This window comes from Lutra lutra, chromosome 4 (assembly GCF_902655055.1).
Source record: "Lutra lutra chromosome 4, mLutLut1.2, whole genome shotgun sequence".
NCBI lineage: Eukaryota > Metazoa > Chordata > Mammalia > Carnivora > Mustelidae > Lutra > Lutra lutra.
The window spans coordinates 34,964,867-35,107,617 of record NC_062281.1 but is presented as its reverse complement, the minus strand read 5'-3'; the positions used below and the strand labels follow the sequence as shown (position 1 = coordinate 35,107,617).

At 46.5% G+C, this 142,751-nt stretch overlaps 2 protein-coding genes and 1 long non-coding RNA gene across 8 annotated transcripts; all 3 read left to right on the top strand.

Annotated features, from left to right (window-relative positions):
- The first annotated feature begins 5,755 nt into the window (after positions 1-5,755).
- LOC125098465 (uncharacterized) lies at positions 5,756-11,628 on the top strand. Of its 4 annotated transcripts, none has more exons than XR_007126831.1 (3): positions 5,756-6,002; positions 7,295-7,434; positions 11,371-11,628. It is a non-coding gene; the product is annotated as an uncharacterized LOC125098465 (long non-coding RNA). The 4 variants fall into 4 exon arrangements; XR_007126828.1 differs by having other exon boundaries at positions 5,756-6,038; XR_007126829.1 differs by having other exon boundaries at positions 5,756-6,038; positions 11,368-11,628.
- A 33,307-nt stretch (positions 11,629-44,935) lies between these two features.
- On the top strand, positions 44,936-129,269 carry BAALC (BAALC binder of MAP3K1 and KLF4). Of its 3 annotated transcripts, none has more exons than XM_047727310.1 (3): positions 44,936-45,252; positions 115,547-115,713; positions 128,597-129,269. In XM_047727310.1, exons 1-3 carry the CDS (start codon positions 45,093-45,095, stop codon positions 128,705-128,707), a joined length of 438 nt encoding a protein of 145 aa, XP_047583266.1. In that variant the 5' UTR covers positions 44,936-45,092; the 3' UTR covers positions 128,708-129,269. The 3 variants fall into 3 exon arrangements, with proteins under 3 accessions (XP_047583266.1, XP_047583267.1, XP_047583268.1); XM_047727311.1 differs by lacking the exon at positions 128,597-129,269 and adding an exon at positions 52,875-52,949 and having other exon boundaries at positions 115,547-115,640; XM_047727312.1 differs by lacking the exons at positions 115,547-115,713; positions 128,597-129,269 and adding an exon at positions 48,294-48,434.
- Positions 129,218-129,702, top strand: LOC125098464 (60S ribosomal protein L32-like). The gene has a single exon (XM_047727313.1). The coding sequence runs from the start codon at positions 129,233-129,235 to the stop codon at positions 129,638-129,640; it is 408 nt and encodes a 135-aa protein (XP_047583269.1). The 5' UTR covers positions 129,218-129,232; the 3' UTR covers positions 129,641-129,702.
- The last annotated feature ends 13,049 nt before the right edge of the window (positions 129,703-142,751 follow it).

Sequence of the window (142,751 nt, the reverse complement as noted above, 5' to 3'; positions counted from 1 at the left end):
GGGAGCATCTTGAGGTCTTGTTCAAATAGTAATTTCTCATTCACACAGACGGCGTTCAGTAGGATCATTATGAATAAATCAGCTTCTCCAGCTCTGCCTCCTAAAGAAGCATTCTACATTATTAATCAACAGAACCAGAAAGTTCTGCCTCAGCAGAAACTGATCAGCATAGATGTCCTCTACCCCTGCAAGGCCGTAGAATATCAAATTGGAATTTGCAAAAACTAAAGTGACCAAAATCACATTCCTATCCTTTTTTGAAAACCCAGTTTGAGTGTGATTTATTTTGCTTATAAAAGTGGAAAAGAACAACCAGAACAGATTTTCGAAGAATGGTTTGCATGAGGAAACAAAAGGGTATTAAGTCAAAAGTGAAAAAGGTTGGGTGCAGCAAAGATTATTGTTGATGTTAGGTCAAAAAAGGAAACACTGTATAGATTTGAACTTGCAAATCATTTTTTTTAAAACCAGAGGATGAACAGAATCTCTCTAGAATATCAAATCCAAACAGCAACTTTGATGTGTTTCACAGTTTTTCTAGTTGTATGTGGATGACCTCTTTGGATAATTCTGTGACAGATCATTCTTAATTATCTTTTTCACCAATACAACTTGTCAGATTTTATATTTAAGTAGGTGCCTATTTGAGCTAATTCTCAGAGTAGTTACAGGTCAGTACAGGTTTTAATGAATTGCTAGAAGCATGAAGTTAACTTTCTTTAAAACGGAATTGTGTTTTCGTGGGTACTACATTTCACCACAAGAGGGCGCCCTCGTGCCATTTAGAAGCAAACAGGTAGTTTATTCCCCCACGCTCCCTCGTGGTTGGTTATGAAACATACAATTTAGAGAAGCCCACAAACACCAAATAGTATTCTGATTTGGGATATTTTGTTACAAATTAATGTTACTAATACAAAGTTCTCAGAAAGTTTTAGGTAACTTATATTCATTGTGACTTACTCCAGCCTGTGTGTCTGTGTGCATAGAGGCAATATTTAGAACCCAAACACTGGTGCCAGCCAGTGACCGTTTTCCCCAAAGACAAAATGAAAACAGTAAGGCTGTATCGACATGTCTGTCCATCTGTGTGCACCTATGTTCATTTGTTCAGCAAATTGAGCACATACTATGAATCAGGCATAGTTTCCATTACTGGGGGGGGGGGGGTGATGCTGAGCAGTTAAAAGGCACAGTGAGATGTGGGAAATGAGAAAAAGTACTGTAATTAGTGACCTGTGAAATCAGATGTCTGAAAACATCCCTGAGGATATCTGTCCAGAAAGCCAACCTGTAATATCAGTAAGTGAAGAATAGACTTTATTTACACCCCCCTCCCTAGCCCCGAATACAACCCTACAGTTGGCCTGGTTCAGCACTGTCCAAAACAATTTTCCATGATGATGGACATTCTGTATCTCTGCTACCCACTGTGGTAGCCTCTGCCACATGGGGCCGTAGTCCACTTGAAATGTGGCTGCTGTGATTGAGGAAGTGCGTTCTTAATCTTTAATTAATGCAAATAACTACTTGTGGCCAGTGGCTACTGCACTGGCCAGCACTGGCCTAGCTGGTCATAAGTTTGAGTCGTGAGGTGTCTTGCCTTTGAGTTCCCAATATGCCCCATGTCCTTTGGCTTTTTGTGTTGCTGTAACTGGAAGAGCCAGCCTGGCTTCTGTTCACCCTGACTGCCAGATTTGATTTCCCTGCCACCCTGAGACATGAGGACGGGATTGCTTTCTGAGTCACTGTTGATGGGGCTCAGATTGCTACACAGACAGCTTTCACTTCAGTCACAAGAGACGACTACATACACTTTGTGCCTTTATGTGCATGAGAGTAAACTGCAATATTGAAAGACCAAAAGCTGTTTCTGATGGGAAATATTGAATCAGCAGAATTGGAAACACAGCTGTGTGGTTCTGAAGGGGATGTAATTTCTCCAATCAGTCAGTGCTCTCTGAGCACTCACTGTGTGCACGGCATTCGCTCGCCAGGCTCTGTAGGGAGACTTCAAGGAGATGCTCATCACACGTTCTTGAATGACATCTGTTCGGTCTCTGTTGACTCCCTTAGGAATTTAGGAAGTTCATAGACTAAGGAAGAGGTCCAAGCTAGAAGCTCTTACTAGAAACTTCTCTAGCAAGAAGAGTGACAATTTACAGGGAACCTTGGAAAGGGGAGAGTTGTATGTGAAAGGATAGCACCCATCTGCGGGTTGTTTTCATTGGTGGTGTGTTGGCCCAGATCTTTCCTCAGTGGCAGCGCTCTGCAGGACAGCTGGCCCAAGGAGGTGGGGGCGTGGTCAAAAAGTCAACCCCTCTCCCAGCCCTGGGCTCCCCCTCTGCTGTGTGCTCATTGTCTCTCCCACGTTGTCTCATTGCGGCTAGGCACTCAGGCCTTCTGGAGCTCCTCTCCTGTCTCCCCAGGCCTTTCTCTCCCCAGCTTGTTTTGAGAGCCTCCTAACTGGCCTTGTTCTCTCTCTACTAACCTTCCTATCACCTCGCACCGCTGCCAGAGGCCTGTCAGGTCACTGCTCACAAAGCCTGAAGAGCTCCTCCTCATTTACCCACAGAAGAAAGTCCCTTTGTTCAAACTGGGTTGTTCCCTTCTTTTTCATTTAGCCTCTCTGTGTGTTTTCTGAAAGGATATTGTTCAATGTTTGTTTTTAATTTTGTCTGCAGTTTCTTTAATGGGGGAATTTAGACCATGGGTAATTGTTATGAATGCTCTAAGGGTCTGCCTGTCTCTTCTGGCCCCTTGGAGCAGGCCCTGTCTGCTGGGCCTGGTCCGACTGTGATCTAGGCAGCCTCCCACCCTGGGTCTGACTCCATTTCTTCATTTACAGAAGAGGGGTGAGGATAACAATGCAGGAATATTGTGAGGGTTCAACCTCATGGTGTGTTCAGATTTTTTGACAAGATACATGCCTCGAAGAGGGGGTTCAATATGCTAACGGCCACTTTTGTTAGTAGTTTTTTTTATACTACTTGATTTTTGTTTCTCTTTTGTTTCTTGGTTTCTCTAGCTTATGTGAATTGAAATTAGTTTCCCTTTAACTATATCTATTTAGAATGCAAATTCCTTCATTAAAAACCCACCAGGATAATAGCTATGATGGGCAGATTCCAAAGGGTGTGTGTGTGTATGTTTCCCCAAAAGAATTGAAAACATAGATTCACACAAAAGCTTGTACATGGGGGCGCCTGGGTGGCTCAGTGGGTTAAAACCTCTGCTTTCGGCTCAGGTCATGATCCCAGGGTCCTGGGATCAAGCCCCACATCAGGCTCTCTGCTCAGCAGGGAGCCTGCTTACCCCTCTCTCTCTCTGCCTGCCTCTCTTACCTACTTGTGATCTCTCTCTGTCAAGTAAATAAAATCTTAAAAAAAAAAAAAATGTGGCCTGAACTCTTGTGAGCCCGTTTAAAAAAAAAAAGAAAGAAAAAAAGCTTATACATGAAAGTGTGTAGCAGAATTATTTATAATAACTGAAAAGTGGAGACCCAAGTGGCCATCCACCTATGATGAATAAATGGGTAAACAAAAGATGGTATGTCCCTACAAGGGAATATTACTCAGCCATGAAAAGGAATGAAGTCCTGATCCATGCCGCAACATGGCTGAACCTTGAGGACATTGTGCTGAGTGAAAGAAGCCAGGGAGAAGGTCACATAGTGTCTGATTCCCATCATATGAGATGATAGGATTAGGCAAATCCAAAGATACACAAAACAGATGAGTGGTTGGTGGGGAGCAGAGAGGGAAGGAATTTAGAGCAGCTGTTAATGGATGCAGGATCTCTTTTTGGAGGAATAAACATGTTCTGGGATTAGATAATGGTGATGACTGGACAACCCTGTAGATATACCAAAAGTCACTGAATTGTATAATCGAGAATAAACTATGATCTATGTATTATTTTTCAAAAAACCTACGAAGCACAAACTCAAATTTTCAACAAATTTTCTCAATTTTTGGCTTACATGTTTATGTCAATGTAGTTTTTAAAATTAATTTGAATTCCCTTTGGTGTTTTAGGGTTTTACTCCTTTCCGTGGTCTCACTGTTCACGGGGAGCTTTTATGGTCTCCTTTTCCGTTAATCTCTGTTTATCTTTAGTGCTTTCCTTCGTTCCACTCTTTATCCCAGTGAGACGAGGCAGCCGCCAGAGCCCTCCTCTGTTTCCAGGGCGGGTACACAGCTGTTTCAGGGAACTCTGATGTCACCAGACACCGTGTCAGCACTCAGCCCGCCTTCCCAGTAGTCTCCGAGGAAAAGGTCCGTTAACTGGCCTGGTTTAGCGTACATGTGTCCGATGACTTGTCTAGATACAAGAATCCTTTCTTCGTTCATTCCTTCCTTCAACAGCCAGTTACTGATGAGTTCGGGCACTGTTGAGTTTCTGAGGGTACAGTCCTTCCCCCGGCCCACTCTTGCTCAGTACCAGTTGCCGGAGCAGAAACAGGAGCAGGAGTGAGCTGGTGGCTGGTGCCTGGTGCCAACAGACCCATCCACCTCTGAATGTGGGAGGTGATAGTGACCTGGGCGGGGAGGGGGTCAGGAGAGCTACAGCAGACGGTGGGGGGAAGATGCCAGCCAGAACAGGGGGAGAATATCCCTGGCTGAAGAAACAGCAGATGCAAAGCGCCCCAGGAGAGAACTAGCTCAGAGAGTCCACATGGCCGGTCATCGTGGCGGAAGCTTCCCGAGCCGAGGGGGTGTCGAAAGGGAAACGAGTGCAGGCGGAGCGGGGTGTACAATGTGGTGAACTGAGACTTTGTTCTTCTACAGGGGAACCCCTTGTAAGGTCTAATTTACGTTTCTTGAGGATCACACCAGCAGCAGGCTTACTCGTGTTTATAACCGCAGTTTCTCTCGTCATGTTTGGCACGTTCGTAGCAGGTGCTGGTTCATCCTGTGGGGGGGCCTGTGGGGGTGTTTGCCACACCAGAGAGGTGCCCGTCGCTGCCCCCAAAAGCTCTTCACCTTGTCACTCTCTCTTTTTTTTTTTTAAAGACTGATTTTATTTGACAGCAAGAGAGGGAGAGATCACAGGTAGGCAGAGAGGCAGGCAGAGAGAGAGGGAGAAGCAGACTCCCGGCTGAGCAGAGAGACCGACGCGGGGCTCGATCCCAGGACCCTGAGATCATGACCTGAGCCAAAAGCAGAGGCTTAACCCACTGAGCCACCCAGGCGCCCCCCCTTGTCACTCTCTTAAGAGTGTCTCGTAAACATACTTAATACTCTCCTGCGAATGTCTGTGAAGATACAGTACCTAACAATTTATATGCTTATTACTGATTTTTTTTTTTTCAGCTTCCCTGATATCTTCAGAATCACGGTCATTGCATGTTTATAAAATAAGTTGGCATTTTAAATCATCTTTTATACATAACTGGCTAACTGGGCACCTGTTAGCAGAGAGTTGTCCTCCGCTGAGAGCCAACATGACAGCAGAGCTTTTGGGGATGGAAGGGTTGCTCTGGGTTCTAACTGATTTTTCCAATATGTCTGAATTTCTTGCTTCCACACTCCTTCAAGGGGAACATTGTCTTCTTCTTCCCTTTTTTTTTTTTTTTTTTAAGATTTTATTCATTTCTTTTAGAGAGAGCGTGAGCAGGGGGATGGCAAGGGAGAGCTGAGCGTGGAGCTCCATGTGGGGCTCTGTCTCAGGATACTCAGATCTCCACCCAAGCAGAAACCCAGAGTCTGATGCTTAACAGACTGAGCCACCCAGGTGCCTCAGAAAAGTTGTCTTTTTGTTGGCTTCAGACTGCTCAGGCCTTTTGCTGGGAGACCAGAGGCTGTGATCTCCGTCCACTAACTTAATGTAGAAAGTGAAAATCTATCACGTGATTTGCCACCACTCTAACTTCCGTCTTTCCTCCGCCTCTTCAGTCATTCAAGGCATTCGTTTGGCTACAGCAGATCCCTCACATTCTTCAGGGGAACTGGTGCATCTCTGGAGAGACGGGAGCACTGCGAGTGGACCGCTTGGGAAGTGTGCGTGTTGGTTCTGGAATGGGGCCTGTGTCATAGGTACTTAGGCTGAAAGGAAGTGTCAAATTTTCCATAGTCCGAGCTTTCCAGAACTTAGTTGGCTGCTTGCCCCTGAGTGAGAATTTATTTTCTAAAATAAATGATTTGGAATGCTCTTATCTTGCCACCCAGACACACAGCTACAGTTCCTACTGCCTGGGAAAGTGAACTCTCCAGCTGTGCTACGGTGCACAGCATCGTCCTGGTTTAATCAGCTTCCAAAAACTCATTAAAACCCCACATTAAAATTGTAGGGCAACAGCAACATTGATTAGACTTCTCTTCCCCCTCCTCTGCCTTTGATGCCACTGTTTTTTGTTTTTTTGGTTTTTTTTTTTTTTGCTTTTGTTGTTGTTGTTGTTGTTTCCTGGTTTTACCCCCTGTTCTTTCTTCTTAATTGTGTTTGGTCAAAATCTTTCTTTTAACATTTGGGCTCCCTTTGGATTGTCCCACCTTGGTAATTCCTCTGCTTATTCTTTCTTCTGTCTTCACTCTTCGGTTCAGAACACCCCTTTCCCATGAACCTGCTTCTTCCTCCTACAAGGATTGCCGTTGAAAAGAAAGCTGAGTTGCCTGGAACTTCATGTCGCTATGCAGCCATTTCACATCCTTTCATAAGCCGAGGGAATGAATGATAAGATCATGCATTAGGCAGTGTATTCGTCAGGGTCTCTAGAGAAACAGAACCAATGTGATATACAGGTGATCCTTGAAAAATGTAGGGGTTGGAGCCACCGACCCCCTGTCCTGCACAGTTGGAAATCTGTGGATAGCTTTTTTTTTTTGGTAAGATAACTTATTTGTGAGTAAGAGATGGGGACAGAGCAGGGAGGAGCAGAGGGAGAGGGATAAGCAGACTCCACAGGGAGTGCAGAGCCAGATGCAGGGCTCGATCCCACAACCCGGAGATCATGACCTGAGCCAAAACCAAGAGTCAGAGGCTTAACTGACTGAGCCACCCAGGTGCCCCCTGCATATAACTTTTGACTCCCCCAAAAGTTAGTAGTCTACTGTTGATCAGAAACCTGCTGATAACATAAACAGTTGATTAACACATTTTTTTAATGTTACATGGATTATGTACTATATTCCTTACAATAAAGTAAGCTAGGGGAAGCGTTACTAAGAAAATTATAAGGAAAATATATTTATAATACTGTACCATAAAAAAATCCATGTAAGTAGAGCTATGCAGTCCAAAACAACTGTGTGTATGCGTATACAAAAGGGATTTATTATAATGTGTTGGTCCACAGGATTATGGAAGCTGGAAAGTACAGAATCTACAGGATCCACATCCCAGTTTGAGTCCAGAGGCCAGAAGTGCTGTAGAACCAGAGCTGCTGTCCTAGCTGGAAGGCCATGAGGCAGGAGAATTCTGTCTGACTTGGGGCAGGTCAGCCTTTTGTTCCATTCAGGCCTTCAACTGATTGGGTAAGACCCCCCACACCAGGGAGAGAATCTGCTTTACGCAAGTGCACCAACTGAAAGGCTAATCTCATGCAGAAACACCCAGAATAGTGTTTGACCAACCCTGGGCACCCTGTGGCCCTGTCAGATTGACACTAAAATTAACCATCACGGCAGCTCCTGGGCGGGGGAGCTGTATGTTGTTGGACACGTACAGAAGCTGCCTCTGGTCAGAGCTGGGACATCACTTTGTAGTTTGACACCACTCTGCTCTTACATTTCTGGTCATGCACCCTCTTACCGTGTTTTATACATGCTCTTTTTACTGGTCTCTGGTCAACGGCCTCTCGTGCATCACAGGAATTGCTCTAAGTTTCCTCATTTTTCAAGGTCTTTTCCTAACTCCTGCCCCTCTGTTCCCTGCGTGAGATCTGGCCTCTTCTTTCATGGATGGGAGACACACACTTGGACAGGTCTGTTACTTTGCCCAAGGTCACAGGGCTACTGAATGGGCAAACTGGGATGGAACTTGAAGCAATGGGTCTTGTCAGTCCTGGGAGCCCCCTGGGCACCAGGCACTATGCCAAGTGCTAAATGACCTTGTTTCCTTAATGTCTCCAACTTTGATGCCTCCGTCCTTCCCATTTCTGGAAGGGTGTGCCCTGTTCCAGGCAGTATTTCCCTGCCCTTCCGCATTCAGCACTGCTCAGATCTTACTGTCTAGTGCCCACTTCTCAGTGCATAGACCTCTGGCACTCCTATACGTTTCTCTCCTGTTTATTTTTCCCCTTTATATTTGAGGCATTAAAAATATAATTCTGTTTCATCCTTAAAAATTCTCCCTTGACCCCGTGTCCCTCTCAAGTTACTACTGATCCCTTCTCTTCCTTTTACTCCCCATTCTTTATTTTTAACTCCAAATAGTCCTCAGCCTGCTGAGACCCAAGCTGCTGCCACTTTCTGCCCATCCACTGAAACTATTCTTGGCAAAGTCGTGGAAAGCATCCTGTTCCGTCCCGTGTCGTGGACGCTCTGCTTGACTCCATAGCATCTGTCACTGCTGACCATTTTTTCCCCCAGGAACTCTCATTCCTTCTCTGCTCTTCCTCTGCTTCCCCCACCGTCTGCCCAGCCCCTCCACCACGGTTCTCACGCTTGGCTGCACGACCGTCACCCCAGGGTACCCCAGTTGGTGCCGCCACCCCGGAGGCCCCAGGTTTTTGCATCTAACCGGATTCCAGGTGATGCTGCGGCTGCTCCAGAGACCACACTTTGATACTGACTTTGCAGGTTTTCCAGAACATTCTCTCATTGTGAGTTCTCCTAAGTGTCATCCAATCTCACGCATTCTGGTGTCAATGATTTTCTGAAGTTCAGTCTTTCATTTCCACATCTCTCTGGTCTGGGAGGTAGATGTGCTTTGAGATTGTCTTTGGTATTTCTTGGAAGGGCACTTTTGGCATTTGGGATATGACTGTTCTCTGCTGAGTAGGACAGTCCTATGGCCAGAAGGATGTTTGGTTCCACCCAGTCACTGGAACCACTAAGACAACTCCCACCCCTGCCCATTTCCAAATGCCCCCAGGGCTGTGCTGCTGCCCCTGGTTGGGGAGCGCTAGGTTCCCCCAACCTGCACCTCCTGTATTCTAGCCCACGCCTCATCAATCAAGCAGAGACCTCATGCTTCTACCTCAACCTTCCTCCCTTTTAATTGGTTACCACATTCCATCCATTTATTTCTAAAATAGCTCTTAATTCTGATCCCTCTTCTGTGGTTAAAAGCACAGGTTTTAACATCTGCCTCCTTGACAGGAGTTCAAATTAAAATCCTAACTTGGCCATTTAGTAGCTGTGTGACCTTAGGCAAGCTAACTAACCTCTCTGAGTCTGTCTCTTCAATCCATAAAAAGAAGGTAACTCCTTCATAGGGTCATTGTGGGAATTGGCAGCGAGTACCAAGCACTTTCCCCAGACACAGATGGGACACTCAGCAAATAACGGCTCTCTCTACAGGCTTGGTAATTTCCACCTTAGACTGGTGCAGGGGCCCCCTGCCTGCCTCCTGTCTCCGAGTCCCAGCCCTTGCTGGGTGCTGCCCAAGGAGCTCTTACAAACGTAGCCCAGCCAGGCAGCTCTCTGCTTAGGAATCTTCGTGGATCCCCATTGCACATACAGTTAAGCTCCTAACCATGGCCTACAAAGCCCGTTGGAAATACGATTCCAACCCTGTTTTCCAGCCTTACTCTTATCTGTCAACCTGCTTCCTCTGCTCACCACCTCCCCCACCCCACCCCAGCTTGTGTCCTCTCTCTCTCTCTCTCTTTCTCTCTGAAGGACTCGCTGCCCCCACGCCACCTTCACATCTGCATGTTTCTCTTTTGCCTAGGAAGGGCCTGCTCCGTCTAGGCCTGCTCGAATGCGCCTCTCTCTTGCCCTGTGAAGTCTTTCCCCTATGCCTCCTTTGGCCCTCGGCCCCCACTGTGGGATGTGTGTGCCTGTGTTTTGGCGTGTTGTTGTCTTCAGCCCATTTCCGGTCTCTCCTGCACTTGCTGAGCATGATGTGGTAGAAGGAGCTCTGGCGCTTTCCCACGACACACACCACGGGCTGCATCCTGACTCAGCCTCTGCGGGGGCGTGCGACATTGGCACGAAGCCCCTTTGTTCGTGAGTAGTGTTTGGGTTCTCCTCTTGGCCTCCCTGGCTCAGATGAGATCACATCATTAAGGCACCTGTTTCAGTTCTCAGTGGGGGATCGGTGGGCAAAACGCCCCTGAGGCCTCTCCGCTGCCCCTAGGCCATTCCCGTCTGGGAGGTGCTAGCCAGGGCCATTCCAGTTGTATTAGTTTTCTGTTGCTGCCATAACCAGTTACTGCAGACTCAGCAGTTTCGACAACACAGGTTGATCATCTTACAGTTCGGTAGGTCAAAAGTCGGACGCAGCCTCACCTAGTGAAAGCAAAATGTCTGCAGGGCTGTGTCTTGGAGGCTCTGGGGGGTAATCAGTTTCCTCGCCCCCCTTTGGGTCATTGGCAGAATCTACTTCCACGAGGTTGTACGACAAAGGTTCCCGTTTCCTTGCTGGCTATTGACTGGTCCCCCCCGGAGCAGATAGCAGTCTGTCTCAGGTCCCTGCGTGGGGCTCCCTAGAGCTCAGTGCCAGCCACGGGACAGCACAGCTTCTCACCACCCCCACCCCCGACCCATCACATCCATAAAGGCCCTTGTGCCCCGTGAGACAACATATCCACAGTCCCAGGGACTACGGTGCAGACTTTTTGAGGGGCCCTTATTCTGCCTGGGACGCCTGTCATCCCTCTTAACTCCCTGGAATATCACTGTGAATGTTGTTCCCCTTCTTGACGATCCTGTGGTCATTGTCTGCCAAAGAGTCCTTTGTTCTGCAGTATAGCAGCTTGTCCTCCACACGGCGAGCAAGGTGTCTGTTGATCGTTTTTTGTAGCCCAGATTTGGCCCTCCCCCTTTGGGTAATGGTATCCCGGTCCTCCAGCCCCTGTTCTCGGTGTGTGTGAGGTGGTGCCAAGCCGGCCGGCCAGCTGACGACACAGCTTAAGAGCCATGGGGTCAGGGATGGGGACCGCCCCACACCAGTCCCCTGAGACATTGACCTGGGATGTTTGCTGGAACTATTGGTCAGGAGGCCTTTCTCCTTCCAGTGGGACAGATGACTGGATAGAATGGCCACCTGTAGACGGAGGTGATTATCTTGACCTGACCAGGAGAGGGAGGAGCCTGCCAGAAAATGAGGCCAACCTGGAAAATCAAAGCAGACTGAAAAAATGGAAACCAATAGATTTCAGCTGACCTAGTTTGAGCCCCTGGATTTAGAATTTTCTGAAGCCTGATGTGTATCTGGACTTTTAAGTTATAACATATCAATAATTCCCTTTTTTGGCCTTAGCAGGGTTCAGTGGGATTTATGACCACCGTGTGTCCTGACTATAACCGAGCTATAAAGGGAAGTCAGCTGAAAAGCACGTAGGAAAGATTTTCCTCCCCACTAAAAAGAAATATACACAAGAAGAATCTTCCTCTCCTGTCTCCTTTCGTTATATATTTGAATGCAGTTGTATGAGATATGATGCCTGGAGCTGTGGCAGCCATCTTGCATCCATGAGGTGACAAGCCTATAAAAAAAAGGAAGAAAGAAAGAAAAAAACAAAAGAAAACAAAACCACCCAGTCTTCTGAGGTAAGAGAAGAAAAAGCCTGGATTTTAAATAACATTATGTTGCCAAGCCAAACTTAAGATTTCTTTCTTAGGACTTTGTATAAGATGATTAGTTGTCTCTGTTGTTATGTTATCTTTAGACAGATGCATTACTTTCAGCCAGAAGTATTGTAACAGGAAGTCAATGAGAAGAACATCCAGTGAGCTCCCCAGCCCTGGTGGTATTTGGTGGCCAGTGGGATAGAGGCTGAGGATGGTGCCCTGTCAGGTACAAGGGCCCCATGTCTTGGGTTCTTCTCCCTATTCCTGTTGCCCTCCTACTCTCTGCCCCCCAAAGCCTGGAGAATCTTTTTCTAATCTGAATGTATGAAAATCTGGCCTATGTTCACCCTGATTTATCTGTACTCTGAATTTTCTCAGGGCCTAGGCTTTTAAAGCTAAAAATATTCCTTTATTCTCTTCCCACTGTAGCATTTTTCGCTTTATAAAATGGTCTAGTGCTTAAATGGGGGAAAAAACCTTAACAGGATGTGTATGTGTTGTAGTGGAAGGCAGAGCTGGGGTGGAGGGAAGTGGTGGACAGAATAAGGCACGTGAAGGAAGGAAAAAAAAAACAGAAAACAGTATCAGTTAATATTTTAAGCCTTGTATCCATTTAAAAAACTCTAGCCTTTTTTTAAAAATGATTTTATTTATTTGACAGACAGATCACAAATAGGCAGAGAGGCAGGTAGAGAGAGAGAGAGAGGAGGAAAGCAGGCTCCCTGCTGAGCAGAGAGCCCGATGCGGGGCTCAATCCCAGGACCCTGGGATCATGATCTGAGCTGAAGGCAGAGGCTTTAACCCACTGAGCCACCCAGGCGCCCCAAAACTCTAGCCTTCTTAGAGATGCTTGTGATAAACACTCATAGTATTAGTATCTCAAGGAGGACGTGGGTAAAAAAATCATGAATAACATTTTAAAACTCTTCAACTTTGTTCTTTTGTGATCTCTCAAAAAGATAAAGCGACTTTTCAAATCTGATACATATTCTTCATCTGTTTAGGAGGTATTTTCAGAGCCAAGATCTAGGTGCTAGGGCTATAGCAGTCAGTGTACAGAAAGAAAGACGTCTCTGCCCTCAAGGAGTTTACATTTAGAAGGGGAGGACAGACCACAGGCAAACAAAGGAAAACGGAGAGTCTTAAGAGGATGATAAGCACAATGGAGATCGGGGGAGGGATTTGTAGTTTTCAGTAGGAGGTCAGGGTTTCTGAGAAAAGAGATGTGAACAAAGGAGATAAGGAGCCAGCCAGCTCTACGGATGCCTGGGGTGGGAGCCTCCCAGCAGAGGAAGCAGCTCAGGCAGGAGATGGCTCAGCCTGGATGAAGACAGTTCAGGTCCATGCGGCTGGAATGGAGTGAACGAGGGTGAAAGTAGGAACAGACCAGGTTCAGAGCTCACCCGAGCCAGACGAGGGAGGGCCCCGCTTCAGAGCGGTGCCTCTTTCCTGATGCCCTTTGGAATGCCTGGCTGGCAGATGCCGCGTCCTGTGATCGGTTGTCAGAGGTCCCCACCTGCCTGGGTTGTCCTGTGCCGTGATAGACAGCAAAGAGGAGGAGGACTGCCTTTCAAATTACCTGTAAGTCATCCAGCCCATATGCATGGATTTCTGGAAAATCCTCAAAATTCAAAAGGCATACCCTCACCTATCAGGCCATGGAATTTTGTTTGGCTTCATTTGGACTCAGGCCCTGGTACATTTTTGTCAGCGACATTTCCCCCTCCCCAAAGGCAACAGTGACACTGAATATTTGGGACTCTCTTAAAGGAAGCTGAAGTTTGCATTTTAAAAACTTGGTAAAATAACATTTGATCAAACCTGTACATGTATTATCAGTTATTTTAAAAGTGCGCTTGGCCCCTCCAGCACCTTCAACTCTCTCGAAGCATCAATATGGCGCCTCCATTACCTACACGAGCTCCCTTCGGGTGACTCTTCTCCCTCCCTCTCAGGGGAACAGATTGTGCAGGTAACCCTGCTGCCTTCTACCTGGTTTGTTTCTCCCTTTGCATTTTTCTTCCTTGGGCCTTTTTCTTGGGCATGGCGGTGGCAGCTGGGTGCTCTGACTGAAGAAGATGGGTTCAGGGCTGGGGGGGGCAGTGCTCCTTCTGGAGAATCACCGAGAGAAGCTAGAGCTCCATTTCTTTTTTGTTTTTTAAGATATTTGTTTATTTATTTATGAGGGAATGAGAGGGAGGGTAAGAGGAAGGGCAAGGGCAAGGGAGGGAAATAGGGAGAGAATCTCAACCAGACTCCCCACTGAGCGTGGAGCCAGAGTTGGATCCCACGACCCTGAGATCATGACCGGAGTAGAAACCAAGAGTCGGATGCTTAACCGACTGAACCACCCAGGCGCCCCTCGAGCCCATTGTCTTTTCCCACCATCTATTACTGACCCATCATGGAGTCTCTCGTGAAACTTTGACCTAGTGTAAAATCCTGGAGCTGACAGGGCTTCTGTAGGGCAGCCTTTGTCTGCCCCTATCAGGAACACTTGCGCCTTCATACGGTCTCAGCAGAAGGACAAGGAACTTATGATTCCCCCACAGTCTCTCAACTCAGCTACGGGTCTCGCGTTCTGGTTAGACGTGCCCACCAGTGGCTCGTGGACTACATACCGAACCTGGGTATTCTTGAAGGGAGGTCTGAGTGTGCTGACCGGGGCGATGCTGTCGTTCATTCTTTTCCTGAGGAAACCTTTATTCAGTACCTGCTGTGTGTTGGTCACAGGAGCTGCAGGAGATAGAAAGCCAGAGAAAAAGATCCCAACCCTAGAGAAGCTCATGGGTTTTTTCTTTAGCGGTATTGCAAGGATCCAGAATATCATTTACTCTCCAGTTCAGGGGTCCCTTTCGGATCTTTCCTTGCAGACCGAGGATCTTTATGTTCTGCTGGGACCAGAGGATGTGATGGCGGTTGCTTAGGGTAGGTAAGCTGGTGATGATCTAGAAAGCTGAGGCCCAGAGAAGGCACGTGTGACCTCAGGTGGCCTTGGTGATGGTGTTGGGGAGGGAGACCAGGCATTGCAGGCTGGGGAGCAGGGCGGGGGAATGTTTGGGGGGGATGCCTGAATTCCAAAACAGAAGAAAGGCTGCATTTCTGTGAAGCAGGAACATCTCAGAGGAGATGGGGAGGGAGGGATTCCAAGTTTGCAGATATTCGGGAAAAGAGAAAGCTCCTTTCCTACCCCTCTCACCTGCCATGCTTCCTCACCCCGGGACCTGGAAGGAATGCAGATTTCTGTCCATTCTGGGGCCTCAGGACAGAACTAAAGAGGTAATGTAATGTATGTAATGTGCTGAGAATCATGTCTGGCCCAGAGTGAGTGCTATATGAATCTGTCTATTGATGTGATTCTGTTATTTTAGTCCCCAAATGATCAGACAAATGGACCTGGACTTTTCATGCAAGCAGTCTCTCATCCTCGGTGGGAGTGCTGGTCTGAATTCTAGGCAGGCCACTTTTGGGCCCATCTCTGCACCAACCCATGCTAAGGTCATGTGACTAGATCCCTCTGCTGCCTCTTTAGAACTTCCTTTCTGAAGTGTCAGAGGCTGGGGGACACTCCCAAGCCCCGTTCCTTCCTCAGGGACAATGGGGTATCTGCCATGAGTAGTTCTGGTTGGCATCCATGGAGCAAAGAGGCCCCAAAACACCTCGGGTCCAGAGGTACAGCAAGGGGAAGCTTGACTCTGTGAGAAGGCAAGGAGGAGGGAGCTTCCTGTCTGGAGAGGGGGCTCTGGACTATTCAAGAAGCATGGAGAAATCCCAACTCACCTCACTCTTGGCGAGCATGCCCCATTATTATGCAGGAGTGGCGGTTCTCATGTTCTTAGCAGTATGGGAACTGTTCACGTGGGTAGCCAATCCTCCTGAGACAGAGGAGTCCTTGAAGGCTCCCAAGAGTTTGTCTGGAAGTTGGATTAAAACAAACAAACAAACAAACAAACAAACAGGTAGTTGGGGGCTCCCCTGACAGTAGGGGGCTCCAGTCACCCATATGACAAATGTAAAATAAACATTTTCATTATAGGAGCTTGTTCTGGTAGCATGTTGGACAGAGTTTAAGACACATGCTTAAATATCCTTCCCTAAAGAGATCTTAAGGGACTGTCATTGCAGAAAGTGCTTAAAAGTACGACTGGACCATTACGTACAGTACCCAGTATCTACCAGATAGGTAGCATGAGGTAATTATTGAAAATGTGTAACATTATCACAGCATTTATGAGGGTTTAATAAGTGCCAGACTCTGTGCTTGGTTATCTCCTGTCACCTTCACAGCAACCCTGTGATGATGATAATCTCAAGTGACCACGTAGAGAGCCAGAGTCACCTTACCAAAGCCACGCAAGCTTGGCTTTAGCCCCAAAACTGTGTTCTTAGAACCATTCGAACTCACTGCTTGGGAAATCGGTGTTTTCCTTATGAATAGTCACAAGGGTTCTGGAAACCCACGCCTGTTAGAGGAAAGCTCTTGTTTTGGACTTTGAGGGACAGGGAGAGAATATTTATCATAGTCTGAGATATAAGGAAGAAAAGGAAACTGGTCTCCTGTCTTCTGAAATCACATGTCAAGTGGTCAGATCATTTCAGCTGAAGTGGATTTTTGTCCCTGTTCACTGGGCCCCGCCGCTGGTGCCCTTTGGGGGTCCATGCTGTGAGACCCAAAGCCCCTTTCTCCTCTCTTCCTGGTTCAGGATTCGGCCAGGAGGCAGGGAACGCAGATTCCGGTCAGCCCCAGATTGGCAACCCCGGGGGGAGCCCCTCAGCCACCCCCACACTGAGCCTTCTTGTGTGGGAAGTGGGGGACCACACGGCTGTCCTCAGAGCTCGAGTCAGAAAGGTCAGGTGTTGCACAAACGTGCCACGTCGCGTCACTGTTGTCAGGAGGCTGCAGAGGGAGCATTTAAGCCCTGGACAGAGACGTGGCTGGGGGCAAGACCCACTCAGCTGTCCTCTAAGGCTGTCTGAGTGCGGGAACAGGCGTGCTGCTGAGGGGACAAAGCTCCACAGAGAGGTATTTTTGAGACTGATGCAAAATCCCAGGCAGTGACGTGCCAGTGACTCAGCCCAGTAGGTGGAAGTGATTTTAAATAATGACAGTATCAACCGTCTTCCTCCTCCCGCGGTGTCACACATCACCAAACACGAACTCTCAGCCCTGCACACCCCCGCTGAGTCAGCCGCTCTGTGGGGGACCGAAAAGCCTGGAAGGACCCAAGTGCATCTCAGCGTGTCCCTCTGAGCCGCCGGGGTGAAGGCGGGCATCTGTTGAGCGGTGACCTTCCCATCCCCCGAAACAAGCCCAGATAAACAAGGGGTGACAAAGAGGTTACTCTGTACACCCCCCAAGTCTCAACCGTCCTCTCAGAGTGAAATGAGCTCTAATTACAGCCGCCACCGTGGGGCAAGAGGCCCCTGGAGATAATTAGAATGGGAAGCCGCCCAATTCCAGTTAAAGACATTTAGAAATCGCTAGCATTGGAGGGAGGAATACACTGCAGTAATTGGATTGACCGCGTCAGATGTCTCTTTGGAGACAGAACAATAGGGGGATCTGCTCAGGAAAGGGGGTGCAGGTCATGCTGGGTTTGCATCTGATGAGTTCCTCCTGTGACCTGCATAGAGGCTGATTCCTTGAGCTCAGACTGCGCCCAGCCCCCAGCCCTGCCTCCTAGTTTCCTTAACCTTGGGCGCCCCCAGAGGCAAGGAGTCCATCAGGGACTTTACTGGGACTTCTGGAGGATCCCAGGGACCCAACAAAAATCAAAGCCCCTGGGCTAGGGGTGAAAGGAGGGGAGGGTGGTTTCTTAGGCGCAACCACCTAATGAATAAGAATGAGATAGGAAGGGTTGGAGAGAAGAGTCTGGCGACGGAGTCCGGCGTGGCAAAGGTTGCAGGGTTTGAAGCCTTCAGCTGCATCCCTCCGCTTTACTGGGGCCAAAGTCAGAGACTCCAGCCTGGGAGTGGGGACCAAAACTGATTTATTCTGGGTACATCATTTTAAGGAACATCCAGTGTGTACTGTCAGGACCAATACAAATTAAAAGCAGGTTCAATTCTCTCTGCTAAAAATAAAGGAAAAGATTTGCTTTTCTTTCTCTTTTTTTCTCAACCGTTGACTTCAGGAAACTTGCCACCGTAAGTACCTTCTTTCGTCTTTGAAAGATACACAGATGGCTTGGAAGACGAGATGGGCGTTGTGTCAGCGCTATGGCCCAGGAGTGTCATCCTCCAGGACCTGGGTACTATCTCTTCGAAACGTGAACATCAAGGGAGACAGTGTCTCTGAGCTTAGGTGGGAGGGTAGGAGCCTAACTCCAGTGAGCATGTCCCTCTGAGCTGCAAAATAACCTCCTTTCATAAGGTAGGAGAAGGTGATCTGTCCTCTGGGTAAAGCCCTTTAGCTAGCACAGAAGGTCCTTGATGACCAGGTAAAGTCAGAATGAACTGTGTGTGACTAGTGGTGCTCTGAAGTCTCCTCACATGAGGACTAGAAGTGGTTCATCTTTTTTTTTTTTTTTTAGATTTTATTTATTTATTTGTCAGAGAGAGAGAGAGAGAGGGAGAGAGAGCAAGCACAGGCAGACAGAATGGCAGGCAGAGGCAGAGGGAGAAGCAGGCTCCCTGCCGAGCAAGGAGCCCGATGTGGGACTCGATCCCAGGACGCTGGGATCATGACCTGAGCCGAAGGCAGCTGCTTAACCAACTGAGCCACCCAGGCGTCCCTAGAAGTGGTTCATCTTGAGACAATGTATGAAACGGTGGAGTCTGTGTGGGTCCATGACAGGGTGAGCTAGCTTGCTTTCTCTGGCATTCCTAGTGGGTTGTCTAGGCTGCCCTTCCCACTCTGACTTAATGCTTATTCAGTAATAAAACTGATTTTGTTCTCCATACTCCCTTTGTGGAGAGCATTTCTGGGTTGAGAGAAGATTTTAGTTTTGACTTTATTTCTCCAACCAGCCTCCCCTTATGTCTGTTCCATGTCTGGCCACCCGCCCTCTGTCCATATTTATAAGTACAAGATATATCAACCTTGGCCTTTTATAGCTGAAGTTTTCTTAAAGGACCCAAATGTTTGCTAAAAGATGATTTTTTTTTTTTTTTTAATTTGACAGAGAGAGAGAGATCACAAGTAGGCAGAGAGGCAGGCAGAGACAGAGGGGGAAGCAGACTCCCCGCCAAGCAGAGAGCCCGATGCGGGGCTCGATCCCAGGATCCCGGGATCATAACCTGAGCCGAAGGCAGAGTCTTTAACCCACTGAGCCACCCAGGCGCCCCTAAAAGATGATTTTAAAGCTCGGTGAAGGAAGGAGCCGATAGAACTACTTTCCTTTCATGGTGGTTGCGGAAGAGGCTGGTTGTCCAAGTTCACGGGACTGGAGAAAGGTAAGGAAGAATTAACTCCCTGTTACTCCAGGACACTCCCGATCTGCAGCCGTGTCCCCCAGCCCCCAGGACCCCAAACCACTTGATTTACACTTTGTTATATTATAATTTTCTTTTCTAATCATCTGCTATATTCACATATCTCCCAAGTTCCTGCATCATCACATTTGTTGAATTCTTAAAAATGCAACTTGCAGGGCACCTGGGCGGCTCAGTTGGTTAAGGTCACGATCGCAGCGTCCCTTGATCGAGCCCCACATTGGGCTCCCCACTCAGCGGGGAATCTGCCTTTTCCTCTGCCCCTCCCACACGCTCTCTCTCTGTGTCAAATACATAAATAAAATCTATAAAAATGGCAATTTGCTCTCCTTCTATACGCATGTGCAAGAGAAAGAAAAGCGTATTTCCCCTGAAGGGCTTGTACAGTAATGTTCGTGACAGCCAGAACCTGGGAACAACCAGAACGCCTACCAACAGGTGAATGGAGAAGCCAGTTGCGATGTATCCGTACAATGGGCTACCCCTCAGCCACTGCACTCAACCCCTGGTACCTGCAGTGACATCAGTGACTCTCAGAAACACGCCGCTGAGCTAGAGAAGAGCGCACACCATGTGATTTCACCTCCGTGGTGTTCTGTAATGAGCAAAACCGATCTCTAGCGATGGACACCAGCTCAGGGCATGCCTGGGTTGGGAGAGGGAGAGGCTGACTGTAAGTGGGCCCCTGGGGAACTTTTTGGGAGGGTGGATATGTTCTATTTCTTGATTAGGGCGAAGGAGGCACAGGTATATCCCTTTGTCAAAACTCGAACTATAGGCATAAAACGGCTGTAGTTAACTCTAAATTCCGTCAAGTTTATGCAAAAGATACATTTTTCTTTGTGCCCCAACCGCAGTTTGCCTTTCCAGCAGTGGCAACCGACGCGGTTCCCAGGATGCCGGGACGCTGCCCCTCTGCGGGACAAGCTCAGAGCCCACGCTGAGGTTTTGCTGGTCCCCGATCTGTGCACGGATGCGAACAGAGGTGGGCTCACAGGACTGTGCCCCTGGGAGGGGTGTGTTCCCCGAGCTCCTCTCCAGGGGCAGCTGCGCTCTCAGGAGAGCCCACGGCCCACCAAGGGAGGGTTTCTGACAGAGACTGTGTTCTTGCAGGAAGGAAAGGCAGTGGTTCCCATCTGTCGCACTGAGGGGAATAGTAAGAACTCCCTTCCCCATGCGAGGGGAGAGCAGAAAACTCTCTCTTTCAATATTACATTTTTAAAAAAGATTTTATTTATTTGTTTGGCAGACAGAGACAGCAAGAGAGGGAACATAAGGGGAAGGGGAGAGGGAGAAGGAGGCTTCCCGCTGAGCAGGGAGCCGATGTGGGGCTCCATCCCAGGACAATGGGATCATGACCTGAGCCGAAGGCTGACGCTAATGACTGAGCCACCCAGGCGCCTCAGATTTCTTTCTTTCTTCTTCTTCTTCTTTTTTTTTTTTGTAAATGTCATTTCAGCTCCTCCGCACTGACTAATTTGAGAGGCATACCCATCAGGTTTTTTAGGGTTAAGTCAAATCCTTTCTCAGAACAAGACAGTGTGGGGTGCAGGGACATCACCTGAATCTCGCCCATCCATGGTCACTAAATGCAAAGGGAAAATCCACCTCTCTCTTCATCCGTGAGCCAGGCCAAGTGAAGACAGGCGACGTGGCCCTTCTCTGATTGGTTTTCCCATCCTCGAGGGTCAGGTGGGGAAAAAGAGCTTGAATTGTAATTCGTTGTTTTAAAATAGACATCACCAGGCTGGCAGATACCAGAATGGGATCCTAGGGAGGTTTTTAAAGAGGCTTCTGTGAATTCGTCAGATTTCCATCCACCTAAGGAAGGCTTGGGGGAAGAAAGGGACGAAGCAGAGATGGGAGTGATGGACCCCAAGCTGGGGGACAGGATTTCTGCTGTCACCAGAAGCCAGCAGAGAGGCGTGGCACAGACTCTGAGAAGGAAGCAACCTGTCAACACCTGATTTCAGCCTTCTGGCCTCCAGATCCGCAGGAGGTGGGCAGGGGACACATCTCAGCTGCTTGGGCTTCCAGCTTATGCTACTTTGTTCTGGAAGCCCAATGAGCAAGCTGGTACTGAAGCGTGAGAGTGGGGGAAGGAGCCGGCGTGTGTGAAGAAAGGTCACAAGGCCATGTAGGTCGAGGTGACGCGTGAGAGGCAGGCCTCCACCATCCCTCCGACTGGGCTGCGGGCGGCGTGTGGGGATGAGTCTCCCAGCCCCATGCTGTTCTTTTACCACAGAAAGACCATTCAAGAGACTGAGCATTGAGATTGAGTCAGAGCAGTGGGGCCCATGTCCTCTGTCTGCTGGTCACTCTGGAGCTCACCTTTCCACCTTGCTCGTCTGGAACACGGCGGGAACAAGCATGACAACACCTGGCCTGCCCATCTCTCCGGGTGCTGGCAAGAAACAGAGGAAACTGTGTTTGAAAGCATCTTATAAATCTCGTGCACCAGGATTTTTTTTTAAGATTTTATTTATTTATATGTCAGAAAGAGGGAGAGAGAGCACGAGCGGGGGAGCAGCAGGCAGAGGGAGAAGCAGGCTCCCCACTGAGCAAGAAGCCCAATGCGGGACTCGATCCCAGGACAGTGAGATCATGACCTGAGCCGAAGGCAGGTGCTCAACGGACTGAGCCACCCAGGCGCCCCCGAACCAGGATGTTATGTGCACCTTCTGCTTCAGAGTCTCGGCAGAGACCCCAAAGGGAAAAAGAAATAGGCAGCTGCTCATCTATGCGGGACTCAGTAAGGCTTCTGAAATCAGCTCTGAGACCTTCAGCATGTCACCCACCTGGAGACCCTAGAAGACGAGGCTGGGGGGCAGCAGGGCAGCACAAGAGAGGTGGAAAGCAGCTCTTCAGCAGGGGAAGCTGTTGTGGGGGAAGGGGCTGCTTCTCCCCCTTGGCCTCTTCTTTCCCCACAATTAGCCTAGTGAGACACTGGCTTCAGAGTGCCCACAGAAAGCTCGCCAGGTGCTCTCTGGAGTTAGAAGGACACGGGGACTGGTACTTGAGCCACATTTCAAACCACGAATGCAGGGTCCGGTTGGAGCAGCTCATGGTGGCAGGACAAGGAGAGAGGTACAGAGCAGTGAGCTGCACTCATGACCACAGGGCTCAGAGGGTTCTGACAGCTGCGTGAGGCTCCCACAGGGGAGAGCTGCCACTGGGTTACCTTAAAAGGGACACTGGCCTGAAGGACCAGCTGTAAGGCATGGTGACCCCAGCAGTGTGACTCAGGATGGGGCAGACATCAGAGACCAGGGGCCAGGGACGGTTATAACCGGGCAGCTCAAGGAACATCCCCGATGTCTAATATTCCCTCACAGAGAGACCTTTGGGAATCCGCAAGAGCTCCCTGTGGGAGAGACTAAGCGTTCCGGCAGGCTGCAACCCTGGGTCCTGTCCTGAAACCGCCTGTGCTGATCAAGTACTGGACCGCGGCTGGCTGCCCTTTGCCGCTCTCCCCTCCCTGCTCGGAGTCTGCTCTGAAAACAGTGTTTGAGTGAAGTCAGAAGTGGGGGAGAAGTCCACGACGCTTCCCTCTTCTGTTTAGAGCTCCTCAGCCCAAGTCCGTCCTAAGTTTCACATCGGCTGGGGGATTATAGCTTCGACGGTAGACTGACCTGGACTTCCCAGTGTCTGAAGGAGACTATTCACTCATCGATAGAGTGACAGGAAAAGCTGTGGAACTTTTCTCAGAATTCATCCTGGGACAGGGAAGAACAAGGCAGCAGTGGTCAAAAAGAACCAAGATTTGTTTCTGTTTCTGCAATTTTACCGTATTGCATCTTATTCTCTTTTTAAAAGATCTTATTTATTTGAGAAAGAAGAGGAGCCCAGGACAGAGGGCCCAGGAACAGAGGGGGGAAGGGCAGGGGGGGGTGAGGTGAGAGGGACAAGCAGACTCCCTGTAGGGGCCCAACCTCAGGACCTCAGGTTCATGGCCTGAGCGAAAGTCAGATGCTTAACTGACTGAGCTGCCCAGGCACCCTGTATCTTACTCTTTCAACAAAGAGAGGGTCTAGTTAGATAAATGTTAACCTTGGAACCTCCTTCCTCGGAACAAAAGGATCAATAGAGCCCACTCTCCTTATTGTAGCTAAGTGAATATCCACTTAAAGGGCACGTCATTAATTTTATTTAGAGTGAATCCCGAGTTACCGATGACACAGGTTTCCATTAAGGATTTCTGTTTGCATTCAAAGAAGGAAATGTGACTGTTCCTTAAGTTGTACTTTGCATGATGTTTGTGGGATGAGTGGATAAGATTACAGTTAAGTGATAAAGGTTTTCAGGCAACTTGAAACGGATAGGAATGCATTAAATCATAAAATAGCGATAGAACAGCCTTAGAGTTCACAAAGATTCTGATGTACCTTGAGTACCACAAATTCTAGTGCTTGACTCTGGTAATGTATTATTACTCTTGGTGTTAGTCAAGACTTCTCTGGGAGTAACAGAACCCAACTCAGACTGGCTTCTGAAAGAGAATGCGTTGGTTCATGTAGCCGGGAGATCCGGGGGTGGATCTGGTTTCAGACACGGCTGCATGCAGGGCTGCTTCTCTCTCTTTCAGCTCTGCTAGTGATGCTTCCCTTCATGCCACAAACTTTCCCCATATGGTGGGGGAAATGTCTCCCGGCCCCCTCTATCTCCCATGCTCAGCAACCACGGTAGGAAGTGAACTTGTCTCACCAGTGTCCCCAGAGCTATAAGCCCCGGCAACCAGGTTATATTCCACCATGAACCAACCTCTTTGGCTAAGAGATGGGAGGCTCTGACTGGCCAGGTGGCTCATGTGGTCATCTCTCTCGAAGGAGGCTGTTGCACAATGGTTGGTAGTCCATTAAGACCTCATGGAATGGTCAAGAATTTATGGTAAAAGGCATATGTGCCATATATGCCATATGCCTTGGCACATGGCAAGCTCCATTTTCTTTTTTATTCACAGAGACTCATCAGTGGGCACTTCCCAAGTCTGGAGTTGAAGTGACATCCCTTCATCCTGTGCCACTGTTGTCTGCTTCCACTCAGAGTTCAGCCTGCCCATCTGAGCCCAAATCATGGAGGGACTGGCCTGGAAAGAGAACCCATTTTGAGCAAATGTAGCTTTCGCCTTAAAGCACCAGGGTTTTTTGTTTGTTTGTTTGTTTGTTTTTAATCCATCTGTCATTTATTGGTACATTATTTATACTTGTTTTTAAGTTTCTGTGAAAACTACTCATGTAGTTTCTGTTTTCCTGACTGGCCCCCAATTGACTGAAACACATCCCTTCGAGACCGATTACCACCTCCGGGGCTGGCTGTGCAAGATGAAGGATGACACCTCCTTTCCAGGCTCTGACTCCCAGATGTTCCCGGCAGCCCCAGGCCCCACACCACCCTGCCAGCCTGCTGTCCTTTCCTCTCCGTCACCCACACCCCAGGGGCTGCGTTCTGCCAGGTGACCGTACCTGGTCATGGATGTTGGTAAGATCGCCCAATCCCCTAGTTTGCTAGCTAGTTGAAATGTTCGCCTCCCAGATAACCTACTTCCTTGGTTTAGATAAACATGCTTCTTAAGAAGGCCTTTAGGCGAAGTCAGAGATGGAGGAAATCTCAGTCTTAGGGGCGAACCAGAGGCTTCCATGCACATAGACACAGTCACCTGCTCTATCCACGTGTGAGGCAACACGAGGGTGCTTGCGTGTTCCTTCCTCCTTTGACACCTTCCCATCTGGGCCAGTGGGAAGGTTAAAGCACAATCAGGCTAATGCATTCTAATGCTGGTTAGCATGAATGAGAGGGCAAGCTGCCAGAGCCTCGAAGATGTTATTTGTTAGAAATAGGACAAATTGTTTTTAGCTGGTACAGATAAATTAGTTTAATTTTCTCAAGCAGTCAGTTTAAACAAAATTTGCTAAGCTCTGTTTTGAGTAATTCAATGCAATCCAAATTATGAATTATGTGTAACTGTTGTACATTTGGTCCCCCTTCTGTGGAAAAGGATTTTCTCGTCTGTGATTCTTTTAGATCTCTCACAGCATGTCTATTTTCATGCTCCACTCCTAAACCTACAATTTATTCAACCAACCTAGTGCTTTAAAATATTTCAAGGTGGTATATGGAAATCACAGAATGCATGGCAGGTGCTCAGTAAATGGTAACTGTAAGAAAACTGTGCCAGATTGTATTTTCCAAATATGGTCATAGCAGTCTTTCCCCACATATCCTTTTAGAACCTTGCCACTCCCCCATCAGGGGGACGAGGCTCCCTCCCTTTGAACCTGGATGGGCTTTTGTGACGCCTTGACCAGAAGATTATGGAGGAAGTGAGGCCCTGAGACTTCTGATGCTAGATCAGAAAAGGTCAGTCTCTCTCTCTCTCTCTCTCTCTCCATCTCTCCGCTTTCACTGGAGCCCTGAGCCTCCACGTGAGAAGTCTGGCTACTTGAGTCACCATGCAGGAGAGTCCACAGAGCAAATATCTGTATATCTCATGATACAGAGACAGAGGGTGGTGGTTGAGGAGCCCTGCTGTTCGGCCATTAGCTATTGGAGTCTTCTCAGCCTGGTACCAGGAACACGAGCGAACCTTCGGGGGGGTTCTAGCCCCACTCACCATCTGACTATAACACAGGAGGGACCCTTAGGGAGAATCCCCGGGTCTGTGAGGTGATAATAAATTATTGTTGTCTTAAGCCACTAACTTTTGGGATGATTTGTTATGTCACAGTGGCTGATATAATATCTAATATTTGTCTAGTACTGACTGAGTCAAGCATGGTGCTAGGTACTTGATGGAGATCTCTTCACTGAATCCTGACTATTCCTCTGAGAGAGACATTTTCACTCACCCTCCGAGAAGTTCAGTGATCTGTCCAAGGTCATGTGACAGTGGAGGACAGTCTGAACTGGGACTGGCACGTGCAGCATTCCCTTTGTCCATGCCTTTTCTGCTGGGTAGTCGCATCGCTTCTGACCTCATGCACATGGGCTATGTCGCCCAGCAGCAGAGAAGCAGAGTGTGCAAGCCAAGGAGGGGCCAGTGAGGCCTTGCAGATCCAAGATGATCACTTCCAGCCGGTGCCCAAACCCCAGTGCGATAGTTTCATCCCTTTAGCTTTCAGACTGTGTGTGGTGTTTTAACAAATCCCCATGGGTGGTGGCATGGGTGGGTGGAGACCTATTATATCATAGTACTCATTTATACTCGGTGAGGCTGAGCTTTCCTGTTGGAAGATTTTAATGGCAGCTGGGGGTAAGGGAGCGAAAGAGAAAGAAGGAAGCAAAGGAGAGAAGGAAGGAAGGAAAGAAAGAAAACTGTGAAAATGTGGAACAGACACCCAAAAAGGAAAAGGGTTCAGATATTGGGGTGCCAGAGACAAAGATTCATCCCTGTATGAATGTATTTATTCGTTGTCATTCAAAAATTGTACTGAATGTCCACAACATGCCTGGCTGTACATTTCCTACCCTCAGCTCATCGGAATAGGCTTACGAATCCTTATTCCTCGATAGGCAGAGAGATCAGGGAAGGCTTCCTGGAGGAGGTGACAGCTGAGCTGAGGCTTAAAAGACAGCAGTTCACCAGGCCTATAGGAGGTGGAAAGTATTAAGTGGAGGGAACAGCATGAGCAAGGGCATGGAATGGTATATATGGGGGCCATGAGCAGTTCTGAGGTATTAGAAGGTAACATACAAGTCAGATTGTGCTGATGAGCCTGGCTTGCAGGTCACAGGGAGGGCTGTGGCAGTCATTTACAGAATTTGAATTTTATTCCTTGGATGATGTGGAGCCACTAAAATGTCTTCAGGGGGCTCCAAAAAGTCACTGTTCCCCAGCCCTCCCTCCTCACTTCTGACAAGCCCTACGCAGCAGGATTTGTTGTCCGAATTCTACATATTGATGATCCCCTCCTCCTAAAAACCAAACTTGTTCAAATTCTAGTGGCAAAATCAGTGGGGAAAATGACCTAGCAGGGTGAGGAAAGTTTTCCCGTCCTGGGGTAGCTGGCCTGGCTCCCTTCACTCCTGAGGTATGGGGGCTCATAAGGGTAGGGTGGTGGCTTCGGGTGTCCATGGCCCCCTTCTTAAAACTTTCCTTCTTTGAATTCCCTTGGCAATAACCCAGTCACTCATTTTGCACTTATCAAGTGCTACCTTAAATGGTTAGTTGGTTAATTGATTTTTAGTATAGAAATACTAACTCTGGAACTAGACCATCAACTCCTTCAAGGTAGAAGTCTTGCTTTGACTATTTTGTGCCCCATGTATCATGGGTTCAAAATGAGGTATGCCAGGTAAGGTTCTAGGGGCTGGGTGGGGAGAAAAGAGAGCAAGTCTACCTTCAGGGAGCTCACAGTCTGCCTGGGGATGTTGGCTCTATTTGCTCTATTTGCTTTGGCTTATGTGCTCATGGTTTGGGCCATCCTGGATCTCTCTCTCCACCTTTCCTCTTGAAAACCATGTCCTGACCAAGAGGTTTTCTTCACCCAACTTCAGAGGAGGATCCGTGGTCTAGGCCTCAATCCTGTACTCACGTCCATGATTAGGCCTGTGGCCAATGCGTCGGGCCAGCTGAGGAGTCAGGTGCCTGCTTTCCTGCTGAACTTGAACCTGGGAGGGAGGAAGGTGGGAACTGCTATAGCAGCATGCCTCCTGTGCCCGAGCCTATCACGCTCCTTCAGCTCTAGCGGGTCTGAGCCGAATTCTCTTGAGAAACCAATATGAAATATAGAGCGGTGTTACGGGGGAGGGGCATTACAGGATCATATAGAATTATGTGTCACAAACGTGTGTGCGTATGTGGGTGTGTGTGTGAAAGAGAGAGACTCTGTGCGTGTGTGTGTGTGTGTGTGTGTGTGTGCGTGTGATGGTTTCTGGAAGGACGTGATGCCTGACCTGAATCTTGAAAGACCAGTAGGGGTTAACCAAAACTCTTCCAGGCAGAGCGGCAGGCCCCTGCTCGCAGCCTGCCATCAGAGTAGGTGAAATCCAGGCTTTAGGGCCTCTGCACTCTGTCCTAGCACTTCCCTGAACATCTATGGAGGGAAAATGCTTTCAGAAGATGTTACTGGATAGGGGGGCCTGAGTGGCTCAATGGGTTAAGAGTCTGCCTTGAGTTCAGGTCATGATCTCAGGGTCCTGGGATGGAGCCCATATTGGGCTCCCTGCTCAGCGGGGAGCCTGCTTTCCCTCTCCCACCTCTCCCACCTCTTGTGCTTGTGCTTCCTCTCCCACCTCTATAGTGTATGTATATATGTGTGTGTGTGTGTGTGTGTGTGTGTGTGTGTGTGTGTGTATTTTAAAGAATATGTTACTGAATAAATGTACAGAGAGAAAACTGAACAAATCGCTCTCCTTTCAGCATTGCTGGTTTTCTCTAGGCCTTGACTATGTTAATGTGCATCCAGTAACAGACCCCTTGGCCTGCAGAGCACAAATCATGCTCTTTTCATTGAACAGTTTTCGAAAGTTTATAAAGTGCACTTTTCTGTGAGATGTGGAGTAATGAATCACTCCGTGACACTTACATCCTGCCATCCTGGGTTTGTAATGGGTGACCCTGTTGTAAAACCAAACTACCTTGTACCAAAGACAATGTAAACGTGTTCAAGTGGGTAAGCAAGAACATGGTGGCTTACTGGAGACGAGTCAATAGTTCCCGCATAATTCAGCCTTTCTGTGTTGCGCAGGAAGGGCACTCGTGCAGGTATTATCCTGTAATTCACTGGAATACAGTGTAGATGGCTTGGATCTGTGGAATGCGCCATGACGGTGGACACATTCTGGCTCAGTCACTGGAAAGCTCCAAGAGATGGGCCCATTGTTATTATGTGATGAGCTTTCTCACAGAGACCCAGCAAGAGGCTGTGTAGACGGATAGGCCATGGCAGGCTTAGCGAGAGATTTCATCCTCCAGGTAATAGGAAGCCTTCAGAGGCTCTTAATCCTCTTAACCAGTGGGGTGTGATAATCAGATGTACTTTAGAAGGCTCCTTCACAGAGAGGATTTGAAGTGGGGGGCTGATGCTAGAGACAAAGAAAATAGTTAGGAAGCTGTTTCAGTAATGGGGGAAGCAGTCACAGAGGGCTGAACTGAGTGGGTGGTGATGAGAACTGAGAGAAGGCAGGGCCTGAGAGCCATTTAGGAGGCAGAACTGATTCACTTGGCTCTGGGGACAGAGAGGAGGGGAGAGGGGAGGAGGACACGCCACCTCTGACTCGTTCAGCACTGTGAACAGCTGTGGCCCTACCGGTGTCAGACAGCCCCGTAGAGAGGGAGCACTGCTCAACAGAGCTCAGTTTGAATCCTGGCTGTCAACTACTTAGTGCCGTGGCCTCGTGCAAGTCAGTGAGCATCTCTGTGCCTTGGTTTCTTCATCTGTAAAATGGGATGATAGTACCGCTTCGCTGCCAGTCTAAAATGGCTTGAAAAGTGGGAGCTACTGCCCGGGCTGAGCCGAGAACCGGGGGCCATCAACCTCTCGGAATTAGACCAAGGCAGGCCAGTAAAGGGGAACAGGTGGAGAATACAAACAGGGAGGGGAACAGAGGACCTAGCGGAGGATGTGGGCAACACCACCATTCGGGAACAGCCAAGAGGCACGCACAGAAACCCCCTTATCCGTGGTCTCACTTTCCGTGATTTCACTTCCCCACCGCCCACTGTGGCCGGAAGCAGATAGTCCTGACCAATCATCACCGGGTCAATAGTAGCATACGCCTGCGTCAGTCACGTGACTTTATCTCCTCATGGAGGCGCCTTATCATCTCACATCCTCCCAAGAACAGGGTGAGAACCCACTGTAAGTCATTGCGCGAGAGAGGCCAAGTTCACGTAACTTTTATCACAGCATACTGTTATCATTGTTCTATTCTGTTGTCGTTGTTAATCTCCTGCTGTGCCTGATTTACAGGTGAAACTGCATCATAGCTTCATGTGTCCAGGAAACAACATGGGGTTTCGGTACTAGCCCTGATTTCAGGCATCACTGGGGTCTTGCCATATGTACCCTGCTGATAAGGGGTGGGGGGCTACTGCAGGAACGAGGAATTGGAAGGAGGCACAAACTGGAGGCAGAGGGCCTGGATTTAAGTCTCAGCTCCATGGCTTTATGGCTCTGTGATCCCGGGTAACCCACATAGTCTCACAGGCCTCAGTTTTCTCATCCATAAAATGGGAATGTTACTGATACTAGCCACTTCAGGAGACTTTGGTGAACTAAAGTTTGTGAGCTTGTTTTTTTAAGCTAGGAAGCTTTATGAGTGGTTCCATGTGATCATTTTTTCCCCCTTAGATTGAATCAGCCTGGTTCTAAGAACAAGGTGACTTTAAGAGGCAGTCTGTGATTCTGGCCTCAGTTGTTTGGTAGGAGTTCCAGTCTACTTTAATGCCTCCCAAGCAGTTCTGACATCGCTGGGCTAGAGGTACTGCGAAAGCATCTGTTTTGCTCTGAGCAAGGAGCTCCAAGCTCTTCCAGGGAGATGACCCGTTATGCACATTCACTGCACCACCTTCGCTACAGCTGGTGGGACTAAGGGTGAGGGTGTCTGATGGACCAGCAACTCCCCAAGCCTCCCTGAGGGCCCATGCGCTGGAGATCCTCCCCTCTTCTGTGCGGATGGTTTGGATGCAGGTGCATCAGATGGGAGTGGGAACTTGGGGAGCAGAGTGACGAGACACACCTCACCCACTTTGGGCACAGAGGTGCCTGGGAGAAGCAGCTCTGCCTCCTGCTGTTCTCCAGCTGTTTTCAGTTTCCTTTCTTTCCTGCCTTCACTATAAACTCCCACTGGTTAAGGTAACCTGGGAGTGTTGCTGTGTCTCTCAGCTTAGATGAGCCTGATGCCATGGGAGAATCTCAGGGTCCCTGCAGAAGTGCAGAGTTTGCTCAGAGTAAAGTGCATCAGCTACTCTATTTGAAAAATGGAAACGTCATTTACCAGCAGGGGCTGGTAAACAGATCATGGCATCCACACCACCATGAGATCCTACAGCTGGAAAACAGTATAAGGAAACCCTTTATGTACTGATACGGAGTGATCCACAGGACATTTTCCTTAGCGAAAGTGTGAGGGTCAGAACAATATGTATAATCTGCTATCACTTGGGCAGCCAAATGAAATTCATAAAAAATCTCTGGAATATCACATGTAGTCTAATGACACTAGTTGTCCATAAGGAGGGGAACTGGGTGGCTGGCAGCAGGGGTGAGAGAAGGATTTTTCACTGAACATCCCGTAACGACCTTTCTAAATCTAGGACCCTGAAATTACCATTTAAATAATAACTTCAGAAAAAAACAGTCTTAAAAATGTGCCTTATGAAGTTGAGCAGTCCTAGCTTCAAGTTTGGCTCCAGAATTTATTGCTGTGTATTATCAAACAAATCACTCAGCCTCTCTGAGCTTGGCCTTCTCATTTGTAAAATAATAATAATGCCAGCTTGATAGGACTGTTGCTGTACTCTACCCTGTGTGGCCCACAGTTGCCATTCAACTTTGATTGGCTATCATCATCGCCAATTTTCCTGTAAGGCGCTTAACATTACCCTCTTAGCCTGTCCCGTGCTCCTTAAGATGCAAAATTTCAAAGCAGTGATGTGTTTTGTTTGCACTTTTGTCCTTTTTGTTTGTTTTTGTCCAATATTCTCCTCAGATTAAGGGTTGTGGAAGTCGGGCCAAGTAAATTAGAATCAGCCTCCCTTGTGCTCAGAATTAGTCTTCTGTTTGAAATGGGCTCATTGTCTTTGGACCCAACCCGTGCCTGATTCTCTTCCTTTGGAGTGAGTTCTTCCAGTCCCTTCTTAGTCCCTTCTGCAGAGTCTCCTGACAGCCCATCCATGGATTCTCTAAGCACTTTTAAATGTCTGGTGAACACATTAAGCTATGATGTTAGTTATTATGGTCCCCACTTCCCATCCTCTTCAATCACAGTATTTGATGCACTGTGGTCACCAAGTGTGACCAGGATTCCAGCACATTGATGGCTCTTGGGGCTTAGGGACTGGGTAGGGCTCAGGGGCCATGTTGCTTCTAACAGGAGAGAAACAGAATCCAAGCCAAATCGGTCCATTTATTTTGCTGGCACTAGGGGGCGCTATCTTGTTTAGCTATTTTCTTAAGTTTTGCTTTAGCTTTTGAATGGATGGGCCTGCTGTCATCATATCTTGAGGAGTGGACAGTAAAACCTACACGAATATGGTTGTGGAAAGGAAGTCCAGGTCTGTGTGTCTGGTTTTCTGTGGGGAGTGAGTGTTAATGCAGATTCCCAGGGTCAGCCCCCAGAGCCTCAGCTCAGTGGATCTGGTATGGGACTCAGGAATCTGCATTTTAATAACTTAGGTGATACTCGTATGTGTGTTCCAAAGGCCAGATTGAAAAAGCAAAACACAGCATTGTTTGTTTGCTGGTTTTAATTTCCTTTTCCTATCTTTTCATAAAAATGTGTCTGCTGACTCCCACTCATGGTGGTGTTGCCCCTCCCGGGCCTGCCAGTCTCTGAGTGTATACTCATATTTGTTAGATTGTCATATGTGGGAATCTCCCAGGTTTAAAGTGGGGTTGCTCTCTTCAGGAAGGATTTGCATCTGTTTCTGCCAAGTGCTGCTAACTTGGAACCACTCAGAGAACTTCTAGAATGGTAGCCTAATGGAAGAGTCCAAGGCTTTGGCTCCTCCTCCTGGCCGCTGGCTCAGGGCCTGTATCTGGCTCATGCCCCTGCTGCCACCATTTGCTCAGAGGACAGGTGTGTTCTCCCCTGCCTGATCAGTGCTTGCAGCTTGAATTTCCACTTCCGGTCTGCTCCTTTTTCTGGAGAAGGGTCCTTGGCAACTTTGCCAATTTCCTACAAGCCGTGTTGCATCCAGAAGTATGCTTTCTCTGGGATATAGTCGTTTTGCAGCAGGAGGACCCCCCAGAATATTGAATCCAGCACATGAAGTCTTTCTTTTCAAATGTAGATGTGCTTATTCCTGTGAGATAAAAGGGTAACACATCTATCATGGCAGAGTTATTCACCAAGCAGAGGCAGTTTGGCATCCCATGCTGTAGGAGGGTTGAAGGAGCCAGGAACATGCCAGGAGATGGTCTGTGTGCGACTTCTCAGATAATTGCCAATGTATTGCACTGGGTTCCACCCTGGGTATCTTGTTGAGGCCTGACAAGGCAAGAACCTGGGTCCCAACAGATTCTACAGTGTTATTTATGTCAGCACCTATCTTTCTCTTCCCATTCATTTTAGGGAAGGAGGTGTTCCTCCCATATCAACGTCTGTCCCCACTCTGTAGGTTTGGAATTCCATCCCTCTAATTTTCTCAGGGACTTTGCTCCTTCTGGAATCCTCCCTCTGCTACACCATCAGCTTCTCTCTCTGTCCCCCCACACTCCCTTGGTAGACAATCTCATGCCAAATGAGCTCCATTTCCCATCTTTAAAAAACCCACCTTTGACCCAAGCTACCCTACCCTCAGTATTCTCATTCCCTTTAGGACCAAATATCTTAAAAACACTGGCTATACATGTCGCCATCACTTCTTCACTTTCCATTTACCTTTATTTCTCTTTGGTTTCTATTTTTAGTGAGGTGATTCACACACATTTTTTAGCCAAGTAGTTCTATAAGGCTTGTTATGAAAAACAGTTCTCTGCTCTGCTTCCCTCATCAAAGACAGCTACTTAGAACTCTTTTTGCTGATTTTCTTTTTAGCATTTAACTCTGTGTTTTTAATATTTTACTTATTTCTTTTTGTGCCTGCACGCTAGAGAAAGAGAGAGTGGGTGAGCTCGAATGCGGGGGCAGGCAGGAGGGGTAGAGGGAGAAGCAGACTCTCCACTGAGCAGGGAGCTAGATGCAGGACTGATCCCAGGACTCTGGGATTATGACCCGAGCCAAAGGCAGACACTTAATCGACTGAGCCACCCAGGCACCCTAACTCTGTGTTTTTAAATAAAATGCTAGTATCAAGTTGCTTCCTGATCCCTCAATTTCATGCACTTTTATGCAGTTTTATCTATGACTCCCCCTTAGAGAGAGTGAGGATTTGACTGTCATTTTTCCCATCATTCCTCCTCCTTCCCACAGCACTCATATACTCTTACATCAGGGTAAAGATACAGGTACATTACAGTTTTGCTTGATTCAAAAATCAGTGTTTATTTTATTATGATATTGAGAACCGAGCCATGTCGCCAATCTAGATGACTTTTTCTTTCTAATACAATCTTTAATATTCCTTGGGAATGCCTTTTTTTATTTGCTTAGTTTCCATGTACTTATCACCAATTCAACTTCAAGCTGTCACTATTTAACTCTCCTCTCAAATCTTTTAGATTTAGCTATCAATTTTGTTTATCCTCTTGAGTAAATCTCTTCCAGTACCTTCTGACCTTTGCAAATTTTGCTCTTTTCCAGTCTGCCTTCCTCACCTGGTGTAGGTGGCACTGCCTTTTAGGAGGTCCCTTCACCATCAGCTTGGGGATTCTCTTCATCTTTTTCTTCCTGAGTCCAGAATCTTCTTTCTTCCTGTTTTTGTGGGACATATTTTCCAGTACTTCTTGAGAAAAGTGGGCGGGAGTTAAATTTTGGGGGACCTTGCAAATGAAACTGCCTGTATTCTAAACTTTCACTTAATAGACAGTTGGGCTGGGTATAAAAAGAATCTAGGTTGATAATAACTTCTTCAGAATTTTGAAGGCAATATTCCACTGCAGTCTAGCTTCCAGTGTTATGATTGAGAAGTCCAAAGACATTCTGATTCTTAATCCTCTGATGTCACCTACTTTCTCTTGGGAAACCTGTAGGCTCTCCTCTTTGACCCCAGTGTTCTGAAATTTTACAATGATGTGCTTCGGGATAGGTTTGCCTTCATCTATGTTAACATAGTTAAACTCTAGGACTTTTTCTTGAATTATTTAATTGATTATTTCCTTCCTTCTGTGTTTTCATATCTCTTTCTGGGATTCCTATTATTGGGGTATTGGAACTCCTAGACAGATTCTCTAATTTCCGTATATTTTCTATCTTCCATCTTAATGGCTTTTTTTTTGCCTAAGTTTCATTTTTCTAGCCCTTCTACTGAGTCTTTTGTTTCTACCATCCTTAATTTCCAAAGACTTTAGGTTGTTGTTTATCCTCTGAAGGTCCTATTTTACCTGCAGTCTGTTTTTCTTTTATGGTTGTAGCATCTCCTCTAATATCCCTGAGGATACTAAATATATACCATTTTCTGGAGGTTTTCTTCCTCATATATAGTCTTTATTTTCTCCAAGTAGGTCTTTCTTATGACAGGATTTCTTCAGATACCTTGCAGTAGTTGTTGTCTGCTTACACTTACAGGGGGTCCAAAAAGCTGATTTGAAGCTTTGTTAACATGAGCAGAGCTTATCAGCTGTGAGCTTTACAGGAACACAGTCTCGCCTGGCTGTTCACTTGGGTCACCCTAATGCAGGTATCTTGCCTCTGGACCAGACAGTTTCCCAACAGGATCTGCCTGTGTTCTGGAAGGTGAGGAGAGGAAGAGCCCCAAGGAGTCTCAGCACACGTAAATGTACAGTCTCTTCATCTTATTGCTTGGTACCCCAGCCTAGAGACCCATTGGTTTGTTTTTTTTTTTTTTTCCAGAGAATGAAGCCCATCTGAGGGAGAGCAGTAAAAGACTATTCGGGACATGCTATGGGTTCTGCAGATACAGTTATTTTTAAGACTGCTTTCAACCAGTTTTCCTTGTTCTAATGCCAGTTCCTAGCCCCTTTGCCTTACCTCCACTTTTTAAGTTTCCTGGTGTCGCTAGTCTCTGAGACTTTGAAAGTGTAAATTGTGTGGGTTTGAGCCTTCCTCACTACTGACTCTGGAACCCACTTTCTTCAGTCTGCTTTGTCAGTTAAAGCTTATCTCTGTGATTTTTAGCTTTCAAAATGTGTGATTGTTCCCAGCCCACCCTCCCTTTTCCCCGTCTCTACTCTCTTCTGTCAGGAACCCCACAATTTTGCTCTCCAGCACTGACCCTCCTTGATCTCCCATCTTCTCTCAACTCCCAGACATGTTTAACTTCAAGCCTCTAAACCAGAACTCCTGATTTGTTTCCTTGAAATATATTTCTTGTCAAGTCTTCCTTACCTACCCCACTACTCAAGCAGAAACCAGAGACATTCTTGTTTTCTCCCTCTTCCTTACCCTTGGCATCCAAAACATCAGCTGGCCTTCCTAATTCTACCACCATCCATAACATGTCTCTAGTCTGTCCATTTCCCCATCTTCACTGCCACCTTCCTGAGCCTCTGAGCTGCTCTCATCTGTCTCTTGCTTTGATGATTGCAACAATCTGTGAACTGGTCTCCCTCCTTTTTCTCTTGGTTCCCTAAAATCAGTCCTCCACACAAGTGATCTTTTAAAAACCGAAGAGCAGATTAGTTTCTCTTCTGAGGAAGATACTTTGTGTTGTTCTTAGAACAAAATCCACTCTTGTTAACATGTCTCCACCAGGGATGCCTGGGTGGCTCAGTTGGTTGGATGACTGCCTTCGGCTCAGGTCATGATCCCGGAGTCCCGGGATCGAGTCCCGCATGGGGCTCCCAGCTCCACGGGGAGTCTGCTTCTCCCTCTGATCTTCTCCTTGCTCATGCTCTCTCTCACTGCCTCTCTCTCAAATAAATAAATTCTTTTAAAAAAAAACAAAACAAAACATGTCTCCACCAGATAACCGTGGTTTCTCCACTGGGCACCCTTGTTATTTCCCTGGGCCCTACCACTTCGAGGTGCTGCAGTCTCCTGGAACACATACCTCTCCTACTTTCCTGTATGTTTCATCTGGTTAGTAGAGTGCTAAAGGAATGAAATTTGTGCCCTAATATCAGACAGCTGTAAAATTTTTGAAGTCTTATTTATTGAGATGTAATTGACATGTATTAGCTTCAGATGGACAATATTGTGATTCCATATCTGTACATATTGTGAAATGACCACCACAAGAAGTCCAGTTACCATCCATTTGCTCTCAGCAACGCTCAAATAGGCAACATAGTATCATTACCTATGGTCACTGTGCTTTACAATACATCCCCAGGACATATTTATTTTAGAACTGGAAGTTCTACCTTTTGACCACCTTCACCCATTTTACCCACTCTCCACCTCCATCCCTTGGCAACCAGCACAGACAGGTTCGAGTGGAACTATTTTCTCATTTTGCTTCCAACTGCCTCCTTTCTACAGGCTCTGGGCACAGAACAGGGTCATAGAGGAAGAGAGAGTTTGGAAGCTTGGGGACAGGCGTGGGGCAGGAGGTGAATCTGGATAACCACTGTGAGGCCATGCTAAGAGCCTTCCTTCTTTCTGACAGCTAAGACCTTGCTTTCTGAGCAAGCTTGCCTTCCCCAAATCTTCTTCCCAGGAGGCTTTCGGTCTCTGAAGCAAGTAGAGCTCCCCTGAGCTTCGTCCAGTGAGATTTCGATATTTAGCTTTAACTTCTTCCTCACAGTGACCACATACTTTTCTTGAATTCTCTATCTCCCCACCCCATACCTTTTCCCCCTAATATGTCTCCATACATTTTTGAGGGACCAAAAGAGATCTGCTATTCTTCCTGTATAGGGCTTATTCAGGAAGGTGTCTTGTCTCTTCCCCCCACTCCACTATCCTAATTCTGTTCTTATTTGAGATGCCTTGATAAGCATGAAGCCTCCTGCTTTCTGACCTGTGATGGCAGCAGTTCCCTGAGATTCCTAAGTGAGTTGCTTGCTGTTAGCTGAGAACTCGAAATACACATCAGTTAATTCAACCTTATGAAGGAATCTATCAGGAGGTAAAATCAACAATGCAGATAATCAAAACATTCTACCAGCCCACACACAATTTTTACCAGCTGTTTCTCCCCAGCGCTGCCAGGATAAACACCCTATGCAATATAGACCGTCAACATAGAAACCAAATCATTGTTCTCATATTCATGGCTTGTTCCTGGATTTGGTCACATGACTGTTTACAAGGGAGTTCTAAAATGTGGAGTATGTTTCACCCTATTTCCAGTAACTGTTCTGTCATCTTCAATTTTGAATATGATTTCTAACAGCATAGACACTGCTTGGAACTGGAAAATTTCTTCCTAGGCCCTAATAATCTTCATTTTTCCTCCTGTGCATGTAGCTTTTCCAAATGGGGTTGCCTTTGGAGAAGACCTCTCCTTAGATGTTTGCACGTAGCCAGCCCCATCTGAACAGCTCTCAGATGGAAGACCAGCAGTGTGATCAGTGGGTGCGCTTTGGTGTCGCATAGACCTGTGTTTAAGTCTTGACTTTGGTATCATGGTTGACACTGGACAAGTCATTTAACCTCTGTAAATCTCAATGTCTCAGTATAAAAATGGGGCTTTTAATAGCACCCACCTCCTAGCATTGCTGTGAGGATCAAATGGGCTAATCCATATGCAAATTGCCTATTATAAAGGGACTGGGACGCATAAGTGCTCCATAAATGTTAGCTAGAGTTGGTCGCAGGAGCTGGGTAGAGGACCCCTGCCTCCCCGCTGAGTGTACCTGCTCCGGTCTGGGAAACCAGTTGGTGTGCATCAAAGGTCCATCTGATGCACCATTTATCAGAAAGGGTGTCCTTGCAGGAACGGTCACCCCCCCCCCCCGAGTCCCCACTTGGTTTCCATGGTCACCTCTGGGTGCAAAATGCAGCTGCCTCTGTGCAGAAAGCTGGTCCTGCCTCTGAGCTCTGCCTCTCTGGCCAGAGGTGGAGACACGAAGGGAGAGGCACCTCTATGCATTCGGAGCCCCCTTGGGGTTCACTTAGCTTGTTCCCACTCTGTCTTGCTCTGAGGAGGCCAGGGCTTTAAGGACATTGAAGGAGGACATGTAAGGTCAGCCCTGGAATGTCAAAAGCAGGACAGAAAGAAGACCTGGCTGTCCCAGCCAGTCAGGGAATAACAATGACGAGAATAAAACATTTTTGAAGATTGAAACAAAGCTAGCCTCTGCTGAACACTCGCCATGAGTTAGGACTTGAGTTCACTGTGTTCACTGTCCACTCTCCCCAGCAACACTGTAGCAGGTACTGTGCTTATGTCCATCTCACAGACGAGAGCAAGGCACAGAACAGTGCCTCTGCTCTCACGTGAGTAAGCATCACAGTCGGAATTGGAACATGGGTACGCTCGAGGGGGAAGAAATCCAAAAAACATTCTAAGTCCATGATTAGATGACCCTGAAATGCAGGCACAGTCAGAGGGACCCCCTCTCCCGGGCAGTGTATGGAGAGCTTCATTGCATCTGGACCACTTCTGTCCTCAAAATGCCCCACAGCTGCCTCAGCTGCTCTCCCATCGGCTCCTGAGCCGCCAGCTCTCTCAGGAGCCAGTGTTTTCCCTGGGTTATTACAAATGAAAACCCTGGTGTCTGCCCTCCTCATTTTTTCCCTTCCCTCTCTGTACTACGATCAGGAAGTCATGTTTTTCATGTAGGATAAGGTGACTACTTTTCTGTTGACCAAAGACTAGCAGAGAGCAAACTGAACCTCCTTCCCATGTTCCTTTAACAGGGACAGGATTGAGAGGTGTCCTGACTTCCCTGCGTCTCACGCCTGTCTCTTACATCTATACCTTTTCTGATGAAGGCGGTCAATCCCAATGGTAACACCAAGATGGCATCAACAAGAGTAAGTGACTGGGGTCCTTTTTGCTTTCATCTGGGAAAGATGAACAAAAGTCACCTTCTGTTCCTCTGAGCTTTGCAATGCTGTGGTCTAACGTTATACATAAGTTCTGTTAACAGCCTGCCCTCACCCTAAGGAGCAATATAATAAATATGAAAATGTATTTGTATATTTTCACTTGCCTGGGACTCATTTTTATTTGCTCTGACTCAGTAAGTCAAGCAACTCTTTGCAAAGGGAAATGAGTAAGACACACCATATATCTTTAATGATTAGAGGTCCAGGTTAAGTGTCCTATAGGTAAGCAAACAACAAACAAAAAATTGTATTTGCTTTCTTTCAGAGAAATAGTCTCAGTGGCCTACTCTGGGCTACATGAACATTTCTGTGAACGGTCAAGAACCCCAAGCCACAGTTTGCCTCTGTGCTCCAAGCCATAGTCAGGGGTGAGGAGAACGTTCTGTTCCTGTCCTCGAGCTTTGCCTTAGAAACCCAGACCGCGCACTCCGGGACTCCTGGCATGGTAAATTCACGGTCCTCTGCCAGCAGCAGGCTGACTCTCTTCCATCTCTTTCGGTTCCTCTCTCTTTACCAGATTATGTTCTGATAAGTGCTTACTGATTCTCAAACTACTTTCCCGATTCACATGCTGTCAGCATCTTCCTGGGTTCAAGGTGAAGGCTCGATCAGAGAGAGCTAATGCATGGAATTGGGACCATTGTTCTTAATAAACACTGCACTTTAAAGGCAGCAACATGCAGAGCCATAGTTACAACCTGCCCTTCCTTTGCTCTAAGGAGAAGGAAGCCGCCCTGTGTACGGACTGAGAGATCTAGGCTCTAATCTTTCTCTTCCTGACATTTAGAGTAACTTTGGCAAATGATTCAACTTTTCCTTGTTTCAGGTGCAGAGGAAGTGCAGGAACAACATGAATTCACCCGGTGTGATGGGAGGGGACATAGATAATGAGGGCGCTGACGTGCTAGGTTCTGCTGTGTGGATGCTTTATTGGAACCTTCTGGGGCTTTCAGAATTGTCTCTGGAATTATTCCTGTGGGACTATGGCTCTCTGGATCTCTTCTTACCTCTAATTCCTCTCCAGGCCATTTCCAGGAGAATGTGGCTCATTCTCCCCAGTGAGAGAACAAATTGGTTATTCATTACACCTTATCAGTGAGCTAGTCCTGCACAGAAAGGGAATATCCTAAAATCAAAAACATGGAAACAATAGCAACTGCTTTGTTGTGGGTTTTCCTTTGGGTTATAACAATGTGCCACAGGACATTCGTCCAGACGCTGAGATAAATTCTGAGAACATTGAAGAAATTTGCTGAATCTCTTTAGAATTAACCCAGAGGAGCTGACCTCTCTTGTTCTGAGACTTACTGGCTTAAAGATTCTTGGGGGAGAACTTACAGTGTTTAGTTTCACATTTAAATTTAATTTCCTATATCCATGTTTTGGGGTAGCCTGCAACTCTTTTTTTCTTTTTTCCCCCAAGTTTCCTCTTTCACCCTTTCTAACTCTTAAACCAAATCCAATCCTCATTTATCTTCTTGCTCTTTGACTGTTTCGGTTTCTCTGTCTTCTTTTTACTCCAGTTTGTCATGTTCACCTTGCATGACCTGAACTCCAGTGCCACACACTTCCCCAGGGGTGGCGTCATTCTTTAAAGGTGAGAAAGGAGGAAGTGGGCCCGTGTGGCACTTTGCCAACTTTTTTTTTACCCAGATGTGAGGCATGCAGTTAGATTTTGTGCTTTGGGGTGCTAACGTGGAGCTCTTTCCCTTTACAACACAATTACAATGTGCAGATTCATGAGGATGTGTCAGCTAGTCGAGATTGGGGAACAGGAGGGATGCTCAGTGGAAACTACTTGAGAATCCTCCAGACAGAGGGTGTGGGGCTCCAGGTCTGGTGTGCTCACTGAATTAGGTGTGTGGGATACTTGCTGAAGTTAGGCATTCAGGACGAAATTTCCCTGGGGTCTGAATCCTGTGGGCCAGAGTTACTGCTGCTAGAGCTCCTCAATTGCCGTACTTTTTCCGCTTGGAAAATTTGCAACTTAGAAGGCAATGAATCCATCTGTAGTCTTTTTGTGGATGACTGGTCCTGAGGGCAGGCTGAGGGTCCTGCAGAGCTTCTGTTCTGTCCTGGCCTGTGACTGCCTCACTGAAGGTCTCCTTTCTTCAGCTTGTGACCTGTTGGGCAGAACCCTGTGACGCTAGCCACATAAATAAGATCTGGAGGTGGAAGGGCTTTGGTCCCTAAAGCCCTTTGCTTCAGTTTCCATAGAAACAAGCCAGGGGTGATACCCACCACAAGGGCTCTTAAAGCCACAGATACTTTATTCCGAGAATCCCATCATGTGACAAATACCACTGGGCAATAGTTTTTAAAGGCGTAATCTATTTCGCTGCTCTAGATGGCTTTGGTTAAGGCTTTCGATTCCTTGTTGCAACCCTCCTTCCTTTAAAATAATTGTTTTTTTGTTGTTGCTTTTATTTTTTGTAGGTGTGTATATACATATGTATGTATGTATGTAGGCTCCACGCATGGAGCCCCGTGCAGGGCTTGAATTCACAACCCTGAGATCAAGACCTGAGCTGAGGTCAAGAGTTGGACACTTAACCCACTGAGCGTCCCTGTTGTTGCTTTTAAACTTATAGAAAAAGGTGACCAGTTCATGCCAGTTGAATTACAGACTCGGAACAGATGGTTTAAGATAATTTATTATAGGGCCGCCTGGGTGGCTCAGTGGGTTAAAGCCTCTGCCTTCAGCTCAGGTCATGATCCCAGGGTCCTGGGATCAAGCCCCACATCAAGCTCTCTGCTCAGCAGGGAGCTTGCTTCCCTTCCTCTCTCTCTGCCTGCCTCTCTGCCTACTTGTGATCTCTATCAAATAAATAAATAAAATCTTTAAAAAAAAAGAAAAAAAAGATAATTTATTATATTTTATATATTTACATTTAATTTATTACATTTGTTTCTAAAGTTTTGGGAGAAAATTTAGCACCAATTAAAGAGTTGAAAGAGTACAGAACTAGCAGTCAGAGGCCCCAAGCACAAGGATTGAAACTTCAGTTCTTCTAAAAATCACACTTTACTTTGTGATTTGGGGTGACACCCCAAACCTCTCTGGACTATGATTTCCCAGTTGGCAAAATTAACGGACTGGATCAACTGATCTTTAACTTTTTCTAGGTCCCAAAAGTCTCTGATTTTGTGGTGTTTTGTAACAGCAGAAGAGGTTCCATGAAAAAAAAATAGAATGTTGCTCTGTTGATGATGATTATGTAGGAATGGTGGTAAGAAATTTGCAGGAAGGTTGCTAGTAACATAATGAAGGAAAAGGGAAGGAGGGAAAAGAAAAAATATGATTTACCAAACTTTCTTCTGTGTGCTAAGAAATTCACAGACATTATCTCATATGAAAATATATCATTTCAGTGATTTACTCCTTAAGGGTAGAGCTGCCATGTCTCTTTCTTCTTGCCCCAGATGTGCATGATAGCTATATTGAGTGCTTCCTCTGTGCCAGACACTCTCCCAAGCACTCACACATCCTTAGACAGTTTACTATCTCCATTCACAAATGAGGAAACTGAGGCACAGAGAGCTTAGAAAACTTGCCCAAGGCCATCCAGTTGGTAAGTGATAGAGCCAAGCTCCAAACTCAGTGTTGGGCCCTAGATCTGTGCTCTTAACCACATCCCCATATTGCCTCTTGTCATTCACTCATTAAGAAAATATTTGATGAACACTATTTGAAGGCAATGCCCTAGACTTGGTCTATTTACTAGATGCTGTGAATTATAGACAGTGTCTACATTCTGTACATTATGTAGGGTATAATGAATACTATACCTTTATTCTATATACTTTGTAAGCTGTTTTAAACAGTACACACTACAATGTATATATAATGGGTAATATACACAGTATATTATATACATACTAGCAGTGTTCTGCTATAATAGGTATTTAGTAAATACATGTTGAATGAATGAAAACAATACTCATTCAACATCATGTTCTATTCTGGCAGAGCTGGGTCACTGAGGATTTATTCTTCCAGTTCTCCTTTCCAGACCTCTTCTTTAAGGGCAGTTTCCTTCTTTTACCAGGTGTTGTGACTTCTTTCGGACAGGTAAATTCATTGGCCCACCCAAGTCTGAACTCTAGTGTTCGAATTGCTGAGTGTGCAACAGGGAATGAATGAAGGGCTGACAGCTGGGCAGTGGACACAGGAATGTCAAGGCTGCTGGTGGGCTTGGAGGAGAGCCAGCCCTGCCTCCCAGCCCCAGGGAAAGCTTGTTCTGTTTCACTTTCTTGGAAACAAAGTTCAAAGTCACAGAACTGGAAAGGTTTTAGTGATAGAGTCTAGCCCAACTCCATCAGAAATCATGGGCCCCACTCCTACTCTCCAAACCAGCTAAGACCAGAAAAGGGCGCTGACTGTTCCTTAATTCTTTTTTTTTTTTTTAAGATTTTATTTATTTATTTGAGAGACAAATCACAAGTAGGCAGAGAGGCAGGCAGAGAGAGAGGAGGAAGCAGGCTCCCCGCTGAGCAAGAGCCCGATGCCGGGCTGGATCCCAGGACCCTGAGATCATGACCTGAGCCGAAGGCAGAGGCTTAACCCACTGCGCCACCCAGGCACCCCCCTGTTCCTTAATTCTTAATGGCATTACTTTCTGCCCATTTTGGGGGGCTTGTCCTCAGCTCTACTGCTTTTGAAACAAGTGGCCAGAACGCTTGGATTCCTTCCCAAGCGCTCCAGTTCTCCCCAGAATAGATGAATGGAAGGAAGGGAGGAAGGTAGGGAAAAATGAGGAAGGACAGAAGGGAAGGGAGGGAGGAAGGGAAGAAAAGAGGGAAAGAAGGATGCTTGCATGAATGGGTGAATAGATGAACGGATGAACAGGGGAGTGTGTGGATGGATGGATGCGCAGGACCCTGGGAGCGTAATCTCAGCCCGTGGGGCCGAACCTCTCTTGGGACCCCCGCTGTCCTCACGTTCTGTGGCTGCCGCTCCTGCGCCCCCGACCAGCTTCGGCGCTCCGAGGGAGGGAGGGGGGTGGGGGAGGGGAGGGAAACGCGGGAAGGGAGGGCCTGGGAAGCGGGGAGGAGGGGCGCGGGGAGAGGGCGAGGCATCGGGGGCGGGGGGCGAGGCGGGAGCTGGGCGCCTGGTTGCGGCGCGGGCGGGGACGCGATGCCGCCGCCGCCGCCGCAGCCGCCTCCTCGCCGGCCTGGGCTGCGCCGCCGGGGCTGAGTCGCCGCCGCTGCCGGAGCCACGAGCCGAAGGGCCGCCGGGCGCGCCCGCAGCGCAGGAGGATGGGCTGTGGCGGGAGCCGGGCCGATGCCATCGAGCCCCGCTACTACGAGAGCTGGACCCGGGAGACCGAGTCCACCTGGCTCACCTACACCGACTCGGACGCGCCGCCCAGCGCCGCGGCCACCGACAGCGGCCCCGAGGCGGGCGGCCTGCACGCGGGTGAGTGAGCAGCTGCCGCGGACCCTGGGCGCCGGGAGCCCAGAGCCGAGAGACCAGCGGGAGGGATGAGGGGCGCCGGGGCAGCCGGAGATTTCCGTGAGAGTGGTAGGGGGTCGAGGGGAGGTGAGGACGGCATACCGACTGGACCTGCCTGCTGGCAGACCGACAGACCCAGGCCCAGCGAGTGGGGTCAGCGCGACACCCTTACAGAGACTGAGCCAGTCCCGGGAGCCGAGGGCGCTCAGTGCTGGGACCGACGCGTCCGCCGCGAGGACAGCCCATCTGGCACGCATACCTGCCCCTCCACCCACCCGCGGCCCGGCGCGCTTGCCTTCGTCTCTGTCCCTCCTCGCCCCCCTCCTCCGCCCCCCTCCCCCGCCGGCCCCGGTGGACCTAATCCAGCCCCCTCTCAAACCCCCCGCCACGCCACCTGGACTCTCTCTGCCTCGATTTATAGACAGGGCGCCTGACCCAGATTGCCTGGGTGGAGTCTTCCTCTTCGCTTCCCCTTCTTTCCCTCGGGCTGAGAAAACCAGAATCCTAGTTCAGGGCACAAAGCACGCCCGCTCGCCCCACCACTGGTTCTGCACTGGAGCTCACTTCTCCCCAGCAGGTGTTCCAGAGTGAAGACTTCCTACCCACCCTGCGGTGACTCCGTACTTCCTAGGAGGCAGGGCACAGATATGGACTGGGGCTGTGCATTACACACTCTTACCATTCCCCCACTAGCAGAAATTTAACAGAAGGATATGCAGAGAACTTTCTGGTCCAGTCACCTAGCAGATTTTTTTTTTTAAAGCAGACACTAATGATTATAGAGATGAAAATAATCTGTTACCGCAGACTGACCTTTAGTCATAAATGTGTTGATGGAAAAGAACACCTCACTACTTAGTATATGGATGTTGTCAAAAGCCAGATCATTACTTGCATAAAATACTTTAACTCTTTCCAGACCTGTTTATGTTGTTAGCATTTGTATTTATTTATTTATTTTTAAAGATTTTATTTATTTATTTGACAGACAGAGATCACAAGTAGGCAGAGAGGCAGGCAGAGAGAGAGGAAGGGAAGCAGGCTCCCTGCTGAGCAGAGAGCCCGATGCGGGACTCAATCCCAGGACCCTGAGATCATGACCTGAGCCGAAGGCAGCGGCTTAACCCACTGAGCCACCCAGGCGCCCTGTTGTTGGCATTTTTAAATAATGAATTCTGAGATAGAAAATGAGGTTAATTTGAAGCATACTGTATGTTATCTGGAGGAGGAAAGAAATGTGAAATACTCTTAGAAAGTTCAGTACTCCTAAATCTGTGCTTCCTTCATAAGGGCTGCTGTTTTAATCTTAAGAATCAGTCTCTCCATCTTTTAGGCCCAAAGCTGGCTCCCTTTCCATACAAACTTGGTGAGTCCCTTTTTAAAAACAAACAAACAAACAAACAAAAAAAAAAACAAAAAAAGGGGAGAACTGTCAGTGAAAATGGTACAAGACAGAACACTGTATTTGTCTGTAATGTTTCAGACTCACTGTAGTGATCATAATGGTTACTTTGTGTCATCAGGGCTTTCAGCAAGTTTCCAAATGATGTGTTGGCTCAATTCAGTGTCAGAAATGAGGATAAGACATGAGCCTTCATAAGGGACCTGGTAAATGTTAGATTTAACAGCATTTCTTGGGAGGTGTGGTACTTCACAGAGTCAAAGGCCAGAGCTGCACTCCAAGGAAAAATGGTTGAAAAGATCTAGTATGGGGGGGGGGGGGGAACAAAAAACAAAACAGAGTACAGCTTCAAGGAATGGTTGCCTTGGGAACTAGGAGTATATGGTGTGTGTGTATCTACCTGTGGGTATGAGATGGTTATCATGGGATGGCTAAATATTCATTTCCAGTACTTACTCTTTTTTAGTCTACTATCCTGACTCCTATCCCATTGTGCCTCATCAGAGCGGTCCCTGCAACAGGTGGGACCTGGGATGAGCATACTGATTTGTGGTTCCTTGCCAAATATGCGCCAGCCTTGCCAGGCAGGTGATCCTGGAGGTGTCCTTGCTACTGAATTTTGCCCACTTGGACCCATTTAACCTGGATTCTTCAAAGTGCCTTTCTCATCCCATGGTTACTCTTTTTTTTTTTTTTTTTTTCCTTTAGAGAGAGAGAGAGAGAGCCTTAGCAGGGACTCCGGTAGGGTTAAGGAGGGGAAGAAGGAGAGAGAGAATTTTTTTTTTTTTTAAAGATTTTATTTATTTATTTGACAGAGATCACAAGTAGGCAGAGAGGCAGGCAGAGAAAGAGGGCAGAGGCAGAGAAAGAGAAAGCTCTCTGCTGAGCAGAGAGCCTGATGCGGGGCTTGATCCCAGGACCCTGGGATCATGTCCTGAGCCGAAGGGAGAGGTCTAACCCACTGACCCACCCAGGTGCCCCGGAGAGAGAGAATCTTAAGCAGGCTCCATGCCCAGCACGGAGCCCCAAGTTGGGCTCCATTTCAGGACCCTGAGATCAAGACCTGAGCTAAAATCTACAGTCAGAGGCTTAACCACCTGAGCCACCCAGGTGCCCCCCACAGCTGCTCTTTAAAACTCCACCCTATTCCATTGAAACACCCAGCCCAGTCCAAAGTTTCCATTTCTTCTGGTGCACTGCCCCCCCCACCAACTCCATACTCACGTCTACTGAAAAGTCCCATTTAAGCATGCCTGCTTGTAAATTTTCAGTTTCTTAATCCAATCCAGACTGAGGGCATGTCACAGGACAGTGTTTGATAAATATTTGTTGGATGAATTCTGCATTTTACTGCAGGATGGGGGGGGTGTGTTTTTCTGCCAGTCCTACAAAGGAAAGGACTTTCTTGCCTCCCTCTTACTCAAAAAGTAGATCCTGAGCCTCTGGTTTCTGTTTTGGGAGATCATCTCCACTAGCCAGCAGAATTCAATCAAGTTTTTAGGTTCAGCTGTTACGTAGGCTGGAATTGAAGACTTAGCCCAAACCACAATATCTGATAGCCTGTTGCTTCCCTGTGTCGTAGCAGCCTGTCTCACTGTCACAGGAGGAAATTAAATTGGTCTGACATGATTTAGTCCTCATAAAATCAGTTTGCTGGATTGATTTTTACTTCCGTTGTCTGATGGGGATGTCTCCAGGAGAAAGGGAGTCTCTGAGGTTGCCATGCCCAGCCAGCTCAGCCATCCCGTACAGGAGTAACACCCTTGCTTTACCTCAATTTGATCACAAGTCCCTTAAATTACAACCTTAAATATACCTTCTTATACTGTTAGGTATTTCCCTAATTTCTCTAGGAAATAAAACGTTACAAATTTCTCTAAAGTCCTTCTATTTTACAGTTTTAAATTGCTATAATAATTGCTTTTATAAATGCACGATTGAGGATTACAAAATTATAGAGACTCACAGCAAAACAGTTTACCTAAATAAATTGAAATAAGCAAAATAAAATGAAGACCACTTACTATCAGCTAATGTTTATTGATGACTTACCAAGGGCCGGGGACTGTACAAAGCAGCACTTAACAGAACTCATCTCACAGAAGTTAACAGAACTTTGTCCTCATGGCTGGGATGAGGTAGGAACTGTGACCGTCCTTCTCTTACTAGTAAGGGAATGAGGCATGGAGTGTGCTAGTGACTTCCCCCCATCCAGTTCTGGGATCCAGCTCTGCTTGAATCCAAAGCCTGTACTCCTAAATACTGCCTTCCTGATAGATGGAAGATTAACTATAGAATTCTTGCTTTTACGGTTGATGGGACTCAAAATCTACTGTGGTCTCTTGATATTCCAGTCTAGTCTTGGATACCATAGTTTTCTTCTACCATAGATGGGACATGTCTTCCCTCGGGAAGGAGGTCCCTCATACCTTAGTGGAGCAGTTCTTCTTGTGAGAAACTCTTCCGGCTGCTTTGTAATTTCTACCTGGTGAACTCCACGCCCTTGCAATCAAGTCTCGTGTAGACAACTCTTCAATATTTGAAGAAAACTGTTGCATCTTCTCGGACCTCTGGTTCTCCAGTCCAAACACATGCAGATCTTTCGGTCATCTCTCAGACTTGTGGGGACCTGACCATGTTATTCCAGATATGCTACATCCCTTGCATATCAGAGTCCCTCTTGATATAAGAGACCTGTGGTTAGCTCCAAGCCCTTATGTGGTAGTTGGGCAGCACAGGGCAATGAGCGGGCACTGACCGTCTCTCCGTGCAGGTAAAATCAGGTTAGGATTTGTTTTCCTGCTCTTGTTGCTGCTGTATTACTTCAATGACTCACATTAAACTTGTGATTTATTAAAACCTGTAGATCTTTTTTTCTAGTTGAATTTAAGTCTTGTCATCTCAGAGACGTTGTCTGTGCTGTATATCCAGCTCCTGGAACAGTGACTGGAACATAGGTGGCACTCAGTAAATGTTGGCCAAATGAATGGCTTCCCCCCACCCCCCGCCACGAGTCCTGCAGTCATACTATTGATTTCAGTCACCCAAAGTGGAGATTTTTTAATTTATTCCTGTTAAAATGTACCTTGTTGGTTTCAGTGTAATGCTTAAATGTGCTGACTTTTATTCATCTCGATAATGTCGTTAAGACAATATTCTAGGTCTTTGTTTCCCTGTGTCCACAGACTAAAGATAAAAGACGTTTGCTCTCTTATTCATTCAATATACATTAGGCACAAAGTTGAGTAAGATATGTTCCTTGAACTGTATAATGAAGAAATGAATAATTAGTGGAGACAGACACAAAGGTAGACACACTTCAGGTCAGCCTGTGGACCATCCTGGAACATAATACGGGAAAGATGCTGGAGGAGTGCAGGGGCCTGGGTAGATCATTTGGCTGGGGAGTGGGGGATGGGGAGCTGTGTGCCTGCAGACAGCTGCAGGAGCTTGGCAGAGGAAAGCAGGACTGTTCCTGGAGGCCCTCACGGGTGTGGGGGGTGGGGTGGCGTTATCCTGCCTCCTTCCTTGAGATGGAGTACCAGGAGAGAGCCCACCTGGGGCTTTCTGATGGATAAGGCTCCTCCCTCCCTCCTTCCGTCCCTCCCCCAGCTCCTTCTATCTACCTGTTACGCTTGTGGTTATATTTTCAGATAATTTATCAATGAATGCCTGCCCCTCAAGCATGACAAGCTGTATTACTTAGTTAGGGGGTCTTTTTGCTCACCACCAGATCCCTGTGCCTAACACTGTGCCTATATAGGATCCCAAGTGACCTTTCTTTAATGACTAAATCTCCTAGCACTTCCTGTGTCCATTGTATTCTCCTGGAGTCCCCAGAGATAATGTTTTCTTTCCTCAGAAGTTCCATCTGCTCGTTCTCTCTGGGTTCTTGTCTGCCTGATTGGTTGCATAGCAAGAAGACACCCCCACTTTCCTCTGCTCCCTTTGCCAAACACAAGCCTCTTTGTTACCAGGGTCATTTTGCAAAAATCACTACAAAAACAGGTGGGAGCAAACCCAGGCAGTTCATAAAGTTTAGGAAGTCTCATGTGCTTGTGGCCCAGGCCCCACCTGGGCAGAGTGACATACATCCTGCCACAGGCTCTCCAGGGACTGTGTGCAGCCTGGTGGTCACACTGGTCACACCGCCTTGCTCTGTCTCTCCAGGGAGCCTGGGAGCTCTGCCGGCTTGGGCGCTGCGCGGTGGACAGTCACACACCAGCCTGTAAAAATGAAGAGTTGGAGAAATGATCCCGCTGAGCAAATGAAGTTTTATCTTACAGCCTCTTTCCCGAGTCTTATCTTAGATGATTTTGTCTTAGAAATCAGTCCACTGAACTGTGTCTTTGTTAGACACCAGATAAACTATTCTGACTCTAGCCAGAGATGAATTTAAGGTTCCAGACTTGGGCCCACTCAGAGGAACATAGTCCCCTCTCAGTTGGCATGGAGTCTTTTCCTGGCTTATCCTGTACTCAGCAGTCTCTCAGGCTTAGAGCCCTACTGGCCCTGCCTTTGCTTTGGGGGTCTATGCGCCCACAACCCCTTCCTGCTGATAAGGCCATTCTGCCCTTTAGTGCATTTGGACATCTGAGCATGTCGTTCCTGGCTGATGACCTGGGCTTGCATCCCGGGAGCCTTTCTGTGTAGGTCCACAGCCTCTAGCCACTCTCAGAAGATCATTTTGCTTCTATTGCAAAATCCTATCTCTGCCGAGACTCCTGCAGAGATTCTGTGGCTAGTCTGAACACCTCCTTGGCTTTCATCTGGAAAGGAGATGGATGGAGTATCCTGAGCCCACATTATGATCTAGCGCCTTCTGCCTTAGCTGCCACCCACTCTGCCCCACAACCACCTCCACTGCTCTGTTGTTAGGGGCTCAGTTGTCTGCCCCCCCCCCCCCAAATTTGTGTTGAAGTCCTAACCACCAGTACATCCAAATGTGACCTTTTTGGAGATAGGGTCTTTACAGAGGTTAAGATAAGGTCATTAATGTGAGCCCTAATCTAGTGTGACTGGTGTCCTTATAAAAAGGGACATTTGAACACAGAAACAGACACCCCAAAGAGAACCCCACGTGAAGGTGAAGAGGCTTCTACAAGCCAAGGAGCACCCAAGATTGTCAGCAAGCCACCAGGAGCTGAGAGAGAGGCCTGGAACAGATTCTCCCTCACAGTCCCCGGAAGGAACCACCCCAATCTCAGATTCCTGATCTCAGACCTGTGCGACAAGAAATTTCTGCTGCTTGAGCCGGCCGTTTGTGGTCCTTTGTTACATCAGCCCTGGGAAACTCATACACATGTCTTTATGAGCACTAACAATGTGAACGTTTGGAAATCCTGAGAGGGTTTCTATCGTCACTGCCTCACCTGTCCTTCAGAGACTGGGTCTATTCCCTTGTCATTTAAATTCAAATAGCATTTATTGAGCACCAAATGTATTTTTCTTTGGGACATTAGTTTCCGTTAACTGTCTAAACGAACCTCATAAACCGTGGTGATCCCCATTTACCAGATGAGGAAACTGAGATTCAGTGAGGTGGGGAGGTGGAGTAAGGTCACCGGCTGAGGGAGTGGAAGAGCCTGTGTCGGAAATCAGGTGTCTTGTTTCTAAATCCAGGGCAGTGTCCGTTATGCTGTAAGTGCTAAGCGTGGAGTTAGTGCCCTCCTCCACCCCATCTGCCTTTAGTGGTTTAGAAAAGGACTTGGCAGGGGGAACCTCCTGCCAGCATTTGTGAGGCTGAGGACAGGAGGCCTTGAGCAGACCTGGCAGCCCTGAGGCACCGGTACTGGCCCCCCTCCCTGGGCCAAGCGCCCCCAGTGGGGCTGCAGACAATGCCCTCAAGATCACCTGCATCCCAGGCACCTGATCGCCTCCTTAAAGGTGATCAGGCTTGGGGCAGAATGTTTTTTTTTTTTTTTTTTTTTTTTTTCTGATTTCAAATGCAGAGATGTAGCTTAAGAAACTTTAGAGAGTGTTAGAGAAGCACACAGAAGTAACACGTCTGTCAGCATTTGGGATTTATCCCTCAGGTCCGGCATCTAGGTGTCTACGGGACAACTTATTTCTTCTGTGGGGATTATGTTTGAGGTTTGGGGGATATAGAAGAACTTCCTCAAATTTCTTGGAAGCTCAAAGGCCAAGAGAAAAAAAGAGTAGTTCTGTTTTTCTTTGTGTTTAGGAAAGTATTTGGAGGTCGTGGCAGCCAAAGGCTAGTTTGAACAGGGAAATGGGTGAGGGGTGGGGAAGGCCATGGGTAAGTGAAGGGATTTTTCTCCCTTTTTTCCTTTCAGTACTAAGCAAATATAATTGAATTCAGGTAAATTATATACGAGGCAAATGTATATTGTGACTCCACCGTTTACGATAATCGTGGCCCCCTATCGCCTCCCTGCCACCCCCCACAGCTGACTCAGGCTGAGTTTTCTATTCTGCCCAGCTGTTTCTGGGATTTGTGGTTGCTTTGTGGATGTGGTAACATGGCCTGTGAGGTGTGTGTGTCTAGGGGCCAGCTCTCTGTCTGGGCCTCAGATGCCCGTGAGGTCACATAGACTGGCTGCCCAGTGTTGTGGTTTGGGTCTAACCCCATTCCCTTCCAGCCCCGGATCTCTGTGTCCAATGCAATAGTACCCAGTGTCTGCCTACATCCTGCCGTGTGGTGTCTGTATAAGGAAGCAAAACCGGAAGCTTTAGATTTTTCTTAATCCAACTCCATCTTCTTTATGAATAGTGCCAATTTCTCCCAGAGTCTAGGACTAGGTTGTCCGTTAGTCTTCCTTTTGGGTGATTGTGATCCTTGGTCTTTTTCTGTCTTCGTAGGCATTTTAGTGGGGAGCTGGCAAGACTGAGTGGGTAGCTTGTGGCCAGATGCCCTTCAGCCCCAAAGCCCAACCCGGGGCCTGCTGAGCTTCCCCAAGCCACTGCACTGGCCTGTAACACTTCCTCATGCTCGAGACCGCGCAGCCTGATCTGCTGTCAGTTTATAGTTTCATATGCTTCCTCTCCTTGGACTAGCCAGCTTCTCACACCTATCATGACCTCCAGTCTCTGGACCTTTCTGGCTCTCTTCTTTCTCATCATCATTTTCCTTGTGGTTTTGCTTGAAGATGATAGTTCAGTGGTTAGGGAATTAGACTCTGACAGCTTTGTGACCTTGAGCAGGTTTCTTAGCTTGTCTGGGTTTCATTTACCACACTGTAGGATAGGAATCATTGTAGAACAAGTGTGTCCACAAATATGAGGTGTATGGCCTCTCAGAGCTGCTATTCGGGTACCTAGGTTCTCTTCCCCTCTTCAGTCTTGCCCTGGGCTCCACCTCAAACCTGGGGTCCATCTTCCCCGGTGTCCCTTACATCCCCGGTTCCGAGCTGCCTGCCGTTGCTGAAGCAAGTCATGGGTGTTGGTCTTTGTGCCCAATAGCAGTTCGTTCTCCAGAACCTCAGTATTCTTACCACTTCTTGGCAATTCTCTTAATTCCTTATTAACATGCTGTGACAGTCCCTGTGTAATAGCTCCCAACACTATGCTGTTCTTTCCCTCTGAATACTAAAAAAAAAAAAAAAAATCAAAGACTTGCTGTGAATTCTCCCATCATTCCCTCTAGTCACCTGTTCTGTGTTCTTCTGGGCACCTCAGCATTTAAAAACGCCTTAGCTACCCTGTCCTCATCTCTGCCTGTTTGGACTCTTTAAGTGCACGGATGAAGTTGTTCCTCAATGTCCTTACAGGTGAGGACATCCCAGGCAGTGCCATCCACAGGGTGAGGGCTCCTCTGCATCTCCATGGGCCTCCCAGAGCCCAGGCCACTGCCATGTTTTACTTGAACCTCAGCCGTAGCCTGCTTCTCTTCTTGCCCTTCACGAGTCATTCTTCATGTTAGAGGGAGAAGGATCTTTTAAAAACATATACCGGGTCTCGTCCCTCTCTTGCTTAATGGCCTCTGCTAGCTTCTTTATCTGTTATATGTAGAACAAAACCCTAGCAACCCCTTTCCTCCACCTCTGCTTCTCTGGCTTGGCTTATCCTGCTTACTCTCTCTCTGGCTCACGGTGTTCCAGCCACACGAGCACCTGGGGCACCTGCTGGAATGTGGCCCCTCCCCCACTCTTTACCTCCTGGACCCCACCTCAGTTCCGATGCACCTCCTCAGAGAGAACAGCCTTCCCCAGTCGCCTGATTATCTTTTTTTTCTTCCGATCACCAAGCCTGTCACTGTCTTGTTCATTGACGCATCACTCCGGGATGCGATGTGCTGATGGCCGTATTTGCCACTGTCGCCCAAATACTTAGCATGGCGCTCAGCATGGAGTAGGCGCTCAAAGCATATTTGTTGAGTGGAGGGAACCCTCCTCATCTTTTGTATCAGTTAGGAACTGCTTTTGATGGCAAGAACCAAAACCAGGGGGAATGTGGTTTAGCAAGGAGAGGTTCTAGTGTCTGCACTTCACAGAGCGTCTGGAGGGAGGCAGCTGCTCGCTTGGGAATGCTGTCAAGGACGTGGGTTTATTACTTGGCCATCTGTGCCATGTGGATTTCATCCTCGTAGTTGCAAGGTGTTGTCGCGTCTTACTTTAGATACGAAGAAGGGGGAAAGGCGCATTCTATCCGAGTCTGTCCTTTTTATCTGCAAAATGATAGCTTTCCCAGAAGTCAGTAAGCTTTGCTTGAGTCTCATTGGCCAGAACTGTATGACATGGCCATCCCTGGCTGCGAGATAAACTAGATCGGGATTGTTAGTTGGGCATGCACCACGCTAACAGTATCATGGTCCTTTTGGCAAAGAGAAAAGGGGAAGAACAGATATTGTGTAGGCTGCCACCTGGGTAACTGGACCTCTCATCCTCAGGCTACTTCTGAGGGGAGATAAGATTGGTAGGAGAAAGGGAAGGAGAAAAGAAAGGAAGGGTGGCTCAGTGGGTTAAGCCTCTGCCTTCAGTTTAGGTCATGATCCCAGGGTCCTGGGATCAAGCCCCCCCCATCGGGCTCTCTGCTCAGCAGGGATCCTGCTTCACCCCCTCTCTGCCTGCCTCTTTGCCTACTTGTGATCTCACTCTCTGTCAAATAAATAAATAAAATCTTATATTAAAAAAAAAAGAAAAGAAGGAGGAGGAGGAGGAAAGGAAAGCAAGGAGAGGAAGGTCTGCTAGAAACCAGAGCAGCACAATTATTGGTATTAAGATTTTGTAATAATAATAATAGTGTTTTTAGTATTATCACATGTTAAGTGAATTCACAAAGGTTGATATTTATTGGGAAAGGCAGATGTGCAAATATTAAGCTGATTTTAGAAATAATACAACAATAGCTTAAACTTAAATCTTTTGGAATAGTCTTTTAACATCAGACTCTGTGGTGTCATGACATGTGCAAGGGGCGTTCCTTTGTTTTCTGCTTCATTTTCCTATAGAGTTAATGCCAGCCGGAAACTGACGTGCCCACTAATACTCTGTGGCACAAATGTCCAATCGGTGGGGATGTTGGTAGAGGTCCGCTGTGCGGGGTTGTGCTGATGCTCAGGCTGGGGCCCTGAAGGAGAAGCAACAGACAGCCCACTGGCTCATTTAAAGACTTGACAGTATTTCCTGCGAAAATCTAAAAAACCCACCCTGCTATTGTCTCTAGGGCTTGTGGACTTGAGGGTGAGAGGAAACTGAAAGGATTTGAGGAAAATAGCAGGGCTGTTTGGGAAACGGTCGTCATAACAACAGGGCACAGCCGTGGCTACAATGGAAGTGGCGATTGCCTGCGCACCCTTCATAAGGGGGACGATTTGAGTTGAAGCTCGAAACCGAGGCCTCATTAAATTACTACATGCGAGAACCGCTTTTCAGGACAGTCTTCAGAGCGGCTAGGCTCAGGTTTGCTTAGCTGGGGCGATAAGTGGTGTGTGTGCAAACACGGATGAACACCGCCCCGGCTCCCGAGCGTAGCTTCCCTTAGCTGCGTGCGCAGCGTGTGCCCGGCACGGAGTGTTTATTACCTAATTCTCTTATCCCTGTTTTACCGATGGGAGAAGTCCGAGAGGCCAGGTGACCTGCGCCAAGGCTTGAAGGCTGTAAGCGGCTGCGGGGTGTTGGGAACCCAGCTCTGCCTTCGTTCGGAGCCCTGTGCTCTTTCCTTCATGCCAGCTGCCTAACTGATCACTAGCTCTGGCCCTCATTGCCTTGCAGCTCGACGTCTGCAACGGCGTTGTGACCTGTCCCCCGACCCCCAGTCACTGCCACTCCAGTATCTTTCATACCATTGCCAGGCGAATATTCCTGAGGCATAACTGGGACCATTACTGTGTTATCTCCTGCTTAGAGACTTTCATGATTTTTCTTTGCCAACTGAATGCAAATGTCTTAGTTGGCATTTAAGGCTTTCTCTTCAGCCTTAGCTTCCACTGACGGTCTACAGGTCCTCTCCACTCAGCCCGACTCAGGATTGCCCTTTGCATGAAGTACCTTATCCTCTTACCCCCCTCCCACCCCCTCTGAAAGCCCCACAGCTCCCATGTGCCCCCTCAGTCACATGTTCCCTTCTAGCACACACCTAGCACACTTACTCGGTTTTGCATTTTCTTATTTATGGCCGTGTCCTAATGTCGTGCCATATACTCTTACAGACTGTTGGGAAATAGACTGAGGTGGACTCTTACTGGGGCCACCTGTGAGGGTCTGGGCTAAGGGAGAAGTTGAATTGCTGGGGATGGTCCTTCAGGTATGGTAATGAGAGGCGCTGTCACCCTGTATCAGGTTTCAACTGCTGGCTGCCCCCCAGCAGGGGGAAGGGAGCTTGGGTGGGGCCACTTCCTTCCACAGAGGGCAGTTCCTAGAGAGGCACTCAGCCGTGAGCCTTCACTGGGCGCCCCTCCCAGCCGCTTGAGGATCTGGTGTTAGTCCTGCAGGAGATCCTGATCCCAGAGGGACCATACTCCGTATTTCCCAGTCAGCTTCCCTGGTGGCTACACATCAGATTCACTTGGGCAACGCAAACGAAAGGCCCCACCCCCAGGGCTTCTGTAGGGGCCAGAGGCCTGCAGGTTTGGCTAGTTCTCTGGGTCAGGGCAGGTGGAATTCCCTGTGTCTGAGGTGGGGCTTAGGATGTTGCATTTCTTTCTTTCTTTTTTTTTTTTTTAAAGATTTTATTTATTTGTCAGAGAGAGAGAGGGAGAGAGAGCAAGCACAGGCAGAGGCAGAGGGAGAAGCAGGCTCCCCGATGAGCAAGGAGCCCGATGTGGGACTCGATCCCAGGACGCCGGGATCATGACCTGAGCCGAAGGCAGCTGCTTAACCAACTGAGCCACCCAGGCGTCCCAGGATGTTGCATTTCTAACAAGATCCCAGGTGATGCTGTTCCTTCTGGCCCGTGGACCAGGAGGACCAGGAGGAGCGGGTCCTAGATCACAGGGTGACCAGCCTTCGCTGTGAAGGGCCAGATGTAAATATTTTAGGCTTTGTGGGCCACATGACCTTTGTTGCAGCTACTCAACTTCACTATTTTTAGTCCCAAAGCAACCAAGGGTGGTACATAAACGAATGGCCGTGGCCCTGTGCCAACGGCCACTGCTGTCCTAGGTGATACTGAGGCTTGGCCAGGCTTAGGAGCCACAGTCTTTAACCCTCAAGGCAGCGTGGAAGAGAGACAAGAACAGGGCTTGCAGGTATGAGTCCCAGCCCTCAAACTCTCCTCTAAAGAGCTTAGCACACTGAGCCCTGAGCGACTTTGGTGGGCTGACCAAGAAATGGGACCAAGAGCATTTCTGACCTTGAAGGCAATTTTTGAAGGTTGTTAAAATATCTCTGATAACATTAGGTCATTGAGGCATTCGATACTTTATTATGCAAATCGTGCTCCTGAGTGGAGTGGGGTCTGGGAAGTGGACCGGATCCTGGCCCCACCTGGAGTAAGGAGCCTGGTTCTCTGGGGAGCTCTCCCTGCCTCAGGCTTCCAGGCACCGGACTCCTCCATCCCTTCAGCACAGGGCACGAGGATTCCGTTGATTCCGAGCTGTGACTGCTGCCTCCAGACACGTCTCCCAGCTGGCAGTTCTTCTGAGGGTGTGGAGCTGAGTCCAGGGTATGAGGAATAATCCTCTTTCTGGGGTTTCTCTGAGCTTCGCTCACCTTTCCTTAACTCTCGGTTTCCCCAGAGCCTGTGACGCCGTTTCTGGGAGTTTATAAAGTTGCACACGGGCACTCTGGTGGCTCAGCCAGGTGAGCCTCTGCCGTGGGCTCAGGTCATGATCTCTGGGTCTTGGGATCGAGCCCCACATCGGGCTCCCTGCTCAGCGGGAAATCTCTGCCCCTCCTCCCACTTGTTCTCTCAATCTTTCTCTCTCTTACTCTCTTTCTCTCTCTCAAATAGAGTCGCCACACGTCTGGTTGGTTGTGAGTCAGGGCAGCAGAGGAATGGGTTGCTGTTATGATGTTTGCTTTTCTGAACCAGGTGTTCCTTTGTAGAGACGGGCTTCTAGCGGTTACGTAAGGCTGCAGAGAACACCCAGGGAACTTAGAGAAGAGGGATCATTTAAATAGAAGCTGCCAAAAACATTAACAAAGAGACCCAGGGAGAGTGTGCCCAAGCTGGTTAGCTTTATTTTTTCTTCTTTAGCACAGGGATTCAAAATTCAAACACTGATTCTTGTTAGAATCCCCAAATCCCCCAGCCACAAGCAAAAAAAATCAGTGAGAAATAGAATGAAAACTTATATGAGAAGGTGATTTAAACATATGTGCAGTCACACACACACACACACACACACACACACACACACACACACACACACACACAAGCAGTTATATCTTCAACTGAGCATTGCTCTTCCCGGGGACATCAGCTGCTTGCTCAAAACAATTCTGGAATCCCTTAACTGTAGCCTCAGGCATTTTTTAAACAAAACATTTCAAATACATACAATAGTTTAAGACCTTAAAATGACACACAGATATTTCAAAAATCTATATACAAGTGTGTATAACAATGATATAACAAGCCCCCATGTATGCTACCCAGCTTCAACAATTATCAACGCACGGCGAATCTTGTTTCCTCTCTACCTCCATTGCCCTTCGTTTGGACTAATTTGAAGCAAATTCCAGAAATCATGAAACTCCATTCAAAAATACTTTCGTCTGGATCATCAGAAGATGGGGACCCTTTTTAAGAAGATGTAAGATTGAACCAGATGAAGTGGTCATTTCTTTCAGTTGAAATGGTGTAATATCAGCAGTTCTAAAGCTTCAGCCTTATAACCACAATGCCATTATCACACCTAAAAATTAATGAAAGTTCCTTAATTCTCTAATATAACCGCAATTCAGTCATGTCCAAATTTTGTTGATGGTCTCATCAATGTATTTTCTACGACTAGTTTGTTTGATTTGGGATACAAAAGATATCCACACATTGTATTTCATTCACCTTTTCCCTTAAATTTCCTTCAATTTATACATTTCCCATTTTCCTCCTCCGCCCTTTCAATTTTTATTTGTTGAAGAAACCTGCTTTTTTGTTCTGTAGAGTTTCTCATTTGGGGGGATTTTGCTGATGACATGCCTATGGTGGTGTTTAAAAATGTGTCCCTGTGTTCCTTGTAAACTAGTAATTAGAACTGCCGGCTTGATGGGATTCAGGTTCAGTTTTGGGTGCAAGAATGCATCGTAAGTGATGATATCCTCTTCTCGCTGCACACATCAGACAGGACAGTATCTGGTTATCTCTCACTGCGGTGAGGTTACGATCAGCTGTGCCAAACCGCCCCATCCATTATAAAGTATCTCTGCTTCCTGTTGCTGATAATCATCCCCTATATCAATTATTTTATTAGGAATTGCAAAAACAATACTGTTCTAACATTTCTTCAACATTAGCTGGAATTCTTTTATAAAGAATACTTTTGCTTGTTGCCTCTTTGGTTTCCCTGAAAAGGTGGAGTAAATGCCCGGTTCCCTTTGATGACCAGTTTTCAGTGCATTCCCTAGTTTCTTCAAAGGGGATCAACAGTTGTTTGTTTGTTTGCTTGTTTTTTAAGATTTCATTTATTTATTTGAGAGCCTACGTGCAAGAGAACGCACACAAGCTGGGGGGTGGCATGGGGAGGAGAGGGTAAGAGGGAGAAACATCCTCCCTGCTGAGTAGAGAGCCCAGTGCAGGGCTTGATCCCAGGACCGTGGGATCACGACCTGAGCTGAAATTGAGAGTTAGAGGCTTAACTGACTGAACCACCCAGGTGCCCCTAGATTGCTGTATTTTAAAGGTTCATATGTTTTATTTTGCTTTTGTGGTAAACTTGCCTTTTTTTTTTTTTTTTCATGTAAATTTTGTCCGGTCTTATATTTAAGTAAAGAATTTATGTGATTCCAATAGCAAGTTACACTTAAGAAGTCTCATTTTCATCTCTGCCTCTACTCTCTTCCCTTCGTCCTCCTACAGATACTCATTTTATTTTTTGGTTTATCTCTTCATTAAAAAAAAGTATGCACAGGGGCGCCTGGGTGGCTCAGTGGGTTAAAGCCTCTGCCTTCGGCTCAGGTCATGGCTCAGGTCATGATCCCAGGGTCCTGGGATCGAGCCCCGCATCAGGCTCTCTGCTCAGCAGAGAGCCTGCTTCCTCCTCTCTCTACCTGCCTCTCTGCCTACTTGTGATCTCTGTCTGTCAAATAAATAAATAAAATCTTTAAAAAAAAAAAAAGTATGCACACATATTACATCCTTTGATTCTGTACCTTTTCACTCAGTGTATTCCAGAGATATTCCAAGCAGTCTGTAGATAAGTTCCTCCTCCTTTTTTATAGCTACAGCTATGTGATGCTCCATTGCGTGGATATGTCATAGTTTATTAAACCAGTCTCCTGTTGATGGCCATTGGGATTGTTTCTAGACTTTTGCTACACAAATAGTCTTACCCATGCGTTTTTTCATTTTGCCAGTGTGATCTTTAGGTAGATTCTTAAAAGTGGGATGCCTAGGCGAAAGGCTGAATGTAAGTGTAATTTTGCTCAATATTGCCAAATTCCCCTCTTCAGGCCTTGTGTGGTTTGCATTTTCACCCGCAGTGTATGAGAGCGCCTGTTTTTTCCACATCCTTCCCAACATAGTAGATTGTCAAACTTAGGGGATTTTGTCACTTTAATAGGTAAGACACTGTAACTCAGACAGTTTTACTGTGCATTTGTGTGAGTAGGGTTGCCGTTTTCATGATTATGGGCACATTGCCGTTTCCCTCCTGAATACAATTTGTTATATCTCTAGACCTGTTCTTTTTATTGTATTTAGTAGTTGCAAATCTTTGTCTTTTGACGTTGACTGAGATATTTTGAAAAACAAAAAAGTCCCTAATGTTATTTGGCAAATAGGGTTGTTGGGTTTTTGCTATCAGACGGGAGCAGCTGGGGGCTGGCTGGGCATCTTTCTCTTCTAGTACAGTCCCAGGGCTGCTCCATATGGTCTTTCTGCATGGGCTAGTTTGGGCTTCCTCACAGCATGGCGGCCTCAGGGCAGTTGGACTGTTTATGTAACTGCTCTGAGCTCCAGCACGGTCCCAGCTAAAAAGCAGAAGCTACATTGCCTCTTATGACTTCACCTTGGAATTATGCATGGTCACTTCTGCATTCTTTCGTTACAAGTGAGTCACAAACCTGCCTGGATTCAAAAGGAGGGAATTAGAGCCCACCCCTGATGAAGGGATGGCAAGATTCTAGAAGAGCATGGCCTTTTTAAGAACTGTGAAGGGGCTGAGATTTTCCTCGACTTGTTTTCCGTGAGTTTCTTGGAAGCGAGTGAGACACGAGACTCCTGGGTCAGAAACAAAGGTCCAGCGAGCTTCACAAGGGTTCACATGTTTGCTCTGCTCTGATCCCTTTCCCTGAGTCTCACAGGGGCCTCGGAGATGGGTCCGGGTGGATGTCTGCACATGCAGTAGACTGCGTTACTGCAGATTTCTGCACCTGCTAATCTTCTGAAACTCTTCCCAAGCAGAGCGGTCTTGTAAGTGCAGTCAGTGCTTCCCGCAAGCTCTCTGCAGCTCTTAGCACTGTGGGTCTGGCTCATCTCCTCTGCCCACACCCTCTTCCCCAGTTTGGAAATTGGCTTTTCCCCTTGGTTTCACCGCCTCCACTGCTGGTGATTTTCTCTTCTACCTCTGATTATGTTTTCTCTGCCTCCTCCTTTCTTGGCCCCCTCCTTCCTGGTTCCCCCTCGCCTGCACCCATGGAGATGTGACTCCTCACCCTCTTCTCCCAGTAGTCTTCCCTCCTTCAGCATGAGCTCATCCACACCTCTGGCTTCAGTCTTCCCCTGGTGGTGGCTCCATGACTCTCCCAACTCCAGACCCACATTTCCAGCTGCTCATGAGACATCTAACTGTAGTCAGCCAGGTGCATCAAATTCAGCTTGCCTCAGGCCTGATTAACCTCTTCTTCCACACATCGTCCCTGCTGCTGTGTCCTCTCAGTTCACCACAGTCCTCTAGATGGAGGACAAAATACCTACTTTGTAGGTATTCTGCTTTACTCCCTCTTTCTCTTTCTCTCTGCACATGTAATGTGGCATCAGATCCCACAGACTGTCTCTGAAACGTCTCTTGTTATGAATCATTTCCATCTTTCCAGCCCCAGGAATATTACCCTAGTTCAGGCCCTTAATAGTGTTCATCCTCAAATTGTTTCCCATTGGCCTTTCTGGATATAGGTCATCTTGATAACGAGGAAGGCATCCCCCTCCTCTCTCATTCTCCTGCTTATATCTCCCCAGACCATAACCTCAGTTTAATCTTACGCACTTCTCAGATAGAGAGTGCTCTTTTTTAGCTCTTCCCTTCCTTCCTGTCTACAAATATTCTTCAGCACCCAGTGTGGGGTGGGCACTGTTTTAAATATTGTAGCAGTCAAGAAGACAGCCAAGACTCTGCTCTTGGAGCTTACATTCAGGTTGGGGGCAGTGGTGATGGACATAGAAATAAATAAGATAGGTAATTTTAGATACTGGTACGCACCATGGGGGGAAAATAATGAAATAGAGAATAACGAGGAGGAGGGTTGGAGGCGTTAACAGATTGAGTGGTTAGGGAAGGCCTCTATGAGAAGTGGTATTTGAGCTAAGCTGTGAGTGAAAAGCAGGGGCCTCATAAATGTTAGGAGCCAGAATGCCTAAGGAAGAGTCACCAGCAAGTGCAAAGGCCCTGAGGCTGGAATGAGCCTGATGTGATTGAAATGGAAAAGCTACATGGGAGGGGGAGTACCTGAGGTTACCATTTTCTGGGATGGCCAAGAATACTGGTAAGGAGACTCCCATAGCCAGCATGTTGGGAAGAGGCAGATAAGTGTTTACTGTTACTCAAAAGTACCTGGTTTTTTTGTTTTGTTTTGTTTTTAAATCTCCAGAGTGCTTAAATAAATATATTTGAATATATCCCTGGGTTGTTGAATTTGTTCAAACCCACTGAACACATTAACCATTAATGAGGCACTTGTACCTCTTTGAAAGCCTGGGAATAATCTTCTTAAAGGGAAATCATACCCACTTAATCTCTTTCTTTGTGTGTAATGCTAAAGACAGCATCTAAACTGGATTTATACTCCACTGATGCCCAAAGAGATTAGCTCGCCACAGTCACGAGGCATGTATGGGTGCTTTAAATCTAAATGGACTCTGAAAATACACGTCTTTTTTTTTTTTTTTAAGATTTTATTCATTTTTTTGACAGAGACACAGTGAGAGAGGGAACACAAGTAGGGTGAGTGGGAGAAGGAGAAGCAGGCTTCCCTCCGAGCAGGGAGCCTGCTGCAGCGCTTAATCCCAGGACCCTGGGATCGTGACCTGAGCTGAAGGCAGAGGCTTAATGACTGAGGCACCCAGGTGTCCCCTGAAAATACATGTCTTAACACTTAATTCTAATGATTAGTTCAAAAGACAAATCAAGAATCTCATTCTAGGAGTGATAATCCTTTTGAAATGTCTAATCTTTTTGCCTTCATGAGTCACTTACCTACGCTGTTCTGCCTCGAATGGTGTTCTGAGTATTTATTTAGTTACCTAGGTTTTAATTTTCTTTGGTCCAGGTGTTGCTTTTGGGTGATATAGGAATAGATGGAAAGGGCTGGAAACAAAGACAGATCAAGTATCTCTATCCTTCCAGTTATAGAAGTGACCTTACTTTTTGCCCTCTATAAATGAGGGAATTTCTTTATTAAGAGATTACTTAGGGAGCACTTTCAAAGCCCTTAATGTAGTCTTAGGCAGTCAGGAGAGATCCATGAAGAGCCCTTGGTAGAGTTTACAGTCTAGTGCAGTGCTGTCCGATAGAACTTTCTGTGATGATGGAACCTTCTGTATCTGCACTGATACCCTAGCTACCGCTCTGGATCACTTGAAATGGGGCTAGGACAGCTGAATTTCTCATATTCTATTAATGTTAATTTAAATTTACATAGCTCAAATGTAGCTAGTGACTACATATTGGAAAGGGAGGCAGAAGAGCTAATAACCTGATTCACACAGTTAATTACAATTGTTGTAAATGTTACAAAAGAGAAGACAGGTACTCTGGCAGATAAAACTGGGAAATGTAACCTAATCTGAGGCTTGGCTGAGACTTCTCTGAGATATTGATGTTTCTGTTAAAAACTGAAGTGCTTGGGATTCACTAGGTTGGGGTTGGTGTGGGCAACATTTTTAGCAAAAGGAAGAGCATGGGGGTGCCTGGGCAGCTCAGTCAAGTTAAGTACCTGCCTTCAGCTCAGGTCCTGATCTCAGGGTCCTGGGATCAAGCCCTGAATCAGGCTTCCTGCTCAGCAGGGAGTCTGCTTCTCCTTCTCCCTCTGACCCTCCTCCCTGCTTGTGCTCTCTCTCTCTCTCTCTATCTCAAATAAATAAATAAAATCTTAAAAAAGAAAAAGAAAAAAGAAAGAAGGAAGAGCATGCACAAAGTCCTTGCAGGCAAGAGGAGCTTCACGCTCTCTAGCCAGCATGATTAAATCATCATGAAAGCAATGCGTGAGATGAGGCCGAAGAGGGGCTGGAGATCTGGAAGGGCTGGGGGGTGAGGAGTGAATAGGAGGGGCTGGGTCACATTAGGACCCCAGAGGCCACATTAAGGATCTTGAACGTTATACTAACAGCCCTGAGAAGCCTTGAGCAGGGAAGTCACTTGATCCAATGATCTATATTTTTAATTTATTTGTCAGAGAGAGAGAGAGAGCGAGCACAGGCAGACAGAATGGCAGGCAGAGGCAGAGGGAGAAGCAGGCTCCCCGATGAGCAAGGAGCCCCATGTGGGACTCGATCCCAGGACGCTGGGATCATGACCTGAGCCGAAGGCAGCTGCTTAACCAACTGAGCCACCCAGGCGTCCCCAATGATCTATATTTTTAATGTTAAATATTTTCCAGTTATATACATGCACAGATTTTAGAGTCAAACAGTTTCTACAGGGCTTACTATGAAAATCAACAAGTCCCCTGCTGTACTTCCCAGTTTTCAGTTCCCTCGAGGTAAATATTTCCATTTCTTCCAGCTGATTCTCTTGGTTTTTACTTCTGTGTCTCTAAATACTATGCAAGTGTTACTTTCTCCATGTTGCAATTGAAGATCTGGTCTACTGATTACCCACAGGGAGGGTGAAGATGTCACTCTTTCTTCTCCACCCCTCACCACTCCCAATAGAGTTGTAACATAATTAGAGGTTAAAGAGATGGTCAATGTTTGTATTATTATGACTTTGTAAACATTGTTCACAGCTGAAACATATCATCTATCGTGATTACTTCTCCTTTCACACACTATTTTATTTTTGCACTAAGATTTTTTTTTAAAAATTTGAACTCATCGCTGACTCACATTAAACCTATCCTCTAGTTGTGTAAATTTCCTTTTAACATGTGTAAGCGCATTGGGAATTCTATCAGTTTTTTTTTCTCTTTGAAGAAATTGCCTTTGGTGCTTTCTGACCTGCTCTGGTCTGGGCTGCTTACTTTCTAGGCTCACTGCACAGCCCTTGGCTCGGAATCTATCTTCACCATTAACCTGAGGACCCTTTTTCCCTCTGTCTTGTGTTGAGTTGATACCATATTTCCGGGATCCTGTATCTTCCTCTTTCTTGGATGTTTTTTTTTATTTGGCCAAGAACATGGTCTAGTAGCTTCCTGTGTGGGAGGTAACACTTGAGACTGCATTAAAAAAATTTCTTTAATGCTTTCTCTCTTCAGTTGATAGTTTGGCTAGATGTAAAAGTCTAGTATGGAAATCCTGTTCCTTTAAGGTATGAACGTATTAGTCCTTGTATGCTAGGTTCCATTGTTGCTCTTGAGAGAATTTAATATTTCTTCTTCTGCTTCTCTTTGTCCTTGAGAGATCTCTTGGATGTGTTTTTGTGGGATTGGGGAGTGGAACAGAGCTAATTGCAGTTGCAATGATGAAATTCTTCGTTGAAAAATTGGAATTCAGTGAACCTGATTTGTTTGGGTTTTGTTTTGTTTAAAAAAGAAAAACACCTCAGTTATGGTGTAGAAAATGGATTTGGTGTTTCCTGGTCCTTGTGTATTATATGAAGTACTGGGTAGAATTTGTCTCCCAGGAAGATACGTTCAAGTCCTAATTTCCAGTGCCTGTGAATGTCATCTTGTTTAGATATAGGGGCTTTGCAAATGTAATCAAGTTAAAATAAGGTTATACTGGATTAAGGCAGGCCTTAGTCTAATGACTGATATCCTTATAAGAAAAGGAGATTAAGACACAGACAGAGAGGAGAAAACACCATGTGAAGACAGAGGCAGAGATTGAAGTGATTTATCTATGGGCCAAGAAATACCAAGGAAGCTAGAAGAATGGAACAGATTTTCTCTCAGGGCTTCTAGAAAGAACCAGCTCTGCCCACATTTTGGTTTCAGACTTCTAGCCTCCAGAACTGTGAGAGAATAAATTTCTGTTGTTTTAACCCCTACCGCCCCCCCCCCAGCTTGTGATATTTTGTTACGGCAGCTCTAGGAAACTAATACAGGTGGGTATTAAATTACCCAATTTAGTGTTCTTAGAAATGGAAAGTGCTTGGAGAAGCTTTCAGTTTTCCTAGAAATTGAGTGTGCCTTTGGAAATGAAAGGTTATTTTCCCTGAAATAGGAATTTGTTCTCTATATCATTTATCTGTCAGTTTCATTGAGTATATGTCTTAATTTTTCTTGAATGTTATAAAAATTGTCCTAGTGTATAGCACACATCTGTATTATTTTTCTGGCTAGCTTTTCCAATGCCTGATTTCTTTGGAAAACCATCAAGTAAAACAGAGCCAGCTGAAGTGTAGGAAAGCCAATCTGAAAAAAAGAGAGAGTCCAAATATATCTCCATTCCTCTTGATCCAACGCTGGATCTTCCAGCAACAAGGAACCCATAGGACTTTTTCCCCACCTCCTACTGCCTCTTCCTCCTGAGATTACTGGGAACCCCCAGAATCTAAGATGGGTCCCCCAAATTCTTCCATGCAATCCAGATTCTAGTTCCTCCACATGCATTTTTCTGAGGACCTGCTATTACCTAATTCTGCCACCATGACCAAGTCCCTTACTACTGGTGGCCATCCACTAGGATTATTCAGTTGCCTTGGGAACACTCATTTTATTTTTTTATATTTTAATTCCAATTTAGTTAACATACAGTATTATATTAGTTTCAGGGGTACAAGACAGTGATTCAGCCTTTCCATACACATACAACACCTGGTGCTCATCGCAAGTGCACTCCTTAGTCCCCTTCACCCATTTCTCCCGTCCTCCCACCCACCTCCCCTCTGGTAGCCATAAGTGTGTCCTCTATAGTTAAGAGTCTTTTTCTTGGTTTGTCTCTTTTTCCTTTGTTCATTTCTTTTGTTTCTTAAATTCCACGTATAAGAGAAATCATATGGTATTTGTCTTCCTTTTACTGATGTATTTTGCTTAGCATTATACTCTCTAGCTCCATCCATGTCATTGCAAATGGCAACATTTCATTATTTTTTAAGACTGAATAATATTCCAGTGAATATATATACCATATCCTCTTTATTCATCAATCAATGGATACTTAGGCTTCTTCCATAATTTGGCTATTGTAAATAATGCTGCATGTATCCCTTCGAATTCGTGTTTTTGTATTTTGGGGGGAAATACCCAGTAGTGTGAATACTAGACTATAGAGTAGTTCTATTTTTAACATTTTGAGGAACCTCCATACTATTTTCCACAATGGCTGCGCCAGTTTGCAATCCCACCAACAGTGTGACCATTTTAAAGAACACATTAGTAAATGTTGGGCAACCACAGGGACCCATGAAAAGCAGAGAGCAGGAACAAGGAGATAGGAGGAAAGATCTCACCAGCAGATTTTGGGTGTCCCCCACCTCTGTTCACCTCTCAGGTCAGAGTGAGGACCTGGCTGAACTCAGGAAACCTGGGCAAGATGAGCTTCCCACCCCAAAATGAGATTGTGCACGAGAGAGGAATTGACTCTCAGTCCAAAGGCCAGTTCTTCACAAGTCAGTTTGCCAGGTGGGAAATCCACTGAATGCCTAAGAGCTTTCCCCCACTTGGGGTCTTGCCTCAAATTTGCTGCGGCTGCTTTGTCTTGGAATGGATAGTCCAGAATTGTTTTACGTACAGATAAGTGGGATTTTCCTTAAACCATTATTGCTGTCTGCCCTCCCTCTTTGGACTGCTGCTGGGTTCCTGTATCCACTCCCAACTCCTGCCCCTGCCCTTGACTGCTCTCCTGCTGGATAGGACCACATACAGTTCCAGCAAACTTTCCTAGACATGTAAAACTGTTGTCTGATCATGCTTGGGGGATTGATCATTGGGCTTCCCCCCTTCCCTCACCCCCCCACCCAGTGAAAAGAGTATTTGATCAATTAGTTTTTGGCAAATTGGTCTTTCAGTGAATTGATTTTGGATGAATTATTTTTTGACAAAATGACCCAGAGGCCGTGTTTTGCTTTAGGAAATCAGTAGAAGGTTATGAGGATTAGGTGATTAGGTTCTGAATTCTGTTCTGAATTCTGTTCTGCTTTGCTTCTTATTATTGAGGCAAATTTCCACATCACCTAAGCTCCAGTTTCCCTATAAAATGGGGTAATAATGCCAACTTCCCACGTATAAAGAGTGATTGACCCCAGAGATAACCTGAACAGGTTTGTTTGTTTTTTTTAAATTATAATCTACTTAAGAATGCACATATTAAATTAGGTAAAGCTACCCCTTACCACTCAGTCATAAAACAAAAAACAATTTACAAAGGCAAGATCTACAAACTAGAAAGCCAGTACCATTGTGAATAATAGTATTAATTTAGCAGATAATTTTGTTTTGTAGAAAATGAGTTACAGTGTTGATTTTAGTGGTAGAAAGATATGTTCACTTGTTTTCTATTTCACTTTTGTGCACTTGATGCTTTTAATTTGGGAGCACAGTGGACCAGCTTATGAGTCATGATCATTATCTCAATTATTTTTCATTTTAAAAGTGATGCCAGTTTCATCATCGACCACATTCCCTGCAAGTCAGTACCTTGAAAGTTGGGAACTGCGTATACCACATCTGCTTACAATGGGATGCCATCATTACCAGGATACCCTCCCTGTATTTCCTTGTGCTGGGTGATCATTCAACTCTCCCACTCTCTTCTCTGTTTAAATGACTCAAAAATTTTCATTTATGATGTCATTTCCCTTTTACATATGCAGCAGTCTCATACTTTTTTTTTTTTTTTTTTTTTTGTATTTCAAGACTATTAAGGGAGTTGGTGCCAATACAGCCTTACAAACAATACCAGTGGGGGCACCAAAATCATAGAATTCTACTACATTCGTCTGGATGACCTTAAATATGCATATTATAATTTTTTCCCACAATTATCATCCAGATGGAAGCACGAGAATATATCCTCAGTTTCCCCAGGAGTTTGCTGACCCCTGCATTTTTAGGCACATTGGCCAAAATGTAGGAGAGCATCTGGCATGTAGAAGTCACTTGGTAAAGGGAAATTGTTGTGAAATTTACATCAGAACAGTCCACTAAGGCCAGAGACTGCCAACCTGTATTTTTAAGGTTAAATCAACTGGATTTCAATGACTTCACTTTCCAAAAGATTAATAACATATTAGGAAGAATATTATTCAAATTAAGCCCTGACAGAGTTGAATTTGATTCTAAAGTAACTGGTAACAGTGGTGTCAGAAGTGATTAAAGTGATCCATGGAAAGCAAACTTAGTTATGCTTCTTGTCCCACAGTCTTGCAGTTCTCAAAGTCACTAGGAGACCCCTGAGAAATTTCTTTTAAAAACCTGTCACATGGGGCATCTGGCTGGCTCAGTCAGTGGAGAGTACAACTCTTGATCTCAGGACTTTAAGTTCGAGCCCCATGTTGGGTGTAGAGATTACTTAAAAACAAAACAAAACTCTTTAAAAATCCCTATCACTTCAAGAAGGAAGATGCTGTGAGAAGGAGCATCGGCTGTCCTTGTGGAGAACACTGGTCCCTCCTGTAGAGAGCACTTGATCCTTAAGTGAGCCAGAGAATAAAAAAATACTCAGTAAGGACACTACACAGCTTTCAGGGGAATAAAACTCCAGGGGTGGATGGCTAATTAGTCTCTGAAAGGGGGCTTGATCCTGAATCTACTCCTCCAGCCTTCTTCCCCAAGATGGACTTTTTCTATTAGAAGGACTCAGTCCAGTCTACCTCCTGTGTGTTTCCTTTACCACACACACAGAACACTTTACTCCTCAGAGTTCTGGTCACCAAATGTGTGCACTGATAACAGTGTTGGAAATGAAGACCTATCTCTTCTGTGAGTTTAAAAAAAAAAAAAAGGCCCATTCTTGGTGACTTGGTCTTTCTACCATGGCTAGACCCCTGGGAGCTTCAGAAGAGCCCTGCTTAGGAAGAAGAGAACATTGTTGGATTAGGTTACTGGCATCCCATCTCCATGAAATCATGGTCAACCAGAGACACTCAGCTGCTTCTAGCTGGAAAGACATTAGGTCACTTTTATTAATAAACTGTTTGTTCCAGCATAGTTCTCACCACATTGAGTATAAGGAATGTTTTATAATATCAAAAATGTTTCAGTGTTCAGTATAATGTCCCAGACTTTCAGTATTCACTGATTGAGAAAAATTGACCCAAAAATTTGACAAAAGGCTATTATGGATGCAGGAATGTTTTAAATGAATTTTCTTCTTTGGGTCTATATGCCTCCCTCCCCAAACACTAGAAAGCCCAGAGACCTTTCTCTGTCTTTTCTTTGACTCAGCTCTTTCTCAAGCCGAAGCAGCTCTCTCTCTCCACCTCTGCCTTCACCTTCCCTCTGTTTCCACCACCCTCAGTTTACTCATTTTCCTTTATTAAAGTAATTCTCAGATAGCATGAACTCCAATGAAAGGTTATACTTGAGTGAAAGCAAAACATAAAAAAAAATGAAAAATGCATGCATATCAAATTGCTGTGAAAGAATTCCTATTTTCTTGCTTGTGTTCTAGTTTCAGGATGATTTTATCATCATTTCTGAAATAATGCCCGTGGTTCGTGACCTGATTCCTCTCTTTCCTAGTTATACTGAGGGAAATTCATTTCTGAGGGTCTCAGAAGTCACCACCTTTATGTAAATAGACTGACTCCAGCAATTTGTAAATGGTACTTTGAAACTTTTTGATTTTATCATTCATATTTATGGCAAAGGAGTTGTATACTAAACTAAGATTATTAGCTTGCTTGAATGCCAGGAAACTGCCTTTGGGTGGCCTTTGTCCAGCTTGGCCCCCGTTGTTGGGCTGTGGACCTTGAGTGCAAGTGCACCCCCTGGGTGAGCTTCTGAGAGCAGCTTTTGGTGGAGAAGGCCTGCGTCGGTCATGGCTGAGCACAGAGCTGAGGGTCATTTATTCATTGAACTGAGCTTACTCTTACCAGTCCCTGCTTTATGGATGTCATCCTCTCAATTACTAGTCCCATTTTGTAGGTCATGAAATGGAGGCTTAAAAACAGAAAAGGGGGAGTTCCTGGGTGACTCAGTTGGTTGAGTGTCCAACTCTTGGTTTCGGCTCAGCTTGTGATCCCGTGGTTCATGAGATCAAGCCCCATGTCTGGCTCCACACTCAGCAGGAGTCTGCTTGGATATTCTGTCTCCCTCTGCCCCTTTCACCTCTCTCTCTCTCTCAAATAAATAAACAAATCTAAAAAAAAAAAAGATGGAAAGGAACTTGCCCAGACCACGCAGCCGGTGGAGACAGATTCAAACCAAGCCTTCCTTCCTCCAAAACCCTTCCCTAGGATGATAAAAGTCTCAGACTTTCAGAATTCATGGCCAGTAAAATTTTTTAAAAAAACGTTTAACTTAAAAAAAACAAAAAAAGAGAGAGGTGTGTGTGTGTGTATATGCTAATACAGAGTACCTAATTTTTTATTTTGCCATTAGGGCGTGGAAAAGGCCTGTCATTTTTTTATTACTACCATTTTGTTGGAAAGAATATTTTTGTCTCTGTGTGTCTCTTTTCTCCCTTGTACACACAAAAAACATTTCTAAATTAATTCATCAAGCATTTTTTGAGCATCTGTTATGTGCCAGGCACTGTTCTAGGCACTGAAGAATATGGTAGTGACAAAAATCAACAAAAATTCCTTGTTATTAAATTCTAAGTAAAGCATGATGCAATTTAAGAAAAGACAAGAGAGGAGCGCCTGGGTGGCTCAGTGGGTTAAGCCTCTGCCTTCAGCTCAGGTGACGGTCTCAGGGTCCTGGGATCGAGCCCCGCATCTGGCTCTCTGCTCAGCAGGGAGCCTGCTTCCCCCTCTCTCTTTCTGCCTGCTGCTCTGCCTACTTGAGATCTCTCTCTCTCTCTGTCAAATAAATAAAATCTTTAAAAAAAAAAAAAAAGAAAAGACAAGAGAGCACATAGTATGTTAGACATGAGAGCTCTAGGGGAAACAATAAGGCAGGGAAGAGGGATATGAGGATGTGGGGGAGGAAGGCTTGCTGATGGTGGGGAAGCACACCGTTCTTGCTGAGAAAGTCCTAGTATGTAGTCCTAGCGTGCACACACATACCCACTACATCATATCATTTTTCTCATGGGACCACACACTGGGGAACTCGCCTCTAGAACATGACATGTGGAACCCCCTATGCTGTGCTGTCCGAGCTCCACAGAGGTGGGGATGGGAGGCTCTGGTGAGGGCGGTTCCGGCTCTGCTGCTGGTACATTTCCCCCCAGTCTTTTCTAACCCGGGCTTTCATTTCCTAGGCTACCAATTGGCTGAGATTTTGTCTTGCATAAGACATGGTCCAGGAAGTTTCTCACTATGCCTTAGAGTAAATCAATATTACCAAGAAAGAACTATGAATCAAAAAATTCTACTTTTTGAGGCAGAGTTTCTGGGGCTCTGTCATGCTCTTTGTGCTTACCTTCCCTTTGCTAGACTGCCACATGAGCCTGAGCCAGTGAGGACTGGTGTATTTGACCCACGTGTTTCCCGCTTCCTGGGGGGAAAAATTTATGCAAAATATCCTTTCATTCATATTAGGAAGGTTTTCCTTTGGGTTTTCTTATTGAAGTTTTTGTTCACAGGTGTTTCTTACACTAGAAATAAGATGGTAGAGGTGTTCCAATCTCGGAATTCAATTTCTCTCTCTAGCTATCCAACTCAATGTTTCCCACCTTCTCAGCAGCCTAGGTTCCTCTAGAACCTGAGTTTCTGTCTTTTTCCTCTGGTACAGTTGTCCCAAATTCTCACGAAGTGCGTAGGTCCACATGGCACTTAGAATCACAGAGCTCAGAGTTCTAATCCTAGCTCTGCCGCTGACGAGGTTGAGACCTTGGGAAAGTGACTTAAACTTTCTGAACCCTGGTTTTCTTATCTGGTGTGATGAGATAATAAGAGTGTCTACCTCATAGGGTTGTGTGGTTATTAAATGAGAGCAACTGTGGTAACTAAAATGGATTGAGAATATATTAGGCGCCACACGCTAGTCTAAGTGCTTTCTGTGTACTAACCAGGTAAATTCTCCACAAATTCCTTCCGGTAGGAGCCTCTAATGTCTCCATTTTACAGAAGATAGAGTTGAATCTCAGAGAAGTTAAGTAGCTTTCTCAAGATTACTCTGTGTTCCTCACACAAAGAATGATGGTTTTCATTAATACAGCCTCTGGCGAAGAAATTAGGAACCATCTGGTCTCTGCTTGTCTTCAGAGCTCAGCCTGGAGCTGTTACTTAATAGAGTAATTTCATTAATGGCAAAGGAATATATCAAGGCATTTTTCTCAAATTGTTAGAAACTTAATTCTCAAAAAAAAAACAAACAGCTTAATCCTCATAGATATAGGACCACATGTCACTGTCTTGTGGACTCATTAATGAGGGTCACAGCAGGATGGTAAAGCCCTGTCAAAAGAGATGAAGGGCAACTGGGTGGCTCAGTGGGTTAAAGCCTCTGCCTTCGGCTCAGGTCATGATCTCAGGGTCCTGCGATCGAGCCCCGTGTCAGGCTCTCTGCTCAGCAGGGAGCCTGCTTCCCTTCCTCTCTCTCTGCCTGCCTCTCTGCCTACTTGTAATCTCTGTCTGTCAAATGAATAAGTAAAATCTTTAAAAAAAAAAAAGAGAGAGAGAGAGAGAAGATGAGGGTATGGTTATTAAAAAGGCAACAAGAGGGCTCCTTATCTTGAGGGAACTATTCTGTATCTTGACTGTGGTGGTGCCTACATGGCCCTACTCATGTGATGAAGTTGTACAGTTTGAAACGCAAATACTGAGGTCTGGGAAATCTGAGTAAGCATGGGTGGGGGTGGTTTCATCATCAACATCCTGTGTGTGATCTTGTCCTATAGCTTTGGAGGGAATCGCTAAAAGGCATACAGATCTCTGTGTATTATGCTACAACTCATCTCAGATAAAAGGTTAAAGACAAAACAAATAGCTCAGGAAAAAGAGAATATGAGAAACATGTTGGTTTATTTTATTTTATTTTTTTATTATTATTTTTTAAAGATTTTATTTATTTATTTGACAGAGAGAGATCACAAGCAGGCAGAGAGGCAGGTAGAGAGAGAGGAGGAAGCAGGCTCCCTGCCGAGCAGAGAGCCTGATGCCGGGCTCGATCCCAGGACCCTGAGATCATGACCTGAGCCGAAGGCAGCGGCTTAACCCACTGAGCCACCCAGGCGCCCCGATGTTGGTTTATTTTAAATAGGCTGTGGAAAGAAGGAAGCTGAGATAAGATTGCTACATTAGTTATAAAACTCGTTCTATTTTATGGGGTAAAAAAGAAACCCCATCATCTTTGGGTTTATCTTCTCTAGCAGATGGAAAAGAAACTCAGCACGTGTTATCAGTTTATAGAATTGTAACATACCTGGGTCACAGTCAAATGTGCAAACAAAGTTGCACACTGTAGAACAGGGTTTCTCAACCTCAGCACTATTGACATGTTGGGTCTGGAGAATTCTGTGTTGTGGGAGGCTGTCCCATGCATTGTAGGACATTTAGTGGCATTCCTGGCCTCTATCCACTAGGTACCAGTAGCTTCTCCCAGTCAATAACCAGAATGTCTCCAGGTATCTTCTGAGGGTATAGTCATCGTGGTTGAGAGCCATGATGCTAGGCCTTAGGGCCCACAGAGCAAGAAGACCTTTAGGTGAGCTTGTTATTAAGTGCTCCTAGCATGACCTGAATCATCTTTTGGCATTATTCCCAAGTTTTTGGATAATTATTCACAAATAACCCACCAATTACAGGGTCATTGTGCTGGACAGGAGCACAGGGCACTCTGGCTAGAGGCACAGACGTTCAGCACAGCAGGAGCCTTGGAGAGTCACTGGGCTCGGTCCAGCCTCCTCATGTCACAGCTGAGGAACGTGAGTGGAGACGGCTTCCCAAAAGGCAGACAGCTAGTTGGTGGCCAGAGATGTTCAGTGAAATCTTCCCTTGTTCCAAAATGGATTTGTGGCAGTGTTTATGGAGTCGTTAAAGCTTGGTGAGTGCCAATTAGGAGCCAGGGACCATGCTAGGCTCTAGGCTGGGGCGATGACTAACACTTGAGGTTCTGTCCTCAAGGTATTGGGGTCTTACTGGGGAGATGGGGCTGCAGGCAAGTCATGACTGTGAGACTTGGAAGTGGTATTGCAGTGGATGGGGGCTGGTAGAGGGTCACCATGGCCTTGGGCTCTCAGGGCTTAGGGAAGCCTAATGAGGCCTAGAATTCCCAGATCCTCATCAAGGAGGGGTGGTAGTATCCCGGGGCAGGAGCCTGAAGTTGTTGCTCCTGGCCCAGGGGGACCGTGACGTCTGACAGGGATCTGCCAATAGGAATCTGCCCACAGGGATCCAGAGAAGAATGATGGGAGAGGGGATGCAGAAATGGGACCTGTGACGAGCAAGGGGGAGAAAGGAGCCGATTGATAGCCAAGAGAGAAGGCCAGAGATAGGACAAGGTGGGCTAGTGGGAGGAATGCAATCCCTAGATGGAGACGGAAGGCAGCTGGAGCCGAGGAAGTAGAGAATGGGGTCAGGCCACACAGCGTTTGGAGCAGGGCAGTGCCAGGGGCTGGTTGTTACAGCTGTGATGGGGTCACAGGGAGCTGACGGCGCAGGAACCTGAAGCCGGGACTTCCATGCTGGCTGCACCGGGGCTCACGGGGGCGCACCTGGGAGGAATCGGCCTCTGGAACCGTGACCCTCCAAACAAAACCCTGGCGAAGAGGGAGCGCGGGGGCTGGCTCGGGGGCTGCTTCCCAGATACTTTACACACAGACAGAGCATTAACTGCTCCCACTGTAGCAGCTAAAGGAAGGAGGATCCCACCTTCCAGCCTTTGCCTCCTTCCTCCGGATTCACTGTAGGGACAGCGAGAGGCAAACGGGAAAATAGTCTTCCCTCGCCACAGGATTTCTGGAAAAGATCAGACCGAATCAGGAAGCGGGAGAGGTGGCAGGTGAGACACTGCCTGGAAGTTCTCTGGCGGGCAGCAAGCTTTCCTGGGGGAAGATCCTTTCCAGAAAGGAGGAAAATATGCAGACTGGAAATCACAGGGATTAGATGAGGATGAAGATAACACTGCAAAGGAACCAAGATGAAGATTTTCCACTCCCCAGATTTTTATCAATCCATTCTTTAAGGCTCTGACTAACCAAACATCTGCCATCTACACAGTGATTTTTCTACTTTCTTTTCCTTTCTGGATACTTAGATTAGAAAACCCTGGTAGGGGACACCTGGGTCCCGGAGTCCTAGGATTGAGTCCCACACTTGGGGGAGGGGGCTGCTCAGTGGGAAGCCTGCTTTTCTCTCTGCCTGCCCCTCCCCCTGTTTGTGCTCTCTCTCTTTCTCTCTGACAAATAAATAAGTAGAAATATTTTTTAAAAAAGAAAGAAAGAAAACTCTGATATACCTCGGTAACAGCATCCCCGAAAACAAAGCTTGACAGGGGAAAAGGGTCTGAAGAGACTTGGTTTTCCCCACCTTAAGAGAGAGGATGCGGCCCTTCTCTTGGAAGGGTCCCTCTTGGCCGCTCCCCTTGTCTTACCGAGCTGGGTTGGTTGTGCTTGGGGAGGGGTGGAAGAGGCTGGAATTGATTGGTGGGAAGCTATAATTTTGAGCATTTACCTTTGCAGAGATTTCCTGGGTGGGTCAGGCTGTGACTGGGAAATCGTGTAAGTGGTTTGTGGTTAACTCCATGCTGCTAATAAACTTCCCCATGTGTTGTGTGTCTGTCTGGCATCTATCTGTCTTAATGTATATTGATTTCCCAGGACCTAGGGGCCACAGCTACCATGGATTTGCACCTAAAAGGCATAACAGAATAAATTAGAATTTGGTTAATAATAGCTAATATAAATACTAACATTTCTTGGCATTTTCTGTTGGCCAAGTCAGGCACGCTGTATGGATTATTTCTTTTATTTCTTTTTTTTTTTTTTTAAGATTTTACTTATTTATTTGACAGAGAGAGAGAGAGAGATCACAAGTAGGCATAGAGGCAGGCAGAGAGAGAGGGGGAAGCAGGCTCCCCGCTAAGCAGAGAGCCTCATGCGGGGCTCGATCCCAGGACCCTGGGATCATGACCTGAGCTGAAGGCAGAGGCTTTAACCCACTGAGCCACCCAGGCGCCCCTGTATGGATTATTTCATTGGATTCTCACAGCCATACCATAGTATGGTGCTACCGTACACTCATTTTATAGATGAGAAAACAAAGGGTTAGCAAGACTGAACAGTTTGCAAAAAGGTCCGCAGAGTAACTGGAAGAGCCAAAAGTCAGACCTTTTAGGAATGGTGGTTCCTTTGCTGCTTGGAAGAGGTCACAGTTATCTCTTGCTTTGTCCCACTGCTGTGGGGCTGGGCCCACCAGACGAGGATGAACCTTGTTCAGACATTGCTCTGGGCTGCTGCTGACCGCTGATAGGGCCTCCTTTGGTATCGGGCTAACCTGGAACTTTGCAACAAAGGGAAGTTGAGAACCTCTGAACCTACATAATAAAATAAACCCTGTTTCCTAGACGTGAATACATGCAACCATACTTTTTTTTAAAGAAAAGATTTTATTTATTTGAGAGAGAGCAAGAGAGCACAAGCAGGGGGAGGAGCAGAGGGAGAGGGGAGAACCAGCCTCCTTGCAGAGCAGAGAGCCCAATGTGGGGCTCAATCCCAGGACGCTGGGACCATGACCTGGGCAGAAGGCAGATGCTTAACCGACTGAGCCACCCAGGCGCCCCCTGTATAACCATGCTTTCTCTACCGGCTGGATTTTGCTGTGTCATTCTGGGGCCAACTCCTGATCCCTCCTCACAGAGATCTGGGGTGAGGTACTTAGCTGAAAATGAAACATGGAATTTCCTTTTTGCTCTGTCCAGAGACTTCTCCTTTCATCCTCCTCATTCTGCATCCTTTGCAATCTCACAGCCCACCCTAGTTTGCCACGGAATTGACTACTATCACTGAAGTCCCCGTTTCTTCATCTGTAATTATGCAACACCTCCACTCCAGCCACGGTGTCCAAGGCTGTTTTGTGAGGCTGCAGGCAGCTCCTTTCCCAGTGTGCTGTTGTTTGGATCCACAAAATGTAAGAACATTTGACCATTTACCCTCCCCTTTGAGGTCAACTCTGCAAAGTGCCTGCTTCAGCCACTGTTATGCCCACATGGCTTTTCTTGTTCTCTTCCTCATCCTGTGGTGTAAAGAGGCACAGAGAGGCTCAGCGGGTGATCCTATATGAGCCACGGGGGCCTTTAAGAGCACAAATTTGCCATCAGAAAATCAATGATGTCTGGTAGGACTGAAATGGGAATCTGGGGCGGAGGCACCAGTCAGCGAGGCAAGGACCAGAGGATCTATACTTTGGGAGGTACCCGTGGCCCAGGTGTCTCCGGGCATCTTTCCCAGCAACGGGTGGACACGTAGGCTTGTGCGCCGTGGCCACAGGATTGCCAGCAGTGCTTTTCCAGCAGAGGCTGGGATGACGAGCTGTGCAGCCCCACTGCCCCCATTCCATGTTGCCCCAGTGCAAAAGCATCTAATCACCTGGATCACTCCCAGACACAGAAGTCAGGGTTGTCATTGGAATACCTAGGCTTGCAAAGCAGGATGGGAAAACTCCCCTGGTGCCAGTATATTCACTTCCTGTTATCATTGTAACAAATAAGCACAAATGGAGCAGCTGAAACATAGTTTGTTCTCTTCCAGTTCTGTAGTGTAGAAGCCTGACCTCCACTGACTGAGCTAGGAGATTGGCAGGGCTGTGCTCCTCTCTGGATGCTCTGGGGGAGAATTCATTCCTTGCCCTTCCCAGCTTCTGGAGGCTGGGAGCCCATGTTTGGTTCATGGCCTTTTCCTCCCTCTTCAAAGCCTGTGACCTTGCACCTGTGTGTGTTTCTTTCATAGTTCCACCATCCTTTGCTTCTCGTTCTTCTACCTCCCTCTTCCACTTGTAAGGACTCTTGGGATTACACTGGACCCACCTGGATAATCCAGGCTCATCTGTTTTTAAATTTTTATTTATTTATTTATTTATTTATTTATTTATTTATTTGACAGACAGAAATCACAAGTAGGCAGAGAGGCAGGCAGAGGGAGAGAGGAAGGGAAGCAGGTTCCCTGCTGAGCAGAGAGCCCGATGTGATGCGGGGCTCGATCCCAGGACTCTGAGACCATGACCTGAGCCGAAGACAGAGGCTTAACCCACTGAGCCACCCAGGCGCCCCAGGCTCGTCTGTTTTAAAGGACAGTTTAAAATCGCCTTAATTCAATTGGCAACCTTAATTTGGCATACAATCTCAATTTCCCTTTGCCAAGTGACTTAATATATCATAGGGTCTGGGGATTAAGAGTGCACTTCTCGGGGTGGCTTTGGGGAGCATTGTTCTGCAGATCGCACCATGTCCCTAGTAGAGCTGCGGTCAAGCAGGGCTGCAGGGGAAGAGGTCCGCCATGTACCAGGTGCCCCCCGGGTGTCAGACAGCAACCTGGGCACTTTATGGACAACCTCATTTCGGCTCCCAGCAGTTAGTCCCTCACTTACAGTGAGGAAATCCTGGCTCCAGGAGGTTTAGTGACGTACCTAGAGTCCATAGCTAGCAACAGTGGAATTCTGTCTGTATGTCCTCCAGGCCATGCTGCCTTCTCTTACCCTTTGCTTCCTCCCAAATAGGTCCAAAGGCTTCCAAATGGATGTGAGCACGTGGGGGTGGGGACAGGGGAGGTGGGTGTGTGAGGCTGAGGGACAAAAACCCAGTAAGAAGTCACCTTCTGAACTTGAAGCTAAAGAGAACCAACTTGAAATAGCTGAGCGCAGCAAGCAGATGCAGTGACTCATCCGAAAGGAATTGCTGGCTGTCCAGCTGCTGGCAGCAGCGCGCCGGGCAGGGCGCCGGCCCAGGGGACCCATGTGGACGAGAGCACAGAGAGCTGTCATTTACTCAGTTGGTTCCTAACTTGCCTGATGCAGGGGTACCCTTGGAGTCTGATCAAGGCCTAAGAATGAGGCATAAGGTCTCTGTTTTTTCTCCAGCCCTCTGTAAAGGGAGGGCACAAGTGTCAGGAGGGAGGGTAGAATAGTCCTGTCCGTAGTGTCACCTCTCCCAACCTGGATGGAACTGCCTCAAAAAGCTCTAAACCCTTGTGCTCTAATTCTCCACTCACCAGGCAACCTTCAGCCTGATTTGCTCTTTCATGCTGATCAGCTCTCTGGCAAAGCCAGGATTCTAACCCTCGGCCCGGCCCTGGTTACTGGGAGTGGATCACCTCCATCCTCTCATATAGTTACGTTCTTCTGTGTGGTGAGGACTTTTATGAGTTACTCTCTTAGCAACTTTCAGGTACACAAGACAGTATTGTTGAGTACAGTCACCAAGCTGTCCATTACACCCTTAGCACTTCCTCCTCTTGTAACTGGAAATTGGACCACATTCACCCCAACCCCCTGGTTTCTGGGAGTTCTGCTCTCTCTTTTTTTTTTTTTTTTTTAGATTTCACATATAAATGAAAACAGTATTTGTCTTTCTCTAACTTATTTAACATAATACTCTCAGGATTTATTCATGTTATTGAAAATGCTAGGATTGCTTTCTTTTTGTGGCTAGTATGCCATTGAGTGAAATGTACCATATTTTCTTTCTCCATTCACCCATCAGTGGTTACGTAGGTGGTTTCCATTTTCTTGTCCGTTGTGAGTAATGCTGCAATGAACAAGGCGTACAGATATCTCTTTAAGACAGTAATTTCCTTTCCTTCAGATACATACCCAGAAGTGGAATTGCTGGATCATATGGCAGTTCTAGTTTTAATTTTTTGAGGAACCTCCCTGTTGTTTCCCACAGTGGCTTCACCAATTTTCATTCCTACCAGCAGGGCCGGTAGGAATGAAAATTGAAATGAAAATTCTCCACATCCTCACCAGCACTTGTCATCTCTCTTTCTATCTCTCTTTTTGATAGTAGCCATTCTAAAACCTGAGAAGTAGTACCTCATTGTGGTTTTGATTTGCATTTCCCTGATGATGAGTGATGTTGAGTACCCTTTCATATACCCGTTGGCCATCTGTATGTCTTCTTTGGAAAAATGTCTATTTAGGTCCTTTGCCCATTTTTAAAAATTGGGTTGTTTGGGTTTTTATTATTGAATTGTATGAATATATTTTGGATATTAGCCCCCTATCAGATACATGATCTGCCACTATTTTCTCCCACTCCACAGTACACGTTTTCATTTGTACTGGTGTTTTTTTTTTGCTGTGCGCAAGGCTTTTAATAGGATTTAGTCTTAGTTATTTATTTTTCTTTTATTGCTTGTGCTTTGGGTGCCAAATCCAAAAAATCATTGCCAAGACCCATGTCAAGGAGATTCTCTCTTGTGTTTTCTTGCAGGAGTTTCATGGGTTCAGGTTTTACACTGAAGTCTTTAATCAGTTTTGAGTTAATTCTTGTGAGTGGTGTAAGACAGGGGTCCAGTTTCATTCTTTAGCATGTGGGTATGCACTCTTACCAACACCATCTGTTGAAGGCTATGTTTTCTTTTTTTTTAATTATTTTTATTAACATATAATGTATTATTAGCCCCAGGGGTACAGGTCTGTGAATCGTCAGGCTTACACACTTCATAGCACTCACCATAGCACATACCCTCCCCAATGTCCATAACTTAACCACCCTCTCCGTTACCCGCTCCCTACAGCAACCCTCAGTTTGTTTTGTGAGATTAAGAGTCTCTTATGGTTTTTCTCCCTCCCCATCCCATTTTGTTTCATTTTTTCCTTCCCTACCTCCCAAACACCCACTCTGCCTTTCAAATTCCTCATATCAGGGAGACCATATGGTAATTGTCTTTCTCTGATTGACTCATTTCATTCAGCATTCATTCCATCCATGTCGTTGCAAATGGCAAGATTTCATTTCTTTTGACGGCTGCATAGTATTCCATTGTGTGTGTGTGTGTGTGTGTGTGTGTGTGTGTGTGTGTGTGTGTGTGTGTATACCACATCTTTTTTATCCATTTATCTGTTGATGGACATCTAGGTTCTTTCCATAGTTTGGCTATTGTGGACATTGCTGCTATAAACATTCGGGTGCTCGTGCCCCTTCAGATCCCTATATTTGTATCTTTAGGGTAAATACCCAGTAATGCAATTGCTGGGTTGTAGGGTAGCTCTATTTTCAACTTTTTGAGGACCCTCCATGCTGTTTTCCAGAGTGGCTACACCAGCCTGCATTCCCACCAGCAGTGTAGGAGGGTTCCCCTTTCTCCACATCCTTGCCAACATCTGTCCTTTCTTGACTTGTTAATTTTAGCCATTTTGACTGGTGTGAGGTGGTATCTCATTGTGGTTTTGATTTGTATTTCCATGATGCCAAGTGATGTTGAGCAGTTTTTCATGTGTCTGTTGACCATCTGGATGTCTTCTGTGTAAAAATGTCTGTTCATGCCCTCTGAACAAACTGGATTATTTGTTCTTTGGGTGTTGAGTTTGATAAGTTCTTTATAGATTTTGGATACTAGCACTTTATCTGTTTTGTCATTTGCCAATATCTTCTCCCATTCTGTCAGTTGTCTGTTGGTTTTGTGGATTGTTTCTTTGCTGTGCAAAAGCTTTTGATCTTGATGAAGCCCCAATAGTTCATTTTTGCCCTTGCTTCCCTTGCCTTTGGCAATGTCTCTAGGAAGAAGTTGCTGCAGCTGAGGTTGAAGAGGTTGCTGCCTGTGTTCTCCTCAAGGATTTTGATGGATTCCTTTCTCACGTTGAGGTCTTCCATCCATTTTGAGTCTGTTTTTGTGTGTGGTGTAAGGAAACGGTCCAGTTTCATTCTTCTGCATGTGGCTGTCTAGTTTTCCTAACACCATTTGTTGAAGAGACTGTCTTTTTTCCATTGGACATTCTTTCCTACTTTGTCGAATATTAGTTGACCATAGAGTTGAGGATCTATTTCTGGACTCTCTATTCTTTTCCATTGATCTATGTGTCTGTTTTTGTGCCAGTACCATACTGTCTTGATGATGACAGCTTAGTAATAGAGCTTGAAGTCTGGAATTGTGATGCCACCATTTGGCTTTCTTTTTCAACATTCCTCTGGCTATTCGGGGTCTTTTCTGGTTCCATATAAATTTTAGAATTATTTGTTTCATTTGTTTGAAAAAAAAATTGGTATTTTGAATGGGATTTCATTAAATGTGTAGATTGCTTTGAGTAGCATAGACATTTTCACAATATTTGTTCTTCTAATCCATGACCATGGAACGTTTTTCCATTTCTTTGTGTCTTCCTCAGTTTCTTTCATGAGTACTTTATAGTTTTTTGAATATAGGTTCTTTGCCTCTTTGGTTAGGTTTTGAAGGTATCTTATGGTTTTGGGTGCAATTATAAATGGGCTTGACTCCTTAATTTCTGTTTCTTCTGTCTTGCTGTTGGTGTATAGAAATACAACTGATTTCTGTGCATGGATTTTATATCCTGATACTTTACTGAATTCCTGTATGAGTTCTAGCAGTTTTGGAGTGGAGTCTTTTGGGTTTTCCACATAAACTATCTTATCACCTGCAAAGAGTGAGAGTTTGACGACTTTTTTGCCAATTCGGATACCTTTTATTTCTTTTTGCTGTCTGATTGCTGAGGCAAGGACTTCTAGTACTATGTTGAATAGCAGGGGTGATAGTGGACATCACTGCCATGTTCCTGACCTTAAGGGAAAAGCTCTCAGTTTTTCCCCACTGAGAATGATATTCACTGTGGGTTTTTCATAGATGCCTTTGATGATATTGAGATATGTACCCTCTGTCCCTACACTTTGAAGAGTTTTGATCAAGAAAGGATGCTGTACTTTGTCAAATGCTTTTTCAACATCTACTGAGAGTATTATATGATACAATATATTGTATCACATTGATTGATTTGCAGATGTTGAACCAACCTTGCAGCCCAGGAATAAATCCCACTTGGTTGTGGTGAATAACACTTTTAATGTACTGTTGGATCCTATTGGTTAGTATTTTGGTGAGAATTTTCACATCCATGTTCATCAAGGGTATTGGTCTGTAATTCTCCTTTTTCGTGGGGTTTTGGCTAGTTTGGGGATCAAGGTAATGCTGGCCTCGTAAAATGAGTTTGGAAGTTTTCCTTCCGTTTCTATTTTTTGGAACAGTTTCAGGAGAATAGGTGTTAATTCTTCTTTAAATGTTTGGTAGAATTCCCCTGGGAAGCCGTCTAGCCCTGGGCTCTTGTTTGTTGGGAGATTTTTGATGACTGCTTCAATCTCCTTACTGGTTATGGGTCTGCTCAGGCTTTCTATTTCTTCCTGGTTCCATTTTGGTAGTTTATCTGTCTCTAGGAATGCATCTGTTTCTTCCAGATTGTCAAATTTGCTGGTGTATAGTTGCTCATGATATGTTCTTGTAATTGTTTTTATTTCTTTGGTGTAGATTGTGATCTCTCCTCTTTCATTCATGATTTTATTTCTTTGGCTCCTTTCTCTTTTTTTTTCTGATAAGTCTGGCCAGGGGTTTATCAATCTTATTAATTCTTTCAAAGGACCACCTCCTAGTTTCGTTGATCTGTTCTACTGTACTTTTGGTTTCTATTTCATTGATTTCTGCTCTGCTCTTTATTATTTCTCTTCTCCTGGTTGCTTTAGGCTTTCTTTGCTGTTCTTTCTCCAGCTCCTTTAGGTGTACAGTTAGGTTGTATACTTGAGACATTTCTAGTTTCTTGAGAAAGGCTTGTATCACTATATACTTTCCTCTCAGGACTACTTTGCTGTGTCCCACAGATGTTGAACATTTGTGTTTTCATTTTCATTTGTTTCCATGAATTTTTTCAATTCTTCTTTAATTTCCTGGTTGACCCATTCATTCTTTAGTAGGACGTTCTTTACCCTCCCTGTATTTGATTCTTTCCAACTTTCCTCTTGTGATTGAGTTCTAGCTTCAGAGCATTGTGGTCTGAAAATATGTAGGAAATGATCTCAATCTTTTGGTACTGGTTGAGACCTGATTTGTGACCCAAGATGCGATTTTTTATTGATTTTGAGGGGGGTTCTCTGTGCCTCCTGGATTTTGATGCTTGTTCCCTTTGCCATATTAGGAAAATTCTCTACTATAATTGCTCCAGTATGTCTCCTGCCCCTCTCTCTCTTTCTTCTTCCAGAATCCCAATTATTCTCATATTATTTCGTCTTATGGTGTCACTTACCTCTCGAATTCTCCCCTTGTGGTCCAGTAGTTGTTTGTCTCTCTTTTGCTCAGCTTCTTTATTCTCCATCATTTGGTCTTCTATATCACTGATTCTCTCTTCTGCCTCATTTATCCTAGCAGTAAGAACCTCCATTTTTTATTACACCTCATTAATAGCTTTTTTGACTTCAACTTGGTTAGATTTTTTTTTTTTTTAGATTTTTTTTATTTCTCCAGAAAGGGATTTCATTTCTCCAGAAAGGGTTTCCCTAATATCTTCCATGCCTTTTTTGAGCCCAGCTAGCACCTTGAGAATCATTATTCTGAACTCTGGTTCTGACATATTACCAATGTCTGTATTGATTAGGTCCCTAGCCATCAGTACTGCCTCTTGTTCTTTTTTTTTGTGGTGAGTTTTCTGCCTTGTCATTTTATCCAGATAAGAATATATGAATGAGAGAATAAAATACTAAAAGGGTGGCAAAGGCTCCAGAAAAATGTATGCTTACCAAATCAGAAGAGACCCAAAACCAGGGGGAGAAGAAAGGGAGAAAAAAGAAATTAAAAAAAATACATATAGGGGCACCTGGGTGGCTCAGTGGGTTAAAGCCTCTGCCTTCGGCTCAGGTCATGATCTCAAGGTCCTGGGATCGAGCCCCGCATTGGGCTCTCGGCTCACCTGGGAGCCTGCTTCCTCCTCTCCTTCTGCCTGTGTATATATACACACACACACACAGACACACACATACATATATGTATATGTGTGTGTATATATATATATGTACACATATATATATACACATATATATGTATTTTTTTTAAAGATTTTATTTTATTTATTTGACAGAGATCACAAGTAGGCAGAGAAGCAGGCATTAAAATTTTGGGAAGTGTAAAAAACATTAAAAGAGGAAAGGGGAAAAGTTTTTAAAAAATGGAATAAGAAAAAATAAAAAAAAAAATTTAACCCTCAGAGAGAAGCTGTCCATCCCTCCCATCTCCATAGTCTCTGGCCGCGCTCTGAGCTCACCTGGCCTGTGACTGAGGGTTTCTGTCTTCGGCACACAGCCCTGTTTGGAGTCTCCAAATCCAGCAGATTCCTGCCACACTGCTCCTCCCAGAGGAGGAAAGTGAGTCTTCTTGGATCTGTCACTTGTGGGGACACTGCTCAAAGAGTAGTGGCCTGACTGTGCCTTGGATCACAGTTTAAGGTAACCCCGATCTGAAAGCTCACTCCTAGGCTCTGTCTCTGTAGCTGGCTTCCCCACTCCGATACCTGCAAGCTCTGCTACACTCAAACACCCCTGAACTTTCTGTGACCCCAAGGGACCTGAGACCACAAGGTCCCCATGAGGTCTCCACCCCTGCTTAGCTTCTGGATCGATGTCCCTTAGTGGAGCAGACTTCTAAAAGTTCTGATTTTGTGCTCCACTGCTCTGTCACTTGCCAGGAGCTGGCCCCTCCCACCACAGTCTATCTTCCTGTCACTTCGGATTCACTTCTCTGCACGTCCTACCTTTCAGAAAGTGATCAATTTTCTGTTCCTAGAATTGCTGCTCTTCTTCTTTTCTACCTCCTGTTGAGTTTGTAGGTGTTTGGAATATTTTGGTAACTATCTAGCTGCACTCCTAGGGTCTCATGTCATTTCCGTCTGCTACTCCTCCGCCGTCTTGCTGCTTTGTTCCTTCTCTGTTTTCCCCTAGTAAAGTATTATACTTTATGCCAACGTCTCCCCACCCAGCTGGCCTGCACTAGTGTCTCATAGGTGGCCTGGGAGAAGAGAGACTGGTAGCCGTCCATCAAAAGCCAAGTGTGCACCCTACCCCCTGTTGGGGGCTCTGTTCTGGAAGGACAGCTGCATATCTATGGAAAACATCTTACCTCTAAGGAATAGATAGGCTTTGCAATATCATAGGTACCATATATGATTACCAGGGGCTCTGTTTTCGTAGGTGTTCCTAACTTAAATTTGTTTCTTTGGCCTTCCCAAGTCCACCTATTATAGTGTTTTTCTTAGAAATAGTTGAATAATGGGACATCTCAATCCCTGAGTTTTCTTGTTCACTAGAAGTGGAATGGAAACCCATCCCTCATCCCTAAAAGGAGGAGAGCAGACAAGGGCAGTATCAGTATCACACCCTGCCTGCATCATTCAATTGGCTAGAAAACACACACAATTCTAAGAACTCTGCTGAGATCACTTTTTAAAAATCTTTTAAAAAGATTTTATTTATTTATTTGTCAGTGAGGGAGAGAGAGCATGCATACACAAGCAGGGGGAAGGGACGGACAGAGGGAGAGGCTCCCCACTGAGCAAGAAACCCAATGCAGACTCAATTCCAGGACCCTGGGATCATGACCTGAGCTACAGACAGATGCTTAATCTACTGAGCCACCCAGACCTGCGCCCCCCACCATGAGATCATTTTAATAACAGCTTTTAAGACAGGGAAAACACTGAGCAGATTAAATATGCACATCAATTTCAAAATATACCATAATTTCAGAAACAAAAATGTGTTGTTTGGAATTCAAGATATACATTATTTTGGCATATCTTCTAAGTGCTGGTGCTACAGTTAAAATGGAGAAAAGTCAGACAAAGTCCTTACCCTCATAAGGCTTTATCCTCTTACACTGGAGACAAACATTAACCAAGTCATTAATCAGAAAGTCACAAATGTACTAAGGGCCTTGAACTTGAAATACAAGGCACCGTGGGAGGGACCACCAAAGGAACCTTGCGTTCACTAATTCATCTCCTTTCCCATTTAGTACACGCCTACAAAATGGGGCCCACTGGAGCCCACACACCCCATTGTATACTTGCCCATAATTTAAATGTTTGTTGACTGGGCTTAAAGAATGAGATGTCAGGGGCACCTGGGTGGCTCAGTGGGTTGAGCCGCTGCCTTCGGCTCAGGTCATGATCTCGGAGTCCTGGGATCGAGCCCCACATCGGGCTCTCTGCTCGGCGGGGAGCCTGCTTTCTCCTCTCTCTCTGCCTGCCTCTCTGCCTACTTGTGATCTCTCTGTCAAATAAATAAATAAAAATCTTAAAAAAAAAAAAAAAAAGAATGAGATGTCAAGCTCCTGCAGCCCGGGGGGCCAAGCCTCATCCATCTGTGGTCCTTAGGGCCTGCCCCAGAGGCTGCCAAGTAACAGCACCCATGAGCACCGTCCACTCAGCCCATGTCCCGGAGTCACTTCCGGCTTCCTTTTAGGGAGGGTCAGTGAGTGCGTGGTGGGGCATCTACTAAGTGTCAGGCCTGCTCTTGCTCCTGCATTAGATGAGGAAACTGAGACTTTGACAAGGGACTTCCCTGAGCTCGTGCAACAAACAGGGGAGGGTGAAGGGATTGGATCACAGTTCTGTCTGGTAGCAAAGCCAACTCTCATCACACTGTAGCACCTCGGCCCCAGATGGAAGAGGTGAAGAAAACTGCGGTGAATGAAGGAATCTGGTTCCTTTAGAAGATTCCAAAGGGCTTTGTTTCTCATCACCTACCTGCTTCTCTTGCTCACAGGGATTATTTTCCATCTGCCTCAATGCCTCCTCTTCACCCGGGCGGGTCTCCCTGCTGTCCTGGACGCTCTTTTATTTGCCCTAAAAGTTGCTCTTAAATTTGCCCAGAAGACACCTTCCTGCTTTCTCAGTCTCCCAGCACCCACACCCGAATGCCCAGCCCCAGAAATGGAGTCTGGAATGTATCCCCCTGTGGCCATGGGGAAGTTTACTTGTGACAGAGGAGTTGAGGGTAATGGTAAGCTAGGCTATTTGATAAGGTTCAAAGTTACGGCATTTGTCTGAATTCAATCCACATATCCTCAGGTCTCACTGGCCTCTGGGGACACATTGGTTCCTATGAAAAGCAAAGAGCCTGTTCCACCGTTTCTTGCCGCCACTTGTTCTCTTAGGGCCCTAGCTCTTTCCCAGTTTGTCACAGTAGTTCAGGTGTCCCCAGGGTGTGGTTCACCGGGGAGACGAGCCAGCTGCTCTCCTGCTCCCATGGGGTTCTCTCTTTGCTTTTTGTCTTTGACTTTCTGAGTTGGAAACTGTCTTCTTCTTCACTGTTCCTCTGCCCTCCCCTCCACACACAGCCAGGCCCTGGCCCCTCTTCCAGGCACATTTATTGCTATGGCTGGGCCTCGCTGCTGCTTCCAGTCCGCACTCCTCCCCTCCTGGTGTCACAGCCACCAGTACTGCTAAAGCAGCTGCTCTCAGCCAGGCCGGTTCGCTCGCTAGAGGGCATTGGCCGAGGTGTGGAGACATTCTGGGCTGTCGCCACAGGGGATGGGTGCTCTTGACCTTCAAGTGGATAGAGGTCAGGGGTGCTACGCCAAATGCCCCACGACACGCAGGACAGTCCCCCAGAACAAAGAAGAATCTGTCCCTGAAAGTCAGCAGTGCTGAGGCGGAGAGACCAGGCTCTAGAGCCAGGATATTCCAAATAAACAGAGTTATACAGTAGGAAAGAAACCTCACTCCCCACTTTGTGTGATGCTGTGACGTAATGCTGCTTGCGCCCTATGTCTTCAATAATTTTTTGGAAAAGCAGCTTTTTTAATTTCTGCTTATGGCCCGTGTCCTCTCCTGGGGTCAGGTCGTGGACAGCAGACAGGTCTTAGGGACAAGCACTGATTGCCTTTAAAACTAGTCCTTCCTCTGACCTTGAGGCTTGGCTCTTCTCGCTGGGTAAGGTCTGTGTGGCCTGGCTCTTCTTTGCTTAGGGCAAGTTATTTTCAGGAGGCTCCTTAGGCCCTGACGTAGATGTGCTGCTGGTCCCCACCAGTCTGTCCCGCCATGTCTGTGCTCCGGTGTGCATTCCAGCTACAGCTCAGACAAGAGCACTTTTTTTTTTTTTAAAGATTTTTATTTATTTATTTGACAGAGATCACAAGTAGGCAGAGAGGCAGGCAGAGAGAGAGGAGGAAGCAGGCTTCCTGCTGAGCAGAGAGCTCGATGCGGGGCTCGATCCCAGGACCCTGGGATCATGACCTGAGCCGAAGGCAGAGGCTTTAACCCACTGAGTCACCCAGGCGCCCCAACAAGAGCACTTTTTATGAGTCAATGCCCAGGTGCTACAGAACAAAACACTAAGCAAAAACAAGGGACTGTATTAGTTTGGGGTGAGGCTGGGTTCAAGGCTCACACGGTGCCAGGAACCCATGTCTCCCTCTCCTTCTCTCAAGCGCATTCTTCTGCGTGGGCTCCATCCTCTGAAAGGGCCTCCCCTGGCACAGGTCAGGCCACTGCCACAGACCCGCCGTGTGGTTCCAGACTCAGCTCTACCAGGGAAGAGATGGACTCAGGATAGCTCCTGCAGGGGTCCTGAGAGTTACTGACTGGGGTCGTGTGCGGTCCCTGAGAATACAGAATGGGGATTGGCTTTGCACTGGGTCACGTGCTCCTACTGGACTGCCAAGTCTGAAAGTGGGAGGGTGGGGTTCCTGGGAAAAAGATATCCTACGGTGGAGAAAAGGCCACCACACGTGGTTTAGAATCTTAGGGGCTATCAAACAAATTGTGGGAATGTTAGGGAGATCTGGAAGAGACTCTCTAAGGAAGGATATGTCTTTTTATTTTATTTCTTTAAGATGTTATTTATCTGAGAGAGAGAGAGGAAGCGTGCGAGCAAGTAGGGAAGGGAAAGAGAGAGGAGAGAGAGAGACGTAAGCAGGCATCATGCTCAGAGGATCCCATCTATGGATACTGAGATCATGACCTGACCTGAAATCAAGAGTCTGTAGCTCAAGGGACTGAGCCACCCAGGCCCCCTAAGAATATATCCTTTAAATATGAGAAAGGAGGGGCTCATGAGTGGCTCAGTGGGTTAAGCCTCTGCCTTCAGCTTAGGTCATGATCCCAGGGTCCTGGGATCAAGTCCCTCATCGGGCTCTCTGCTCAGCGGGGAGCCTATTACCTCCTTTCTCTCTCTCTCTCTTCCTCTCTGCCTACTTGGGATCTCTCTCTGTCATATAAAAAATAAAATGCTTTAAAAAAAAGTTGAGATGGGGCACCTGGGTGGCTCAGTGGGTTAAGCCCCTGCCTTCAGCTCAGGTCATGATCCCAGCATTCTGGGATCGAGCCCCGCATCAGGCTCTCTGCTCGGCAGGGAGCCTGCTTCCTCCTCTCTCTCTGCCTGCCTCTCTGCCTACTTGTGATCTCTGTCTATCAAATAAATAAATAAAATCTTTAAAAAAAAAAAGTTGAGAAAGGATTGATAATTTTATCTTTAAGCAAATTGGAATGCACGGTGTGGGGAGCTGGGGGCTAGGAAGGTATAGGGAGTTATAAGGAAACTTTGATGGAAAGGAGATAGGACCTGCATGTTCCTCTAGGTATGCTTTTATAGCCGCATAATTTAGAGTGTTTTTCCCTATACCTTTCGGTACATGAAATTTGTAAACACTTTGATTTTTGCTTGATATGCCAAGATGTATTTGACTATAATGAGTACTTACATTTTTCTGTATCGTAATTTATTCATGTTTCAGATTTTTCCTAAAACTGCCTGTGAAATTTCACATCGTGATTTCAGTTGGCAACTTTCTAAAACAATGTTTCATTAGTTTCTTTGTAAAGTCAAATGTGGCAATTAAAATGCTTTTAATTGCCATCAGACTTTAAAGTGCATTTCTTCAACTTCATATCCAAGTGCTTCATGTCTGTGCTTTTTTAAAACATGATTTTAAAATAAAAAAATACTTTCAAGGAAAAAAAAAGTCTTTGCATCTATCTCAGGATAGTAGTGAGGCTTTTGAAACGCCAGGCACCCAATTCAGTGCCTGACATGCAGTGGGCTCTTTATAAATAGACACTCCCTTCTGCTCATTTTTAGAACCGTTAAAAATTTCTGATGAAAAAAAAGTATTCACTGTAGTTTGCAGATATGGTGATGTTCACGTAAGCCAAGAGGTTTCAGGACTTGAACCTGCCTTGTAGTTTCGCTTTAAATAAAATATCTTATTTAATAATTAAAAATGAATTAAAGAACAAATTGTAATAATTTGTCACAAATTATTGTTATATTTCTCATGCTCCATTTGAGAATAATATAGAAAAATGAGAGCAAAAACCAAAATGCCAAAACTCCCTGGAGATCTTTCTTCTTCCCAGGTTGGTAGCTGTAGCTGGGCAAAGTCAGAGATTTTGTTCCTGAATAAATGAATAGCCTTGCTGGGGAGAGAAAACCTGGGCTCTTGGAACAAGGAGGGAATCACTGAGCGCTACTTTGTGTGATGTTGACTGTAGATGCCAGGCTGTGGAGCAAACACCGATCAGTGTTGCCCCACACCAGGCTAGAACGGTGAAGGAGTGAGGAAGAGCCCTGCAGGTAGAGGGTCATCCTGAGTAGTGACGCCAAAGTGGGCAGGCAGGGCATGAAGGACACCAGCCTGCCTGGAGGGTAAGGTATGTGTATGTGATGAGAACCAAGCCCAGATAGTTACAGTGAGCCCCTGCGATGGCGCGCTTGAAAGCCGGGCAGAGGTGTTTGGATCTGATGCAATGAGGAAGAAAGCCGTGTATGGGGAAGATTCATCTTCCTGTCATGACGTGCACATTCCAGACAGTGGAGAGAGACTGGAGTCAAGGAGGCCAGCTCCGTGCTGCTGTAAGAATCTGGAAGTGAGGTGCATTGGCGCTCTCCAGCGGGCATAGGTGGGGGGCCGAGAGCTCTATGGGAAGAGGTGTAAAAGGAAGAAGTGACAAGGCTTAGTGTCTGACTTGATTACAGGGAATGAAGGAGAAGGGAAAGGAAATAAAACTAACATGTTTTAAGGCCAGAGGCTAGAAAATTGGTGGCATGACTGACAGAGGGGAGAGACTCAAGGAGAACCAGACGGAAGGTAATAAGTTCAATTTGGACATACTGAGTCTAAAGTGACTTGAGGGGCTTCCAGGTGGGAAAGTTAGACTGCAGCCGGTTCTGCAGAACTGTCTGCATCTCTGCCTTGAATCCCTTCTCTTCCCCCCGATCTCTCCACACATCTGTTCCCCATCCCATTGCTCGAGTTGAGGTCCTCATCACCTCTGGCTTCCAGGTAGTGTAGCCGTCCTGACCAATTTTCCTTCCTCTAGTCTCATCATCTTTAATCCGTCATCTCCCATGTCTTTGAACTTTTCATCTTATTTTCATTATGCCCATAATTTCATTTTCCCAATTACTAATTCAGTATTTATCTAGGAATAATATAAGTTGTTGCAGGGGATTATAAAGGAAACTTCCTTTGCTTTTCTCTGAGAAAGGCAAATAAAGGATTTAGATTACTTTCTGATAACTCACAAGTGTTGACCGTTGTTTTCTTCAGTATAATGTCATTCTGAGACTGGACCACGAGGACAACTCGATTTATAAGGACTACGTTGATTTCTGTTTTGGACGTCTCACTAGATGTGAGGACTTGCAGGGCGAAGTATGCCTCCTCCGTTAGTCACCAGAGCCTGGGGAAGTGTCTGGCACGTGTTGGGGTTCAGGGAATACTGGTTGGGATGAACCAAAAGAAGCAGAGAGCTGGGTATCCAATGTGAGCTACGCCGTGAGGATGGATGTAGTTTCTGAGAAAAGAATGTACTAGAGAGTAGGGAACAAGATTTTTAGATAAGTGGCCATTTTCTCAGTGGTACGTGAACCACCAGGTACTGGTTTTTTGTTTTTTTTTCCTGAACAGAAACTACAAAGCCATGGGGGGGAGGTCAGTAGTGTGGGGCCTGAGTAAGCCAGTCCCTGTACTGCATCTGTGATGTCCCTTTGTGAACCTGGCATTCATGAACTTTTCCTCAGGGCTAACTACATTCTCATACATTTCTGAAGTCTGATCCAGATATTTTGAATGGGAGCGCTGAAGAAAAATCAGTTTTGCGATTGTTTTACACAGAAAAAAGACTGTCTTAGGGGAAAATCCTTAGAAGGAATTTTTATTTTTCTCAAGCTATCCATCCCCTGGTTCTAGTATGCTAAATTAAGCAAAACTGTTCCAAAATGGATTCTGTGCATTTAGGGTGGGATCAGTTCACATAGGTAAAACTGACTTTACAGATGGTGTTGTCCAAACATCATTGGAAAAGCCACCTCCTCCTGGAAACATAAAAAAATGGTAACATGATTTAAAGTGAAGCCAACTGCACCTACTCCCAAAACCTTGCAGGAACTTGTCGAAAGGGGGAAGCTTGAACTTGACTTCTGCAGATGAAAAAGTAAGGTTAAACCTGCTTTTATCTGGGGAAAGCTGCTCAGAGAGGAACCGAGGATTCAAGAGCCAGTTACTGCATTTCCGAAATACAAAATCAAACTGGACCATTTGGAGGTTTTAAATGTATGCTTCCTACAGAAACCCCACAACATCTCGGTCTTACGTGGCTGCTACAGAAGAGATTTTTGGATATCACCAACTACTTAATCATTGACAGTGAGCTACATAGTGAGTGGGCTCTCAAGCTTCATCCTGTTCATTCTGGCTGTGTCCTTTTGAAATTACTGATATCCTTTTCATTGAGATTGTGGTTACAGATGATTTTCCTAATTAATTTACTATTATTTTTCTCTTTTTCCTTCTTTCTTTCTAAATACTCCATCGCACTTGTCAGATGCGTATTTTGGCATAACCCGTCACTCTGAAGCGGCGTAATTACCAGTCACAGCCTTCTGAGAATGGTTTCCAATTTGGTGAGCGCAACTGGGAAGATAATCATCTCAAAAATGGATTCAGATGGCTAGGGAAGCTCTGGAAGGAGGCAGATCTCCCAAGGAAAGGCTCATCTTCCTGGACTCCCTGCCTCCAGGCTTGAGCCCTTCTTCACCTGGGTCCCCACACCGTCCCAAGGCTGCTGTTGCCCACAGGACACCATCTAGACTCCTTAACAAGGGACCGATGGCTACCCATGATTTACCCTCTGCCTCTCTTTGACCTGCTTTATACTTGGCCACCGGCGATACCCTCTGGACATCTCTCTTCCCCACCTCCCAGATATCACCACCAAAGGGCAAAGATGGTACCTCTCCCCTTCACTGCTGCATCCCAGACCCCGAGCAGAGCCCGGCACATTGAAAAGGTGCAGGAAATACACATGGCCGCATGACCCGCTCCCCCGTGGTCTGTTTTTCTCGGCTCTGTTTCTATTCAGCCCAGCTTGTCCTTCAAAGAAGAGGAGGCACAGCGGGTGCTTGTGAATAGTATGTTTTATCTTTTACCTCCGCACGTGTGTCCCGTATCAGCCCTCTGCTAGCATACAGTGAGCACACCCTCAGGAGCAGCGATCTGGTCTGCAATCTGGGGCTCCCACTTTAGCTCAGCCTTCCGTCCTCTTGACTGGCCTCCTGGGGCCCCCCAGCTCTGGGTCTCCCATCCTTCAGGAGTTGCTACCCTCTGACCAAATCTGGGACGAAGTGGTCCATGTGATACGCTGCTCTATGATGATATTGTTTTGTTGCTGTGGCTCTTCTGCCTTCTTTTTCATCCACCCAGGGCCCTCCCTTGCTCTCCGGAAAGGATCTGAACTCAGCCTTTGCACCTGGCTGTGCCTGGGGGTGGGGAGATGTGAGATCAATGCCGACTGTGGGCCAGGCACACCGACTCTGCTCTTTGATCACTCCCCTTTGATGCCAGTATCCGAATTCTCATTTTGTATCTGCGGAAATGGAGGCTTAGTGAGGCTAAGTCGTGGAGCAATGACAGAGACAGTGGATGGGAACAAGATGTCTTTGGAGTCACAGAATTCTGAGTATTGAGTCCTGGCCCCACCATTGGCCATTTGTTCCTCTCTGAGCAAGTTGCTTGGCTTCTCTGAGGCAGTGAGTAAAATGGGAGTCATCATCGTAGAGAGTTTGACAAACAGTGAATGTTATTATTTTGTCACTTCAAGAAAAAGCTTGCAAGAGGCAGAGCTGAACTTTCAACCCAGGGCTGCCTGGCTCCAGAGGCATTGCCTGCCCCACTGTGGCACACTCCTCCTGGGCGAACAGTCACCAGGCCACGGGTGACATATGTTGAGTGAACATACATTTAAGTCATTCAGCACATAGACTCTTAGGGCCCCAAGAGGTTCAGTGTCAAAATCGAGTCAGGTTCAGGGTATCTGGGTGGCTCAGTCAGTTAAGTGTCTGCCTTCGGCTCAGGTCATGATCCTAGGGTCCTGGGATAGAGTCCCACATTGGGCTCTCTGCCCAGTGGGGAGTCTCTCTCCACAGAGAGACCTCCCTCTGCCTCTGCCCCTCCCCCCACTTGTGCGTGCTCTCTCTCTTAAATAAATAAATCAGTAAAAATCTTTAAAAAAAATAGTCTCAGAGATATGAAATGAAGAAAAAAAGTAATGCAAATCACACAGACACAAAAATGTGTCTGACAAAGAAAACTATCACAAGGGAAGGAGGTTTTTTTAGCTTTACCAAGGTAAAGCTGACAAAACTGTAAGATATTTGTTTATTTATTTATTTTAAAAATATTTTTATTTATTTATTTGACAGACACAGCGAGAGAGGGAACACAAGCAGAAAGAGTGGGAGAGGGAGAAGCAGGCTTCCCACTGAGCGGGGAACCTGATGTGGGGCTCCATCCCGGGACCCTGGGATCATGACCCGAGCCGAAGGCAGCCGCTTAACGACTAAGTCACCCAGGTGCCCCAAAACTGTAAGATATTTTAAATGTTTGGGGTGCCTAGGTGGTGGAGTCAGTTAAGCATCTGCCTTTGGCTCAGGTCATGAATCGGGGGTTCGAGACCCATGTTGTGCTCGAGACCCACGTTGTGCTCCCCGCTCAGCTGGGAGGCTGCTTCTCTCTCTCCTTCTGCTCCTCCTCACCCCTCGTGCTCTTTCTCAAATTAATAAATAAAATCTTTTTAAAAGATATTTAAAGTGTTCAGTGTGATTTGAAATCCATTATAAAAGGATCCCACCATTGAATTAATTAGCACATTCATTGGCTCATGTATTTACCTGTTGTTTGTGTGTGAGAGAGAACACCGGCATCCTACTGTCTTAGCAAGTTTCAGTGATTCAGTGCAGTGTCATCAGCTACAGTCACCGCGTTCATTATACATGAGATCTTCAGACGGCTCACCTTACTGCGGGAAGCTTGTGTCGTTTACCAGCACTTCTGTTTCCCCTACTCCCAGCCCCTGGTGGTCACTTTTCTAATCTCTCTGAGTTCAGCTTTTTCTTTTATTTCCTTTTCTTTTTCTCTCTCTCTTTTTCTTTCTAGCCTGCCTTTTTTTTTTTTTTTTAATTTTTTTTTTCCAGATTCCACATAGAGGTGATACTATACAGTATTTGTCTTTCTCTGTCTGGTTTGTTTCATTTAGCATAATGACCTCCCAAGTTCATCCATGTTATCACAAATGGCAGGAGTTTGTAAGGAATTTACTTTGAAGCACAACAAAACGTCTTGGAAATCCTCTGTCAGACTTCTTCTTCTTCTTCTTTTTTTTTTTTTTTTTTTTTTTTTTTTTACAAACCAGGCAGTGGTTCCGCTCTCCCCAAGTCTCTTTCCTCTCTCCTTCTGCCCATACCACACTTTTCTGCTTCCTGTTCCTTTTCCTCCTAAACCCTACTAAATAAGTCAACTAAATGTCACTCTTTTCTTTAGTTTCCTTTCCACTGCTGTTTGTTTTACGTAGATTCTTTTTTTTTTTTTTTTGAACATTTTTATTTGCTTGACAGAGAGATCACAAGTAGGCAGAGAGAGCAGGGAAGCCGGCTCCCTGCTGAGCAGAGAGCCGGATGAGGGGCTCTATCCCAGGACCCTGAGATCATGACCCGAGCTGAAGGCAGAGGCTTAACCCACTGAGCCACCCAGGTGCCCCTCTTTTACATGGATTCTTAAACCCAGAAGCAGCCATGAGGTCATTCTAGCAAAAAAGAATCCTTCCTGCTCTGAAATGATTGGGAGACATGGAGAGCGGTGAACTTAAGTACCATGTCCCTCTCCTGGAATTAACTAAATTTTTAAAATCTTAGTGCTAATTGTAGTGTAAAGGATACTGTCCCCCAGGTAAGGAATTTCAGACATCAGCAGAAAGGAGGGAACATTTTGGAGGCTGGAGGGTCCTTCCTTTTCTTTTTTTTTTCTTTTTTTTTTTTTTTTAAGATTTTATTTATTTATTTGACAGAGAGAAATCACAAGTAAGCAGAGAGGCAGGCAGAGAGAGAGAAGGAAGCAGGCTCCCTGCTGAGCAGAAAGCCCGATGTGGGGCTCGAACCCAGGACCTGGGATCATGACCTGAGCCGAAGGCAGCGGCTTAACCCGCTGAGCCACCCAGGCGCCCCGGGTCCTTCCTTTTCTACACGAAGTTGCCCTTGGAGACTTTCCATCCTGGAATCAGAGGCCCAAGGGTCAGGCTGTCAGCATGGTTCCAGAGTCGCATCATCAAAGCTCCCCTTTCTAGCAGCAGTGCAGCCGATCTGTAGAGAGAGGAAGGGACAGCCCAGTGTGACTCACCACTTGCCTGTACCATCGCCAGCCACCCCAACAGCTTTGCCCAGCCCTGTCACACCAGCCCTTCTTGCTCCTCAGTTCAGCATGACCTTACTGAGATTGCTGGAGAACTGCTCTCGCCAAAGGGTTGTGGTGTTCACAATGAGATGTCATTCCTCCTTTTAGCAGCACAAACCCCTACAGGTGAAAATGGAGTCTGGGGAGACCTACAGTACTGTCTTTGTCTTTGCATTGAGCCCTGCCTGAATCCTGGAAAGATGCCAGCCTTGACTGGGGGCCCTTCAGCCATAGCAACCTGAAAAGGATGTGGGGAGAGTGATTTGCGTCATAGGACAGGTCTGTCGGAGGCTGATTTCACTGTTGACGTGCACTCTTTGCTTCACTCCCTGATAACTGCACAGTAATCAGAACAGCAAGCCTGGTTCACATTTGCGCTTGCTTCCCTTGGAATTTCAGCCTTTGGGTACAGAAGGGAGAGAACACTCAACATATAGATGTCTGTAATGGCAGCTTCTTCTTGCGGTGATGGTCCGAGCTCTGGCATCCACCTCAGTGGTTCAGGACCCTTTCAAAAACATTTCTTGAATGCCTAATATATGCCACGCTTGGTGATGAACCAAATAGGCATGCCCCTCGTCTTCACGGAGCAACCCGGCTAGTGGGACAGGCAGGCATGGAACAAAAAACTCCCCCCAGGTTGGATGCTCCAAAGAGGTACGGGGTGCTCTGGGACAGAACTAGGGGAACCCAGCCTAGTGCGAGGAAGGAGTCTGGGAAGCCCCTTTGCCCTCCTCCTGCAAGGAAGTCATGTTCAAGTTGAGGCAGAGAACTAACCAGGCCAAAGGAGAAGCATTCTAGTAGAAGGGATGGTGTGATAAGGGCAGCGAGGTGCCTTCGATGTCCAGTAAGGCTGGAACATAGAGAACAGTCGGGAGAGCGTAAACTCACGAAGCCAGGAGAGGCAAGACTGCTCACGTGGAGCGTGGCAGGACGTGTAGGGATTTGGGACTTTTTTTTTTTTTTAAGATTTTATTTATTTGACAGAGACACAGCGAGAGAGGGAACAGAAGCAGGGGAGTGGGACAAGCAGGCTTCCCGCCGAGCAGGGAATCATGAACTGAGCCGAAGGCAGACGCCCAATGACTGAGCCACCCAGGTGTCCCATAGCCACCCAGGCACCCCGGGATTTGGGACTTTATCCCAAAGGTATGGAGAAGTCGATGAAGGGATTGGCTAGGATCAGATGCCTAGTGCTCAAAGATTGTTCTGGCTGTGCAATGGGGAGTGGAATCCACAGGCCTCTGTCTCTCCCTTGGTTCTGCAGCCCCTCTGTCCCCTTGATTGGATCACCGGTGTCTGCAACACCCGTTCTGTTTGCGTCTCTGGAATTCTTTCCCATCCCAGAGTGAGTAGTCGGGATCCCGCCTGGAGTACAGATTCCCTGAGGCCAGCTGGCTGAGCCCCTGAAGCCAGAGGTATTGAGTGCAGAAAATGAGCCTTGGCAGTGGCTTCTGATGTCCGAGGACAAGTGATGAATGTTTAGTAGGTGACCTAGAGGGCTGAGGACCAGGCAGAGCAACAATTTCAGGGTTCTGAGGGCTAGAAAACGCATCAAGGTAGTTTAATTAAACACTCATCTCCCTGTCTGTACTTCATTGCCACCCACTTGAATCTGCTGGCAAGTTTCTTGGATTCTAAGTACTTTTTTTTTTTTTTTTTTTTTTGATAGAGAGCACTAGCAGGGGCAGCCACAGGCCGAGGGAGAGGGAGAGGCAGGCACCCCACTGAGCAGGGAGCCTGACTCAGGGCTCCATCCCAGGACCCTAGAATCATGACCTGAGCTGAAGACACAGGCTTAACTGCCGCAGCCACCCCGTGACCAGATTCTAAAGACCAGCCCCACCCTGAGAAGTAAGACCTTTAAGATGTGGATTATCTTTTAAACAACAAACAAAAAGGCTTTCATTTATTTTGATGATATCATACATCTCTGTGATTGCCTGGCCTTGAAAAGGGAGAACATGATTCATTGTAGGTTTTCTTTTTGTTGTTTTTGTTTTTTGAATGATGTGAGTAAACACAAATGCATTGAAAGCAAAGGTTGTAGAGTCTGACGGACCTGGGGTGGAAGCCTGGCTCCTGCCCTAGCGGCAGGACCTCAGGCAGAGTCCTTGAGCTCCGTGACCCTCACTCTCCTCTTCTGAAAAAAATGGATTGGAAGACCTACTTAACGGTTGGTGTGACAGAGATGTAGAGTTGGGAACCAAATTCCAATGCCGTGCTCTTAGCTACCAGTCCTTTCAGGAGGCCTCCTGTCTTTATATTCGTGGTTCTTAGCATGGGCTGGCGCTCAGTGGAGGCCCACAAATGGGAGTTTCATTTCCTTTCTTCTATTATCTTCACATCAACAATTCCCAGTCTTTCCTTCTTCTTTTTTTTTTAAAAATATATATATTTTTAAGGATTTTATTTATTTATTTGACAGAGATCACAAGTAGGCAGAGAAGCAGGCAGAGAGAGAGAGGAGGAAGCAGGCTCTCTGCTGAGCAGAGAGCCTGATGCGGGACTCGATCCCAGAACCCTGGGATCATGACCTGAGCTGAAGGCAGAGGCTTTAACCCACTGAGCCACCCAGGCGCCCCCCAGTCTTTCCTTCTAAACACTGTGCAAGAATCCTCTTCCCTGTGGGGACTAACCATGCCTGATTTCCAACATGTAAGTGATCCCCAGGCTTTAACTGGCAGTTGTAATTAGTTCCATCCACATTCACTGACAGGATGCCCTAGTGAACTGAAAGCCCTGCAAGGTCACACATCTCATCCCTTGCTTTTTAAACGGTCGACCTTTCTTCGTAGCATCGACTAATAGCAACGTGTCAATGCTTGTGTCCTGTTCTTATTCTTGTGTGTCGTTATATTTGATCACTATTTTTGGTGGTGTATTTGATAATTAACTAAAAGATAAATAGCCAGATATTCTAGGTGGGTTCAAAGCCATTACCAATGAGAAAAGGCAGAATATGACATGGTTCTATTTTTTAAAAATCATTTTTATTTCAGAAAGAATGTATTTAAAATGTAGACATTACAGATAAGGCCCCACATTAACCACCCTCTGATCTTGGTTCCCTGCCTTTTCCTCAGAGGCCAACGTCATGACCAGCTTGTTGGGTGTGCGCATACTTACGTATGTACATACACACACATACATGCATAAATGTATACAGATACGTGTATTACTGTGCAGAAAAGTGTAATAACGTATATAACAGTGTTTTTCCTACCTAAAAGCTGTCATTTTTCCATATTTGTCCTCTACTTGCCTTATTCCACTCATTATATATTGGACTTCTGTTTGTATAAATCTTTATGCTTTTAAATTGTATAGAATTCTAATGTATAGGTAAAGCATGTTGATTTAGTAATTATCCAGTTGCTGATTGGCTCTGTTGGTTCCATTTTCCACTCTCTCAGTGGGATAAAGAATGTCCTTAGTAGGCCTCTTTGTGCAGTGGTAAGAGGTTTTCCACAGGCCTGGGATCGCTGACTCATAAGCGTGTGAGTGTTTTAAACTTGAATAGATTCTGCTCGTTGTCCTCCTAAATTGTTTTATTTGCACTCCCACCAGCAACCGGAGAGGGAACCCATGAATCCACACCCTTTCAACATTGAATATTATCAGAATTAACTTTTGCCATTCTGGTAGTTAAGAAGATAGACATTTTGGTTTTTAAATTTGCATGGCTCTATTTTTCAGTAATTGTTAAAGATTTTATTTATTTATTTGGTGGACAGAGATCACGAGTAGGCAGAGAGGCAGGCAGAGAGAGAGGGGGAAGCAGTCTCCCCGCTGAGCAGAGAGCCCGATGCGGGGCTCGATCCCAGGACCCTGAAATCACAACCTGAGCCAAAGGCAGAGGTTTAACCCACTGAGCCACCCAGGCGCCCCTATTTTTCAGTGATTTTTAAATAAACTGTGAGGTTTCCAATTAAGGGACAGAAGCATAAAGAATTCAGGTAGGCAGATATTTTATATCCACTTAGAGCAGCCCAGTGTTAGACAGTGTAGGCACTTACAGATGCTAGAGGATTGATTGATTGCTTTGGGTGATTTTAAAATGTCAAGAATTAATACAATTGACTTAAATCTCCTAGTTCTGCTTGCCCCACATATACTTCTTCTGTCTAATAAGGATGTATCGCCTAATTTCTGACATCAACCTACGAGGACAATTTAGGGCCCACTACAGCCGACCTGGAAAGAGCCTGCTGGAAAAACTGTTGCACTAAACTCAGAAAAGGGCAAGGAAGGGAAAAAAAAAAAAAAAAGCAGCTTGGAAACAAGCTGCCCCTGCTGTAAAGGGCAAACCATCCCTCAAAATGAACCAAAGAATAGAAGAAAACAGAGAGGAAAGTTTCACTGGGAGACTCTTTCCTTAAAGAAAAATTTCACTAAGCAAAAGAGGTAAGGCAGGCATCTTTGGAGTAGTCTTAGGTGCAACCCTGGGCTGTTTCCAAATCCCTTACTGATTAGATCTGCCGACTTTGTGGGAAGGAGTCAGGCCACAAGCCAGTACACTTTGTCTGCACACATAAGGAAGGGGGGTAGGAATAAAAGATCAAAGTAAGCCTCCCCATTCCAGCAGAAATGGGGCCATGATGGGCAGGGCTGTGGCCAAGGATGGCAGCAGGCCCTGGAGGGGCCCCCTGGGACTCCCCGCTACAACCCGGGACTTCCTTCCCAGCCAGCGATTTGTCCCCTAGGAGAGGGGGCACTGCTTGTCAGGCATTGCTCAGGCAAACAATTCCCTAGAGAGGCAGTTTCAGCCTGAGCAAGAAGGTGGGATCCGGCCAGTCCAGGGGTTGCTTGGATAAGGAAGGGGAAGTTAGATGCTTGCGTGGATATGATGCATTATCTTCGAAATGTTCGCCACCTTGCCTCACCCTCCATCTGTCACAGATAATTGTCAACGCCAGTTCCAATTCTTATCTTCCGCCTCCCCAGCCAGTGGAAATTCAGCCTTTGCCATCATCTCCCATTATCCTCTCCCCTGTGGAATGGGAGGGTTTAGTGCAGACTGGGAGAAGCAGGAAGAAAGGGAAGGTGGGTGGAGGGAGGATTTCACTGGGAGACTGCCATCTGCCTGCTCCGTAAATACGGGTGTAACCCAGCTCCCGCGGAATGGTTGGCACGTCGTAGGCACGGGAAAACTGTTTTTCAAATGACTGGCTAATTCAAGGACAGAGGATAACAGAACAGATAAGTGATCACTTATGATGATGAGGAAGAAGCGAGTGAAGGAGGGATCAAAGGGAGAGAGGGACGAGCAAGACGGACAGATTCCAACAGCATCAGCACAGAGAACGAGAGTGAGAAAAGGCTGCCTCCCAGTTCAGTCAGCTTGTTTGCTGTCCTTGGGTGTGTCTTTGGGGAAAGAATAATCCAGACCTGTCTGAATTCACTGAGGGCAGACGGGACTCCCCTTGCTTCTTCCTGGGATCTTTTCAGTTCAGCTGTTGCCCACAGCAGGCGTCGTGCTTGCATATGCTACAGGTACCAGGGGGAAGCCATTTGCACCACCAATGCCCATGGCCAAGGGCAGATGTGATAGGCCGGCAACTCATCTCAGGGAACGGGCCCTCCCGTTCCCTCCTAGTCAGGAACCATGGCCTTGGGCAACTGTTAGACTAGAACTGCCATTATCCCTGTAGACTGGACAAGTCCATCAGTCATTTTCTTTCCCCGACCATAGCTGTTCAAAGTCAAATGTCTTTTCTTCAGTCAAAATAACATTCCAAAATGTGTTGCTGACATTTTTAAAAATTACAACTTTATTGAGCTATATAATTCACGTGCAACTGACCTGCTTAAAGTGTACAATTAAATGGGTTTTAGTCTATTCTCAGCGTTGTGCACAGTTTTAGAACATTTTCACCACCTTAAAAAGAAATTCTTTGTCTGTTAGTAATCATTCTTCATTTCCCCCCCCGCCAGCACCCCCAGCTCCACGCCATTATTAATTTATTTTTCTGTCTAGAGATATACCTATTTCTGCACATTTCATATGAATGAAGTAGTGTACTCTGTGACTTGTAACTGGCTTCTTTTACTTAGCATAATGTTTTCAAGGTTTATCACTGTTGCAGCATGGATCAGCACCTCATTTTGTTTATTACCAAATTCTGTTCCATTGTATGTTTATACCATGTTTTATTTATCCATCTGTCATTGTTGGATATGAGGGGTGTTTCCACTTTGGGGCTACAGTGAATAACCCTGCTGTGAACACTTACGTACAAGTCTTTCAGTGGACGTGGGTTTTCATTTATCTTGAGTATATACCTAGAAGTGGAATTTCTGAGACATATGGTAACTCTCTGTCTAACCTTTGGAGGAGTTGCCAGACTGATTTCTAAAGTAGGCTCACTATTTTTACCAGCAGTGACTGAGGGTTCCGAATTCTCCATATCTTTTCCAACACTTGTTATTATCTGCCTTTTTCTCTTAAAGCCATTCCAGTGAGTGTGAAGTAGTATTTCATGGTTTTGATTTATATTTCCCCAATAGCTAGTGATATTGAACATCTTTTCATGTGCTTATTGGCCATTTGCATTCTTTTTTGAAGAAATATCTATTCATATCCTTTGCCTATGTTTTCATTTGGTTATTTGTCCTTTGTCAGATATAAATTTGCAAAAATTTTCTCCTGTTTTCTGGATTGTCATTTCACTTTTTTTATGATGTCCTTTAAGATGCAAAAGTTTTACATTTTGGTGTAATGTATTTGTCTGTTTTCTGCTATTGTTTGTGCTTGTGGGATCATTTTTAAGAAACCATTGCCTAACCCAAGGTCATGAAGATTTATGCCTGTGTTTTCTTTCAAGTGTTTTATAGTTCTAGCAATTACATTTAGGTTTTTTTTTTTTTTAATCCCTTTTGGGTTAACTTTTATATATGGTGTGAGATAGGGGTCTAGTTTCATTCTTTCAAATATAGATATCCAGTTGCCCCACACATGACTTGAAAAAACTATCCCTGGTCTGCCCCCTGGCCAAAGGAAAAAAAAAAAAGAAGAAGAAGAAAAGAAAAGAAAAAACTCTTCCCCCATTGACACCCTTGATCATAATCGGTTGACAATAAATGTAAGGGTTGCTCACCATTTTTAAAGGACTTCCTGAAATTAGTTTTCCAAAAAACCACATAGCTTCTTACATGTAGTGTGTGCTCAAAAATCACTCATCAGACTGAAGAAATGACAGATGCCCCTCCATGTTAGCTCATTTTGAAAAATAAGGAGACCAATTCTAAGTGGCTGCGTGGTTGTGGTTCAGACAAAATCATCTTCAGCCGCGTGCTCAGGGCCTGAGCCCAGACACCGATGAGCCAGAGTTTCATCTGATGTGAGTTGAGGAGATTCTTCCCAGATAGACTGCTAGTGTCTTACACTCCGGTTTTCAGGCACTGAGGGTATGACTTTCAGGTGGTTTCAGTGACTTTGGACGCAGAGATCACCTTCACCAAAGAAAACCAGGTGCTTGGGTTACGGAGCAGTTTCCCCTTGTCCTGCTCTCCACATGGCTTCCAGCTATCATTCTTAATTTGTCTGTGCTGCTCCCTTCCCAGCTCCATTTCCAAAACAGCAAGAAACTGGCAAGAAGTCCTTGGTTGCAACTTACCAGCAAGCTTCGGACACAGCTGTTTCCCATCTTTTGGCAAAGTCAGTGATTTGGTTGGTCTTCTGGACAGAATAAAAATGTTGTGAAGGACGTCAAACAAAGACATACCCCCCAGGGCACACAGATGTCCCTCAATTTACTACTGTGAGTTCACTGTGGAAAGAAATATAGTTGGGCATTTTACATGTAACCCTCAAGCATAAGCATCAGTCTCCATGTCAGGAGCCTAAAAGTGCATTCTTTAGAATTCCACGTCTCAGAATCACTGGAAGTGGGTAGAGTGGAGGGAACTTATCATAATGCATGCATATTCCTGGGCCCCTACTGAATCCAAAATTCTGGGGGTTGGACATAGGGATCTGCATTTTAACGGACACCCCAGGTGGGTCTCATGCCCACTAAAGTTGGAGAACTGCCTACTTGTTATTTTTTCTTTGAAGGATATGTGATTACGTGCTAGGACCACAAGCTTTGGAAACATACAGAACCTGCATTAAATTTCAGCTTCTTCTCCTGTAAAATAAGAGTCACTCTCCCATCTTTCAGGCTTGAGAGGGCTGGCATGGAGCAGAGTTGCAGATGCAGCTCAGGGTCTAGTACATTGCAGCTTTCACAACAATGCCCTCCCCGCCCCCCACCCCCTGCCTGGGGTGCTTGGCACGAGGTAGGGTTGCCAGATAAAATTCAGGAATTTCAGAAAAACAACAATACTTTGTTATTACAAGTGTGGCAGCAATGCTGAGGCCAGGTTCCAGGGTGTAGGGCTTGGTAGGACAAGCTCCATGGAGGGATTTGGGACATTATGCCTGGATAGATAACCTCTATGCCTCATTCTCCAACCCTCCCAGAAAGTCTGAGAGCCTCTCAGACCGTTCAAATAAATTGCTTTCCTACTTCAACTCACTGGAGTCAATTCTATTACTTGTATCTGAACACCCTGACCAATGTAGCATCTGTAACATCCTACTCAACAATTTGCCATCTGTCCTCAGTTCCCACCACTCTGAGCCTTCCCAGAAGTCATCAGAAACCTCCTAATTGCACAGTCTTTCTGGCTTTTCTTGGTTCTGTACATTTTTTTGGAGGAGGAGTGTATAGAGGATGCAGTGCACCCATGGTGACCCTGCAGGGTGGGAGCTGGGGGAACAAAGACCCGACCTCAGTGTGCTTCTCTAGACCCCTCTGCTCGCTAGCTGGTGCTGCCTGTTGGCAAACCCGAATGGAAGCCAGGGGGATGAGGGAGCCTGTTGATGTGGTTCATTCAGGTCAGTGTTCTGGAACATAGAACAGGGTAGGGAGGAGGGGAGAGTGAGTGTGGAGGAGCAGAAGGAATATATGCTGCATGCAGGCTCTACACACTGTCCTAGGTTTGGTTCTCTGGAAGCAGAGCCTGAGAAGGGGATTTTATGTAAGTGACTCCTGGAGACACTACTGGAAGAAGAACTGTGTGAGAGAGAGAATAGGGAAGTAGGACCGCCAGGGGAAGGAGCTGGGCAGAGATGTGGTTTCAGGATTAGTCTAGCCTCAGCCTGATCCAACGGGTTGCTTTGGAGCAAAGGGACAAAATTGTCCTGCTCAGAGGCAAGAGGACTGTGCTGTTATACATCACCCCCGCAATACACTTTTAGTTGATTATTGGCCATGGGCTGTACCTGATGTAACTGGTCAGGCCTGTCCTGGTAAGGGGGCTTCCTTCAGCCAACGGCAAGCCTTAGGAGAAGAGAGCAGCCAAGAGCTGCTAGCCACTGACATCCACAGCGGCTGGGGGGTGGGGGCAGGGGCCCGGTAGGTGGACCTGGGTGGACACCAGTAGCGTCTGCCAGAAGGACATTTGGCATTTTGTTAATAGGAAATAGCTCTGGGCAATGAGGTAGAAATTATTCTTCCTTTGTGGTTTTCTATAGCTCACAAACTTTCTAACATTGAATCTATTATTTTTGGAACTAGCAAATACCAGTTAACTTAAAGCCATGCAGCAAAATCACCTAGTTTATGGTAGGTAGAAGTAACAGTAAATGCCCCCCCACCCCCACTTTCCTGACCTTCTGTTCATACCTCCTGAGCACATTGGGCTGATAATCCTGCTCACGGTTAGCTTCTCTGCTTACTCATCAGGCTCAGTGGGCCAGTCCTTTAGCACGCCGTATGACTCATAAATAGTATGTAACTAGTGCAGCTAATGGAGGAGACATTAGTGGTATTAGGCCATATAAAAATAAGTACAATGTATGTGCCAAACATGTTGGAACCTTTATATATGTTGTCTTATTTAATCCTTACAATGGTCTATAAAGTTGGAATTATTGTTGTTGTTGTTGTTGTTGTTGTTGAATTGTTATTCCTATTTAATCAATGAGGAAGTCCCTGGATTGGGGATGAAGAAACCAGAGTTCTAATTTTTGATTAGCCACCAATGAAAACTGAAAGCACTGGACCAAATGAACGATTTTCCAGTTTTCCTAGGAACCCTGTGGCTGAGCAGAGATGCCCGGGGAATGGAGGGGCTGCTGAGAATGCAAGAGTGGCCATTTGTACCTTAGCCACAGCTACTCTGCTTTGATCTTTAAGTGTTGGTAGGACTGGCTTCATGGGTGTGCAACCTGTGCGGCTGCACAGGTTCTGCTGAGCTGGAAGGGGCTCTGTACTTAGGATTTAATGTTCTGCGGCATTCTTGAAATTCTTAGTAATTTTATCTTTTATTTTGTGGTTTGTAAGTGAAATCCTGTGGAACAATGGGGCATTTGCCAGAGGCTTGGAGCATTGATTCATGCTTGGTTCCACTTCCTGTTGCCTATCTACCTCCCTGGGATGTGTTCTCTCCACTGCCTGCTCTTGGCACCTGTGCCCCCAGCCTCCTTTTTCTGCCTTGCCTTCCTCCTCCCGGGTTAGCAGCTGGGTTGCATTGGTGGGGAGGGGAGCCGGCCATGGGCACGGGGAGGATTGGGGTCAGATACATGTCTTGAATGTCTCAGAGTAAGACATGGGGGTGGACATCCCTACCACGCTGGAAGCACCATGGTGCATTCAGTGGATGGCTCAATAGGCCCTCTTACCTACCTTTAACCCAGATACCAAGTCATGAACAGCATAGAAAATGGCAACATTCTTATGGCCCACTGTGGTAAACAGTGAAGGTGGTACTGGCTAGCCTTGAGTCCCACTCAGTAGCCCCAAGAGCTGAAGGCAGTTCAACCCTGGACTAAAGTAGGTAGAGCTTCTCTCTTGGTCCTATGTTCCCTTTTCTGCCCCATGCCACTTGGTCCCACTCTTCCCTACAGGGCAAGGGGACATACCTGACAAAGTCCCCAGCCCTCCTTCAGGATCAGTTGCTTTTTTTCCCAAGTCCATCACAGACAAATGTGTGGTCTTACTGCCATGGCTAATACCTGGCTCACACCCCCTTGGGACTCACTCTGTGAGTCTGACAGCACTGGAACTGGTCTATCTCTTGTTGAATCAGAGAAACTCAGTCACACAAGTTCACCCTCTGATGTTCCAGTAATGTCAAGTGCCATAGACATTTCTAAATGCTTGCATTCAGTTTTTATTCTTAAGCCACAGCAGACCAGTAACAACAGTTTGGTCCCTGGGTCACACTGAGAAGCTCTGTTCTAGATTCTTCTGTGGGTGCTGGGACCCTGGAATTACCAGCTCAAATCACGCCAAGCCTGCTTCTAGGTTTTTCATGGGCCTCTTCTCCTGATTCATTCTCCAGGTTAGCCTCCCATGGGCCACGGGGAAACTAGAGATGGAGATTGAATATGTGTGCTGCGGGGGGTGGGGGAGGGTTCATATACATATATTCGAGGCCCTTTAGGTATAGGATAGAGGGAAGATGGGAAAAGACAGGGGGTAGGCTGCCAGCTGATGGAGGAAGGGCGCCCCAAAGATGTGAGGCAAGCCGAGCTGAAAGAATGCATGTCTCTGCACATCTGGAACATGTCCACAGTGCCCCGACTACTATAGCCTGCCAGTCAGGAAACTCCAGGCCCGCCATTTTCTATTTCCGATATTTTGATTTCTGATCTCTGTCCCATTTCCACAGTTGAAAGCCTCTTAGCATTTTGCAGAACAGGTGGGTGCCCTGTGGATGTGTGTGTTCTTTTGGATCACTGCTTCCTCAGCCGTGTTGGGACTGTGGCCTCACCAGCTCTGCCTAGTCAACCAGCCTTCCCTCTCTTTGTACATCAGACCTGCTGCACTCTGATGCGTGCCTCATGGCAAGTCAGTTCTCAACACTCTGCGAAAGGATTTTGTTTGTTTTCCTTAAGTTTGAATAAAAGCAAACCCAGGCTAACACCCCAAAAGAAAGGCACATGACTTGACAATTTAAAAAAAGTTCCACATAATTAGCCAATAAGGCACATAAATAATACGGTATCTCTAGTAAATCAAGCGGTGTAAATCCAAGCAGTGAGATACTTTGTTTTGCCTCTTAAATTGGCAAAGATGAGGAACAAAAAAGAAAATATTCAGGGTTCGTGTGGGTTTAGGGAATATTGCCATTTCATTTACTATTGGGAGAAGGCAGTAGGGTAATTGGAGATTTCTAGAGGTAAATTTGGCAATGTGGAAGACTTTGCCAAGTGCATATCCTTTGAAATCTTGAAGTCACTGTTCCACATTTTCTTACATCCATTGGTTGTTGATAAAAAGTCTAACGTCAATCTCATTCTGCTTTCTTGTTTTTATTTGTTTGCCTCTTCTAAAGCTTTTCTTGTTATTGACAGTTTTTGAATTTTCACTAAGATCTATATCTAGGTTGGATTTTCTTTTCATCTGTCTTCTCAAATCTTTGTAGGCTATTTCAAAGTTTGGGGTTTCACATCTTTCTTCATTCAGTTCTGAGAAATACTATTATTTCTGTGAATATTGCTTCCCTTCATTTTTCTCTACTCTCTCCTTCTGGAACTGCTATTCGACTGAGGTTGTAATGTCTGGATTTTGATCCTTTGTTCCCAACGTGTTTTTCATCCCTTCATTCACTCCTTCAGGAGAATCCCTGGAGCAGTTGATTAACTTGCTCTTTATGTTTGTCCTGGTATTCAACTTCTCTACTGAGTATTTAAAAATTCATTTCAACAGTTAAAATTATTATTTCAAATATCTTTAGCCACTCTTGTCCTCGTTTTGTGCTTACCTTATCTTCCCTCATTTTTCTGGGCATTTATTTAAAATTTTCTGCTGCATACCTTGTTAGCTACATTTTCTGTGCTCTCTAAAGTTTGCTGTCTCTCTTTTATGGTGTTGGCCTTCTCCAGATGTTTGTTTAATCCTGTTCTGTGCTAATTTGTGTAGCTGAAATTCCCTGTAGAACATCAGCTGCACCTACTTCTTTTAAGAAGCACTTGGAAGGCAAGGATGGAAACTATTGGCCTAACTCTTGGCACTGCTTCCCGTGAGCCAACCTTCATGGTGTGGATTTTCTCTTCCTCTTCCTCTCAGGTGTCAAGGCCCTTGAGAGTACCTCCCTCCTCTCTGAGCCAGGCCCCTCTCAGTGCTGTTTCTACTCACAACACTTCTGACACCAAATGTGTGGGATTTTCTTTTCCTACCACATCAACCAATTCTCCAACTCTCTGGACACCAACTGTGTGTTCTACAATTCAGTTCAAATCTGACTGTAGAGTCAGCACATCCCCCAAAGGTAAAGGGCTCAGTCCCGCAAGACTGCCCCCCCCCCATTTCAGAGGCCAATCCCAGATCCCAGGTTGCCCCCTGTACGTCTGACCAGCCAGCTGTAAATTAGAGTTCTTGTATCCCCTCCTCGGGTTCAATAATTTGCTAGCATGGCTCACGGAACTCAGGGACACCCTACTAATGTTTGCCAGTTTATCATAAATGATACTATAAAGGATACAAAGGAACAGCCAGATTGAAGAGGTTCATAGAGCGAGGTCTGGAAGATTCATAAGTGCATTCTGTTCCTGTGGAATTAGGGCTTGTCACCCTCTTGGCACATGGATGCTTTCACCAACCTGGATGCTCCCGTAACATTGTTATTTAAGGGCTTTTTTAATGGGAGGTTTCATCATGTAGGCATGATCAAATGACTCAATTTCTAGCTCCTTCCCAGAGTTTGGGAGGTGAGGCTGAAAGTTCCAAGCTCTTAGTCAAGATTAGGTCTTTCTGGCAACCAGTCCCCAACCTGAAGCTATCAGGGGAACCTGTGAGAGTTGCTTCATTAGAATAAATGGTGGTCCTGTCTCTCCTATCACCCACAAAATTCCAAGGGACTTAGGAGTCTCTGTGACATGAACTGGAACAAAGACCAAATGTTATCACAAAAAGATGCTCCTATTACTCTGTCACTCAGAAAATGACCAGGGTTTTTGGAGATCTTTGCCAGGAACTGGAGGAAAAGACCAAGTATGTATTTCTTGTTCTATCATAATATCCCACCTCACAGAGGGCTCCATGACTGCTGACCGGCCTTGGCGGCTGGAGCAGTAGAACGGCTGCCCCAGCCTCCCTGTGGCTACTGCAGAACTTGGGCGCACTTCCTGGCTCCCACCTGCTATTCCCCCTCGTGCTTCCTGGACAACCTTTTCTCTGTTCAGTCAGGCACTCTCCCACCATGTAGTTAGTCCTCGATGTAGCCTCCTGCTTTTCAGGGGCACCATTTATTTAAATCTCATTCTATCACTTCTTGGCATTTGTTATGGGAAGAACACATGCTCAGTCCAACACTTTGAGATGGAATGCTGTAAAAAACTGTATAACCTTCAAACTTCAAACCAGTAATTCCACTTATAGGAATTTATCCTAAGGAGGTAATTAAGAATAAAGCTTTAAGGGGCACCTGAATGGCTCAGTCAGTTGAGCGTCGAACTCTCAATTTCAGCTCCAGGTTGTGATCTCGTGGGTCATGAGATCGAGCCCCGCATCAGGCTCCATACTCATCGGGAAGTCTGCTTGAGATGCTCTCCCTCTCCCTTTGCCCCTCCCCTGCTCTCTCTCTCTCCCTCTCAAATAAATAAATAAATAAATAATAAAGCTTTAAATGTAAGGCTTTTCAACCACAGTGACATTTATTGTGAAAACAAATAACCAGCTAGAGGGGATTAAATAAATGATGACGGGGGCGCCTGGCTGACTCAGTCGTTACAGCATCCAGCTCTTGATCTTGGGGTCATGAGTTCAAGCCCCACTTAAAAAAAATTAAAAATAAATGGTGATACATCCATATGATGGCAGACTAAGTGGGTGAAAACTAATATGGCAGAATATTGAATTGCATGGAAAAATGTCATTGATGTATTATTAAGTAAAAGTTTCAGGTTACAAAATTATTTTAAAATCTCGTTTTTGTTAAAAGAAAAAAATACAACACCTGGGTGGCTCAGCCAAGTGTCTGAGTCTTGGTCTCAGGGTCATGAGTTCAAGCCCCATATCAGGCTCCACACCGGGCATGAAGCCTATATATATATATATATTTAAAATTTAAAAACCCCCCACACATGTTTTGGAAAGGGTAATTCCACATGGTGAGATTGTGGTGATGTATTTCTTCTTTGTGGCTTTTCCCCCACACTCTGAGGAATTGTTTGCAGCATCTGTCATGTGTAAGACTCCAGTACCATCCTCTGCTTCCTTCCCCAAGGTGCGCTGGAAGATGGACTGTCCTCCAATGGTGTGCCCCGATCTACAGCCCCAGGTGGACTCTCCAACCCAGACAAGAAGATGAGCAGTGGGACCCAGTGCCCGAATCCCCAGAGCCTCAACTCAGGCCCTCTGACCCAGAAACAGAATGGCCTCCGGAGCACGGAGGTAGGTCACAGCCACAGAACCCACTTGGTTCTGGAGAAGAGGGGAGAAGCTTGCTTCGGAACAGGGCCACGCTGAGCTGGTACCCAAGGAAGGAGCAGTGACGCCTCACCTTACGAAAGGGAGATTTTCCTATTCAACCCATGGGAAAACTGTTGCCAAGAAAATAGCACTCCCACCCCATCCCTGCCTCAAGGGTCGCTGTGTTTTGTTGAGTCAGCGGAAATGGGCCCTTGCTGTCTGCACTCTAAAGGAAGTGTGTGTTTGCTTAAATACAGCTTTGTTCCAGGCTCCCTTCAGCACAGCTCTCACCATCTTGACATTGAGGACTGTACTGGTCACAGAAACCAGTGTGGGGCCAGGCAGTGGGCAGGGCTCAGGGTTGTCAGGGAAGGAGAGAGAAAACTGGTGTGGTAGGAGTCAGGCTAGGCGTTTTTAACCTCACACCCTCCGCCCAGGTGGTCAGTGGGAGCGTCCCCAAGGGGGGCTGTCATTGCCAGATGTGGTGGTAGCATCACCCTCAAACTGTTAGGGTTGAAGAAGAGGTAAGGCTGCGGCACCAGAGGCCCAGAGGCCGGCGGGCCTCCTTTGCAGTCTTTCCTTTCTCCCAGAGCTGTTATGGGGAAGCGCTCCCGCTGCTGGCCCTAGCTCCTCCCCCGGGAAAGACTGCCCCTGGTTGGCCCACCAGGGGTCCGCCTCCTCCTTCCACTCCCTCCCCCACTTCCTCATCTGCACCAGCCCCGCCCCACCACCACCAAGGTCTACTGCTTCTCTGATGCTGATTTTCCAAACACATGTCCCCAACTCTCCCCTGTCAAAATTTACTGGTCTTGTCCCCTCAGGCCACTGCCACCTGTTTCCTGACGCTCCAGCTGGTTCTTTAATGATGGAATTCTTGCTCACTTGAGTGAGTTACCACCCTACCTTTCTAACCCTGGTTAGAAAACCTGTTGCAAATTCAGCTCTAACGCTTGTTAACTAAGTGGCCTGGCAGGGACCACTTAATCTCTCAGAGTCTCGGGCTCCTTATGCACACAATGGAAATAATAGCCCAGTGAGAGAACAGATGGGCCTGTTCTGTGTAAACAGAGAAGTGTTGTAAGTCAGGCAGTGGGGATTAGCAGGGGGTGGTTAGGCCCACAGCACCCAACAGGATGGAATCAAGCACTGACGTGGCTCTTCAGACTCGGAAGAAAGACATGGAGGGGGAGGGGATTGACTTGAACTTGAGGGTGACCCTCCTAGGGTCCTGGACTGCCTACTTGGCCTGTGCATGAGCTGGCCTTCTAGAGACCTAAGCATCATTGCCTCCCCCAAGGGTAGGCCCCACAGAGCTAGGCTCAAAACCTGGGAGACTGCTTTAGTGCAGGGCTTGACACGTATACCCGAGCCTCCTCCCCACGTGTGTGCCCCCCCTTCAAGTCAGGCTGGGTCGTGGGGGACAGAAAGCAGTTCTGCCTGGTGTGTGGCGTGATCCACACACACTGGCGTCCTGCCCCCCATCATTCGTCCCTTGAAAATTGTGCTCTGCGATTTGCAAAGTGCTTTTAGGTCTGCTGGGGCATTAAATCCTCCCAGGAGCACTGTAAAGTAAGCTTCGTCCCCAATTTATAGAAAAGGAAACTGATTCATTGGACTTAGGACATGAGTCGTCATGAGTCATTCATGTAAGTGCTGGAGGTGGGTACCAGGGACTGGAACTTGAAACAGGCAACTGTTATAAAGATGGAGCATAGAGACGTGGACAGACTTTTTTTTTTTTTTTTAATTTATTTGACAGAGAGAGATCACAAGTAGATGGAGAGGCAGGCAGAGAGAGAGAGAGAGAGGGAAGCGGGCTCCCTGCTGAGCAGAGAGCTCGATGCGGGACTCGATCCCAGGACCCTGAGATCATGACCTGAGCCGAAGGCAGCGGCTTAACCCACTGAGCCACCCAGGCACCCTGGACAGACTTTTTGACTGAAGAATAAGGTATTAGTCCTTTATGGCCACAGTAATGCTGCACACCAAAGCACACCAGCGTTCAGTGGCTTCGAACAATCTTATTTTTCCTGCCACAATCAGCTGTGAGTTGAGTGGCTAGGCCTGACTTCGGCACCAGGCTCCGCATGTAGTTCAGGCTGTTGCATGTATATTATTTTGGGAATCAGTCCAGAAAAGCAGCATCTCTGGGGCATATCTTCTCACGACTGTGGTAGAAACTCAAGAGGGCAAAACCAAACTACAGGAACACATTTCACGTCTCTGCTCATATCCTGCCAGCTAACCTCCTCTTGGCCCAAGCAGGTCACATGGACAAGCCCCCCATCAGGAGGGCAAGGAAGTCCTGACTGGAGAGACAGCAAAGGATTGATTAAGGACAGTCACGCTGTCTACCACATGGAACGTACATTCAGAAAAACGCCCAAGTCAGTCCTAAGCGCAATGAATCTTTACAAGGCGACACAATGAAATCTTTACAAGGCGGCACACCCACATAATCATTAGCCACATGAAGCCCAGAACACTTTCCATACCCCAGAAATGTCACTTGTGCCCCTCACCGTGGTGACTGGGACGTGTCAGTCACTGTCCACCTCTGCAGACTAACCACTCTTCTGACATCTAGTATTCTAGGCCAGTGTGGTTTGTTTTGTAGACGTTTATAGATGGTGTCACTTGGTGTGTGCTCTTTTGTGCTTGGCTGCTTGTGTCCAACGTCAGGCCAGTGAGACTCATCTGTGTGGTTGTGAGTTGCATAGATTTGCTCATTTTCATTGTTACGTCTGTTCCATTATGTGAATGTAACCTTATTCCCCCTGAAGGATGTTTGGGTCGTTTCTGGCCGGGCCATGGTGAACAATACAGCTGCTGACGTCCGTGGGCATGCCTGCTGGTGGACGTTCATTTCTTTTCAATATATTCCTAGGAGTAGAATTACTGGCTCATGGGATGGGGATATATGCGACTTTTAGAGATACTGACAAATTGTTTTCCGCGCTAACCAGCTTTACACGCTAACCAGCTGCGGATGAATTCCAGTTGTAGAACGTAAGAATTTAAAGCCAGGAAGTTGGGGCACCTGGGTGGCTCAGTCGGTTAAGCGACCAACTCTTGATTTTGGCTCAGGTAATGATCTCAGAGTCTTAGGATCGAGCCCCATGTCCGAGCTCAGTGGGGAGACTGCTTGTCCCACTCCTGTCCTCCCTTGCACATGCACTCTCTCTCTCTCTCTCTGTCTCTCAAATAAATACATATAATCTTTAAAAAAAAAAAATAAAGCCAATGAGTTGTGCTTAGTCTTTCTTAGGCCTGTGACAGCAGTCCCCCCCACACCCCAACACACACACACACACGGAGGACACCAACTCCTACCCTCCCTGGCCCAGTGGCAGGGGACATGAGGAGCTGTCCCACCAGTACAGCCCCAGGAGTGGTGGCCCCGTTGATCAGCCATCCACACAGGTGGTTTTCGCAGTCCAGTGAGTGATGGCTGCCTCGCAGCCACTTCCCAAACAAGATCAGGGAGCAGGTGCTTCGGTCCCAAGTGTTCGGACAGGTGCTGAAGTGCCTCAGTGATCTTTGTGTCCTGGGGTCTCACCAGCCACCAGGCGTCTTGTGTCCCCAGAAGCCATGGCACAGGTTTCCTATCCACAGTGGGCTTTACGAGCCAAGCTTACCTCTCCCTGAAGCTCCTGTCAGCAGAGCTATCTCGTCCCCACACAGCTCTCAGCGGTGAATCTGCTCAGGGAAAATCGTTTGCTTCCTAAACGCTCCAGGGCCTTCGACGGACCACCTCTTCCGCGCTGCCCGCCTGCACCCTGGGCTACAGCTTCCTGCATTTTCGGTGACCAGTGACCAGCTCGGGCAGTAGCCACTCTCCCCTTCCCTCCTCCTCTGCTCCCCCAAGACAACATCCTGCCGTTCCACAGCGCACTCCTGTGCCGCATCCAGCCCCGGGCTGATGGGCTTTGAGCATTTTATTTTTAAAAAATTTTATTTATTTATTTGACCCAAAGAGAGAGAGATTACAAGTAGGCAGAGAGGCAGGCAGAGAAAGAGAGGGGGGAAGCAGGCTCCCTGCTGAGCAGAGAGCCCAATGTGGGGCTCGATCCCAGGACCCTGAGGTCATGACCTGAGCTGAAGGCAGAGGCCTTAACCCACTGAGCCCCCCAGGAGCCCCTAGGCTTTGGGCATTTTTAAAGAGCTTTCTTTCTCCAGAAGAACCGTTCACGAAGCAGGCATCTCTAGGTACCTGTCTGCATCCCCATGGACAGAACAAGCCTGTGTGCCGAGGCAGTCCTTGTGAGGCCTGGAAAACGTTCTGCTCAGGTCCTATAAGCATTCCTTGGATGCGTTCGTGTCATGTTCTTCCCCGGAGTGCCATCGAGGTGCCAGGCAGGGTTCTGATGCCAAGGATCCGGGAGTGGAAAAGGAACACGTGTCCTGTGTGCTGAAGCGGCTGCCAGGTTTAGTGGGGGTGAGGCTGGGGCGTCAGATAATACAGGGTAAATGAACACAGGCTTCCCCGATTTGAGGTAGTGCTATTTATTTCAAGGAAATGAAAGGTCACATAGAGGGCATAGCAACTCCTCCCTTTCATAGAGACGCCTCCCCACAGTTTGGATTGCTTTCTGGAGGGTTCTGGGGACAGCTGAGGAATGGCTGTGAGCAGCAGCGTCTCCTGTTCTGAGCCCCTCTGCACCTCATGCCCCACCAGACAAACCATAGCTTCCTTCTTTCAGTTCCCTCGGCCCCTGTCTTCTGCTGGCCTGAACAGGTGCTAACTAGTGAAAGGAAGGTGACAATAACGATATTGTACAAACTGGAGCTGCCTCGATGGAGACGGTGTCTTGATTTCTCTGCTGTATCTTGATTTCCTCCAGTCACTTGGGGCCTTCCTGCAGCTCAGCACCTGAGCAATCCCTGCCTGGGTCTCCTCCCCACAGCCTCTTCCCTGAGCTTGACAAAAACCCAGGAGGCAGTCCTACAGCCACTGTTCTGTCTGGCTAATTTGTCATTCAGGAGTTCCAGGCTGCCTCCAGACCCTTGCTCTCCAATCTGAGTGTGCCGCTCCCTCAGCCCTAGGACTCCCTGTTTTTCTCCCCAGAACTAGAACAAGTGTTCAGCAGAGGTAGAAATGTGTGTGTGGATACAGCTCTGAGCAGGCGAGACTCAAGTGGGCGGCCGGCCTCCCGTGAGCCCGCCTGTCTTCGGAAGCTGCGTCATTGGGGGTGACTTTATTACTCTTGACCAAGTGGCCAGACTGTGCTTAAGAACGTCACCAATGTCCAGACCGAATCTCCAAGGAGGAGCTTCCTCGCTTGGCTCCCGAGACCCGGAAGGACGGTGAAGCCTCACAGGGATGGCCCTGGCCAAAGAGGGAGGCCTGATCCAGAAAGGAGGATGGGATAAGCCCAGAATTGCTCCTGGGTGGTTGGTGATAGGAGATATGTGAGAAGAGCATAACAAAACAAAATAAAGACACGGCAAAACAAAAACATGACGTTAAAAGACCTTTAGATAAATAGTGAGTCTTGGGGCGCCAAACAAAAGAAACCCGTGAGGAAAGCTAGAGAGGGAGACCTGTCTTTCGGAAGTGCTTTGATGCACATTGTAGTTTGAGCCTGGGAAAAGGAGACAGTGTAGCAATATAGGGCTGTGTGTGTGTGTGTGTGTGTGTGGTGATTTCCACTACCTTCATATATGCCACTGTCTGCTGCCTGCCACCTTACATACAGGAAGAATTGCAAGACTCGCTATTCATTTTTTTTTTTTCAGTTTTTTTTTTTTTTAAGATTTTATTTATTTATCTGACAGAGAGAGAGAGACAGTGAGAGAGGGAATACAAGCAGGGGAAACGAGAGGGAGAAGCAGGCTTGCGCCGATCAGGGAGCCCAGTCTGGGGCTCGATCCCAGGACACTGGGATCATGACCTGAGCTGAAGGCAGACATGTAAGGACTGAGCCACCCAGGCGCTCATTTTTTTTTTTTTTGTAAGATTTTATTTATTTATTTGACAGGGAGGAAGGGAGAGAGTAGCAGAGGGAGAGGGAGAAGCAGGCTCCCTGCTGAGCAGGAAGCCCCACATGGGACTCCATCCCAGGACCTGGGATCATGACCTGAGCTCAAGTTAGACACTTAGCCAGCTGAGCCACCCGGGCGCCCCAAGACTCACTATTTATCTAAAGGTCTGAAGAAACACCAATCCGATGAGAAGACTCTCAGGGCAGAGACCTCCTTATTCTTTATGCCCTTGCCCTCCGAGCCTGCTTCAGGGTTGTGAACCTAGTACACACTCACTCACTGCTTGGGACCTTCCTGACATCTCAGCATCGGAGAAATCCTAGACTGGGTCTCCTGGATCAATCGAGTGAGGCTGGCCTGGCACTTCACTAGGATTAGGAAGGCTTCCCACAGCACCGCTCCCTCCCCACCCACCTTCAGCGCCCATCATATGATTGATGACTCCTCTGTGGGATCCCCAGTGCTTTTCTCAAGCAGGTTCTGCTGCCTCCCCAGTGTTTGATCTATAATAGGTTCAAGTTGAAAAACAACAACTCCTTTTGGCACTCCCTACCAGATAGATCTAAACCCCTGCGCTGAGTAGGCTAAGTGAGTACAGGCGATAATGCTGCTGTGGGCACAGGATTTGCTCCAGGCTTGGTAAGTTCTGGAGAGTTTTGCCTGAGGCAGGACCTGACCCCTGCCTTTGGAGCCTAGCATCCTAGCCCTGGGTGAGGTTGCTATGATCAAATATTTCCTAATGACCTCAAACGAATGCCCTGAAGTAGCAGCAAATAAAATCACAGAATTTGGAAAGAGCTAGATGTTATTGTTTGTCTCCCTTTAATAGGGCTTGATTGAAAAGAAGAAAAATGTCTTGAGTTGCAGGTGACAAGGCTGTCTTTAATCTTTGGGGAAGAAGGAAGGGAAACTGATATTTTCAGGGGCCACTATGAGCCAGCCACACTGCACGTGGCATCATCTTTAGCCCTCACTCTAAGGGGAAGGCAGCATTTCCCACTCAGGAAAACAGGCTCAGAAAGGTTAGGTATTTGGCCAACATGACACAGGGAATAGTGATGTGGCTGTGTTAGACTTAAAACCCAGATCCGTCTGCCTCCAAAACCCATGTTCTTCCTTCCCATTACCAAAAACAAAACAGTGGAAAATTCAGAGTAAGCTTTGGCAGAGTTGTGGGAGGCTGGATGTGGGACCCGGGTCCACCGTCTTTACAGTTCAACTGCCTACATTGACATTGGGCAAGTTATGTTGGCTTGAGTGACTTCCACTGCCTCTTGGGAAAGAGAGGGCAGTACCACTTCTGGCTGTCTCTCAGGGATGGCATAAGAAACAGTCAACTGTAAGCATAATGTAAATACCGTAGGGAAGTTCTAGGGCAGGGCAGTGTAAACAGGTGTGCTATTCCCAGGACATTTTGTGTCGTCTTTATGCAGATTGCTTTCTTTTTTTTTTTTTTTTTTGAGATTTTACTTATTTATTTGACAGAGATCACAAGTAGGCAGAGAGGCAGGCAGAGAGAGAGAGGAAGCAGGCTCCGCGCTGAGCAGAGAGCCCAATGCAGGGCTCGATCCCAGGACCCTGAGATCATGACCTCAGCCAAAGGTCTTAACCCACTGAGGCTTAACACACTGAGCTACACAGGTGCCCCTGAAGATTTCTTTTCATACATGTGTTCATCAAGTTATTTGTTGGGTGTCTATTACGTGATAGGCACTAAATTACATTCTGGGGCTATATTCTGGTGAACACAACACACTGGGTCCCTACCTTCTGGAAGTTTATAATCTGTTGAGGATGTAGAAAATATGCAAGTAAACAAGCATATATATAATCCAAACCATGGTTAAGGCCTGGAAGGAAGTAAGGAATACTGGGAGAGAGAAATCATTAGCTGTGGTTACCCCTGGGGAAAGCACAGAGCATGGGAACAATGTTACTTTTCATTGTGCCTTCTCTACTCCTTGAATTTCTTTTACCATAATCATGTATTGGTTTTATAAATAAAAACACAGTTGTAGAAAAATTGATGTCTGCTAAATCATAATCTCAGTAAGCTTTGCTTTTCTTCGTTGGTGTGAGGAACTGTGAAAAGGTTCAGGTGATCCCGTGTTAGGTATAGATATATTTGTGGGGTCAAAGTAAAGTTGAGAACATCTGTATTCCCATTTTGGGGGAGGCATGAGAATCAGTGAACAGACACAGCTGCACCCCCAAGTCCAGGTGCCCCTGGAAAAGCCATGGCTACCCCCACTTCCTCAGAGAACGAGCTGGGTCTTCAACTTCTAAACCCCATGAGAAATAGGTTCGGGGCGCCTGGGTGGCTCAGAGGGTTAAGCCTCTGCCTTCAGCTCAAGTCATGATCTCAGGGTCCTGGGATCAAGCTCCCCAATCTCTCTGCTCTTTGCTCAGCGGGGAGCCTGCTCTCCCCCTCCCCTCCGCCCCGCCCCGCCTGCCTGCCTCTCTGCCTACTTGTGATCTCTCTCTCTCTCTCTCTGTGTCAAATAAATAAATAATCTTTTAAAAAAGAAAGAAAGAAAGAAAGAAAGAAAGAAAGAAAGAAAGAAAGAAAGAAAGAGGTTCATCCGGGTTCAAGGCTGCCAGGAAGTTATCAGTCAGTCTGGTTACCCTTGAGAAATGGCAGCTGATAAATTACTTTTAATTAAAAAGGCAATATCAAGAGAGCCCAAATCCATGATTCACAGAGTTCTAAACCTACAGAAATGAAAATGAGGCAGAGGGAAGAATAGAAAAGCTGTAAAGCTGAGTGAGAAACAAGAGGGAGCCCATTAACAAGAATCAGTGGTGATAAAACTCAGAAAGCAAGAATTTTAGAAGTGGAATAAGGACTGATGGGCAGAGAGCCACAGAGGGAAAAGGTGCCAAATAGGTTTCTCTCCTCACTGAGCTGCGAACCAGAAGATTTTTTTTTTAAGCCAGTAATTGCAAATGGGACGTGTTTTCTTTTTCTGTAGTTAAATAAAGGGAATGGGATGTGAAATAAAAAGGTTTGGCTGGCTGAGAAGCCCCTCAGAGGGGAAAATGCCTCTTCTACACACTGCCTGAGGAACCAAATGGGATAATAATAGTTCCTCGTATCCAGATAGTTCTTCTCTTGTAGGAGGGCAATGCAGCTTCTCAAGAGGGCTTCTAGAGAAGATAATCTGGCATTGTAGTTCTCTTTCTCCCTCTCATTTGGGCTTGAAGTCTGATATTTCCGGGGCGCCTGGGTGGCTCAGTCAGTTAAATGGCTGCCTTCGGCTCAGGTCATGATCCCGGGGTCCTGGGATCGAGCCCTGCATCAGGCTCCCTGCTCAGGGGGGAGCCTGCTTCTCCCTCTCCCTCTGCCTCCCGCTCTGCCTACTTGTGCTCTCTATCCCTCTGTCAAATTAATAAATAAAACCTTAAAAAAAAAAGAGAGAAAGGGAAAGAAAAGAAAAGAAAAGAAAAGAAAAGAAAAGAAAAGAAAAGAAAAGAAAGAAGTCAATCTGAGATTTCCAAGTTGTAACTGGATTCCGGCGATGACCGACCCCGAGAGGGTCTGCGCTGCTGTGCGTGGGAGATTGACTTTCTGCAGATGCTTCCGACTTGAAAGGTGCTCTTTCCCAAAGCACTTCCAGGAGAACGCCTTGTTGTTCTGTTTAACTGGATAGGGTTCATACAGCGTAATTCTTGGAAAGGGGACTCATTTATGGCTTAGAGCCTGGACCCGTCATTGGAGTACAGAACTCCGGCGGCCCTTTCTCCACACGCGGGCCCCGCAGGCTTACGGTCGGTGTTGTTCAGAAGGAGCAGGAGCGAGAGCCATAGTTCCGGTAGAATAAGGTGATTTCCAGTTGAAATTCAGAATGTTCAACATCATCACTTTGCAAATAAAATTAATGCCAGCTCTAACTGGGCTGACCAACTGTGCTAGTTTGCGGGGACCTGAGCGGGTTCCCAGGATGGAGAACTTCCAGTTTTAAAACAGGCCAATCTTGGGCCAACTGGGAAAAGTTGGTCACCTCATTAATGTGGACTGATGTGCTTAATTCTCTCAAAAAGCCCCACAAAGAATCAGGCATTATTGCCCCATGTTTCAGGTAAGGGAACTGAGACTCAGAGGGTAAAGCAACATGTCTCACAGCAGCTAATTGGTGACAGAGCCTTGCCCTGAGTGTCCCTCTGTGGGCCCCAAAGCTTGCGCCCTAAATGCCGCCACCAGAGGGGCTTGGGATATAGGGACTTAAGAAACTGCCAAAAGAAAAAACAGAAATTACCCCCCTTGTGCTTGAGATTAAAGCCATACATATCCTGTGGCTGTTCTGGGAACAACTCTTTTGTAGCTTTGGACCCTCAAACGGGCAAGGAAATGAAGAATCAGCCAACTATTGAATTTTTTGCTTATATTTTTAAGCTTAGAAAAGCAGACTAAAATATAGAGCAGAGCATTTTCTGTGTATAATCTTTAACAACCTTTTGTGAAGTCTTGCCAGTAACTCTAAAGAAAAGCAGTTACACTATTTGGAAAGTTTACATTTCCATCCTGGAGAGCTCTCGTACTGCCTACCGGTTTGAGGGGAAAGTTGCTGTCGAATAAAGCCTCTGTGTCTCCATGCCGGGTCCACCATGCTGGTGCAGCAACGCCCGAAATGCAAAGCGGATGGAAATGGCCTCATAATTGTCGCACTTTTCTTTAGAAGACAGCCTTGGTTGTGGGATTTCAGGAGTTCTCTGCTTTTAGGGAAAAAGAGACCCATCAAAGTCACCGCTTGCCCTGGTGCCAGTTCAGTCCTGGAAGAGCTGAGAAGACTAAATCCTTAAAACGGCATGGACTTCTGGTTGCTCAAACAAGGGCACTTTGGCAAATGCGGTGTGCCCGTTCATTCATTCATCCACTAGTTCAACCAAACTCCAGTGGAGAGAGCCTGCTCCATCAGACGCTGCTGGGCCCTGGGATCATAAGAGGAGAACAGTGAAGTCCTAGCTCTAGACATCAACGGAAAGGACTGAAATTGCAAGTAGTCAAAATTATCCCTTAAATGCCCCACAGATCACCCATAAATTACTCTTAGGTCAGGTTCCCTAGAAGCGGAGCCTGAGAAGAGGATTCTTGGGCAAACCATTGATGGAACGAGACGTCTCAGGTGAAGCTCGTATGGTAGTCAGGGAAGCAGGAGGGGCAGAGGACCCAGGTCAGCAAATGCGTGAGCTCGGCTGAATCCCACAGGGGGTCTGATCCCACGGGGGTTCTGGAGCATGAAGATGTCCTAGATTTATATCCCTTCAAAGCAAAATGGCCAGTCTTTTGTATCCCTGACTATCAGACATTGGCTTTGGGCTGCCTCCAGGAATCAGGGTGTGACCTCTGTCGCATTTCTGGGCCAGGTGGCTCCAGTCAGATGAAGGCAATTCTCAAAACCGGGTGCTACCCATACTCACAGCAGTTGGGGGATGGATGCCCCAGGCATATAAAGAGAATCTGGAGGGGGCATCACCAGCACCTAGCACCTGCTACACAGCATTCGTGTGACAGGTTACAAACTACATATCACTTAGTAAATCAAACAGGCCAGTTTCTTTTTCTTCAGTGGCCCCGAAGTCCATCCATGTCTTTGGATGCATTATGGATAAAGTAGTTGGCTTGAATCAGGGGCCATATTATATTAAGAATGTGCATCTATCCATACTCACGCCCAGTATGGGGAGATGTTCCCTCAGGTGTGACATTGAAGTGTCATTATATAAAATGCTCATTGGGCATCAGCCCCTGTGGAGAGGAAGGATGGAAGTGGGAGTGGCCAAGGGACAAGGTGAGCCAGCCGGATGCAGCTGAGCAGCGGCTGACCCCACCCCATGGGGAACTCTAGAGCCCAGTGGCCTGTCAGAGCTGGTCTGCTTTGTGCCAAAAGGGCCAGATGTTTGTACCCTCACATTGGGCCACCATGGTAAGTGCAGGACCCGGGGTGAGGTGGCTTTCTGCAGCTGAGCACCCCACGGGGACATCCGGAAGGGATTTACTGACTGCACTCCCAGGAGTTAGGCAGCAGGTCCCCGTGGCTGGGGACTGGGCAGCACCCATCTCTGTCTCTCCCCTGTGGAGACAACTCCCATGACCCTCTCATGCTCACTCCAAGCATACAGTTGAGCAGAAGGGGCACAAAATCACTCCCCACTGGTTGAAGTTTACTCTTGAGGTGGGACACATGTAGTTGAAGAACCTACAGTTTAGTCCATGCTTTAGTATTTAATATGAACACCGGACTGTTATCATTGGCTTATCTTCACTTTGAAGTGGATAATCTGTCTTACTTTTTACTTACTAAATCTTTTTGTGGTCATTTTTTTTTTTTTTTTTTTTTTTTTTACTGACAGGCATTATGCTGAGTACTTTAATGCATGACCTTATTTAATCCTTACAATAATCTGGTGAGGTGGGTACTATTATTATTCCCTATTTTACAGATGAGAAAACTGAGGGTTAGGTTAGAAAAAACTTGCTCCTGGTGAAATTGTCTAGTCAGTATTTGAACCACAAAGTCTTGCTCCAAAGCTGCACGCCTTTACTGCTTTACTAACGCAAACTGTGGAACCTTCCACACTACCCTTGGACGGACCTTCGCCAATCAGAGCAATTCATTCATTGGACAGTGTTTTACTGAGCATGCCTGATGCTAGGCTCTGTGCTAGGTCAGCATTAGAGTTGCAACAGAGAAAGCTTTGAAAAGGAGTTACATGCTTGTGTTCGAGCGGGTTTTTCTTCCTGCCTCTGTTTGTGTGTGTGTGTGTGTGTGTGTGTGGTGTGTGTGTGTGTGTGTGTGTGTGTACGTTACAATCTCAAGAGACAAATGCAAATTTGAGTATTTTCTACTAACTCAGTTCATGACGTTAAACTTTTTAACAGGCTAAAAGAGACGCTAAGCGAATGTCTGCAAAAGAAGTCACCATTAACGTTCCAGACAGCATCCGACAGGTGGACAGAAACCGAAGAATGGCGAAGAACTGCGTTAACTAGCAGGGCAGACGGACTTCTCTGTGCCCTCCACGTGTTGGACCCCACCAAGGAGACTCGAAGAAGTGGGTGGCCCTTGCTGGATGTGAAGAACGCTGCTGCCTTGAGAGACTGTACTTGGCAGCCCAGTGCCTACCTGGGCTTCGGGGACATTCCCAGCCTCCCACTTACCACGTAGCTGTGTCAGCACAGCACTTGAATAGGGTACCAAGCTGCAAGTTTGCCAAGTGCGGTTTGCCTCTTTGCAGCTCCTGAGTGTGGTTTGCTGTAAAAGTGGTGAGTGCAGCCACGGGGGGCGGCTGAAACAAAGTAAGAATAGGTTCCCTGGTGAGAGATGCTCCCGTGGGTTCTGAGCGCTCCTGCCTGGGCTCATGCGCACTGTTTCGGGTCAGCTCATTCTTTCGTTCTTTCTTCCTTTCTGAATACTGCCATCAGAGTACTGAATACTGCGTTCACTTAAAAGTTGTCTTTCAGGCTCTCTTCCTCGGCGCTGCCTGCAGAGGTGGCAGCCATTTGTTACTGGGCATCATGGCTGCCCTCAGACCTTTGGTGAAGCCCAAGATCGTTAAAAAGAGGACCAAGAAGTTCATCCGGCACCAGTCAGACCAGTATGTCAAAATTAAGCGCAACTGGCGGAAGCCGAGAGGCATTGACAATAGGGTGTGCAGAAGATTCAAGGGCCAGATCTTGATGCCCAACATTGGTTACGGGAGCAACAAGAAGACAAAGCACATGTTGCCCAGTGGCTTCAGGAAGTTCCTAGTGCACAATGTCAAGGAGCTTGAAGTGCTGCTGATGTGCAACAAATCTTACTGTGCAGAGATTGCTCACAACGTCTCCTCCAAGAACCACAAAGCTATTGTGGAAAGAGCAGCCCAGCTGCCAATCAGAGTCACCAATCCCAACGCCAGGCTGCGCAGTGAAGAAAATGAATAGACAGCTTGTTGTGCACGTCATATTTCTGTTAATAAAACCATAAAACTACAAAAAAAAAAAAAGTTGTCTTTCACTTGACTGCAAACCCAGATATAGGAGAAATCGAGACGCAGGAAGACTCCCAGATCTTGTTTCCTTAGCTCAGTAGGAGACAGATGCAGATCCCATTTCACACCAGCTAACCCCCACCAACACCCACAGCGTGTTTCAGGAGCTCTCTCCACGAGGCAGTCGCACTCATTCTTCATCAGCCTTCCATGTCCCCCCCCCCCATCCCAATGTCCACATCAGCCTCCATACTGCAGTATCACTGTCACCATGGTCGACGCACCCAACCTAGGACGCTCCAAGGGCTCAGCCACACGCTGCACATGCAGAGTTTTCCAGGTCCCTCTGTGCTCTTCCGGGTTTCTCCTCTCCCGGTGGGTCATTTGCAACTGTTGATCAAAGCGCGGACACAGCTCACAAGAAGAAGATGACGCAGAATCCATCAGCAGCACTCACGGCTTCACTCTGGCCTCTCGGACACGGCATCAGGACGTGCCACCTGCTGTCTGCAAAGGAATCACCTTAGAAAGCCCAGCCCTGGTTGCTGTACATTCACGTTGCCATGAGACCGATGCGCGCCGTATTAATCAGAGGCGGGAAAAAATATCTTGATAGATTAAAGTTATCTAACATTTCTTTAAACATGTTAAGGTGGAACTGTCTTCCTCCAGATCAACAGAACATGATTTTTAAAGGACTGTTAACACACCTGGATTGGGAAAGGTACGACTAAAGGTGTATCAGACGATACCAATAAACTCCCTGTTTAGCAGAAAGAGGCAGCCTGATGGTGTGTGTTTATATATTATGGCCCAGAGAATTGACATGCCTAGATTAAAATTTAGAAACTCGGCCTGATTTCTTGCCAATTTTGTTATAACTCAAAACGAGCACATGGTACCCCTCTCTCCCTCCCCCCTTCCTTCCTTCCATAGACTGTGCGTTTATTCATTTAGCATTAAATACCAACCCTGCACCAGGCACCTTGCTGATGCTAAGAGATTTGGAGTCTGGCTGGTCATGCTGGTACATCCTGAATCTAACAGCGGAGTTAATAACTAGGGGATGACCTTCAACCCTAAGGTATAATTGTGAATCATTGCACAGTGGAACTCACTTTTACATTCAGAATAGGTTTCTCTCTTAAACCCTGGATCTGGGTGTTCTCCTGATCACTGCACAAGCCTTTACCCTACGCAAAACTAGTTTTTTCCCAAACCTCTGCTGTTTTGTGGTTCTTTGAGAAAGGGCTTTTAGGGAACTTCATGTTCTGAAAATGAAAAAATAATGATAAAATAAAAGCAAAACCTGTGAATCCTGTGGCCCCACTGGCATCACTCAGCAGGAGCCCCCAACTGCCAAAGGTTGGAATTGATCCTGCAAATTCAAGGGCTCATTCTCACAGGGCATGCGTGTTGTGTTTGTATGGGGTGTTCCTGCCCCCGTCATGTGCGGTCAGTCGTGGACGACACCAGTTTCTCTTCACATCCTTGTTTTTGCATCACTAAACTGCTACAAGTCGCTTGGAATTTAACTCGAGAGGGTGTCTCTGTTTCATATGGGAATAAGGTCTCACTCCTGGGGGAGAAGGGAATGAAGGGCAGGTAGTTGCTGCCCCTCCCTGGAACAATCTGGATCTCACAAAGATAGTGACCAGAAGTTCAACCACGCTGCTGCAAATTCACCTGGCAACTTTTTCATGTGTGTTTGATATAAGAACTGATTCTCATGATCCTATTAACCTCACACTTTCTATTGCCAAGTTTGTGTCAATAAAGTCATCAATTTCAAACATATGGTCAATACAGAGAGTCTTTACTGGAAGCTAAAATTTGTATTCAGGGGTGTTCAGATTTTTTCTTCTTTGATAAGTCTTTCATACACGTGATCTCTGTGAACCCTTCAAAAAGCCTTATGAAGTAGGTAAGGAGACCACTGTTCTCCAATGGACAGTTACAGAAGTATTTATAGTCACTCAACTAGTAAGCGATGGAGCAGGGACTCAAGGGAAGAATGCTGCCTGCAAATCCAGTGGTTTTCCCAATATATAGCGTGGTCCTTTCCTGGCAAGAAGTTCTAACGTGCCTGAGAGACGGAGCCGTTTCTCAAAGTCTGAGAGGAAGCCGAGCCCCAGTCTGAGGGGGTGCCAGCAGTGACTGGGGAGAGCTGGTGAGCTTGCGGAGTTTGGGTCTGGCCCAGGCTTCCTTATCCCTCCTGAGAGGGTAACCCTGACCTAGTGTGAGAGGGCACCTTTGGTGAAGGTCAGAAAGAGGAGAGACCTCACGATTTAGAGGAGTTTGAAATCGCACCCGTCGGAAGAGCTGCTAAGACCTCAAGGTGAGCGCAGTGGGGGCAGCAAGGGACCTCCCAGAACTGCCCACGCCCCAAGCGCTCCTTGGGTGCACAGGCCGAGGACCGTACGTCCCCACCCTTTCCCGCCACCACCTCTACAGTGCTCCCCACTACCCCAGGCTACCTGAACACACTTCTGTTTGGACTCCCTACTGAAGCCCTATTAACCTTCACCTGCTTATGACCCTCACCAGCCCCACTCACCGGTTACCTGACCTTCCCCAAAGATGTATCTCATCCATGTTTGCTCCCCCAACAGGGTTCACAAACAGCAGCTCCTCTGCTGAACCAGACGGCACACATGCTCTGTTTGCCTGTCATGCTGTTAAAACCCAAGAATTTCAAGAAAAAACCAGCTCCGATATCCATCTTCCCCTTTTTCCTTAGCTGGGCCCATGTCCACTTAGAAAAAAAGGTTATATTTTTCAGCCTCCTTTGCAGCTAGGAGTAGCTGTATGATTTATTTCTGGCCAATGAAATGAAATAATAGTGGGGCATGGAAGTTTCCAGGAAGTCTCCTTGTATAAGAATAGTCAGGCCCTTTCTTTTCTCCTTTTCCTTCCTACATCCTGGAATGAGGAGGTAATGGCTGGAGCCACAGCCATGTGCTGGGTCATGAGGTGACCTTGAGAATGGAAGCCATGCCGAGCTAAGCAATCAATTAGAAATTTAGGTCCCTCATTCCACTGAGCCTCCATGAGTCTAGGATTGCACACCCCAGACCTCTTTCTGTGAGAAAGAAATATACTTCTACCTCATTTAAGCTACTGTTTCAAGTCATTACAATTCTAGCTGATATACAAACCCAATTCTAGTTGATATACAAACTTCATCTTCTTTTGATCTTACACCCCTGGATGCTACTGTCATTCAGCCACAGTTGGCTGAACAGATAAGACTACATTAGCTGACGTTATGAGGTCTCTAGATTGTCATGGCTCCATCACTCATTGTGGCTTACACAAGATTGGTGTCACCTGCCTGAGCCCTGAGACACTGGCGTTTGTGACTCCTGCTCTAAATTGTGTTCCCAACATGCTGTTTTCAGGTTCTTTTCAGGAGTCATCAAATATAGAAGGTCCTTTTTCCCCATTCCACTCACCAGTCTGGAAAGCCAGTCTTGTAAGAATTTTCTGGGTAAACAAATTACAAATGTGACTTAAGGGACACCTGGGTGGTTCAGTCGGTTGAGTGTCTATCCTTAGCTCAGGTCATGATCCCAGGACCCTGGGATTGAGCCCTGCATAGGGATCCACACTGAGTGGGGAGCCTGCTTCTCCCTCTCCCTCTGTATTTCCCCCTGCTTATGCTCACTCTCTGTCAAATAAATAACTAATATCTTAAAAGAAAAACCCAAACATGACTTAATATTTAAAGTTATATATTCACTTGTGTATTGTTCAAGTGATCAAGTGTATTGATCAAGAAGCTTCAATGTGTCAGAAGTTGGGATACAGTGAGGAATAAAATAGAGCTGGCCCCCTGCCCTCATGGAGCTGGCATTCTAGTGAAGGAAACAGATGAAAAGAAATAAATCATCACAATAATGTAACTTGGTGATAAAGGAGAGGCACCTGGGTAGCTCATTCGGTTGGGCATCAGACTCTTGGTTTCAGCTCAGGTCATGATCTCTGGGTTGTTGGATAGAGAACAGAGTCAGAGCGGGGTGTGTGCTCAGCAGCGAGTCTGCTTGAAGTCTCTCCCTCCCCCCATGCGCACGTTTTCTCTCTCAAATAAGTAAATCTTTAATAAATAAATAAAATAACATTAACAGAAGAATGCACTGGAAGGAGGCAGGACTGCAAGCAGACCATTTAGGAGGCTCTCACAGTAGCCCTGGGGAGAGGTGTTAGTGGCAAGGAATGGGGTACGTGAATAGGAATTTCTATTTTGGAAATAGACACATCAAGATTTGCTGACGGAATGGCTGTAGGAAGCGACAGGAAGAGAAGAATCAGGGCGATTCCTAAAATTTTGGTTTGTTCAGCATGGTTCTTGGTAAGACAGAGTATGACAGGGCAAGAGACATTTTGTTGCGAATGGCTGACCAACTGGGCTCTCTTTCCCCATTTATCTTGCTGTGAGCTCCTCAACTATTTCAGCACCATATAAGTCTCCTAAAACTACTTCGGATTGTTCCCTCCAAGCCACCCCCCATGGAAGACCATAGAAACCAGGATCGGAAGGAATGTATACTTAATTCTCTTGGGAACGTGGGACCTCTTAGAAGATCCTGACATGATCAGACAACAGATGACCCAGATTTTTGAACCCAGCAGAGAGCTAGGCCTGGGTACCTATTGCCAGCCCGAGCTTTGGAGTTTTCATTTCTTAGCTAGGCCTCTCCAGGTGGGACTCCACTTGAAAAGCAAAAGGGGTAAATAATATTGCCCTTTCTGATCCTTTTCCATAATACGGCCACGTGCCAGGGAGAGAGCCCCATATTTTTGTTTGCCTTTTATTTCACTATCCATTGAGACTCTGTCCCTCTGATAGATCCATCAGCCATGGGATGGCCTGTGAAACAAGGGCTGGCAGCCAGATGGGCAGGAAAAACAGAGATCACGGGCCTCAGGCGCAGGAGACAAATCCTGATGTGTCATTTTACAACTGCGTGCCCGGGGGGCAAACTGGGAGGCCTCTCGGAGGCTCCCTGCCCTTCCGGAAATAATAGCAGCTGAGGGTCTGTTGTGAGGAGACAACCAATGCAGTCTGTCACCTAATAATAATTACGGCCCAGGGCCAGGTGCAGAGCTGGCTGCCTGGCACACAAGCAGTCCTGCAGGTGAGCCTGGTCAGCCCCTTTCTCAGATGAAGAAACCAAGACGGGAAGGTGGGATGCCACAGCTGGCAAGCAGGAGCTGGCATACGCCGCTCTGTGAAAACCCGTGCTCTGTCCATTGCACCGTGAATGTGAATTTCCTTCCTGTCACGATGGACGGCAAGTGACTTCACAGCCCCATTTATAGCATCCGGGTCTCAGCACTTCGCAGCCGTCAGTGCTAGCGCCAGGATCAATGATTGCGCCCTACATACAGATCTGTGAAATCTCACCCTTGTTTCAACTTTTTTCTTTTTTTTTTTCTTAACAGCAACAAAGGCAGTGGTCGTCTCTTGAATTGTGCTATAATATTAAAATTCCTTTGAAGGGAACACCAATACATTTGGGGGATCTTTTTAAAATGTATTGCAAACCTGAGTATTATAGATCACGCCTTGTTCTTTGATCCAGCGTAAGACAATGATGGCCTGAGACAGCTGGGTCCTCAAGGAGAAAGGTCGTATGCAGATGGTAGCAAGGGACCACGGATGCCCTCTCAGTCGCTGCTTGTGGAAAGGAACAAAATGGAATAGAATTTTTTCGTAGTTTAAAAAAAAAAGGTAGCAGGTGGAAAGAATTAGGATCGCTTGGCACGGAGGGTTGGCAATGTGGCTGCACAGTGGAGTCAACCTGGGGAGCTTTCAAAACAATTTATGCCTGGGTCCCATGCTCTGGTTTAATTTGGGGTGCAAATCTGCACAGGAAGAGGTTTCAGAATTCCCTAGAGGGTTCTCCTGCGCAGCCAGGACTGAGAACTTAGCTGATCACAGACGGAATTAGTGTCTCCAAAACTCTGTGACGGGATCTTAAATCCAAATTCCTGGATCTGAATCCCAGGTTCACCAGTTACTAGCTTTGTGTCCTCGGGCAAGTCTTTAACTTCTTGATGCTCTGGTTTGCGCATTTATAAAATGAGGCTAATTGGTATCCCACAGTAGCAGGGGGATTTAGTAAGGCACTTAGCACAATGCCCAGCGTATGAAGATAAACACAAAATTATTAATCATTGTTGAACTGTGCTACATCCCTGAAATTCCCCGGCAAGGCCTGGCATATAAAACTCAGCTCAAGGGTAAATGTACCAGAGAGCTGGGTCCTTATTTGAACACGTATCCTCGAACTCACCACAAATGTACCTTTCTTCAAGATAAGCACTTCTTATAAAGGAGATTTCAAAATGGGGCTAGCAAGCCGAGAAAATTCTCTTTGAAATTGGGTGGGGAGGCCATAAGAGAGGAAGAATTTATGTACGTCCTCACCAGAGAAACGATGAACCTTTCGCCAGCTGCAAGCCCTTGGCAAGGACCTAACTCCCTCCTCCCCATGACACCTGACTCATTCGCATTCCTCACGTTGAAAAGAGCCCATGTGATATGACAAGTTTCATTCCCTCATTTGCATATTAACCCAACCAATCCCTCACCACAGTTTCAATCCCCCTGTTTTGCACAGAGGATCTAAATGAGAACCGCACGCGTGACCTCCGTCTTTCTGACTCTGCCCACTCTTTGTCTTCCTCTGAACAGGAGTCAGGTTTCTACATGAAGCTGTGCTTCGCAGAATGCAGTTCTAATTCCCCACATAAATGTCTGTTTACTTAAATTTTCAGTGAATTCTTTCTTGGTCATTATTCAATACAAAATGTACTTTGGGCACCATGGGATGAGGAGAACAGCCTCCTTCAAGAAATCTTCCTTTGGAACGTGTGCTTGGCTCTGGGCAGAAGCACCAACTCCGAGGAATGCAGAAGAAAACTCGCTTCCTAGGCTGTGGGGCCTTGGTGTTTCCCTTTAAAGGCACCTGAGCGGCCATTTGCAAGTTTGCAAGCTCTCGGGAGTTAATCTTGTAACTAGCAAGTGAGACATTATTTCAGATGTAAAGGAGTCCCTAGTGAGGAGCTGTCTGGAAGTGGATTGGGGATTTTCACATATTTGTTTTGCACCAATAAAATGTCTGCAACCTGGCATCAAAGATGAGATGCTGTTCTCTGGGAAGGGAGAATGCTTAGCTCCAGCATGGGTGACAAAGCTGGCAACGTCCCCTGCAGACCCAGGGTAGGCTTGTCTGATTCTTCTCGTCTGTGTAAGACCTCTTAGCTTCCTTCCTGGCTGTCTGACCCAGGAAAGGCCCAAGTAAATATGAATATTCAAATAGATCACTTACGCAGTCATGGAAAATTAAATTCTTTGAAAGAAAAGATCCTTCTAGAACAGACAAAGAATAGTGACGATTCATCTAATCTTGAGTAAAATCAAGGCTAATCTGTGAAATTAGCAGAAAAGCCTCTGGACAAAGACGACTCTGGTAACCCTACCTTTCCTTGATCCCACTGTTACAGCCTCGGGCCAAAGGCCTAGAATTCAGACCAAACCCTGCTTGGCTCCAGGCTGGGCTGCTCGCTCTAAGGCAGAACAGCTCATGGGTTGGGATCCCAGTATGGCTTTATTTTTGTCTCTGTCTCTTAAAAATGTATCCTAAAGGGGAAGGCTTTCCCTGGGCACCTATAGCAGCCTTGAGACTTTTCTGGGCGCTCTTAGATATCAGAAACCCAGGTCATTACTGGGAGCCCCAAACGTGATCTCAATTCAGGAATCAGAATGGCAAGTCCCAGGGAAGTTATCAACAGTGATGTCAGTCTTCGCTCAAAGGTAAGCCTTTCTCCCGCGCTGGGCTGGTGGCTGCAGGGAGGGCCTGGACGAAGTGGCTGACTGGCCATGGGGCAGAAGTCCAGGTCAACTCCTGTCCCTTATTTGCTCACGTCTTCTCTCCTCTGTTCCAGAGTTTGCCAAAGGATGAGGGGGAGGGGAGTCGAGAGTTGTTGTTTCACGGTTTGAAGTTTGCTTTCAGGGGCATCTAGATGGTATAGTTGGTTAAGCACCTGACTCTTCGTTTTGGCTCATGACCCTGATTGAGCCCCCTATCAGGCTCCGAGCCTGCTTGGAGGTTCTCTCTCTCTCTCAAATAGATACATAAATAAATCTTAAAAAAAAAAAAAAAAAGGTTTGCTTCCAGCTCTCATGGTCTTCTAATATTTAAAGCTCTTTCTTTTTACTTCTTTGGTGTTTTTGTTTCATTTAGTTTGTTTTCTGGACATTGCCTCTGTTGTCATAAAATCCCTTGCTGGACCCCTCCAACTGCGCCTCCTGGGCTGGGGGCCCCGAGGCTGCTGTTCCCGCTCTGTCCTGGCTCCGGGGAGCCACTCTGCAGAGTCTCTGTCTGTTGAAGCCCATCCCCCACCCCAGGCTGTCCTTCCCCAGGAGTCCTTATGGCTCAGGCCCAGCTCTGGCTCTCCCCTCTATGCCGCCCCCCCACCCCCACCTTGCCATGGCATCTGCCCTGGCCCAGGGTGGGTGGTCAGAGCTGGCCTCTGCAGAGGGGACAGTTGAGCCAAGACCTGAGTGACTGGAAGGAGCCAGCTGCACAAAGCTGCTTTCTGGGCAGAGAGGAGTCCAGGCAGAGTCTTGAGCAAGGGCAAGGGCTCTGAGTGCAGCCAGGGACCGGGAAAGGCCAGTGTGACTGGTCCAAGGGGCGGGGGTCGGACAGGATAGCAAGGCAGGGGCGGGATCCGGAGTGCCTCGAGAGCTGTAGCAAAGAGTTGGGGTTTTCTTTTTACAAGGTCCTCTGGCCACTGTTTGGAGATGTAGATGGATTTGTGATACGTTTGATAGGTTGAGCCACAGAACTTGCTTTTTGGCTTAGAATCGAGACAGAGGACAAGTGAGGAAATCCAGGATGATTCCTGGTTTCAGGTTCAAGCAATTGGTTGGTTGGTGGTGTCATTTACTAAGGAAGAGAAACAAGGAGAACAGGTTTGGGAAAGAAAATCCAAAGTTCTGTTGGCCCTTGTGGTGTCTGTGGGCTATTACACAGGGAGGATGTGGAGTAGTGGTTAGACATTCAAGTCTGTAACTTGAGGGTGAGATGAGACCGTCAGTTCTAGAAGTACAAATTTTGGAGCCATTTGACCCAATATGGGGGATTTTTCTCACACCACTAAGCAAGTCTTCAACACCATGTGGGTGTTCCACAATTCAATTCCATTCCAACATTATCTCCCTAAAGAATTCAGATTAATTAATTAATTTAGGGAGACCTGAAGAGCCCCAGCGCCGGTCTGCTCCTGGCCTGGGGCAGGGAGCTGGGATGTTGGGGGCGCTGGCCAAGCACCTGCCTTAGCCATTCCGTCTGTTGGCTGCGCTACTCCTGCTGCGGCCTTGGGCCCAGACCCCCGTCCTCCTGACACCAGCCCTGACCTGGGGTGATCATCCAGAGCATGGGAACTTGGCTGCCATTTATTGGAGGGGGCGCGGCTGGGGTTAGGACCTTGGATCCCAAATCCACAGAGACAGGGGGCTCTGTCTGCAGTCTAAAAAAAAAAAGTAATTAATTCAGGACTACTCCCCCCACCCCCACTTCAGATACCAATCAAAAGTCAAGGTTGTCACCTGTGCTATAGACCAGAGGTTTCCATGACCCAATCCCTGGGTTCCATTCGTTTGCTAGAGCAGCTCACAGAACTCAGGGAAACATTTTACTCATTATATCACTGGTTTAGTAAACCTTCAGTCATGAGACCCTTTGGAGGGCTATCAGAGGTCCTTCGCTTATAGGATGATTTCTAACATGTATCTTAGGGGGGTAGGATTGGCACAGGGGAAAAAGGGAGCTTCCAAAGGAATTTCTGTATGTTTAAAGTAGACTCCCAGGAGCCTAGAGGGTTGGGCTAAGATTGTCTTTTGCCCTTAGCAAAGTGTCAACCTGGTGGCAGCTGAGGGACCAGAGGAAGGTCACTCTGTCTGTTTCCTTGTCAGTGGGCTATTAATAAGGAAATTTAATAATTTTTCTTCGGGCTTCGTTTCCCACATCACTAAGGACATTCCAAAAGTCACCTCACTAACTTAACAAAAGACACTTTTATCGCTTCTATCACTTAGGAAATTCCAAAGGTTTTAGGATCTCTGAGCCAGGAAAGGGGATGAAGACCAAATACGTATTTCATATTATAATATCACAATATCACATCTGCAATACACAATGTTTAATTTCATGGGACTGAATGAACTCACCTGGGGGCAGGGGAGAGATGTGCAAAGAAGAGCCCTTCCTCTCATTTTATGGATCAGAAAACTCCACTCGGAAAAGCTGTGTGCCAGGGTTTTACAGCCAGTTAGCAAAACAATCAGGATTAGGATCCAAGTCTAATTTCTGGCTAGGGCGACACTGAAGGGCTCTCGGAAGGGACACTCTTCAGTGCTGAAACCATGGCAGTCCCGGCAACCCAGGACAGATTGATCTTCCTACTCGTCCCAGACCAGTGATCTTCTGGCCATTTTCTCCTTTGGCAACAGCAGTTGAGACTGGACTGATTATAGTCAATGACTCTGTTGACTCTTGTCCTCGAAGGAAGATTGTTTGCATTCTGTTCAATTTTTGTTCTATGTCAATGAAATATTATGTACATTCTGGAGGAGATTTAGCTTTTTTTGAGAAGAAATAATGAGTAGTAATTACCATGTTTTCCTGCTCCTTCTGGAATGATCAGAGGAGGAAAGAGAATCCTTCTGAATGGTACCAAGTGATTAACCCTCCACTCAATGTTGAAACATAAGCTGGTAGGGGAGGCACAGGAGAGAATGACCTTCCCCAGAGCCCGGCCTCTTCCCCAACTCCGCAACCCCTCCTGACTCTTCTGTTTGTATTTTGGTCACATCCTTTCCTCTCCCACCCTTTGCCTTTTTTCTCTCCCTTCCTAAAGCCACTTCTTAGCTCTGTAATTGTGTCCTCCTCCCCTACCTTACTCTCACAGTCAGGGGCTCTCTCTCTACCAGTCTGCTCGAAACGGAAACTCTGGAGTCACCTTTGACTCTCCCCTCACCTCTGTCATGGAATCCTGACTCATACCCTGACACCTGTCTTTCCCACCTGTCTTTTCCAGCTTGCCTCCCAACCACCACCCTCGCCCCCAGGCCCTTCTGTCTCCCTGGCTCCAACCCAGCCTACCCTGCTACGCGATGAAATTTTCCCAGGGAATGGCTGCAATGTGGTGGGAATATCAAGTCTATTTCCATCCCAGCCACGTTCAAATCCGGCCAGGTATTTTAATCTGTCTGAGCCTCATTTGCCTAATCTGTAGAACAAGGACACTCACTAAACATGGATTACAGAAGTCCTCCCTTATCCGTGGTTTCACTTTCCACCACTTCCCTTCCCAAAGCTGATAATCCTTTTGACCTGTCCTCAGAAGGTCAGTAGTAGCCCAAGGCTCTGTCCCCGTGCCTGAGTCATGTGTCATTCACATCACTTTGTCTCATCCCGTAGGCATTCGATCATTTCACATCATCGTAGGAAGAAGGGTGAATACAGTAGTAAGATTTTGAGAGAGGGAGACCACATTCAGATCACTTTTATTACAGTATGGTGTTATAATTGTTTCTGTTTGATTACTGTTGTTGTTAATCTCTTACTGTGCCTAATTTGTAGATTAGACTTTTTCATAGGTATATACGGTATAGGAAAAACCGTCGTGTATACGGGGTTCACTACTTTCCATGGTGTCAGGCATCTGTTGGGAGTTTTGGGACATATCCTCCGGGGACAAGGGGGGCTACCATAAATCGGAAACTTCCCTGCTCTAAATTTTCAGTAGCTCTCATTGCCTGACTTAAGAACCAATTTCTCGGGGCGCCTGGGTGGCTCAGCGGGTTAAAGCCTCTGCCTTCAGCTCAGGTCGTGATCCCAGTGTCCTGGGATTGAGTCCCGCGTCGGGCTCTCTGCTCGGCGGGGAGCCTGCTTCATCCTCTCTCTCTTTGCCTTCCTCTCTGCCTGCTTGTGATCTCTGTCTGTCAAATAAATAAAATCTTTAAAAAAAAAAAAAAAAAAAAAAAAAAGAACCAATTTCTCAGTCTTTCAAAGCCCTCCTGTCTTTGCAGCTCTAGCCAACCTGCGTATTTTGTGCTTCCAATCAGGCTCCTTGCAGCCCTCTGAAAGCCTGTCACTCTCTCTGCCTTTGGCACAAGTGTCCTCCAAAGCATCCTCTCCCCACTGCGGTGGGGACCCTTCTCATCTTCCCTGGTTCAGGGCCGGTGATAACTCATTCTTCAATGAAAATTTCTTAATCCCCTTAACCAAAAGTAATCTCTTGTTTCAAAACCCGGAATGCCCCAGGGCTCTCTCTAGAGCTTCTTATGTCAATCTATCCATATCATAGATGTTCTTATGCTTGTCTATAAAGGGATAAGAATACTTCACTTTATGGTAAGGGACTTAGCTCCGTGGAAGATCCAGTGCTGAGCATATTCAGCAAATGTTTATTAGCCTGAAAGTACTCGTGGGATGTAGGCATCAGCGAAGTCCATGACCTAAGTGCTTACTTAGGAAGCCATGAATTCATTTGTCATTTATCAAGCATTTTCTCAGTGCTTTTAAGCCCTATGGGTATAGAAAGAATTTTAAACAGAGATCCAACTCCTCATGATCTCATAGCCTAATCAGGCCACCAAAATATAACGCGATAAATACATAATAGGGAATCAGAAGATAAATACACATGAGTATAGAGACTTTATTATTGCTGACTCTAATGAAACTCCTTAAAAGATTCTATTTTAGTCTTTGTAAAATCCCAACATTTAGATATATACACCCAGCCATGGCAGCTTAGCAAAGGGAGCAAAGAAATTTTGCTTCCAAATGTCTACTAAGCACTACGCAATGTGTAGACGTTATCTCATTGTCGGAGATCTTGGGGGATATTATTAGTACCTTCATTTTAGAGATAAGGAAACTTAGTTTAAGATTTGTCGTGCGGCTTGGGTAAGGTCGTACAGTTAGAAGTTCTCAGCCAGCTTTTAAGCCCGGGACTCCAGGGCTTAAAAGGGACCTAAAGGCCCA

What these genes read in the sequence shown, in the direction of transcription:
- BAALC (XM_047727310.1), top strand. Translation starts at nt 45,093, where the DNA reads ATGGGCTGTGGCGGGAGCCGGGCCGATGCCATCGAGCCCCGCTACTAC. An exon ending in GGCGGGCGGCCTGCACGCGG is followed by an intron (nt 45,253 to 115,546) that starts GTGAGTGAGCAG and finishes TCCTTCCCCAAG; the next exon opens with GTGCGCTGGAAGATGGACTG. An exon ending in ATGGCCTCCGGAGCACGGAG is followed by an intron (nt 115,714 to 128,596) that starts GTAGGTCACAGC and finishes ACTTTTTAACAG; the next exon opens with GCTAAAAGAGACGCTAAGCG.
- LOC125098464 (XM_047727313.1), top strand. Translation starts at nt 129,233, where the DNA reads ATGGCTGCCCTCAGACCTTTGGTGAAGCCCAAGATCGTTAAAAAGAGG.